The 136,100-nt window shown below is 59.8% G+C and overlaps 9 protein-coding genes across 9 annotated transcripts in view; 5 read left to right on the top strand and 4 right to left on the bottom strand.

The window, feature by feature from the left end:
- Positions 1-4,911: 4,911 nt before the first annotated feature.
- On the bottom strand, positions 4,912-8,914 carry TMEM222 (transmembrane protein 222; the record flags this gene model as incomplete). Its single annotated transcript, XM_084274219.1, has 6 exons — positions 4,912-5,075; positions 5,939-6,069; positions 6,154-6,250; positions 6,881-6,912; positions 7,520-7,604; positions 8,802-8,914. 6 exons carry the CDS (start codon positions 8,912-8,914, stop codon positions 4,988-4,990), a joined length of 546 nt encoding a protein of 181 aa, XP_084130345.1. The 3' UTR covers positions 4,912-4,987.
- A 4,753-nt stretch (positions 8,915-13,667) lies between these two features.
- Positions 13,668-32,524, bottom strand: WDTC1 (WD and tetratricopeptide repeats 1). Its single transcript, XM_084274207.1, has 15 exons — positions 32,381-32,524; positions 30,239-30,322; positions 29,314-29,360; positions 28,083-28,194; positions 27,497-27,684; positions 26,687-26,869; positions 26,283-26,377; positions 25,137-25,252; positions 24,103-24,178; positions 22,410-22,506; positions 21,075-21,248; positions 18,004-18,239; positions 17,458-17,626; positions 16,861-17,053; positions 13,668-16,723 (listed from the first exon to the last, which is right to left on the bottom strand). Exons 1-15 carry the CDS (start codon positions 32,486-32,488, stop codon positions 16,526-16,528), a joined length of 2,076 nt encoding a protein of 691 aa, XP_084130333.1. The 5' UTR covers positions 32,489-32,524; the 3' UTR covers positions 13,668-16,525.
- Positions 32,525-43,519: 10,995 nt separating this feature from the next.
- Positions 43,520-73,251, top strand: SLC9A1 (solute carrier family 9 member A1; the record flags this gene model as incomplete). The annotated part of the gene is made up of 12 exons (XM_084274206.1): positions 43,520-43,856; positions 63,830-64,290; positions 65,805-66,055; positions 66,486-66,703; positions 67,487-67,689; positions 68,474-68,563; positions 68,961-69,031; positions 69,483-69,656; positions 69,784-69,898; positions 70,306-70,407; positions 70,728-70,800; positions 71,551-73,251. 12 exons carry the CDS (start codon positions 43,520-43,522, stop codon positions 71,871-71,873), a joined length of 2,418 nt encoding a protein of 805 aa, XP_084130332.1. The 3' UTR covers positions 71,874-73,251.
- Positions 73,252-79,258: 6,007 nt separating this feature from the next.
- On the top strand, positions 79,259-84,028 carry TENT5B (terminal nucleotidyltransferase 5B; the record flags this gene model as incomplete). Its single annotated transcript, XM_084274211.1, has 2 exons — positions 79,259-79,580; positions 83,009-84,028. Exons 1-2 carry the CDS (start codon positions 79,395-79,397, stop codon positions 84,026-84,028), a joined length of 1,206 nt encoding a protein of 401 aa, XP_084130337.1. The 5' UTR covers positions 79,259-79,394.
- A 20,648-nt stretch (positions 84,029-104,676) lies between these two features.
- TRNP1 (TMF1 regulated nuclear protein 1) lies at positions 104,677-105,183 on the bottom strand (the record flags this gene model as incomplete). Its single annotated transcript, XM_084274145.1, has 1 exon — positions 104,677-105,183. One exon carries the CDS (start codon positions 105,181-105,183, stop codon positions 104,677-104,679), a length of 507 nt encoding a protein of 168 aa, XP_084130271.1.
- An 8,508-nt stretch (positions 105,184-113,691) lies between these two features.
- On the top strand, positions 113,692-116,603 carry KDF1 (keratinocyte differentiation factor 1; the record flags this gene model as incomplete). Its single annotated transcript, XM_084274210.1, has 3 exons — positions 113,692-114,787; positions 115,682-115,756; positions 116,391-116,603. 3 exons carry the CDS (start codon positions 113,692-113,694, stop codon positions 116,471-116,473), a joined length of 1,254 nt encoding a protein of 417 aa, XP_084130336.1. The 3' UTR covers positions 116,474-116,603.
- Positions 116,604-122,202: 5,599 nt separating this feature from the next.
- NUDC (nuclear distribution C, dynein complex regulator) lies at positions 122,203-131,439 on the bottom strand. The gene is made up of 9 exons (XM_084274212.1): positions 131,298-131,439; positions 130,205-130,282; positions 127,763-127,963; positions 126,762-126,845; positions 125,920-126,033; positions 125,323-125,517; positions 124,909-124,992; positions 124,630-124,748; positions 122,203-123,060 (listed from the first exon to the last, which is right to left on the bottom strand). Exons 1-9 carry the CDS (start codon positions 131,391-131,393, stop codon positions 123,009-123,011), a joined length of 1,023 nt encoding a protein of 340 aa, XP_084130338.1. The 5' UTR covers positions 131,394-131,439; the 3' UTR covers positions 122,203-123,008.
- A 1,063-nt stretch (positions 131,440-132,502) lies between these two features.
- Positions 132,503-134,393, top strand: NR0B2 (nuclear receptor subfamily 0 group B member 2). Its single transcript, XM_084274221.1, has 2 exons — positions 132,503-133,206; positions 133,332-134,393. The coding sequence occupies exons 1-2, from the start codon at positions 132,639-132,641 to the stop codon at positions 133,610-133,612; spliced, it is 849 nt and encodes a 282-aa protein (XP_084130347.1). The 5' UTR covers positions 132,503-132,638; the 3' UTR covers positions 133,613-134,393.
- A 1,157-nt stretch (positions 134,394-135,550) lies between these two features.
- Positions 135,551-136,100, top strand: part of GPATCH3 (G-patch domain containing 3) — a gene marked incomplete at its 5' end in the record, with an annotated part of 5,675 nt that continues 5,125 nt past the window's right edge. The window contains one exon of the mRNA XM_084274146.1: positions 135,551-135,899. Within this exon, the coding sequence (XP_084130272.1) occupies positions 135,551-135,899 (349 nt within the window). The remainder of the gene's footprint in view (positions 135,900-136,100) is intronic.

Here is a 136,100-nt window from a genome sequence, read left to right on the forward strand (position 1 = left end):
GAAGCCGAGGGCGCGGGTGTGGGGATGGGACCCCCCCCCCGCCCCTTGCCCCCCCCCGCCACCTCACCCAGGGGTTCTGGGGAGCACGCGGGGCAGGATGTGGCCTCGGGGTGCTTTATCCGGAGCAGTCTGGGAGAGCTCCTGGGCTGAACTGGGCCGACTGGTCTCCACTGGGTGGGGTGTGGGGGGAGCAGAAAGTCTGCACTCCCTGCTCCCCTCCCCAAACCACCCAAGTGTGGGCCAGCCTGGGCTGCCCCACAGCTCCCATCCCACTCCCAGCACAAAGCCGGGTGCTCAGCCCCACGCAGGATGAGCCCAGCAGTGCCGGGCAGGGGTAACCCCAGCACCCAAGGCAGCAGCATCCCTCCCCGGCACAGCGGGGGTTCGTGCCTCAGTTTCCCTTGATCTCAGGCTCCTGTCACCCAGCAGCAGCCACCTGGCAGCAGCGCTGCTCACGGGACCGCAAGAAAAGGGGATTATTTTTAGCGTAGTTTCTAAGGAAATGAGACTTCAGCAACAGCACTTGTCTGTCTGTCTGTCAGCCACCCTCTCCTTCCTCCCCTCGCTGGGAGGAGAGCCTGAGCCACTGGAAATGCAGTCGGGGGGTCAGGTCTCTGCTGGGGGGTGATGGTTTGGGGGCTGTCGTGGTGCTGGGACAGCCGGGGTGGGCACCAAGCCCCTGCAGTGCATCCCGGACCCCTCGAACCAGCAACATCCAGAGAGAGAAACGTTTGTCACCTGCGGCTGGGACAGGAAAGGATGTGGCAGGATCTGTCCCCCGCTCCTGGATCTCCGGGGACAGACGGATTGATGGACGGATGGTACCTGACACCCGGGTGATGGGCTGGCTCGATGGGGCCAGCCCTGAGCACAGCACAGCACAGCCAGAGCTGCAGCCTGTGGCCGGAGGTGTGGGGAGCGGTGGGTGACATCCTGCGGTATGTGGCCCCGCCCCTGGGGACTCAGAGGTGTGGTGAGTTTCCTGGGTCTCAGCTGCAGCCGCTGCAGTGCCTGTGGGGCAGAGCTCCCCTCAGCGCTGTGGGGGGGGCCGGGCCCGAGGCTGTGTCAGGCGGGTGACACCCAGGAACACCCTGGCCAGGGGCACAAGGTGCTGGCTCAGCCCCTGGGGACCAGTTTCCTTGCAGACACCCCAGAGGAAACCAGGCAGCTGTGACGGCCCCGCCAAGCCCAGCTCCGGCCACATCCCAAACCAGCATCCCAGGGAGCATCCCCCCCTTCATCCTCTGGGTGCTGGGTGCCCCGTGCTGGGTGCTGGCAGCATCCCCAGGGGTGTGCAGAACAGGTTCTGCCTCATTTCTGCGCTGGGTGTTTGGAGGGAGCGGGGGTGAGCAGCAAGTCCTGTCCCGCTCCCCAGCCCTGCTCCCCCCGGGACTCGTTCTGCGGGTCCACCTGGATCTCCCGGGCAGGGAGCACGTGCAGGAGCATCCCAGCATCTCACCCTCGTGGGGGTTTGAGGGGGGGGAGCGGGGCAGCAGCTGCAGCACCGGTGTCTGAGGGCACCCAGGGTGGGCTGCAGGGCTGGGGGCAGTGAGGGAAACAGGCTTAAGGCTCCACAGCCACCGGTTGCCAAGAGCGAGAGTCCCCCAGGACCCAGCTCTGGCCTCTGGATCCTGGTGTGACTGAAAATCAGCTGCTGCATTAGCAATCACTGTGGCATGTGGAGGCACAGGGTCCCCAGCTCCCAGTTCAGGCAGCGGGGTCCTGCTGGGACAGGGGAAGAACAAGGCTGGTGCTTCACATCCCACCCTGCACCCCGCATCCTGCCCTGCATCCCTCATCCCACTCTGCGCCCCGTTCCTTCCCTGCTCCCAGCTGGCAGCCAGGCCCCAGCTCCTGCTTGCAGGGAAAGGGAAGATGGGGACTCAGCCCTGACAGGGGCAAAGAGTCCAGAGGCCCCACGGAAAGAGAGGTGGGAGGTTCAGTGGAAGGTTCGGTTCTCCAGCAGCCTGCTAGAGGGGGCTCAGCTGCCCCAGCCAGGCCACACTCTGGCATCAGCAGAGGAGGTGGGGGCAGGGCCCCAGCTTCCAGCCCCACATTACAGCCTGCATGTTTCCTGCTGCAGCAGTTGGGTCCCCCCAGGCCCCAAACCCCCCTTTCCAGCAGAGCACAGCGAGGGGCCAGCTCGTAAAATCAAAGAAGGGGGAGGTTAGGGGGGGGATACAGGAGGTCTGGCTCCAGCCACGCTGCCTTGGGGCAGGGGAACCAACCCAGCTGATGGCCAGGAGGAGGAGGAGGAGAAGAGACATTTCACTTGGAGACATCCACAGAAATAAGTTTATTTCCCCTACCGTCAGGATTATGAAACCACAGAAGCAGTTTAAATATTTACAAAGTAATCCAGCGCCCCACAGAGATCAAGAGAACAAAGGATGAGGGTACGGAGGGCTCGGCCCTCGCCGGAGAGCAACAGCAACGCCACGGGGCTCTGCAGGGCAAGCGCGTGCGGAGGGAGCGGAGGGGACGCAGAGCTGGGGCCTGGGAGGTGAAGGACGGGGTGAACCTTGAGCGTGGCTACTCGAGGGGGCACTGGGAGATGCTGGGTGGGAGATGGAGGAAGCTGTGAGGAGAGGCAATTCCCTGCACAGCTCCCAGGCCAAGGCAGCAGCCGGCTCCTTGCGCAGCCGCACCGAGCGCCGCCGGGGTCTCTCCGCAGCCCCTGACGCTGCTGCAGGGCAGGGAGACCATAAAGCCCACCAGCTCACGCCCAGCCCACCCGCCTGGCCCAGCACCCAGCTCTGCAGCACCACCGTTCACTGGGCACCCAGCTGGGGTGTGCAGGCCAGGCCTGTCCCTCCCCCTGCCCGTGTCCCCTCCCAGAGCCCCCTTGTGCTCTGGCCCCTCGAGCAGCTGGTGCTCCCAGCGGGGCCGATGCCCAGGAGCCGCCTCCATGTGACACCTGGATCGGGCAGAACAGCGTTAGGAGCAAAGGAGGAGCCCCCAGGGACGGGGGGGAATGGCACTCCAGTGTTTGCAGAAGTCCTGGGAGCTGGGGGCTGTGCCCAGCAGCCCCACACCCAGCCTCCCCTGACAGCTCCAGCCTCCCCCAACAGCTCCCAGCCTCAGCTTTGGCAACGTGTGAACAGCTTATCCACAGAACACTGAGTCAAGGTGAGAGACAGCCCCAAGAGTCTCTAGTTATTGCTACTGGGTAAGAGGGGCTGGCTTCAGCCCGGGACCAGGGACTCTGAGAACTCCTGCTGCAACGGGGACCAGGCAGAGGAGGAATCCCTCCCGTGGGGCTGGCTTGTCCAGGGACACGCTGGCCAGTGGCTCACGGAGCAGAGACCTCAGCAACACAGGGCAGCTGGGTGAGACACTGTCCTTCCATCCTAAGGTTCTCTCTGATCACAACCTCAGCTTCCCCACCAGCCCCAGCACCCTCCCGCCCACTCCCAGCACAGGAAGGGCTGTATGGTGCAGCACCCATGGGTGTTTGGGTCTGGGGGAGCTGGGGAGAGCTCCCCCACCCGCCCCCCAGGGCGGCACCAGCTGGAGCACAACTGGGCACTGAGGAAGAGGGGGAGGTTTGTGGGGCTGTTTGAGAGCAACTGAGGAAACGTGAAAGAGGCAGGAGGAGCTGGAGAGGCACCTGGGGACAGGTCTGTGCCGGCGGGGTGACGGTGAATGAGCTGCCTGGTCAGAGCTGGGGGAGGGTGGGAGGTGGAGAGGAATGTTCCTGCCAGCCCTGAGCAGCCCAGAAGGTGGAAACCCCTCAGGTGGGGGAGCAAAGAGCTGCCCTTCCAAGGCAGGAGTGGAAAGTTCTCTCCTTCCCCAGCAGAAGAGGGAACCTGCCCAGCCTTCAGCAGCACGTTAAGCAGTGTCTGCAGGCCAGGGCCAGAGCACCACCCCTCACCCCAGCAGGGGCTCTGGGTCACATCCAAACTACCTCCTGCCTAGCACCCAGGAACATCCCACCCCCTGGAGCCCATCCTGCCCGGCCCTGGGCTCTACAGCCCCCCAGCCAGAGCAGCACTCCTCACATCCAAGCCAGCCCTGCAAAGCACTTTTGCACCCCAGGAAGGAGAGAGACTTTCTAATTCCCCCATCCTGGAACCAGTCACCAGAACATGGGGATCTCCCAGTCCCTCCACCTTAATCTCAGACAGCCCCACAAAGGGGGTCACAGGTTCTGCTCCCACACTCTCCCCCTTCACTGTGCCCCAGGAACAGCCCTGCTGCTGCCACCACCACCACCTCCGCGGGCTCAGGGACGCTGCCCCACGCCGAGTCCCAGGGATCAAAGGAAAGCAAACAGCTCGTGAGAAGCCAGGAGGGGCAGGGAAGCTGCATGTTCTCTGGCACCAGCTACAAGGGACTGAGCAGCAGACTCCTGGCCCTGCAGCAGGCCCAAGCCAGTCCCTCAGCTTTCCTGCTGCTCCGGGCTCTCCGGCTGGACCGGCTGGGTTTGCCCTGCCAGGAGCATCCCATGACCAGCCCCTTTCTGGCACAACTGGGGAGACTCTGCACCCCCAGGAGGAACCCCAGAACCTCCCCTTTGGAGTGTGTGCTACCAGAGAGCCGTGTGAAAGGGAAAGAACAACTTCTTGGAGACTGGGAAATCCGAGGAAGAGTCTGGCAGAGTCTGGCAGGGGAGAAACCTGGTGATCAGAGAGAACCTCATCAGCTGGTGCTCTGAGCCAGGAGGCAGCGTGTGCCTGTGGCTTCCCTCCATGCTGGAAGCAAAGGTGCCCCCGTTTCCTTCCCCAAACCAGCCTCTACCCACCCAACTGCAAAGGGAACGTATTCAGGGAGAGCAGGAGGCTCCAGGAGCCCTGACACCGGGAGACACCGTCCACAGAAATAAACAGAAGGGGAAGAAGCCAGTCCCAGGAAACAAAGATGAGCTGTAACAATGGAGAGGAGTCACCACCTTTCCTGGAAAACGCCTCCCAGAGTCCTGTGCTCCATCCTGCTGGATCCCAGGCTCCTGCTGTGTGCCCAGGGAACGGGGTGTTCGCAGCGGCCATCACCGCAGGTGCAGCGTCAGCACAACGGTCACAATCACCCCCAAGAAGAGGACAAAGGGCAGCCAGGTCTTCACAAATCCCCCTACGCTGCAAGGGGAGGGGAAAGGGGGGATTAAACCCTTTAAACATGGGAAAAAAGGAGAGAAAGACAAAGGGGAGAGAAGGGTCTGAGAGTAACTGGAGAAACCAGAGGGCAGGAGATGCCCCTCTGACTTTGCACTGCTGGCCCTGCCACACAGCACACCCTGCACATTCACTCAGCAGCAGAAGTCAGACTAAACCAGGCCCACAAATAGCTACAGCATGAACAATGGGGCTGGACTCTCCTTCCAGTTTAAATTCAGGTTGAAGACCAGCACAATTCTTACCTGCACCAACGGGAGACCACAAACACCGAACTTCCATTGCCCCAGGACTCGTTACTGGTGTATTTAACCAAGACAGCTGGGACTACACTTGCCTAAAACCCACAGAGAAGCTCCTCCAGACCTGGGAAGACCCAGAAGCAACCTGAAAGTTTCCCAGAGGGCAGCCCTGCCTGAAGAGGAGGCTCTGTGAGCAGCTGAAATGGCAATGCTGTGCCTGTTGCAGCCTGGGAAGCTCGGGGTTTCCCTCTCCACTCAAGCTGGAATCTCCCTGCCTGTTGGAAATCTGACTGGATTTTATGTAAACAGGAGTCAAGAGAAGGAAGAGAAACCAGTAACCCTTGGAGAGGAGCCACCCTGTGACGTTATGCTCTGACCTAACCCAAACACAGCCCAGAGCCAGGTTTGCTGCAGCCAGGCACTGGAATTAGCTGCCATAATCAAGTACTTTGGGAGCAGCATCCAGTCCAGTCCAGCCCAGTGAGCACCCCTGAATCTTCCCCTAAGCAGAGGCAGCAAGGGGGGCTGGGGATAACACCACAGAGAGCCCCTCTGCCTGCCCAATCCAGCCAGCTCCTTGCTCACCTTACATACTTCCCGTAGAGCAGCGAGCAGAAGCAGAGCTTCACCATGTTCCAGGAGGTGCTGTTGTCATACCTCATCAAGTTTAAGGCCAGAGCCACGTGGGAGTGGCAGTTATCACAGCAAAGGTTGTGCTGCAACAGAGAGAGGGGCAGGGGGTTAGGTATCCTGTCCCTGAGCTGGAGCAGTGTCCCCATGCTGGCAAGCAGCCCCCCTACCATTCGGTGCTTGTACTCCTCCGAGGCGTCGTGCACGGCCGTGTCCCAGGCGTTGGGACCAGTGGAGTAAACTTTGCTGGGATCCAGTTTCCAGTACCTGCCAGGGTGAGAACAGACCCCTTGGTGCTTCTGCTCAACCTTTACAACTTGTTGCTCTCCTCAGCTGGAAGCTGCTTAAAGGAAACCCACTGACCCCAGAGCCCACAGAGCTGAGCCCTGTGAGACAGCCACGTGCTGCAGAGCGCAGGAGTGAGTGCTCAGCACCCTCAGCACCCCCCAGAGAGGGACCCCAGAGCTCAGGGGTGCAGGCAAAGCTCCAAACTGCCTTCATGTCCCACGACATGAAACCTTCCAGCCACCCAGAACATAAACCTGCCACACAAAACCCAGGCACCTCTCCTCCTCCCCCAGAAAGCCATTAACAGGCTGTGAGTGATGTTCCTTAGCACGGGTGGTATTTCCTTAGAGGGCTTGTTGTTAACATTCTCTGAGGTTTTTGGGGGGGTTCTGACTAAAGGCCCTGCCTGGCTCTTGCTGTTAAAGCCATCCCACTGCTGCCACACTCAGAGAGAGACTGAGTTTAACGTGGTTCCTGGAAGAGCAGAGACACAGCAGCCACCCCCTGGAGTCAGGGCACGTGAGCAGCAGCCTCACACGTGTGTCTCCAGGAACTGAAGCACATCCACAGGTCAGCTGGTGACTTGAATGAACACTAAGGAGCACTTACTTCACTGGCTTCCCAAAGGCCATGTTGTCTTCCTGCAAGAGAGGAAAGTGGCTCAGGGGAGAACCTGGCAGGACGTTCAGGCTGGACACAGCCTGTCCCCCTGCAGCCATCACCCCGCAGCCCCAGGGCACCCACACTGCCTGTGCCTCCTGCTGCAGCACCAGGAGGTTCACGCTCCGTGCAGGGTGGTGCAGCTACACGGTATTGTAACTGTTAACACCTCGTTGTAAACATACCAATCTACTAAGAGAACTGAACATCTCACCCTTAAACTCCCCTACTGCCCAAGCAGACTGCAGAGCAGTGTAAGCCTGGCACACACCTGGTGCTGCAGAGTTGGGAGGCAGCTTCTGCCCCTCAGAATTAAAAGAACTGGGGGCCAGAAGTCCCAGTTGAACACAAACTACAAGACTTTCCCCCCCCTTTCTGCTCACCATGTGAGAACACTACCTATGGCACCCCCCAAACCACCCCCACAGCAGCCCCCAGGGCAAGAGGAAGATCCCTTCAGAAGCACCCAAGCCTGGTGTGTTGCAGACCCTGGAGCTGCAGAAGTTGGGGGCTGGCTCAGAGGTCCCCAGGCAGGAGGCAGACCAAGCCCAGGCTCTGCTCAAGCACCCAGAGCCCTCAGCTACTCACCGACACGAAGTACGGCCCCGCGAAGTCCCGGATGACTCCGGTGGACGTGCAGATGCCCATGTGCCCAATGATGGGGAACAGCCACCTGAGGAGCCAACAAGGGAACTGTCAAGCTGAAATATCTGCCCCCAAGCCCCAGCCCCCATCACACCGAGCGCCACGTGTGCCAGGAGAGTGCTGGAGCCCAGCACGGGGGGCACAGGCCCAGAGGTGAGGGCAGGAGGGGCACAGCCCGGCAGCGACCGGGAAAGACGCAGGAGAACAGGCAGGGAGAACCCAAAGCTCCGCCGAGGGGCGGGGCCGGAGGCAGCTCCTGTGTGGGGCAGGCGGGCTCAGGGACTGTCCCGCGAGGCACGGCGGTCGGGGAGGGGGGGAGGCGGCTCCAAAGGGGCCCTGGTCTCCCAGCACAAACCCATTTGCACACCCCAGTCAAAGGTCAGATCCAGGAGGAGCTGCCTCGACAGCAGCCCACCAGCCAGAGCTAAAGTCACCCTGTCTGTCTGCCCATCCACACTGCAGCTTTTCAGGGCAAACTCAGATTTAAAGGCCCCAGAGAAAAAACAGGGTTCCTGTCCCCAGGAAAAACGCTCCCTCCTCTAAACCATCCCACCCTCCCAAAGACCTTCTCCTCCCACTGGGTATCTTTAGCACCGGGGAGCTGCAGACCCTTACCCCAAGCCCCTTCCCTTTGTCACTCCCAAGTAAACACTTGAGGCCAAGTTACAGCAGCTCCTGCCCAGCCCCGGGCAGCTCACCCTCTCACCCCTCTGGGCCGGTGGGAAGGTGTCAACAGACCCCCCGCGCTCCGGGCTGCCCCTGCAGCCGCGTTCTGTAGCTTCGTGTTTACCCACGAGCAGGGAAAAGCCCCGGAGCTCCCCTGGAGCACCCCCCAAGAGCCCACCCCGGCCGGAGCACCCCCCTGGAGCTCTCCCCAGCCCTTCGCCTAACAGCCCCAGCCAGGCAAACTGCGGGGCCCTCCGGACACCGTGCGCCGGTCCCTGAGGCCCAACCCCGGCTCCGACCCCGCGGCAGCCTTCCTACGCCTCCCCAGCCGCCCCCGTAGGGACGAACACGGGGGAGAAGGTCCCAGACGGGCCGCGGAGCGGGCGGGGACCCGCTAAGCCCCGGGCTGCCCGCCCCAAGCAGACCCGCACCCGGGCTCCGGGCACGCAACGGGCGGGGAGGTGCCGGGAGAGGCCGCGGGGGTGAAGCGGGGAGGCCGCGGGGAGGCCTCAGGAGAGGCCCCGGGGAGAGGCGCGGGCCGTGCCGGTCCCGCACTCACGTCAGGACGGGGATAGGTGTCCACACCACGCAGTGCGGGAAGCGGCCGCGCTCGGCATCCAGCCCGGAGCCGCCGCCATTGAACTGCTTCATCTTGGCCTCCGCTTCCGCCATCGCCGGGGGCACGGCAGGCGCCGTGGCGTCACTTCCTGGAGACGGCGGCAGCTTCCGGGTACGGCTGGTAACCAGGAAGTCGGAGCTCAGCCGGCCCAGGCGCGGATGCCCTGGGCGGGAGAACGGGGGGGTCACCCCCCCGTTCTCCCGCCCAGGGCATCCGCGCCTGGGCTGCCGCGGCTGGTCCACCCCCCCCACACACTCCCCCCCAACCGTGCGCGGCCCCGCAGCCCCTCGGGGGAAGGCGAGAAGCAGAAGCGCTGCTTCTGGGGGGCGGGGTGGGGGGGGTGGCCAAGGGGCTGCGGCCGCACTCAGGGATGGGGAGCAGGGCTGGGAAAGCACCGGCTGCTTCATTGGGAGGTGCAGTGCGAATTGCACGAGGAAAAATGTGGGAGGAATGACGTTTATCCCAGGTTTCTGCCCGCCACAACATGCCTGGAAAGATAACGGAGTGTAGAAGAACATAGGGGGGATGCACAGGGCTTGTCCTGGTGTCCTGGTCTGGGAGGTTCTGTGTAGGGGGAGCAGGAAAGCTGCTGAGTGTCCAGCACCCACTCACCTCAGCACATCCTTCCCCGCTGGCCTTGGGAGCTGCTCATTACATCCTCACGCCGAGCCCCAGAGCTGCTCTTCCCTCCACAGCTGCTGGAGGTGTGCAGTGTCACACAGCACGATGCCAAAGGGGGTTTTTTTTGGCTAATAAAACAGGCTTAAGATGCTTTGTGTGCCTGGTTGGGATCCTCCTGCTGCATCGCTCCAGCACGCTGAGCAGAGGTTGTTATTAGCAAACCCTGGTAATTGCCAGGGCCACATTCCCAACAGCCACGGCCAACTTAAAGCTTCCACATCGTGGCCCCACTTCTTCCTGAAACCTGTCTCCCCCACTGAACACTTCTCTCTACTTCATGTGTTCTGCTTTCCGTTACTGGAGCCCACTTAGTAATTAAGCCGAGTTCAGCCTTCCACACTGATCAACGTACTCTCAGTGCTGGGGACTGAACAGCACTCACGCTCACTGGATTTTAGGGAAGCTCCCAGCTTGGAAAAGCCCAGGAGATGAGTAACCTCAGCCCTGAGGCACATCAGTGTCAATGGGAACAGCAATCTGGAGCTGCCCTACAGCAGCAGAAAGTGTCTAGCACAGAGGTGGCCCACCCGCCCTCCATACAGGTCCCTCACAGTACCCACTCAACTGGTTCTGGAACACGCTGCAGACTACATTCCCTCGCCTCTGCCGAGGTGTCAAGAAGGCGTCTGACATCCCACCTCATTTCCTAGTCTGGACTGTGTTTTAGGCCAGCCCGAGAGCGAGGGGTGTGGATGGAAGCAGAGCCTCCATGGAGACATCTCAGCGTGACCTGTCACTGTCAGAGCTGCTCAGAGCCTGGGACTGTGCCCCTCGGACTCTGATGGTGAGGGACTTCACAAAACAACCCACTTCCAAGAGACAAAGGTGAGGAGGAGGTGGGGACACCCTGGAGGGCAAAGCTGTGCCTGGCGCTTGGCTTCCCAACTGAGGCGTCCGCCGTCGGCCCCGCGGCTGGACACACAGAGGCTGGACGTGTCTGAGGAAGAGAAACCCTCGCCTTGATTCGCTCCAGGCCAACAGGAATATCAGAGATTGTGAAAATCCATGAACAGGGGCCAATGTTCACACCAGCTAACGCAGCCCCGGCGCGTTTCTTGGATTAGGCAATGGATTTGCTTTCCCTGCCTGTGGCTGGGAGGCTGCTGAGCAGCGTCTCACCAGGGACCAGCTCCCTTGGCAGAGCACAGACGCTGCCGCCAGCCTCGGCAGCTCCCCGCAGTGCTGCTTATGCCCTCCCCTCCTGCATGGGCAGGGGGCATTTCAGACAGCCCAGGTTTTATCCCCTCTTAAACCAAGTGTGGGAAGGCACAGCCAGCTGCTGGAGCACCGTTTTCCCCAGGCTGGATTTAAAAAAAAACTTAAAGAAGGGGGGGAGAAATTAGAAAAGAACCTAATCAATGCAGCAGTGGTGTAGTGCAGAGCTTCCTTTGTGTCTGTCAGGCAAGCAGAAGGGCTCTCCAGCCCCAGCACCGCACTGGCAGAGAACGGGTGAGCTGTAGCTGACAGCAGGGTCTTCCTAGTGACAACTGGAAAGCTGCTGCTGTTCTCCTGCTATTGATCTAAGCAGAATACAAAACACCTGAAGTCAGCAGGGAAAAATAGCTGCAGTTGGAAAAGAAACTGCGGGGGGGGGAGAGGAACTGAGAGGGGGGAGAGGGAGCAGGTAAGAAGTTCTCCATGCATAAAATTAAAGGCCGGGCTTTTTATTGCAGCTCTCTCTCCTGGCTACAGCCCTGGATCGATGTGCAGAGCAGGAACACTGCCATGGCTGTTCCTGCAACCTCTCATTTGACGAGAAACAAAAGGTTCCACTCCCGCTTCTGCCAGCGACGTGTCACTGGCAGCCCCTCTCCCCCAGTGTCAGCGAGGAAGCTGCTGCTCTACCTCCCGTCGGCCCAAAAAGCCTCCTCAGGACACCGATGGCTGCTGCTCACCACAGGTGCCAACACAGCACCTGCACCCCAGCGACACACAGCTCCTTCCATGAGCCCATCCCTGGCTGCTCCGGGCAGGAGCGGCCCAGACCATGCCCCAAGCTCGCAGCGCCATGGCTGTGGCTGGAGCTCAGCCGGGAAGGGATTCGGTTACCTCCCCTTTCTACCCCGGCTCATCTCTGAGCCTGAGAGAAGCAGGCACCCAGCCAGCTCCTGTTCGGTAAGCGGCTTCCTTGGGAACCTTCCCTGTTGTGACAGCTCAAACATTACAGGGACTGCCAGAACCAAACCACTCAAGGAAGAGATCCCCTCCCCCTTCTGACATTGACAACCGAGGCAGCAGCAGGCAACACCGCGTGCGGGAGCCTGCTGGAAATGTCACCGAGGCAGAGGCTGATGGAGGACACCAAAGCGTCCTTCCCCCCCGCCCTGGAGGTGACGCCGGGGTGGGTTGTTTGTGGTGCTGTTGTTCCTCTCCTCCGGTCTCTGCCTGCTGCAACCTGACAGTCTCTAATCGCTCAGCGTGAACCAGAAACGTCATTCTCCTCTGTATTGATGGTGGGGCTACTCACAGCGCCAGAACCTACGCAAGGCTCGGCCACCCGCCCCGAGAGCGGTGCCCCTGAGCCACCTCGCCCCTCAGCTGTAACCTTCAGGTCTCTTCTGCCTCCCTGTCACTCCCAAGTCGCTTTCCCTTCTCTCTCCCTCTCTCTGACACAGCTGATCCACAGGGCACCTCGTGTGCTTGAGGAGAAAGCTGCTGGTGTCTCGGGGACAAAGGACAGGAGGTGGAGGAAGCTCCAAGAGCAGGTCAGGATGGTTCCCCCAGCTATGAAATCCAACTCCTCTCCGGAGGGAGCCAGGCCAGTCTCACCTCCTGCAGCAGCAAGGCCTGAGCAAGACACAGGACCCCAGCAGGCAGAGGGCTGCGTTCCTCGCTGCGGCTGCCGGCAGTTTCCTGGCATCCTGCTCCCATTCTGCTCAGGGACTGGAGCCATCTCCAGCCCTTTGCAGACTCGTTCCTGGCAGCATCAACAGTTACATCAGGGAAAAGCAAACTCAGCCATAGGGCTGCCACTGTCCCTCTCCCCACATCCCACAGCACCTCACTCCTTCCCCAGCCCCATTCCCTCACCCAAATTACAAATCGAACTCAGTTTCTGGGTCCTTCTAGCCATTTCCACCCACGATTCAACCAGTCAGCTTCCCCTTCGTCCAACCATTCAGTCCAAGATCTGACCTAATTAGTTGATTGCCAATTCCAGCTGCCGATGTGCGTGGCTTTGTTAGAGCAGAGCTGTCTTAAAGCCCTAATGTCTATCAGGCAGGACTTGGAATTGAGAGGCCTGAGAAGACCTTCAGCTGAACGTGTCCAGGGGGAGTTTTGTAAGAGTCCAAATGGTTCCTGACACTGGCAGACTGGTTTTGTAATGCTGACTTCAGGCTTGGAAGGCAGGATAGTGCTGGGGAGGTTTCACAGCAGGAACCCAGAGGAGAAAGCGGGTTTGTGATATCCTTTAGCAGGGGATCATCTCTGGGGCCGAGTGCCGCCGTCCTACGCACCACACCGAGTGTGAGACACTTCAAGGCAACACATGAGCTGTTTGTGACAGTGGAAACACCTCGGATCAGTCAGTAACATGGCAACTCGGGGTCTGCCCCACAGCCTGAGCCGCCCGGCTCTGCTTCCTGGGGGCTGGCTGGGTTCCCTACCCCCCTTTTGCCCCCCCTCACCTTTAACTCCTGGAGTCAGCAGGGACTCAAAGTGGGTGTCACCAGTTTTACCCCATCCCCAGAACACATGATTCAGATGTGCTGACTCTGTCACAGCAGCAGCAGCAACGTTGCTGTAAGATGCCTGCATCAGGTCTGTCCTTCCCAGGAGCCCCAGGCAGCCACTCACATCCTCATCCCAGCTGGAGCAGGGCTCTGCTGCCAGACACAGCCCCGGCCCCACTCACCCACAGCTCTGGGCTCCCACACCCTTTAACTAACATCAGGCTAAGCCCAGCTTACAGACCACGTTTCAGGCTCCTCAGCCCCCTTCCCACCCAAACTGATTGGGGCCACTCTTCTCTGTGAAGCAGGGGTGTCACCCAGACAACAGCCCGCCCGGCCAGACCACCCTCCACCCACCTCCAGGGAGGAGAGAGGTAGAACAAAGCCACAACAATCCCCCCCCCTCCAACAAAACCACACCAAGAAAGAACTAGAACAAAGAATTGTTTAATTGCTTAACCCTTTCTCTTCCAGGGATCAGAGAAACAAGTTTTCTGCTCCTTCCAGGGAGGGCAGTAAGGCTCGTGTGTCACCTCTACAACCGCAGGGGCAAAGTTAACGAGATGATCATCTTTAGTACTCGAGAAGCGCCGGTCACCGCAACACCAAGAGAGTCCTGGAGTCTCCTAACAGAGAGCCCATGGCTAGAATACAAAAATAAAGGAGGCATCTCTGCGTGTCCCAGGCTAGAAAGAGTTAACCAGAAAGAGCAGGAAGAAGCTTTCCCAAAGAGGGGGTTGAAGTAAACAGCAGAGGTCAATAAAGCAACATCTTCTCCCTACTTCCCCAGTATGTTTTTCCTTCACCAATAAATACAAATTCCTCATTAACAAGCGACAAAGCAGGTAATCTGCCTGTGACAAGGGGAAAAGAGGCCAGAGGCGGAAAGATTTTTCTCTCCCCTTCTCTCCCATTATTATTTATCCTTTCCCCCTCCCCAGAGCGGCCATTAGGAAGCAGCAATCCACTGCAGAGCCAGGGAGTCTTGGAGCTTCACCACAACCGCAGGTAAGAGCTGTCTCACCAGGGTAAAAAACAACAAAAAATAGCTGCCACAGCAAAAGGTGAATGGGGAGGGAGAGGTCTGTTCTCCTCAGAGCTTTCCAGCCCAGTCTCTGGGTTTGAAAAAATAATCAAATCAAAGTCTGCCGACATTGTCTGCTGAAAGCTGGGGAAAAGTTTGAGTGGGAGGAGACGGGCGGGAGGAAGAAAGGATGTGTCTAGGAGGAAAGCCTGAAGCAAAGAGAAAAGAAAAGGCCAGACCGTGTCAAAGCCACCCAAGTGAGGAGAATTTCCTGTGGCCTCTGGCTTTTGAAGAGCGCTGAGTGCCAGGGTACACCCGGGGCGGGGAGCCTGTCCCCAGCCAAACAGGTAAACGGAGCCAGCAGCCCCAGCTCCTGCATGGTACAGCGTGAGGACAGGCACACAGCCGGGCCTGGGGCAGCTCTGCTTCAGCACAAGGCAGGGGAGGGGCTGCCATCCCAGCATGGGGGCAGCCGGTCGGGTCTGGGTGGGGGGCACAGTCCCACACAAGCGGTTCCACCCCCCTGTGAAAGGACAGACGGACATCGCTGTCCATGGGCAGAGACCGGTCCCAGTCAGCTCCCCTGTGACTGCGAGGGATCTGAGCAGGGAACAGTGTCCTTGGAGAGACGCTGCCAGCTACCAGCCTCTGTGACCTCTCTCCCTCCTGCACAAGGCTCGCTCATCTCACACAGACTGTTCTGGAAGGCAGAGGAAGCCAGTTACCTTGATCAGCCAGCACTGCGCAGTCTCTCATCAACGCCTGGCAGCCAGAAGCTGCCAGAGGAGGAAAGGGAGGCCTCTCATCTTCCCACAGCAGGAACAGGAAGACCAGGGATTGCACCACATGGAAGAACAGCCCTAATGCAGCACACACACATGCGCACACGCTCCCAGACACACATCTCACACCCCTGGGACCAAGGCTAGCATGTTCAGACCTTCAGCAGGAAGAGATACGAGGCAGCGCAGAGCAGTTAAGATCTCCAGGGGCTCTTTGGTCTTAGTTGATAGTCCTAGAAAAAACAACCTCTTCAGGTTCGGTTGTAGCACAGCTGCGTAGGAACTGGTGGGTATTTAGTGTTTGGCAACTACAAGAAGGGAAACCAGGGCAGCATGTGAGGTGAGATGGGGAGGAATGGAGTCCAGTGCTGCCTTCCTGGGTGTACTCCTGCCTGTGCAGCCGGGGCAGCGTGCGGAGAGCGGGAGGAGGAAGGAGGGTTCCTGAGAGGACCACTGATCCATCAGAGCTTACACTGATGGTGAGGTGGAGAAGGGCCACCTTGGCCAAGACACAGCAGCTGACTGCAAAAAGCTGCTGCTGTCTAGAAGATCCAAACATTAGTTGCAACATAAAACAAGGTGGCCACATTCTCAGCTCCAGCACAGGTTACATGGAGAGGAGGAGGAGAAAACAGCTACAGACATTTTGGGCAACGGAGAGAGGAGCTCCCAAGAGTGCTGTTACAAGCCCCTTTCCTTGGCAGCTTCAGCTACACGAGTCCTACAGCCTCCAATCAAACCCACTCTCACTGCTGTCTCCTTTCTCCATGAGCTCCCAGACCACAGGAGAAGGTATGGGAGCCAGGCAAGCCCATCCCACCTTCCTGAGCTGCACACACTCAGTGCCTCGATTCATCAACTAAGACAGATGCCCAGGGACAAGACAGGCAACACCCAGCCCGTAACACAACACAGCTACACCTGGTGACGACGTGTTAGAGACGGAAGCCAGAAGAAAGATGTTATGGGACAAAACAGGCGTTTCATGGCCAACAACCCTAAACCAGGGGCCCCCAGGCAGGCTGGTAGCACAAAAGCAGAGTCAAGCTTTCAAGACCAAGATCACTGCAGTAAGTTCATTCTGTAAGCCCTGCCCTAGGTTTGTGTTTTATTCAGGAATTTAACAAGCCCTCTGCAAACGTGTGAATGCAGGCCACATCCCCCTGTACCAGATCAGACAGCAGCTCTGGGAAACAACACCCCAAAACAACCACCCCACCCCCCCCAACTGCCAGCTTACACTGCTTACAGACAACTCAAAGACCCCTGTTGGGACTAAATTCCACTAAAGGCAAACCCCAGACTGCACTGCCATGCTGCTCAGTAGCGTGACGGGAGGAGGAGGAGGTGATGGTTTAGAGATGGCCACTCCTGCCCCTGCCAGCTTGTCCCACTCTGTGCATAGTGCGAAACAGTGCAGTCATTCGTCAGAGAGAGTTCAGGACCAAGGAAACTAGGTTCCCTTTCAGCCAAACAATTAGAGGAAGGAGAGGCAGTTCTGTTTTAGCTGGGCCGGCACTGGACTTGCCCCTCTGAGCTGTCTTCATCATCTGAGCCTCCTGCCCCGCCACTGGTCAGTCCTGTGATCCGGTACCCCATGTTCAGCAACATCACCTCCAGCGGGTCCGCGTTCATCCGCCTCTGGTTCGCTTGGGAAGCGCCTTCCATGTCTACGACCACGCGGCCATTAAGGGTCTCACTCTGCAAGACAGGAAGAGAGAGGGCTCAGCAAGGCAGCACGGGGACCAGAGAGGGGCTGTTCTGGCTGCTGCCGCTCTCAGGGGCTCCCCATAGGGAAGACAGGTAGGTGGTACCCCTCCTGACATCATGGCTCTTACCTCTGGCCGGGGGTTCCACAGTCGTACAACGGGGTCAATGCCGCTGGTGGCCAGGAAGCAGTAACTGGGATGAGGCTGGAGACAATTCACAATCGACTCGTCTCCCTGCAGCACTCTAACGAGGTTGGTGGTTTCTTTCTCCCAGATGAAGAAGGAGCCGTCGTCTGACCCACTGACTATGTACTGTGCATTGCTAGGGTGAGAGGAGCAGAGGCTGGAGATCACAGCTCAGAGCCAAAGCCAGTCTCTAGCAGACAGGGAATCTCAGCTGGCTTCTACAACGAGCAGGCTGCCCCCCCTCACGCTCATGGATCCAGACAAAGCGTTGAGTGCCGATTCCCTCCCTCCCCAGGATTCACATTTTCAATCCCAAAGGGCTTTTCTGCAACACGAGCCCAACCAGGCACTCTGGACCTGCTACTGAACCAGCTATGAAGGCAGCCACACAAGGAGGAGGGCTGCTGTCATCCTTCTCAACCCTGCAAACCGGTGTCAGCATCACACGGGGCTACGTGTGAGGCTTTATCCGATGGAAGAGAAGGTTTTGCTGCTGCTCATGCTCCTGTCCTGCACCCCTATTACACTCTGCCAACGTACCTGCCAAAGAAATTGGCCTCTTTGATGTCTGTGGTAGTGTTACAGTGGCCACAGTATCGGAATTTGTAGTCGTAGCTGCGCTCCCTCAGCACCATCTCATCCTCTGAGATGGAATCCTTGCGGCCTGTGGCTCGCAGTCGGATGGGGCCACCCCCTTTCTTGTCTTCAGCTGGAAGGACAACAGATTTCCCTCATCACAATTTGGGGAGGAACATATTCTAAGCAAACAACACTGCAGGAGACCCCAACAGCTTTAGAGTTAAGGACAATTCCAGCAGGGAGCAGGGCTTAGAGCACAAGCTTCCTTCCAGATTATCTCCTGGGTATATCAGGCTCCTTTTATCACACTCCCACTCTAGAGCGAGCCAGGACCAGGCGCAAGGCAAGAACAGGCTCAGGCCAGTTTTTTGTGCTCAGTAACCATCAATCTCCCTCAGGAGTTGCAGCTTTACTTCAGAGGGGCAGTTTAAGGAGAAAAAAACCCCATGTGCAATCATTAGAATTTAGTCTAAGCTGGGAAGAGCCACACTGGCCACCGGCACTCACCGTTGTCACTCTTGGAGAAGAGGGCTGCGTTGATGTCCCTGTCGAGCGCGTCGCAGGCGCTGCTGTGTGCTTGTTCTGGGAACTTCCCTTTAAAGTCATCCAGACACTCCAGCGCTTCTGCCACGTACTTGAGTTCAAAGAGGCAACGGGCGAGACGAAAATGGGCCTTCAGGTGGCATGGATTCAAGGATATGGCCTTCAAGCAGTCTCTTAAAGCATCGTAATGGTCCCCATCCCTGAAGGAAAGGGAAGGGTGGATTAGATAGCCCAAGCAGACACAGCATGCATTTTCCACTGCTGTTTCCCAGCCCTCGTCTCGCTCCAGAGCTGGCTGCTTCCAGCTCTCCAGGCAGGCAGACACCCCAGGAGCTCACGTACTAACCACATTTGGCGTTTCCCAGGGGCACCATCTGAGCCAGCCCCGCTCCCCGAGTGCCCCTCCACAGGCAGGCAGGCAGCGCCGTGCCGTGCCGGCGCCGGGGAGCCCGGCAAGCCCTGACCTGCCATTTTAAATCCGGCAGAGCAGAGCTCACTGATACAACACATTTAGGGAAGTCCTTTGAAGATGGAGGATGCACAAGCCCTCTGGCCAAGCAGACACACGGTCTCTCCTGCAAGGCGAGCGGGCCTCCTCGGAGCACGGCGGCTCACGCGTGCCCCTTTGTGGAGGCACACAGCGTGGCAGCAAGTTTCCCTGCCCACAGCCACTTGTAGCCCTGGAGAAGGAGCTGCAGAACCTCCCTGCTCTGTAGCCCCAGCAGCACAGGTCTGCAGCAGGCTCTTCGCTCACTTTTATAGCCAAACCCTTTAAGTTGTAGGAGTAAGACTTACAGCAGGCTGGTACCATAACGGATATTTATATCCTATTTACAGTTACTGGGGACTGAGCTTGATTTCCCTAAGCTCCATGGCTGTGGAAATGAGAGTGCCTCTGCCTGTGCTCTGCAAGCAGGAGAGGCTCAGTGAGCCCTGCATGCTCGGGGGGTGTACCAGCACCGAGCCTCAACTGCTCAGAGACCACACTCAGAGTGCTAAGTCTCCACAGGATGGAAATAACACCACCAACGATGTCTCACACCTCTGACCTATGTGTGCTGCACCTTCTGAGGTCAGAAACAGTCCCAAGGGGAAGTGGGGGGAATATTCTGGCTGTGTTACAGCTTGCTTACAGGAGGTGGAGGGGCTTGTCCATGAGATCTACAGCAGAGCAGGAGAAACACAGCTCTGGGGGCTCTCTTTGCAGCCCCATGCCTGGGTTACTCTGGGAGGCCAAGCTGCACAGCACCAGCCCACTTGTGTTCAAAGAAAGAGGGACTGCAGGTCACCTGTTACGATGACAGACGGGGGTGTCTTGTGTTCTAAGACCTGACTGAGCTATTAGCTGCTTTGTCACCCTGGAAGATCCTTCAGCCTCACCTTCCCGTGTCAGACAGCCCCACAGAGGGTTTGAAAAGGAACACCTCGAGATGCAGAGCAGGATCCAACCTCTCCCACTGACAGGGGATTGACTCAGCTCGAGCTAGAAACCAGCAAAGCTCTGTCAGCACCGACTGCTCCCCAGGCTGAGAGCCATCCTGCTGGCTTTATGAGCACGGTTTAGGACAGCCTTCTAGATGCTGCAGAGTGTGAGCGGCGTGGGAGGGGGTGAGCAAGGGGAGGTCAGGAAGTTACAGACCTTCCTTCTTTCCCAGATCTCTCTGTTACTCAGAGGCTGAGGCCGAAGCAAGACCTGCAGCTCTCTGCAGGGTGACCTATAGTGCTTCCTGCTCTGAGGGTGAAGGATGACACATGGTGGGTCAGCGTGGGTCTCCGTCCACCTGATTCACCCTCCTCCTCAGTGCCTGTTCCCAGCAGAAGCACACCTCATCTTTTCTGCACCTGAGAAGGTATCAGCTCAGGACTATTTATATTCTGGTCACTGGTTGTCACAAAAACCCCTTGTGCACATATTTTTGCATCTTCCTGCTCCCCAAAACTGTAGCAAAGCACCAGCTGACACACAGAGGGGTTCAGAAGTGCCAACATCCTTCGGGGAAAATGGATTCCTATAGGAAAAATGTCATTCACGAGATCAGCACTCAGCTTCTGTCTTCCATCCCTTAATCCCAACCTATTGTTCTCCTCCCTCTGAACGCCGAGGTCTTTTTGAGGCAGCTCCCAAATCTCTGCTATTGCAAAACAGCCAGTAGGCCAGTTACCAACAGTCACAACAACTGCTGGCTGCTCTTTATCTTGGCAAGAAGATGGGAGAATTCAAACTGGGGATTTCAGCAGGGAGAGGAGGATATCCTCACAAAGCCAATGTAGATGAAGGACCACAGCTATTTTAAATATGTTAACGGCAAGTCATGCTCCTCAGTCTTACTCTGCTCAAGGGGACAGACACTGAAATAACTCGGCTGTATCCTCCAGATGCAGCTCTGGCTATTGGTCAGAGCAGACATTACCTACTGCAGAGGCGAGCAGCGGATTTTGCAACCATCAAGGCAGAACCTCTCCCAGACTCTGAGGCACCAGCTGCCACCTCCCCAGATCCCTCAGAGAGTGAGCTGGGGTAGCACGGGAGCCACCAGGTCACGCCTGGCGATCTGCAGTGCTAGATACTGGGGGGGAAAGCAGCAGCCACACCAACCACAGGCAGTCCCTACAGCAACATGGGGTTGTAAAGCATAGGAACCATTACCTCATCTGTTGACAGCAGATTTAGAGCCACAGCCTAATGCAGATCTACCCAAAGCAACACAAACACCCTTGGAGACACTCATAACGCTGTTACTCAGGAGTGGATTTTGAGTTTCTTTTTAAGCAGGAACAGAACGTTACTCAGCCTGTCAGGGAGACCACAAGCTGCCACCAGCAGCACCTGCCTGTGCAGTACCTGTGGCTGCAGCTTCTCCCACACAGGCTGCCGTGCAACCCCCTTGTTCTGTACCACAAGTGACCCACTTAGGGCTCGATGCAGTCACCCCACCCTGCTCCCCACACGGGGAAGCCGGGTGCTCCGCAGCACATCAGGTGCCTGTGGTACCCACAGGTCAGGCACCAGCAGCACCAGAGCCTGGCAGCCTTACCACTTGCGCTTCATGTAGGCAGCAGCTCTGTTCCCGTACAGCATGGCGTTGTTGGGGGCCTTCTGCACTGCTTTGCTGTACAGCTGGATGGCCTGAGTCCACAGCTGGCAGGCAAAGGCCTCGTTGGCTTGCTGCTTGATTCTCTCCAGGTACGGAGGCAGCTCCACTTGGGGACTGGAGGGAAGGAAGGAGCACAGGTAAGTCTCAGGTGCTCACACTGTAGCTCCAGTTAAACCCTGCGGTGTTTTGTTGTAGCTGAGTGAGTCCCAGTGAGCCTTAGCTAATACCAAACCTTTCAGGGAAAGGCAGAAGGGATCATGCCCCTGCCCAGCCTGAACTTGGGAGGAAGGTTTCTTTCTGACCATCATTTGACCATCTTTCCTCTCTACACAGACACACACTGGAGATTGAACAGTGGGCACTTTAAACATCTAATCCCTCAGGCTTCACGGGTGCATCTTCGCTTTGACTGCAGAAACATTCCCAACCCTCTTTTAGCAACGTCTAAGAGAACACAAATCCAGAAGGAAGCCAAGCGTCTGGGTTCACAGGGCTGCAGGGGGCCCAAGCTCAGCAGCCCAAAAATTCCAGCCACATCTCTGCGGCCGTGCTGGAGGGGCCATCTAGAGGAAACAAGCTGAAATCACTCAACAAAGTGACTTTAGAAACCAAGACTACCCATATATGGTATTAAGCAACTGTGCCTTGACTTTTAACCACCTCTCATCAGCTGGAGGAAAACCAGTCAGCACGATGTGCTTCAAGCCTGCTTGTGCTTTGCCCCAGCTGCGTTCTGCTCTGGAAGAAAGCAAGCAGCAGCAAGGATGGAGAGGTCTCCCCAGCCACCCCTAGCTCATGTGCAGGCTGCAGGAGCCACGTCACTGCTGTAAAGCCATTTTGGTGGCTTCAGTTCTGTTTGCAGCAGGCAGTGCCCAAGGAACTGGCAAAGGGAAGCAAAGCTCTTCCCACCTCACAGCCTCACCTATTCACCAAGACACAGTTCCTGCAGGTCAGGAAGTAATGACCACTCGGGACAACTGAGAACACCTTGCTACCAGGCCTGAAAAGTCATTTCATAGTTTTGTCTGCAGTAATTCATCATGAGAAGGGGAACATCCTCATGGACAACATACTTCTCAGGACCTTCTTGCCTGACCTGATTCTCATTCACAGCCCAGAAGCAAACACAGCTCCTAGGACAGGGTGAACTTGACAATCAAGTCAACATACCAGGAGGATTTGTGCTTCACACCTTGTTTACAAGCACACAACCCTGGCAGGAGGAGGAGAACAAAGGCAAAGGGCTCTCACAGGGGTCGGTCTGTGCCCCCTTACCTCCCGTGCGCTCTGCCCTCGGCCAGGCGGAACCCGTTGCTGTGGAGGTGGATGCCATTCGACACGCCGTTCGTAGATGTTTTGCCATTCTGCACTTCTGAAGGGTGGAAGGAACAGAGCACAGACCATGCTGAGCACCCTGGGATCACACACACCAGTGTCTGAAGCTTGGGGGGTTACTGTACAGCAGAGCTGAGCCAGCACCACAGCCCCAGCCAGAGCAGAAACAAACCTTCCATGAGGCCACACACACACCACCCCCATTCCTCCCACCACCTGGATTTGCCTTCCCACACCCCCCACATAATCTCTGCAGGATCTTCCCCAATGCTCTAGGACAGAAAAGGACAGACACACAGGCCTGAGGACAGACACACAGGAAGGGAGGGCAGCATGGGCTGAACTGCCTTCAGAGCGGGTCCAGGCCACAGCCAGAGGACCAGACTGACCCCCAGCAGCCTGACATTAAATACTGCAGAAGCATTTAGTAACACTAGAAACTCTGCATTTTACATTCACCCAGGTAAGGAACTCTAGAGCTAGCTGTTGAGTATTTAACAGAACAAGGAGGATGAGCAGAACCACTGGAGGGATCCAGGAAAGGAATTCCAGAGGCTTTTTTCCTTTCTTTCCTTAGTCTCAAGGAGCAGCCCAAGCTGAAGTAATCCTCTGAAGGTCACACAGCCACACTGCCTGCCATTTCTACTGAGAACACTCAGCTTCAGGTCTTACAGACTGCATCTACATCCCAGCTGGGAGCGCTCCTGCAGCCATTTCACAGGCTGGGAAACAGGACACTGCCCAAGCAGCCTACTGCTCTGCTGGGGATCTCAGTGTGCAGAGACAGGCGTGCACAGCACGTTCAGCCCTTGTGCCACATTCTCCCCCCTTCTCCTGAGCTCCCTGTGCCCATCAGGGTGGAGTGGGGCCTGTTCAGACGCTGTGACCTCAGCAGGCACCGCAGCTTGGAGCACCCACAGGCACTCAGCACAGGAGAGAAAGGCAGGCAGGGCTTGTGTTTGCTACCAGGATGTGAGTGTTAGATTAAGGCCTGAGGGGAGCTGAGTACACAGATCAAACCCTGCCCCAGCGCTCCGAGCACCAGGAAGGGGCTGAGCAGGGAACACTCCCTGATAAGAGTCAGTCTCTGCCTGGGGAGCAACTTCAGTGCAGGAACAGGCCCTGCAGGGAACAGGCCAGGAATAAGGAGCCATTTGGATATGTTCACTTGTCAAATAAATGACGTTTTGATTCAACTGTCTCACCATCAGGAGGGATATTAGTGCCAGGCCAGATTCTTAGACTAGGGAGAGATTGTTCTGTCTCCTTCCTAATGGGTGTATAAGGGGATAACAAATGTCTCCTACATTTTATTAATAACTTTAAAAAAATAAAACCAATCTCCTGTTTCCATGCCTGCCCACAAAGCTCTGCCCCTTTGCTGGGGGCAGGACACCAAGACCTCAACCACGCTACAAAATCTACTCTCTACAACTCACTCTTCCTTCAGACACCTTTTCTCACTCTGTGGAAGGGTTTTAGAGCTCAGGGTATGAACTGCACTGCAGAAAGAGCCCAGCAACAGCCATACCCTGCCTGATTTTCCTGCCCAGATCGGGCTGCACCCTGAGAGTTGTGTAGTACATGATTTCACTCTGCCTTCTGCTCACTTTCATGACAGGATCACACTTACCCCCTGAAGTATGGCACTTCTTCGGGAGGAGAAAAGTGTACGGTCGCTGTTTGTATGTCAGATCAAACAAATAGACCTGAGGAATGAAGAAAGAGACCAAGAAACAAGTCAGTGAGACATGGATGCTGAAATCAGAGACATAAACCAGGACTGGATGGGGACGTGGTTCCACGTTGGTGCTTGCTGCTTCCAACCTAAAAGATGGCCTGACCACAAACCAAGCTGCTCAAAAAGCTTCAACTCCAACTGAAGGTATTTTAGCTACTTAACACATTTTTAATGTGTTTAATCAAAAATTTATTGACAGAAAAGAGGCAGCATGCTAAACCAAGGCAAAAGTCTCTGTAACATGAAACCAGGACTTCCTGAGCAGCTTTGAAAGCAGCCCTGTGAAGCCCTGGCTTAAAACTGTACTGCTAGAGGAACTGCCAGCCCAGCCCAGCCCTGCAATTCGCCCAACTCAGCACCTGCTCTTAAGGTGTGAGGGCAATCTGTAGAGGACACCCAGCGAGTAACCTGCCCACAAGCAAAGGTCCTGCCTGATCCATGCTGATTAATGCTGCTGGGAGGATTTTCTCATTTCACTGATAGGCTTTACAAAAGATCCACGAATATCACCCAGTGCTTAATATTAAAGCAATCAATATTCCAGGTGAAGGCCTTCACTTCTCTGAGTTCCTCATTCACTGGATTCTACTACAGAAGCAGTTGGATGTTTCAGGAATGAGTTATGAAATCTTTTTGAAGTCAGCAAAGGTCAGTTCCAGAACTTGGGGTTTGGTTTCCTCTTCCAGTGAGCAAACTGTGACTTGGAAAACCAGAAGAGAAGGTGGTTCAAGTCTGATCAGTGGCAGCATAACAAATAAACCCCTAATACCAAGGATTTAGCCTGAATGAATCAGAAAGCAGTTTAACATCAAGCGTGTTACCCACAGAGAAGCTGCTGTACCCGTTCTGAAGCACACCCCAATACAGTGGTCCAACACACACCACCCAACACGAAGCTTTCTGCCAAACCTCAGCTGTCCTCTTACCTGCTCCCCTCCCATGTTGACTAAGAGCTCGGTGCCATCAGGACTGAAGGTGACATACGTGGCCACCAAGACTCTCAGCCGGTTGTTGTAGTCCGGAAGCTTCACTGGAAGGTGCCCTGTGGAGAGGAGAGGTCCACACGTATCAGCACACACAGCAATCAGGGTCTTTGTCCCAGCCCAGCTGGTCCCTTTCACAGGAGGCTGTTGGGAAGGCGATGCCATGAAGCGCTGCAGCTAAGCTGTTTTCATTCTCTATTGCTGCCATTGAATCCCTCTGGCAGCGCAGATGTGCGGCGCCGCCTTCCCACCCGCTCGAGGTACCAATTCTGCAGGGGCACTTCCGCACGAGGAGGAGACAGCCTTACAGCCAGCTCCTGACAACAGAGCCTGCAGAACACAGCACATCACTGCTTCACTACAGATTCAGCTACTGTGATTTGTGGCCACCTGCAACCCAATACCTCCATCTCCACCCTTCTCATCAGGTTTCCTTAACAAAGCCCTTAGCACAACCGAACCAACGCTCCTAAATATTCAGCTCACGCAGCAGTTCTGCTTCAGACAGCAGATGTGTTGCATGACCAATTCAGGGGACCTAAGAAAGCCTCTAACGGGGCTCATCAGAGCCCACACCATCAAAACCAGTGTGCTGAATGGGCCAAGGCACTTTTAAGAAACCCAAATATTTTTTGGGGGGGGAAAAACAAACAGTAAAGAAGGAGCACTGGAGAAAAACGTCATCTCGAGTGCCCAGCACTGCATCGCTGATTCTTCCATCTGCAGGATGGAGACAAGCTGCTTCTGTGCCAAAACGACTTTGAACAGCAGCCTTGCTGGGACCAGTTCCAGGAGAAAGCCTACAGCGCCCAGGTTATCCAGCCCCTGACTTCCCACAAATAGTGGCAAAAAGACCTTTACACCAGACAAGAAGACAGGCCAGCTCACCACCACACAGCACAGCCAGATCAGGGCAACACAAGCAGGAATTCACAGCACAGAAGGGAAATAAACTGCAATTCCATGGAACATTCTCGTATCAGAGAAGAGCTCTTCCAAGCAGCGGTTTCTTGCGTGAGGGGTAGAACTCTGCTTCCTCAGGCATTAACTTAAAGTCCCATCAGCCACCCCCAGCACAGGCCCCGATACCTGCCACGTAGTACTGCGCCGCACCGTCTGGGAGGGGTTTCTGTCGGTCGCAGAACGTGTGTACCCCAGCTGAAGGGCTCTGCTTCATGCTTTTCCTAGCCAGAGAGAAGAACAGTCTTATAATCACAGCATTCAGCTGTTGGAAGCCTGATCTACGCTGACACTTCTTGTCCGCACGCACAAGGGCAAGGCCTCATGACTGCGCAGCTGCGCGGTCACGAGCCTGCCTCACACCACCCCAGTGTGCTCACACAGACGGAAAAGCCTCTGTGGGTGATAGAAAAGACTGGATAAAAGCACACGGGTGAAGGCAGTGCCAGATCACTGCAACTCCCCTTCCCACCAGAGCCTGCAGCGGATTTCGGAGCCGCTCACACCTGCCCAGCAAAGCCAGTTGCTGTCACCTGTGGTTGTGGATCATGCGGATGTCGTAGAGCCGCACAAAGGGCCCGCTGGCTCCTACTGCCAAGTAGTTGTTGTCCTGGGGGTTGACTGTCAGGCACTTGGCCTCCACCAGCTGCCCGCAGTACTCTGTCAGGTCTATCAGGACTTCGGATCGCTTGCTGTTCTCTCGCAGGTCGTACTGCCTGAAAGGGGAAGAGTCGGGCAATGCACGGTGCCAGGCAGCCAAAGCAGCAGCAAGAGAGGGGTGACTGAACTCAAGACCCCTCAAAGCAGCAGATTTGTGCTCCCCAGTGTCCTACACCCTAATTACCTGGGGCTCGTGCATGAGGCAATGACACTAATGACATATGCAGTCCCATGTGCCACAGGTTACCCAGCAGCACCTCTGTTCAGTGTACACTAGGCCTCAGCATCAGTATAATAATCATTGCACCACATCCAGAATTATTCAGGTTCCAAACTAAATGCAGAGTTGTGACCTCACAAACTGATATGAAAAGTGGAACAGACTCCAGGAGTCACACTGCTCATTCCAGAGTCCCCGTGGCTCTGCAGGGAGACATGGCTTGGTGTCTGTCTCCCTGCCATCTGACAGGGCTGCTCCCTTCTTGGCCTCTCTTTGCAGGGGAGCTGGGGACAGTATTTATCAGAGGAGGCTCCTTTTCAACAGGAATCCTTCCAGTTTCAAGAAAGGGAGAAATCAGCTTAAGCTCTTCAGTACAGAGCCTCTCTTCACATCCACGCATAGTACGTACCGCAGTGGATCCTAATCTAATTAATTCTGGGGCAGAATGATTAGAGTTCTGTACCTGATTAGCCCGTCTTCTGCTGCACTCCAGAAGGTGTTAGGCCACATGGGAGCCGTGGCAATCCTCTTCACTCTGTTGGTATGATCTCCAAACATGTGGATGGTCTCCTTGACAGTCAAGTCATGGACGTGCACCTTGGAGTCCGCAGCTCCCGTGATGAGGATCCGATCCCCTGAGTGCGGCAGGAACTGTGGGAGACAGATCTGACTTCAGACTGGAGGAGCACTCAGGCTGTTCACACAGACATCACTGAGCTGTGCTGGCAGGTCACAGACACAGCAGCTGGCTTCAGGAACATGGGATGACCCATGTGGTGCCAGATGTTACACACGTGCTGGTGTGCACACTCGAGTCACACACAACACGGTCTCTCCATCAGCCGTCCCAATTTGCTACAACCACTTCCTCTGACTTCACAGAGACAAGCCTCAGAGAGCAGATTTGATACCATTCTTTTTCCCTCCATATTGGAAATATTATTTGGGGAGGGAAATTGCTTGTAGGGAAACGTTTCCCAGCAGGGATCTATGCTCTTGCTGCTCAGGCTGCTGACTTTATCAGCCGTTTGCTCCTTCCAAATACATACCTTGACAGAGAAGATGTTTGCAGTATGTCCTGTGTGCATAGAGAGGAGTTTCTTGTGGTGCAGAGGATCCCAGACAATGGTATGCTGGTCATCAGAGCCAGAGGCCAACAAGCTAAAAGAAAAAGAAAGAAGAATGTGTTGTGTATTCTTCAGTTCTAAGCTGTGACTGACTTCTTAGAGCTGTTTGATCACAGGCAGCCATTAAGTTAATTCAGCCCTGAGAAGCCCACTTCCTCTCTCCTCTCAGCTCTGTGTTCTCGCTGCTCCCCATGCACCAATCCATTCCAGTTCAGGATGCTAAACCAGCCAGGCATCAGCTCCACAGAAAAAAACAGAACAAAACCCAAACCATGAATGTTTTTCCTTGGTTGAGCTCACTGAACCAGCTCACCACGGGTTCAGATGGCACAGGGAAGAACAATAGGAGCATGTGGTCACCAACTAAACGCAGGGCCTTCGTTTTCTGTGCTGGCCTGGCTGCATGAAGTGCTCCCCACCAGCCCCAAACCCCAGCCAAGGTGTTTGGGCTGTGCCCCAGCAGTGCCAGGGCTCGTTCAGTGATTCACAGGGTGTGGCAGTGGCGCTGCCCGGTGCTGTTTGCCTTCTGCATCTACCTCCACATGAAGCAAAAGGATTTGCTATTTGCAACCCTCAGCTGTTTTACACTGATTTCCTTACAGTCAGATCTCTCTCAGTTCTGACGAGTATCAGACAGCAGATGTCAGATCTTCTAAGAGAAGAAAGAGACATTCTTCCTTCCATCCAGCTCTCATGCAGATACTCTTTATTCCACTGGGTTAAGGAAACGCTTCGATGATTAGTTCCCCCCTCTAAAACTTCAGAGAGGGGTAAACACTCTGTCCCCCCTCCTGTAAATATTCGTCCCCCAGCAGAAGCTTTTAAGAGTATGGTGAAGGGGGTGGGGAAATGTCACTACCAGCTGGGCAAATCCTAAAGATCCATTATAATCCATAATACCACTTAAGAGAAGCGAAGCAGCCTTCAATCTCCACTTCTTAGTCTGACCATTTCCCTTCTGAACTCACTGAAGGGGCAACTTCTAATAATATCCAGATATATTTAAAAAAATAAAGCTTCCTTGGAAGGGTGAGTCCTACTACAGTTCCAAACTTTGAGCTTGAGCAGCTGCTTGTGAAAGGACCTACATTCTCCTCTTGGGAGAACCTGGGTTATGGGTTTGTTGATCCCCTGAACCAAGTGACATACTCACTCTCCTTTTTCGTTCCATTCCAGACAGTTTACACACCCGGAGTGACCCTGAGCAAAAGAGAAGAGAAAAAAAAGGAAGACAGGATTACACAAACTTGGGACTTATCAGAGCTGTTCTAAGACAAGGACACAGTGAGCTCCCCACACATAACAACTTGTTCCAATACAAGCAGGGGGGGGTTTGGGTGGGTTTTTTTTTAGGTCCAACCCTGCAGAAAAATAAACCACCCACACAGCAGATCAGCACCTCCAGAAAGACAGACACATGGGAGAGGAATTGGGGTAGAAAAGGGAAAAGGAAACAAATGAAAAAATAAAGAAGTGGTGTTGAATAAATGGGCGGTTTAGTCTGAGGCTGCGACGAAATCCTGCTCTACAGATGGAAAGGTGACTTTGCTTCAAAAGCCCTTGGCTAGGCTGACAAATTACATGTGCAGGTTCTCTGGGAATGCAGGGAAAGTGCACTTTAGATAGCTCTTTCAGAAGCACCTTGCTGCTGGGTGACTGTATCATACATCTTCATCCAAATTAACTAATAATGGTACCAGGACAGACGAGGAGAGCACTGAGGAGTGTGTGATACAGGAGACACAATTGAAAAAGGGGGACTAAAGAATTCTTTCCTCCCCCAAAACCAAAACAAGCTGAAGATCTTTTTAAGCAATACAACCAGCTATTCCTTAGGCAGCACGTTACACTGCACAGCAGCAGAGCTGAGCATCTCTGCAGTGACAGCTGCCTCCTCCATCACCACTGCTGGGATTAGCCGACACACCCGCTAAAGGCTCTCTCCTAGGTGTGTTAGGTAACTCAGCTCCCACAAGACCTCACCGAGCTATTCCTGGCTCTAATGCAGTTCAGGGGCCTAAGTAACCAGCAGCTATGCCACCCAGACAGTTCCTGCTCATTAAAGGCTGCCTGCTTACCTGCAATTCTGCCTCCAGGCCCAGGCGCCGGATGAAGGGATCCGTGACGTGGTAGTGCCGCTCGAAGCCCAGCGCACCCCTCTCCTGCATGAGGGAAACAAGCACCAGGTTTGCCACAGCCAACACCACACTCCTTTTTCCCCCATTAAGAGAAGATTCAAGAACTGCAAAGATCAAGCAGGGACCTTGGGGTGTCCACAGCATCAGGTACCTATTCTGGAGCAGGGTTAGGGTTTGGGTTCACATCACCTCCAGGTGGGCAGTTGGCAATTCTTGCCATGGAACTGGTTTTTAATTACATTTATCTAATTGCCAGGCTCCAGCTGAGCGGCCAAGACATGGTCTGTGGGCCCACACTAAGACAGAACACGTTGCCTCAGAAGGAACTCACTCCTGAGGACTGCTGTAGCAGAGCACAGTTGCTCAGGAGAAGCCTGCCCTTACACAGAACCTGTCCTGAAACCCCAAGGAGTACTTTGAAACCAGAGTCAAACATTTGCCATCTCACCAGCACCAAGGGGAGAAGTACTGGGGAACCAGACTGGACAGCATCCTTTAGAGCTGGTTTATCTGGTCAGAACCAGAGCAGGAGCACGTAGCTGCAGTGCCACAGCGCAGCAGCTCTACAGGGAGGAGAGCAGCTGCCACAGAACTGCGTCAGTACAAATGAAGGTGAAGAGAAGCAGGACAGTTGTTTCCCCTGTGATCTCACGGGGTTCACAGATGCATTAGCAGATGGCTTCGATGAAAGAAGGCCAACTGCAGAGGCAGGCCTGAAGAAAGGGGAACACAAAGCCTATTGGGATGGAATATCTGATGTCCGAGGAGATTCCGTCCTAGGGCCTGATCCAGCCTCGGTCCTGGCCCACATCATGCTACAGGCAGGTGGAGACAGCTTCAGTTTTCATCATCTCCATTTATAGAGGAGAAACTGATGCACAATTTACCCCTGTGGTACCAGGATGGTGTCAGTGGCTGTGGAGCAGACACAAAGAACCAACCCTGCAGCCCAGCTCCACGCAGCCAGAGCTGCTTCAAAACACAACAGAGACAGATACAGGGGACTGGAGAAACCCAGGCAGGCTTTTTGTACCAACCTGCCTTACAAACTTCAACCCCCTGGGCATATTTTCACAGACAGGGTTCCCAGAGCACTGTGGGCCCCTGCACAAGGTGCTGCAGCTGTAATTGCCTCGCTGCTGCGAGCTCAGGGGCTCTGAGAGGGCTGTGCAGTAGGACTCCTCCCTGCGAGGAGCTGTCAGACACAGCAGCCTTCCCAAGGTCACACATGAAAGCCTAACAGAGCAGGCAGTGTGAAGAAGTCCCAGGCTGGCTCTCTAACCACAGAGCCATCCCTTCCTCGTTAGGGCAGCAAAATAAATCTCTGCACATGGATTCAATTACCAGCTCGTAGCACAAAGTTTGGTACCAAACTGGGAAGGGAAACGGGGCACTGGAGCTCCTGGTTCCCTGTTCTGGCCACTCAGAGACCACTTTGGGGAATGCTGATTACCAGCAAAGCTGCAAATGATTCCAGGCCTCTGAGCCCAAGTGATAATTGCCCATTGTGTCTGCTGCAGCCAGACCTTTCAGGGTAAGGAATACTGCACAAACGCAGCCCTCAGATGACTGATCTGACCACCGTGGAAGTTCTTCCCTACACAAAGGGAGCAACACACGACTCTTTAAAAGAAAAGGAGACAGAAAGAGCCTGAGACAGAGATCATTAGCTTTACTACAGACAGAAAATACCTTTGATGGCAAGATCACAGGAAGGGAACACATAACGAAGGCGACAGGAACCTCGGGAGGGAAGCGAGCGAAGGGCTCTCTATGGGGCCCAAACACAAGCAGCCAGATTTCCCTCTTCAGCTCTCCTCAGAAAGGAAGGACCTGCTGATGTCACACTAGCACAGTGTGCCCTGCCAGGGAGAGCAGCTGTGGTCCTGTTGTGCCACTCTCCACCCCAGCTCTTCATTAAGGACAGCAATAGGTCCTACAGGTTTGATCTCTTAAGCTTCTTAGGCAGCTTATCAATACATAAGTAGCAGAGATCTTTTCAGAAGACAACAACAAGAGCATTTCCCCACCCAGCCTGAGCACCCACTCCTTATCTCCACCCAACACAGGGCTAAGACCTACCTTGATCTGTCTGTGGATGATGTCTCTGGTAATGTTTGCTTTTGCCATCTTCTTGCGATGGGGCAGATGAGAAGAAGCTATGGGAAGAGCCGCTGTGCATCCAAGCATGCCAACAGAGCAAAGATCCACACTGAGGGCATTTAATTACCTGCAGGACAGGGCAGGGAGGGAACAAAAGCAGGCAGACAAACATGTTAGGCAATTCAAAAATCAAATAGTTTCAGAAATCAGAGCCTGCAAGCCCAGGGCTGCATACCCTCTCACAGCTTCCTTCCCACCATTTCATGCCCACTCACATCCAGACTCTCATAGAATCATAGAATCATAGATTGGTCTGGGTTGGAAGGGACCCCAGGGGTCACAGAGCTCCAAACCCCTGCCACAGGCAGGGACACCAACTTCCAGCCTGGATCTACACAAGGCTGCCCAGGGCCCCATCCAACCTGGCCTTGAACACCTTCAGGGACGGGGAGGTGTTCATTTCCCAAGCTCTACAACAAGTCATATCATATTGTGAATAAAAAAAGGTATCAATATTGTTGGCTATCTCCTCTCTCCTATTTACTACATGTGATTACAGACAGAGTGGTGAGGGGCTGGAACAGGCTGCCCAGAGAGGGGGTGGGTGCCCCATCCCTGGGGGTGTTCAAGGCCAGGTTGGATGGGGCCCTGGGCAACCTTGTGTAGCTCCAGGCATGGAGACTGGTGTCCCTGCCTGTGGCAGGGGGTTGGAGCTCTGTGATCCTTGGGGTCCCTTCTAACCCAGACCAGTCTATGATGATTCTATGATTATCAGCCAAAACAATAAATGTAACCAAAGCAGCATTAAGTGTTCCCTAGAAATCACCACAGCCAACCATCAGGTGCCACCCAAACACCCACTTACACCAGCAACAGGCAAGGGGTGGTCATTTAAAGTTGTATTTCCAGAGGAAATTAAGAGTTTTCCACACTCTTAACGGACTTCCATATTTAATGCATTAATCTGAACGATTTCAACCCCACACAACTAGCTACAGCCACCAGGAAAAAGAAATTCAAAGGGCAGCGATTGGCACAGCCCAGCCCCAGACAGGCTGCCAGGGCCTCTGAGAACCCATGCTACCCACCTCCTTCCCATCCCACCGGCCCTGGGCTGTCCCACCTTGGGATTTCTACTGCTCTCTTAAAATATAAATTAAACCCAATGTTAAACACCCTTTTTGGCCTGTGTAACCCGATGGTTTCACATTCTCTGCAGGACAAGGCAGAGCTTTGGGACGGCTCCTGTGCTGGGTGAGGAAACGCTGATTCACTGGAACAAGAACATTTCCCAGCAGCAAACTGCTCGCTGAGCTCAGGCAGGAGGTGGACAAACCCTGCCCTGTTCTCTACTGAGACACCCATGGGGTCACTGCCAGGCTTTAGGAGCTCCAGGGTCATGCAGGGACACCACACAGTAAAGCCACGAGGCTCCTGCACCCCGCGATCCCCAAATCCTGGGGCTTCAGCTTCAATTTGCCTTCAAAAGCCTGTCAGGGACCGTACACAGGCAGCTCCCCTGGGTAGGAAGTACCAAGAACTGGTGTTTCCTCACAGAAAGCAGAGTCTGTCCCAAGGGGCAGCTGGGGTCATGGCCCCTCCATGCGGCTCCGTGGTGAACACGGGAGCATCGTCAGACCTGCAGATCACAAGAACTGCCAGGGATCCCACTGAAAATGGGGGTTTCTTGCAGGAGGCTCCTAAGCAGGATCTGCCCAGCAGCCATGGGATCCGTCCAACACAAGCGAGACACCTCTCCTCTGGCTTCTCCAGACGCCCCTTTCCACCCACCCTTCTCCTAGGCTGGATCCCCACGGACCAGCCTCCTTAACCAAACCCTTTGGGATACACACACCTTTCTGCACCAGGGCAGAGACACCTTCCAGGGCTCTGCAGCACCTCAGCAGCCTCAGGCCAGGGGGTCAGGCACTCACGGTACAAAACCCAGGATCTTCTCACCTCCAAGACCATACCCTGGGTTCTCCTGCCCTCCTCCTCCTCCACAAAGCCCTATAAAACACTCTGGCCACCCCACCTCGCACCAGCTCTCTGCAGGAACCTGTGACCACTGCCTGGTGACACTTAAACAGTTCTTTCCATTAACCCAAAGTACATCGTAAGGGGACATGAGGGACACTGTTCCAGCAGATCTCGGTGCCTCAGTCCCCTCTGCAGCTTCCCACTCCTCTCAGAGCTTCCCTACAGCATTCCCAGACTCCACCAGCAGCTCCCCCTCCCCAAGCAGCATCCAGTTAATCCTTCTTCTTCCCTGCCAAGCAGGGACTGCTCCTCTTCCTCCTGGAGAGCAGGTTAGATTTCTTTGGATCTTAGGACCCCAGAGAGCCCTAACACCACGCCAGAGCCAGGCAGGCAGTTACCTCCCGACCCAAAAATGCATCTCTCCTCTTTCAAGACCCCTGGAAGTATTTCTGCCACATTTCCTCCCTCTACTCATGGCTCGTTTCTAAACAGCTCCTTTTGATTCAACCCCTCTCTAAGCAAGAGATGGCACCAAGAGAGAGACCTGGCGGACACACGTGTGGAAATACATGTTCATGGAAAAACAGGGAGCTCCCAGACTCTACAGAGGGAAACAGCCCCGACCCAGAAGCCAGTTACCACTGAACAAGACAGTGCAAAACCACTAATACACCCTGAATCTGCTCTTCGACTGAATGGGCTCCAAGGGAATGAAGATCCAACCCCCCTGGAACCTACCACTCCTCAAGAGAGACTCAAATTCCCTTGCTCTCCAACAAAGACTCCTCCTGCCATGGGATTCTACACCCTCTGGATCTCTGAAACACGCACTGGTCAGGGCAGCACAGCACTTCACAGGAGTCTGCTATTTCTGGGAGTGTTTTGGGGGTTACAGGTGTGGTGTGGAGCTTCCCAGCTCTCTGGACAGGTTGCTGCAGCAACTCTGGGGTGTTCTCAAGAGATCATCGTTCAGCAGGTCTCAACAGAAGATCAACACAGCTTAGCTTCATTTATTAAAAGATACAGGTCGAGAGAGTCAGCCGTGAAATCAGCATCTGGTTGACAAAGAGGAATAAGCCAGAGCTTAAAACAAAATACCTGATGCAAAACTGACTTTAAACAAGCTAATCCCAGCATCCAAGGCTGGGCTAGGAAACTGGTCAGTGGCTGGTACAGCTGAGATGCTGACACGTGCTGCTCAGCAACTGAGCATTAAAGAAAAGGAAAGACTTGGGGGAAAATCAACTAGTCAAATGGGGATGCAGGAGCCCAAGGTCTCTCTCTCTTGCCTAGCCAGGGCTTGGTTTGGCAACTGAACCCTGTAAAATGCTTATAGGGCTCCCAGAACACAAGTACACACTTGGCCAAGGAGACCCCAAGAGCCTTCTTATCACGATGCTGCATTTGTGGTTCTCAACAGGCACCCCACAGCCACAGAGGCTCTGGTGAGCTGAAGTTATCCTGGAACCACAGAACTGAGAAGTCCCAAAGTCTCACCCCAGGCCAGACTCTGTCCCTCAGCCACAACTGGTGACCATCCCAGGCTCACAGTCCCCACGAGCACGATGGTTACCTGGTTCTCCAGCTAATATGAGCAAAGCTGCTATGATGACAGCAGCAGTGAGTGCTCTTAACACTAAAGACTACACTGACCACACCGTGGCAGATTAACAGTTTCCAATGACATTAAAAACTGCTGCTGGCATAACACACAAAATCCCCCTGGATCTGGAGCTCTCCTGGAACCTTTCAGCCAAACCACAGTCCCAGTTCTCTCCCTGTTTAGATACATCATCTCCTAAACCATTTGAGCAGTTCCCTGGTTGAACTAACCCTGCCCAACCAACCCACGCTGCATCCAGAGGGTTCAGTGCCAGGGACAAGGAACGACAAGGTAAATCTGCTGTGTTAGGACCAGTGATGACCCCAGGAGCAGCTTCACTTTGGCTACACACAGAGATCATTGTGACCTTCTCTGCTCAGGTGACACCAGAGCACGTTTCTCCATCAACCTCCAAGAGCATCTCTCTGCGCTCACTTCCCAGCAAGGACAACTTTCCCTCACCCCTCACAGCTCCAAACCTTCCTGAAAACACCCCAGACAGGACTAAAAACCTGGGGTGCAGTTAAAGCTGTCACTGCACCCACAGCCTCTTCTCAAGCTGCCTCCTGAAGTGCAGAGAGGACCCCCACACACACACCTGCAGTTACCCAGAGGCCGCTGATGGGGCTCTTCTGCTCCAGCACCACAAAGCTCCAGGGGCAGCAGAACTTTCGCAACACTTGGCCTCTCAATCTGCAGTCAAAAATTAACAAGCCACAGGTTTCTGCAGGCTGTGGGCTCAGAATCCCTGTTTACACTGACAGGCACTTCAGAGCCGCTTCAGCTCCCAGGAAAGTGTGCTTGGGGAGGGTGTTTTGGGGTACAGGGAGGAAGGGGGGTCACAAACTTCTCTGGCTCTCCTGAGCTGGCTGCTCTGATTTTTCCTGAAACGAAGCCTTGACATGGATAACAACAGCTCTCTTGCTTTAATACTGAACAGTTGCAATACAGCTGGGTTTGGGGGGTGCTCCTCTGACTGAGCCTATCTTCCCCTCACAAAGCCACTCCCACACAGCCCCTGCCTCACCCAGGGCCACACACTGACAGGGACATGCCCTGCAGACGGGGGCTTCACACTTCCAGCCTGGGGACTGCTGCCCTGGGGAAAAATCCCACCAACACTACGAGCCTCCAGAGCTCAGCAGCACTCGTTCTTAAACAAGCAATCCAGCCCCTAACTGTCTGGATGTGCCCAAGTTCCTCAGGCTCCAAGCTCAAGGTCACTGAGGAAAGCATCACTCTGACACCGCGAGCCTCGCGGGCACGCGACTCATCCCAAAGGAAGATCCCAATCACCCTTCCCTTGAGCATCTCCAAATGGCTTCACCCACCCAAATACCACCTGGGACCCAATTCAGCAGCCTGCCTTGGCCTCACAACTTTGTTTTCCACACCCTCTTTACCTTGCCTTTCTGAGAGGTCACAGATCAGATAACATAGGTACATACAGGTAGTTTCTTTGGGGCTTTTTTTAACAAACTTAGAGAAACCAGAGGAAATGACCTGGTTAGCAGCAGCCACCTCGTGTAAAGGAGGTTTTGCTCCAGATGAAGGAGCTGCCAGGAGCAGCAGTCGCTCCCCAGGACAGATGGCTCAGAACACAGAGCCAGCCAACAGCAGAGGAAGAAGTTGCTTACACAGAGGTGGAGAGGAGCAGAGGTGGGATCTGAGACCCGACAGACCCAGCGCAAGAGGACGGCAGTGCCAGGGAAACTCTGATATGCCCAGAGACGTTGGCCCACGCAGCTCAGGCTGTAGCCCTCTAACCTGGCATCCTACCTCTACCCTTCATCCTCCAGCTTCATCCTCCAGCTGACACAGCCATCCACAGGTAGACAGGGAAGATGCAAGACAACACCTGAGCCCAGCACAAGGAACAGCCCGATGTCGAACCCCACACAGCCCAATAGCTCCAGGAAGGAGTTTAGCCACCAGATGCTGGCAGAGGAGGAAAGACTCTTCTCCTCTCCAAGGAGAGGGGCTGCAGGACACCCAGCCGGGCAGGGAAAAGTTTCACAGGAGGGCTTTAGCGAGGGAAAGGTGAGCGGGGCAGAGCCAGCCCTTAGGAAAGGGGAGAAGGCGGCGAGGACCGGGCAGTGCCAGAGGTGGGAGGGAGGGGAGATGTCAAAGGGTGAGAGCTGAACCTGGCCGGGGGAGGGGGAAGCACCAACCAAGAGGCGCAAGGGGGGGGGCAGAGCTGGGGGGAAAGAGGTGCCCGGGTACAGGAAGGGGGCAGGCAGAAGGGCTGGGGGAAAGCCACGCACCAGGGGCTGGGGAAAGGAGCGCTCCAGGGCGGCGGGGGTCAGGCCCCGGCGGGGGGGCAAAGGGGAGGCGGCACCAGCAGGAAAGGGGCACAGCGGGAGGCGGCAGGGAGGGAGGCAAGGGGCGGGGGCCGGCTGCGGGGAGGAGGGGCTGCGGGGGCGGGCTGGGCCCGGCCGGCCCGAGGGACCGTTACCTGTCAGGCCTCCCGGGCGCGGCGGGCACTGGAAGTTGCGAGGCTCCATCCATGCGGGGGGTGTGTGTGTGTGTGTGTGTGGGGAGAGCGGGACCAAGCTGAGGGGGGAAGCCAGAGAGACCCCGCAGGCACCGGCCGCCGCCCCCGGGGCGCGGGGAGGGCCCTCAGGCGCGGCCCGGCCTAGGCCCCGGCCGTGCCCCCCCACCCCCTCCCCTGTTTACCCCCTCCAGCTGTCCGGGGCTCAGCAGCACCCCCCCCCCCGCCGCCGCTCTCCCCGCACAGCTCTGCGCATGCGCCACGCCAACTGCGCCACTACCCCCCTCGCACTCGCTACAACCCCGACCCCGCGCAAACGGCGTAAATCGCTTTCGAGAATACTTCCCCGTCCTGCCCTCCCGGCAGCCGCCTCCTCGTGATTGGCAACCCCTCCAACCAACGGGGAGCGCCGAGAGCTTCCTGCGGGCTCGACCAATCGGCGCGGGGGAGGGGGGCGGGAACGCGCCGGCAACGCCGCCGCGAAGGGGCTGCTGGGAGTTGTAGGCGGTGGCGGAGGGGTGGTCTTCCGCCCACCCGGGGCCTCCGCCCGCCCGGTGCCGGCCGCGTCCCTCAGCCCCTCCCACCCTCCCGCAGATCCCCTTCACCGAGCCCTGACGGCCGGTACGGGCATCCCTCTCTGGGCTCGGGACCCCCTGAGCCGGTAGGCCGCAGTGGGGCCTGGGCCGCCGCTGCCTCACACGCTCGGCCCCGAGGGTGCCCGGGCTTCGCGCCTCCCGCGCAGGGCCCCGCTGCGGCCCGGAGCCGCCCCGCAGGGATCGCTCTGACGCGGGGGAAGCCGCGGGGCTCGGCCGGGCTGCGCCAAGCTGCGTTTCCCGGGGGGTGCCGCGTTGCGGGAGCCGCCCCGCGCCGGCCGGCCCTGCCCCGGGCCTTGGGGCGAGGCGGGACGGGGCTGGGCCGGGCCCCGACGTGGCGAGGGCAGAGTAAAGAGTGAGGGATCCATCCCTGTAATGGGCCGCCACAAATAAGCATCTTAAGGCCCGTTAATAAAGGGTAACGAGTTGTTTACGTTTCCATTTAGAACCTAATTGCACGGCACCTGGATAAACCCAGCTGCAGAGACCTGCTACTGGCCTACCCTCTGCTACCAGGCAGAGCAAAAAGCCCCTTAAATCAGACATCACATGGCAGCACGAGGACTCCCCCATACACCTTCAGACTCATCAACAACCCACCGACCATTACCTGCAACGTTCGTCTTCATCTCATAACCCATTAACTTATCCAGCCCTTGCCAAAGTTCTTTAGGGAAGATAATTGTTAATTGTTGACTCTGCATCTGCCCAGACTCTTTTAATTAAACAAATAATACTTGGGATCCATTGCTATCATCCTCACAACAGGGCTTTATCTTCCTTTCTCACGTGCTGTCCTCCTGGGGATGTAAAGCTCTCTGCAGAAAGGCAGGCAGGCTTCAGGTGCCCTTGACACGTAAGTTTTACTCGCTGAAGCAGCTGAAATTGGGGCACAGGAGCTTGATTTATTTTTTTTCTGAGCTGGTGACAGGCGTGACAGTAGCTGAAGCCACAGAGGACCAAGGGAACTTGCTGGTTCTGACTGTCAGAGCTGAAGTTCCTGCTGGAGTCTCAAAGGGAACCCAGGGGCACGTTGGGGAATGTAAACAAGGTGTTCTTCTCCCAGCGCCCAACCTCACAGTATAAACACCACCTCAGAGAGGATCCTCCTGAAACAGCACTGTGGGGTTTCAGTCAGAGAGAGGTCCAGGGAGCAAGGAATAAAACTGCCTGAGAGTTGGACTTGCCCTTTTTACAGTGTTGGAGGGAAAGCGATTTGGGTCATGCAAAAGGCATTTTCTCCTGCTTTCAGTACAGCCTCAATCCGTGCTGCACACACAGAAGAGAACCCAGGGTAAAAAAGCTGCAAGAGGCACATGAAAGAGAAGTTTGACACCCTGTGTCACAGTCAGACATCACAGCACACACATGCCCAGGCTCAGAGGCACACAGCTCTTCCTCTGGGAGAGAGCAGCAGCACAGTTTGTCCTGCTGACACCCAGCGAGTGCTGGAGCTGGACTAGGGCTGCAATGGTTGGGCTAAAGTTACAGTAAAGTAACGTGTGGGCTCCTTTGTCCTTTCCCTGCCACTTTGCTGGGCTGTTTCCTGGGACAGACAAGAGGGAAAATCATTTGGAAGTCTGAGCTGCACCCTCCTTGCTCAGGCAGGTGTGGGGAGGGGGGAACAGGTCAAAGTCTAATGGAGAGGGAGGTGGTGGTGCCGAGTTCCCCTCTTCAGACTGATGCAGATGTGAAGCACTTCCAGAGGCCAAGGACAGCTATGAGCTCAGGTACATACAGTGTCTGATTTTGCTCCCCAAGACACAAAGGGACAAGCTCTGGTCTATCAGAACTTACGCAATGTGCTTGATGGGACATATTTTAAAGGTCCCCACCCTGTCTGTGCAGTTTTCCTGCTCTCCCTTGGCAGGCTCAGGAGTTTAATCCTAATCACACTCCCTCCCACTGCGAAGGTGATGCAAGTTCCAAGAATCCCAGAGAGCATCTCAGCTGGTCCAGGAAAAGATGGGGGTGAGCAGACAGCTCTCCTACCACAGGAGACAAGGGTAACTCAAAAAAGCCCCAAGGCAGCTCAAGCCCCAAGGCTGGGGTGGGGATATTTACCACTGTGAGAGCACAGGGAACAGGGACCTAACTGGGTGTCTCCAGACCTGCACCTCCCGGCCTGGAGGGAGCACAAACATCTCTCCACTTTGTCAGGAACTTGCACGAAGTCCTTTGCAGAGTTCAGCAGGCTGAATCCTTTGCCTGGCCAGCATCATTCAGCCAAGCAGGTTGGGAATGTTTATGTGATGCTGCATCTCCCACGGGCAGAGGTTCCAAGCCAGGTGCTGGGCAGTCCAGGTCTACACACCACAGATAACGAGGCACAAGGAAGTGGAAGAACCTGACCTGGTTATTTCCCAGGAACACTGAACCAGTTTTAGCTTCCAGGAACTGTTTCTGCAAGAGAACCAGCGCCTGTTCCCTCCTGAACAAGTCTCTAGTTGTCTGTGCAGCTCCAACCAGAACCGGTACCAACGGCTGCTGCCCAGGGTCGGGCTGCTCCCCTGCTGTGACTCAGCCCTTCCAGGACAAGCAGCGCTCTGGATCCCTCCTTTAATCGCTCAAACAGATTCACTGGCCCCTGCAGAACATCACCAGGCAGCAGAGAGGAATCGACACACCTAGCTGGCTCCTGCTCGGGCTCATGATTCACCACACTTGATGGGTCACGTTTGTTTCTGATGATGATTTCCACCCAGTAGCTGCAGCGATGCTGCTGTGCTCCCCTCCTGCCTGCAGCCTCCCCCCAGCCTTCCCCCAGTGCATCCAACTCAAGATGATCCCATCTTAAAACAAGACCATAACCCACGCAGAGCAGTGAGCATGACCTCCAAAGCTCGAGCTCTGGCTGCCACGTGTCACATGAAGGACCCATGGCTTCCCCACACCCCGTGCCCCCAGGGATTAGGGGCTGTGTCTTTGCCAAAGGCTCATTTGCCCCCCCAGGCTTACATCCCCTCCAACATCCCTTCCAAACTCCCGGAAGCTCCAGTGACACAGGCGTGACACTGGGGAAGTCGGTAGCCGCCAAGAAATCCGGGTGGCCGAGCCCAGTTGCACGGTGCCACTGGTTTTATTGGCGCCTTATCAGATTTCCTGGTGACTCAGGCTGGGCTGCTCACCAGAGCAAAGGGAACGGTGGTACCAGCGAGCAGGGGTGGGTTTACAGCAGCACCTCCTTGGTCCAGCACAGCACCAGTGCCCACCAGCCCTGACCCCAGCCCCCTGGAAGTCATCGCTCTGCAAATCCTACCCCCCAGAGCAGTGGTGCCCCCATGCTGAGACCAAACAGGCACAGAGGGGGCAGGTGGCTGCTCCCCGAGCCCCAACAGTTGTTCTGCTGGACCCCCGAGCCCCAGCTGCCTCCTTGCTGGGTGCCTGAGCTGTGCACCCACAGCCCCTCCACCAACCCCATGCTACGGGGCACAGAGTGATGCTGGGACACCCCACTGCAACCCCCAGCAGCGGGCACCCGCCAGGCCTGTCTGCAGAACCCATTTCCCTCCTTTCCTTCACATTTGGGCCCCTGTGACTCCTTGCACCCCGTTCATCTCCGTGCACCTCCTCGTGTCCCCCCCGTGCCTCTTTGTGCCAGCCGGGCAGTAGCCCCCTCTACCTCCAGGCACCTCCTCTTTGCACCGCAACCCCTCATCCCCTTGCACTGAACCCCCCGAGCCTTGCACCCTCCTTGTCTCTCCTCGGCACCCCCTTCTCAGGTGGGTCCCGGTTGGCCTTAACAGCCCCTGCTTCCCTGCTCCCCATCTGTGCCGCATCCCCGCACCCCCTGTGCCCCACACCCCTCACCCAGCATCCCCCGCACCTCCCGTGCCCCGCACCCCGTGCCCCACCACCCCCCGCACCCCCCACGCCCCGCACTCGCCCTGTGCCCCGCACCCCCTTCCCTCCACACCGCGTGCCCCGCACCCCCCTTCCCCACCACCCCCCGCACTCCCCCTGTGCCCCGCACCCCCTTCCCTCCACACCCCCTGTGCCCCGCACCCCCCTTCCCCACCACCCCCCGCACTCCCCACGCTCCCCCTGTGCCCCACACCCCTCGCCCAGCATCCCCCGCACCTCCCATGCCCCGCACTCCCCCCGCACCCCGCACCCGCCTTCCCCACCACCCCCTGTGCCCCGCACTCCCCCCGTGCCCCGCACCCCTCGCCCAGCACCCCCTGCGCCCCGCACTCCCCCCGCGCCCCGCAGCAGCGCCCGGCCCCGCAGCGCGCCCCGCCCCGCCCCGCTCTCCCACCCGCCTCCCGCCGCCGCAGGCGCTGCCCCCGCCCCTGCCTCCTCCCCGCGGCCGCTCGGTGGGATGTTCCCCGGCTCCGCGGCCGCCCCAGCTGCGCTCCGGCTGTCGGCGGGGCGGCTCCTGCCCCACGCCGCCGGCGGGCCCCGCCGCCCGCCCGCACCCCCCTCCTGCCGCCGCCGCCGCCGCCACCACCATGGGCGCCGCGGCCCTGCGCGCCCTGCCCTGGGCCCTGCTGCTCCTGGGGCCGCTGCTGCCCGGGCAGGGCTTGCAGGCCAACCCCATGCTGACCTCGGAACCCCTGCGCAGCCAGCCGGCCCAGCCGCCGGGGGTAGAGATGGGGGGCTTCACCCCCGCGCCCCCCGCCTCCGCCCAGGAGATCCACCCGCTCAACAAGCAGCCGGCTAACGGCTCGGGTGAGGGGCACAGCAAGCCCCGCAAAGCCTTCCCCGTCCTGGGCATCGACTACACCCACGTCCGCATCCCCTTCGAGATCTCCCTCTGGATCCTGCTGGCCTGCCTCATGAAGCTGGGTAGGTCGGGGGCAGCGTCGCGGCGGGGTCCCGGGGAAAGGGCACCGGGGAGGGACCCTCCGGCAGCCCTGAGCATCCCTCCCGAGGAGAGACATCCCCCCCCCCCCCGACCCAGGGGCACCCCGGGGTGGGCCCCCCCGCAGGGAAACCAGGGCTAATTCGGCTGTGCATCCTGTGCAAACTCCCTGGGCAGCCCGGGGCAGGCGTGGGCATTGCTCTCCCTGCGACCTTGGGTCTCTGCCGAAGGGCTGGCGGGCAGGGCAGCGGCACCCCAGCCCAGCCGGCTCGCCTCAGCGCCCGGGAGCGGGGCTGGAGATGCTCCCTGGCCCTGACCGACCCCTGTTCGGAGCAGGTTTGCTTTTCTTCAGCTCTCAGGCAGCAGCAGGGAGGAAGCGCCTGGTTTTATCGCTTCCATTCTCAGCCACAGACGCCTTTTGTAACCTTGGAGAAGTCACTTAAAAATCTCTCGAGTGCTTCAGCCTCCTCTTCCTCCTCCTCCTCCTCCTCCAACCCGGGTGGGCCGCTGCCTCTTCCGCAGAGCGTCCGGAGGGTTCCTGCAGTGAAGCTAACGAGCATCAGGGATGCAGGGCTGGCAAAAGTCACCTGCTACGATGACCGGCTCTGGGAGAGCATCATCTGCCAGGGTTGGGGGGGGGGGGGGTTGACAAAGTGTTTTCCAAACTTCTGCAGCTGGATCAATACCAACCCAATCACCCCAAAGCTGGTGCTGGGATGTCACCGCTCCATGCCTGCTGGTACCGGCATCCCAGACCCGGCTCTGGCAGTGCAGAGGTCACGCTGGCCCCGGTCCTGTCGGGAGGGATGGAGGCAAGAGGGCAGGTGAAATGCTCCCCTGCCGCTGCCTTCAAGCGGGTGGCGGGAGAGGAGGGAGCTCAGCCTCTCCTCAGGTTGGTCCTCAGTTACCAGCAGTGATTTAGTAACACAAACAGCAGCGCTCAGTGTGGGGTGCCCCAGTTTGCTGAAGGAAATCTCGGGGATGAAATCTTTTTTGAGCTGGTTCCTGCTGGGAACCGTCCCTTGTCCTGGTCTGGAGGGGTCCCAGAGACCCCCCCCCCCAGTGCTCACATACACCCTCCTGGCTTTCCCTAAAAGCACCTCATCCCCTTCCCAGCCTGCTGTGAGCGTGGGCAGGGAGAGCCCCATTTCCACAACCTCTCCCGGGTGTTTTATTTACACACAGGTGCAGGAGCGCAAACACTCCAGACCTGGAGCCTGCTGGGCTGGCTGGGAGCCGGGCAGCCGGGGCAGAGTAGAACCAGGGAGGACCCTTGGGTTCCATCCCTTCCTGCCTTGGCCCAGGATGGTTTAAGAGGCGTTTTTGCTGGAAGGTGCCTGGCCGGAGCCAGCGCAGCCACCAAATCTCCCTTCCCAGGGCTCTCCCAGCGCATGTTAAGCGACCTCTGGTAGCTGCTGGGGGCTATTGCACTGCGCGCTCGGTCCCGCCTCGGCGAGCAGAGTGATGAAATCAGAAGTATCTGCGCGGAAGCTGGTGGAGAAAGGAGGGGCCAGCAGCGCCGGCTGCGCCCCTGCTCCGGCTCTGCTTGGAAAGCACCAGAACGGGCAGCGGAGCGCAGCTCCCCCGGGGCCCCTGGGTGGTGGGGGACGTGGGGGGGATGGGGTCTCCCCTCCCATGGGCAGCCCCTGCCCGGCTTGCTGTGTGGAGCTGGTCCTGCCGCCGGTGCCTGGAGTTTGGGCTGGTTTGTGCTGCAGGAAAAGTTATTTCTGGTGTGAGCCGAGCGCTGCCGGTGCTTACGTGGTGCAGGCATTATGCAAGGCTGCGTGCTCCAGGGGTGTATTTTAGGACGAGCTGCCTTGCAAGTTTGGCAAAGGGTCCTTTGGGGATGGCAGGTGCTCTGCAGAGCTCTGGGGATGCTGGTTATGCTACAGTCTATATACCCTGTGTATCCTGCCCCTGTAATGGGGGCTTCCACAGCACAGTGGTCCTGGGGCATCCTCTTCCTCGGCCTCCTCCCTGCGATGCTGAAGGTGACTGTGTTGCTTGTTCATGCTCTTGTCCTGATACATCAGTTCCCAAGTTGCTGTTGCAGCTGAATATTGGGGTGCCCCTCGCGCTCCACCTGCAGCAGCATCTCGCTGCGTCTCAACACCAGCCCTCTCACCCCCTCCCTGGCTCACAGGAGGTTGTGCAGGACCAGTGAGACACCATTTTTCACCCTCCCAAGGATGGTTCTTACACAACCGGGCGCTGCTGCAGCACGGTGTGATGGCTGGATGAGGCACACACATCCCCAGCTCCCTGCACTGGACGGGGTCTGGAGCATTGGGAAAGGGGATGATGTACAGAGCAGGAATCTGCAGTGCTTCCCCCTCTCCCTGTCCTGTTAGTGGGCACTTGGTGGTGCCTCGGGGTGACCCTGCGAATCCCAGAGGTGCAGGGGACAGGCATCTTCCCTCTAAGGGGGATGGGTGCAGTGTGGGCAGCGAGCAGCAGCCAGACACCTCCTGACTTCCCTTTCCCAGCTTCTCCTCCAGCTCAGGATGCCCGTCTGCTGGGTTGGGGCTGGGGGTTGAGCCACATGTTGCTGCAGAACTGGGAGTCTTGAGCCCTGGGAATGGTTTCTGGGTGCAGCTGCTGGCGTGGTGCAGGGTGCCTGTACCGAGGAGCGTGGCAGTGCTGGCAGGGCTCTGCTCCGGGCCTGGAGATGCAGCTTCAGCCTTGTCCTGTTGCTGGGTCATCCCTCTCTGCTCTTGATGCTTCAGCCAGCTGCTCAGCCTTAAATACATCCCAAGATTGTCCCTTCCAGGTGATTCACCTTCCCTCCAGCAGCCCTGCTGCTGAGTTTGTTGGGGGTGGAAGGTGTGAGCTGAGCCCTTCCCCTCGGTGTGGTGTTTGTGAAGGACTCCGAGGAGGCCGGTTCCTGGAGGATTCACCCCTGTCAGGGGTGGCTTCTGGGCTGGAGGGACCTGTCACCCCAGCGTGTCCTGCGGCGTGGGCTGTGTCTGCTTTGCTAACCCCAGTAGAGAAGGGGAGGGCCAGCTGCTTCATTTAACAGTCACACGATATTTTAAGGCTCTGTAGGAGAAGCGGGGGTGAGGGGCAGCTACAGCTACAGCCAGGCCTTGCCAGAGCCCCACCGTGCAGACCACATCTGGCGATGGCTTGGCTGTGCCAGTGACGGTGGGGAAGCCTTGGCTGCTGAGGGTTGCAGCCAGACTTTGCCTCGAGCTGTTGCGTTGCTGTGGGAGCTCAGAGCTTCCTGAGACACCCCCATCCTGAGCCCCCCATGCCCAGCCCCGGGGTTCTGTGGGGGTATTGTGGGGGTTGCCTTCGTGCCGGGCCCTGGCACTGGTAGAGAGGGGCTGGGGGGTTTCTTGACTTCGAGGATTGACCTTTAGGCTCACGTGGCTCCAGGAGACGTTCAGGGCAATTCAGGTTCAACTGTAAATATTTTTCTGTTCCCGGGGAAGGGAAGGGGTGAGTCAGGGATGGGATGTTGGCAGGATGTGGTTAGCAGTCCCTCTGCCGTGCAGACGCACGCTGGGGCCCGAGGCTCAGAGCTTTATTTGAAGCCACCAGCTTCTCTGCCCACCTTGGAGAAGAGTTGGGGTCACCTGTGTCTCCGAGGTGTGCTGCCTTGCAAAGCAGAAGAGCACAGCAGTGACGTTCCCATCCTGCCACCTTTGACAGAGCCGTGCCCTGGTGTCTGTCTGTGGGGCTGGCTGTCTGCACCAAAGGGCTTTTCAGCATCTGAGAGCATCCTGCCCGCTCTGCCTGGCAGCTCAAGTGCATGGTGGGTACTTGATGTCCTGCGTGGCCTGCCAGAGGCTGCTGCAGAGGGTCCCTGCGAGGCCCCGCTCCACAGCTGAGCTCTCTGACCCTGGTTGTGGCTGATGCACGCTCGGCACCAGCTCGCTGCCGGCAGACCCGGTGCTGGGGTTGGGGTTGGAGCCTGTAGCAATCACTGAGTCATCCCCTGTCTCTTCTTCCTCCTTCACAGCACTCAGGTTCTTCATGCCTCTGAGTCGGGGCTGCTGCCTGGGGTGTTCCCCTCGCTCCAGCCCTGTGCTGGGAGCAGAATCACCCCCTGTCATTGTCAGGCTGGTGTAAAGCAAGGCAGGGAGGGAGTCAGTGCCAAGTAGACTGAGAAGGAGCCTGGAGCTGTGTGCTGCTGTGGGGACAGGCTGCTGCTTTTGGGGTTGTTTGGGTGACACAGCTCAGCCCTGTTTACCGGGCACGGGGCATCCCAGCATCAGGGTTCCAGTGCCACTCCTGTGGCAGTGCCAGCCATCCCCATCGCTGCTGTATCTTGGAAGGAACGAGGTTAAGGAAGTTCCCAGTGCCTGTGGGCTGGTGATAGGAGCTGGGAGAAGAGCAAAACATGACGGGTGGGAGTGGGGTTGTGGAGCCTGAGGAGGCTCTGGGCACAGCAGGGTGGCTCCGGCACGAGGAGCAGGGACCCTCTCAGAGCTGCCAGAGCAACGTTTGGAGAGGCTGGCGCTGCAGGCTGGCAGCGAGGAGTGGGTGCTGAAACACTTGGGTGCTTTTCAAACGCTTTTAGCAGCCCACATCCCTCCTGGGAAGCCGAGGCTTTTCGGAGGGGCTGCCCCAGAGGGCTTGGAGAGCCCTGTGAGTCAGGGACGGAACCTGTTGCGGTGGTGGCACAGGATGCAGGAACTGGAGACCAGACGTGGCAGGAACCCCGTAGCAAAGTCACCGTCACGGGGACACCGGTGCCGCCTGCGAGGCCGGGCAGGGGGACAGCGGAGCAGCGCTGGGAGCCGTGCGTCACCGTGGGGGTGACACGTGTGTGTGTGACGTGCGGGCTGAGGGTGCCGGGGGTTATCTCTGTTCCCCTTCTGCTGCTCCAGGGCTGGCTTCCCTCGGGTGCCAGGCAGGGCTGGGACAGCCAGGCGTCACTGGGGACAGCCCTGGGCAGAGTGTGGCTGCTGGGAAAGGCTCCCACAGGCTTCACAGGCTGTTTCCTCCAGGTCTATGGGGCTGGTTGATGCCGATTCCCTCACTGGGCCAGAGGGAGATGTTTGTCTTCAAACCTGCCCGCTCACAAGCTGCAGCCCTGGCTTGTTTCCCATGTGGGCTGCAGGTCCCAAGGTGATGTGTGGGCTGAGATCCCCCCTGGATGTTTCCCCTGTTACGTGGCTGGAATGGTGGGTGTTCTGTGGGGAAACTGAGGCTGGAAGAACAACCATCAGGAAAGGGTTTGGAAATGGGGATGATGCAGCTGGTGCCACAGAAGTGTAAATTGTCGTGCTAACGAATTTCAACAGCCTCTTCTAACGCAGGCTCGTCATGTTCCTGCTGCCTTATTGGGGAATGATCCAAACACATGCTGTGGTTTCCCTTTCCCTTGGCTTTGCCATCTCAGGAAGAACAGCCATGGTATTTTTTCCACCACGATCTGCCTGTTACTTGTGTCTGAGCAAAAAAAAAAAACCAAAACCCCAACCCATCCAAACTGTTCTCTCCACAGACCTGAGAAAACCATTAGATTAATTAGGGCTGGAAGAGTGAAAGGTTCCTGCTGTGAAATAGGGGATGGAGATGGAGTGGGAAAAGCAGAACCTGGCTGTAATCACAGCCCGTGCCCCCCCCTGGGGAGCCCCCATGGCCATTAAAGCTGAATTAGGCTGGTTTGCAGCCCTGGCTCTGCCCCCCACAGTGACCCTCTTGTCCGCAGAGGTGCCTGGTGCTGCCTTCTGCACCTTGGGGCCACTCAGACACTGGAGATGCTGGTTCACCCCCTTTCCTTTCCTACACCCCCCGCTGCGTGTTGGGGCCAGGGTGGCTTCCGCACAGTCTGCGGGTGGGATTTGGGACGTGGGTGCTGACTTGCAGGGTCCTGCAGTGGCTGCAGGCTGGGTGGGTGCTGGCCCCACTTTTGGGGGTGATGCTGTGACATCATCCCTCCCCTGAGACCTCCAGCAGAGCCAGGGTGGGAGCAGGATGTGCTGATGGTCGTCCTGCTTGGTTCCTGTGCTCCATCCCACGTTGCCCAGGCACCCAACCACGGTGTATCCACCATACCCTGAGGTGCTGGGCTTCCCTTGGGAGCGTGTGGGCTGGAGCCCGTGTCTTTGCTCTGCAGTCAGAGGCTGAATAGAGCCTGGTCGGGGTTCAAGAGTCACGTGTGTGGAAGGGGAAACTGGAGAGTGGAGAAGGGGAGAGGGGTGTTCTCTGGGGTGGGAGCGTGTAAACCTGGGGCACAGGGGCAGGAGCCCCGCTTCTGCAGGAGAGGGACAGGCAGCTCAGTGGCACTTCCATACACTAGAAGCTCATTAGGCTTGCAACAGAGCATTTCATTAACGTCATCCTTTCCCTTTCCCCTCCTGGGCTTTGGCTGGAGCCTGGTGGGGGCTGTGGAGACAGTTCCAGGGCGTGCAGGAGTTGGTCCTTACTAGAGCATCGTTGGAGCTGTGGGTACTCTGAGGGGAAGCTTTCAAAGTAGCAGTAACGAGGATGAATTACTGCAGCTGCCTCATAAACATTTGTTTTCTTTCTTTTCTTCTCTCTTTTGGGTCCCTAAGGCTTAATTTGTTCAAATAAAACCGGAATTCCACCCGGAATACTCAGAGCAGAGACGGAGCTGGGTCAGGGCTGGGAGCTGCTGCTCAGGGCTTGGTAGGAGCCTCAGTGTTTGGAAGCCTGGGCTGGCTGCCTTCAGCAGGAGCAGCAGAGGGGCAGGGAAGGTGTGATGATGATGATGTTTTGACTTGGACCAATGCTTTTTCCTCTGGCTTCGCAGCACCAGCCGATACACCACCCTGGGTGAGCTGTGTGATCACCATCGGCTCCACGTGGCTTTTGAGGTCTCCCTCATCGCTCTCATTTCCTAGCGTCTTCCAGTTGTGTCTCAACTGATGGTTGGCTGCTTTATCAGCCTTTGTTCTTCTCCCTTTTCCCAGGCAGGAGAATGGCTGTGTGCTCCTGCTTGGGAGGGAAGAGGTGAAGTGGGAAGCTCTGCAGACGGGCACACGTTGCTGCTTGTTTGCCACAAAGGGTGAGACCAAAGCGTGAGCACTGGAGCAGGGTCAGCAGATTCTGTGGGATGTCACCTGTGGTGGTGGGTCACCCCATGGCTCAGGGGTCCTTCCCAAGAGAGTTTGATGGGTGGATGGCAGCAGGAGTGGCCACAGGCTCCTTTGGAGCTGGAGGGGTGTTTCGGGAAGCTGGAGGATGCAGAGCGGCACTTTCTGTGATGGGAAGAGAACAAAGGTGTTTCCTCATTAGCTCAGCAGTGACTCATTAGCACCAGTGGTCTGTGTCTCCAGACAGTCACAATACAATCGACCTGGAGGGACGGATCCTCAGTTCCTCCTGACAGAAGGTGCTGGTAGAGGAATAGTTCCCTCTCTGTCTCCAGCCTGGGGACACACGGTTGCAGCAGCAGAGCCCCTTTCCCAGATCTGCACTGGGGACTGTCCAGCGCCTGGATTATTCTGTGTTTTGGAGTTATGGCATGGTAAATCCTAATGGTGGAGAGGAGGCACCTTCCCTCCCAGTGCTGGAGACTTGAACAGCACGAGTGCCACAGGCACAGACTTAAACACACACAGGCTGCTGAGGAGAAGAGCTGGTGTATCCAGCCCTGCTAGTGCCTCAGTTTCCCTTGGGAGGGCTTTTCCCACGGCAGTCTCAGTCCCTGGGGGGGGGGTGTTTTGCAATGGACAGGCTCCTCTTGTGTAGAGGAGGGAGCATCTGCTCCCAGGAGCGCTTCTCAGCTTGGCTGGGGGTGGAACAGCATCGCCTGCTTCCCGGCTGGGGCGGGAGGATGTGGGAAGGCATGTGATGGGGACGGCTCTCCAGCCCCAGGTCTCACCAGCCTGGGCTCTGCTGGTGAGGGTCTCAGTGTCCCAGTAGCTCTCCTGGAGAAGAGATAAAGGTGAATGAAGGTGACCTGGTGCTCAGGCTGGCTCCGGAGGCGCCGCTGGCGTGTGCCTCAGTGGTGTTGCTTTGTCTGGGTGCGCAAAGCCCGGCAGTAATCAGTGATAATTGCAATTACCTCCTCCCTCCTGATCCCAGACCAACAGGTTATTTCCTGAAAAGCTTTTGTTTGTCTTTCCTGCCCGTGTTCCTGGGAGGAAACCTGCCCTTCCTGGGAAGGGCACTTGGCATGGCTCTGCTTGGGGGGTTTGTCCCTGGTCACCCTGGCTCCGCTTTAACCCTTCCCGAGGCTCAGCAGGAACCTCACTGCGCCTTGTGGAACAGGGCAAAGAGCTGGGAGAGCGACTGGAGCCTTATTTTGGTTCCCCAGGTGCTGCCTCTTCACACCTTCTGCTCCGGAGCAGTTCAGTAACCACACTGAACAGTGAGGCTCAGCTCTGCACCACGCAGGGATTGATTCCAGTGGGTTTACTGGGGAGATCCCCAGTCTGAGGCAGACGTGCTGTGCTGACCGCTCCTAGCCCAGCTATTTGTGGTATCCAGTTTGCCTCGCAGCTGGGAAGAGCGGGGCTGGTGTTATGTTTAGCTCCTGGCCCCTTTCCCTGGAGCATACATGGTTTTTTCTAGACCTTCTTTTCTTAGACCTCCTCAAGATGCTCAAGGCCAGATGCTGCTGCTGGTTGGATGCTTTTGAGGGACAGAAACCCAGATGAGGATGCTGTTGCCCTAAGGAAAACTCGGTTTTCTGGGATCACTGAGTTTCTGGGATCTGGGAAGATCCCAGCCTTGCAGGCTTGGCTGTGCGATGAGCCCATTGGGAGGTGGTGGAGAAGAGTCCAAAGGAGCCTTGGGACAGCCACAGCAGAGGTTTGCTGGGCTGTTTGTCCCCATGTGCCCCTGTATCTGCCCAGCTCTGGGTAGTGAGGATTCATGCACATGGAGCACGCCCCAAGGCTCCAAACAGGTTTGTTAATCTCAGCCTGTGGTTTGGGAGCGGCTCAGAACTGTGCCCGTTAGAGGAATGCAGGCAGCAGCCAGCAGGGCTGGAGGTTACTGGAGAACCTGCTGGTCTCTGGGATCTTTACCAGTCGCCCTGGAACCGAGCATCAAACCCCAACTGGTTTCTCAGGGCTGCTCTGGAGGAGAAGGTTGAGTTTGGCAGCACCTCATCATGGGGCAGCTCCAGAGCAGGGGAGAGGTGGGGGAGAGCCTTCTGCTCCCTGCTGTGCACAGCTGCCTCTGAGAGAGGTTTCCCCAGGAGGGATGGGACCGAGCCTTGAAGCCCCCCCAAGCCCCTGCCACTTGCTTCAGAAGCATCTCCACTGGGCTCTGTGTTTCCCTGTAGCTGTTGGGTGACAGCCCAAGGTGCTGGGGGGTTGTCAGTCTTTAACAGCAATTAGGCCTTTCTCAATACCTGCTTTTCTTGCAGAGTGTCCTTCGGTTTGAAGGAGAAGCATTGTCTAAACATAGGCCTGGGAGCTGCTGGGCTCTGGTGCCAGCTCTTAGGCTGTTCACTGGGGGACGTGGGCAGGGCCATTTAACATCTTCTGTCTTTCATTTCCTCTTTACAGCCGGGAGCAAATTAATACCAGCTCTGTGAAGGGCTCCCAATCGATCTGTTAATTCCTTGTGAGTGCTGCGGGGATGAAGTGAGGGAATGTGCTCTTGGAAACACCACCCAAGTGTTTCTCTCCAGCCCTTCTGCCCAGGGATCCCCATCACGGCGCTGCCGGCCCTGTACTGGCACCATCCCCTCCCGGGAGGCTGGTGCTGCCCTCCCACCCTGCCCAGTGTGTTCACCAATGGTCCAGGAGCCACTGGGCAAGCAGCAGGCTGCGGGCTGTCCCAGCTGGCTCAGAGGGTCCCAAGAGGCTGCTGCTGTGACAGTCGCCTCTCCCAGCGTGAGCTCTCTGGGTCACCTGCCTGTGGATGCTCCCTGGGAGCTGCGCTTGGGCTGCTGTGCTGCTGCTTTCCATTGCATGTGGGGCCCTGCAGTGTCCTGGTGTGAGGTACTGGGGGGGTATAATGGTCTTTCTGGGGCTTGCTGGTGGGTTGCCAGCTGAACCGGGGGCAGGGATGGCTCTATCCTGCCCCTCCTTGCGAGGGCAGCTACAGCCTGGAGTGTCTCTGCCTGGTTTTGGGAAGTTTCCCTGGACACAGGTCTCCCCTGGACGTGGCTCTTGCCGTGGGTGCCCCAGGTCAGGGAGGTGCTGGCTGGGCTGGAACCCCAGGCAGGCTGGCTCCCAAACCTAAGCCTAACCTAAACCCAAGCCTGAGGCAGGTGAAAGCAGGAGCTGGAGCGGTGCAGGTGGGGAGCAGGATGAGTTCCCCTCCCACTGATGGATGCCAGCGCCGCAATTAGAGTTTGCTGGAAGCGACTCCACGCAGTGCAGCAGAGCCAACTGCTTCGTTTGGGTTGATCTTTTAATTAATTAGTGTATCTTCTAGAGCTGGAGGGGGGAAGATTTGGGCTGTCACTGGCAAGGTTTAACTGGGAGGAGTTGGTGCTTGTCCTGAGGTTGTGGACTCAGCAGCTCAGCCGTGGAGCTGCAGGGAACGGTGTGTGTTGGTCCATGCAGAGGTCTCAGCAGGTTCCCCTGAGGTGGTTGGGAAGAGAGAGGGACACAGCCCCTTAGGGTGGGGGACTGCAGTCAAGGAGCCTTGTGCTGGAGAGGCAAGGTGGTGCTGAGCCCCAAGGAAGAGATCTCTTCTTGTTAGCGTTGATGTTCTCCTCTTGGTCTGCATGAACAGCTTGCTTGGAAGTGTAAACAGCAGCTTTCTGCAATGGGGGGGGTTCTGCCCATCCTGGCAGGCTGGTGTCCAGGGTGGATGCTGCAGGGCTCCTGGCATGGCGCATCCTGCAGCACTGCAGCGCTGCCGCCGAGGTGCCGCCACGGCCGCACTTCACGCGGCTGCAGCGCAGCAGCACCCGTCTCCCTGCCACCTTCCAGCAGGGCTCTGGGCAGAGGAGAGGAGATTCCCCTGCCAAGAGGAACTCTGCTTCTGGAGGGGTGGTCAGGCCCGATGGGGGTCTGGGCTTGCTGCGTGTGCCTCATGACTCCAGCTGCTGCAGGATGCAGCGATGCCTTCGGTCCTGTTCCCTGGGCTGCTTATCTTCTGGGGACCTTTTCCATCTCCAGACCCATCCCTACGCTGCAGGAACAACCCCCTGGTTGCTTGGTAGTGCTGTCATGGTCCATGGGTATTTCTCCAGGATGTTGCCCATGGCTGGGAGGGGGCTGCACTGCAGAGTGTGAAGCTTGGCACCCCTGCCTCCCCTGGGCACCAGGCGATGTATGGCCCTGGGGGCTGAGCAGGTGCTCCCAGGGGAAGGCAGGGCCCTGCACGACCCAGGATTAGGGTCACATTCCCACATGAGGTGGCTGCAGGTGGCGAGTTACCCGGAGAGGCTTTGCCCCTGCCCTGCCCTGGCTCCATGGCTGTTCTGCCTGCCTGAGCAGCACTCCCAGACGTGCAGTGCCAGCAGCCAGCACAGGGTGGGCAGGACTGGTACCCTCCTGCACACAGGATCACAGATGATCGGGCTTGGATGGGACCTTGAATGATCATCGAGTCCAACCCCCTGCCTGAGCAGGATCCCCTAGGTTTGGTCATGGATTAGTGTGCTGAACCCATTCCTGATTCCCACTGTCACCAGCCCCCAGGGCTGCTGCCCAGCTCAGCAGCTGAAATGGAGGAGTTGGGGCTCTAAATAACTGTGCTCTGCAGGGCCCCAGGCAGCTCTGAGCCCCCTCAGCTTGACTTTGTGGGGGGACAGACAGACATTCCTCCCGTTGATGCCCTGGCATCCATCCCCCATGTGTGTGGGGCGTGGGGAGGAAGGCTCTGCCTCCAGCTTAGTCCCTGTTTATCCTGTTCTGGGGCGTGAGCTTTGCTCCCCAGTGATCCCCAGGGGACAGGGAGATGTGGGAAAGGCAAGTGCGTGGCTGCTCTCCCCAGCTGCCTCAGGGGTGTGGGGTGTCTAGACTCGCCTCCCCTCTCATCGAAGGATTTATTCAGGGCCTGCCAGTGGGAACTGGCTGCAAACTGCTGCTGTGGGAGGATGGTGCAACTGGGAAGCTGTCAGACATCACAGCTCTGCTGCAAACCCCCCGCCAGCCCTTCCTGCCAGTGGAGATGGGGAGAAGCTGCCTGCCCTTTGCCTGGGCTGAAGGGCTCTCTCCTGGTGCTGGGGTGCTGTGCTAGTGGCATCTCTTGCTAAGGAGGCTGTACTTCAAAGGTTTATCAGGCCAGTTTGCACAAGTGCTCACGAGGGCTGGGCCAGCACCAGTTACTGGTCCCTGTGCTGCAGCGGGGCTGTCACACGCTGGTACCTGGCGATACCTGCTTTTTGTTCTGGACCTCCCAGGTTTTGACTCACTGTGGGCTGGCTGGATGCTGTCAGTGCTGCTCTTATCTCCTGAGAAGGGGGCAGGGTGTGGGCAGGTTACCTTTGTATACAGGCCTGCCTTGCTGCAGGCGCTGGGGCTGGGCACCATGGTGCTGAGCACAGGGCTGGGGCTGAGCACGGCACTGGGCACCACAGTGCTGGGGCTGGGCACAGTGTTGGGGCTGGGGGGCACAGTGCTGGGTCTGAGCATCATGGGGCTGGGGCTGGGGGGCACAGTGCTGGGGCTGGGCACCATGGTGCTGGGTCTGAGCATCATGGTGCTGGAGCTGGGCACCACGGTGCTGGGGCTGGGGGTCACGATGCTGGGGCTGGGCATGGGGCTGGGGGGCACAGTGCTGGAGCTGGGCACCATGGGGCTGGGTCTGAGCATCATGGGGCTGGAGCTGGGCACCATGGTGCTGGGGCTGGGCACGTTGCTGGGGGTTGAGCATGGTGCTGGAGCTGGGCACCACGGTGCTGGGGCTGGGGGGCACAGTGCTGAGGCTGGGCACAGAGTTGGGGCTGGGGGGCATCACGCTGGGGTTGGGCACATTGCTGGGGGTTGAGCATGGTGCTGGGGCTGAGTACAGTGCTGGGGCTGGGCACCATGGTGCTGGGGGCTGGGCAGGGCTGTGCCAGGTGCCTCTTGAGCTCCTATCACCCGAACGTGCCCATTTGCCCCCGGTTTGTTTGCAGTATTGGGGGTGGGAAAGAGGGAAAACAAGGGGCAATGTGATGGCTGTGAGGTGGGGCCTGGCTGTTTGAGCAAGGTCTGTAGGCAGAGGGGATGGAAACGTCCCACACAGAAAATAAACCTGGACTTGAGCATCTGGAAATGGGGTTTGATGGCTCCTGGCTGCGGCCATGCAGCTTGTAGGGACATTGTGTGTGATCCAGCTCTGAATGGAGCTCTGGGAGCTGGTCAGGAGCTCAGCCAGGCTTTGCTGAGCACAAGCACCTTGTGTCGGGGTGAACAGACCCCGCAGGGACCCAGCAGCACTGGCTGGGTGGCCCTGAGCAGCTGGACACTTGTGGGGTTTAACCCAAGTCCTGAGCATCCCACTGCTCACAGCCCCCTGTCCTTGGGGTGCACGAGGGGTGATCCCCGAAATGAGGGCTGGATGCTTTGCTTTCCCCTCCTCTCCCTGCACACCGAGCCTGTGGCAGCTCTGGGTGGTGGCTGCGTTAACTGAGTCACAGAAGCAGGAGGAATTAATTGCCTCCCTGATTCTTGGCTTTGCTGTGTAATTAGCAACAAGAAAATAATGAGGTTTGAATGAAACATTTGGGTTGATCTGGAGGAAATCAGGAGCTCTCTGTACCTGGATCACTTTTTAGAAAGCTTACAAAATGCCATTTTTGGGTAGAAAACCCAAGCTTTTCCCTTCCAGATGCTGAAGTTTCCCTTACAGCTCACCCCATGCACCCCAAATGGCTTAAACCCACCCAGAGGGAGCTGCAAGGGTGCCCTTGGGAGCCCTGGACCTACCTTAAAACCTGCCCCATGCTGAAGCAGGCTGGGGTTTGGCACAGCCCAGGGGCTCCCTGTTCCCCACTGCTCTGTGGGTGCTTGGGGTGGGGGGTGCTGAAGGTTGGGGGCAGGTGGTGATGCTGGAGAGGGCAGTGGGTGTAATTCAAGTACTGTGGGTTTACCCCCTCCTCTGGCAGGGTGACACAGGGCCCTGGCTCCGCTCTATTTTTAGGTGTAAATCACCAGCTCTTTAATTCCTTTCTAGCACGTTCAATCTTCACCCTCTTCCCTGGAGACTCCCCGTTAGGTTTGGCAGCCAGTGCCAGGCGCATGCGGCTCGCTCTCCCTGCCCTCCCCTGGCTCCTGCTCCCTGTCTCTGCAGCAGGTCACTGGATCTGGCTCCTTTTTACAGGGGAAAGGTGCAGAACAGGGCAGGGACATGCTCCCTGCACCATCCCAAGGGGCTTGTGCTGGAAACCACCAGCAACCAGCAAGGCCTGGCTCATCCTTGGGACTGGCAGTGATGGTCTGAGGAGGAAGAGAGGAATCCAGTGCCTTTTTTGGAGGGAGGAAAGGGGGATAAATGGAAAGATGCTGCAGCTAAAACCTGGGAGCCTGAGCTGGGGTTTCCCTGGGGAGCTGGTTGCACAATGTTTTGTTCCTGAGTGGTGTCCTCCTGGTGCTTTAACCCTGCCTGGGCTTCCCCAAAGTGGGAAGGGCAGGTCAGGGTGCTCTGGGTGCTTCGCAGACCCTGGAGCCCAGCGCTCCTCCCTGCCCTGGTGCTTCCCCCAGCAGAGAGGAGAGGATGGGGCTGGGTGATGGCTCTGCCGATCGCTGCTCCCCGGCTGGTGACACCTTGGGGACTTTGTGGCTCAGCCAGCAGTTCATCTCCATGGTCCCCATGTCCCACAGAGGCGTGGGAAGGTGTCCACACCTTCCTGCACCCTTTGCCACCACGTCACTGTGTCACTGATGACGCAGGGCTGCCGTTCTCTGTGCAGCCCACGCAGACCCTGCCAGCCCGCTGCCCCAAAGGGTTAAAGTGGCCTTTGGAGGGGCCCTGGTGCTGCTGAGCCACGTGTGCCCCCCCCACTCCAGCCCGGCTCTGCAGTGTCCTTCAGAAGGGCAGCCTGTCTGAGCATGCCTGCTCCCCCTCGCCGCCTCCTTCCCAGCCCCGTGTCTTCTCCTGGGGCTCTTCCAGCGCCGCAGCACGCTCTGCACCAGAGCCACACACCCACCCTGCAGCCCAGGCCAGCACCCCTGGGTCCCTGGGGCTGCAGCGAGCATCACCCAGGGGGGCTCCACACTCCCCCCACCATCTCCCAGCCTAACCCCTCATCTCCCTCCTGTCAGGAGAAGCTCCCACAGAGCGTGGCAGAGCTGCCTCATCCCTGGGGACTGGGCGTGTGGTTTCTCTCTGGGGCTGCTGCCTGCCTGCTGCAGCCTGTCGCTGCGCTGAGAACCTCCTGGAGCCTGGGAGGACGGGGTGTTTGTGTAACCACTCTCGTTTCGGGTGCCTCCTCTCAGCTAACAGGCATCTTCCTGGAAGCAGCCTGTTCCCGCAGCTGCGTGGGCGCTTGGGAAGCCGGGGTGAAGCATCCTGCTTAACCCTGAGCGTGCCAAGCCCTGCCTGTGCCGAGTCACGTTCTCCCTTCCCTCCTCCCGGCGTTCCCAGGGTTTTTTCTTCTTCCCTCCTCCCTCCTTCCCTCCCTCCTGGGTTTTTTTTCCCTCCTGTGACATGAATCCCAGCCAGACTCAGCCTGTGGCTCTGGGAGGATGCTGTGGCTGGCGGCACTCCCAGCCGTGGGGACAAGTGGCTCTGGGGACCTGGGGGGGACACCCTGTAGTGCTGGTCCCCAGGGCTGGCATGCTGTCCCGTGGTGCAGGCTGCCTCTAGCGTCAGCATTACCTGTCTATATAAGATCTGTGTACATTTTGAAAGGTTTAGATTTGATTTATCCCCTCTGTGCAGCCTGGGAGCTCCAACTCCAGTGATATATCCCTGTGCTGGGAGCTGAGGTGGGAGATGGAGGCATCTCCCAGACCTGGCCTGGGGCAGGAGGTGTGGGGAGGCTTTGCCTCATTTCATTCATTGTAAGTGTTCTTTTGAAGTGTTTAAAACGTTATTAGAATGTTCCTTCCTGCACAGAGAGGCCTTGGAAACGAGGGGAGAGGTGCCAGAGCTCTGACTAACCCTGACCTCGGCGCCCCGGCCGTGTGGAGCTGCACTGCAGCACCCCAGGTGATGGGAAGGGAGAGAGGTGGTGTGCAGGTGGGATGGGGGATGCTGTCGGCAGGGGGACGACCTTGTGGCTGCTGTAGGACATGGTGTCCCTGGTCCTCGGGGCTCTCTGCTGTGGGATGAGGCTGCACTGAGCCAAGGGGGCTGCTCCCAGCTCCCTTGGGCAGTAGGTTCCCAGCCCCGGCCACACCTTGAGAGCAGCCTGTGGCTTGAGAGCTGCAAATCAGCCCCTCTGGCCTTGAAAAAGGGTTTCCCAATTGCTGTGAGTGGCTTGGGGCAGGGCCATGGCCTCTGTTCTACCCACAGTGTGGGAAGCGTGGCCTCGGGCAAAGGCTCACTGGGACCCGGCTGGGTTTGGCAGCAGCGCTCCCCTGGGGCAGGGGTGCTGGGTCTGGGTTGGGCACCCAGCACCCTTCCCTCTGCATCCCTTCCCCTGTATCCCTTCAGGCTCTTCCTGAGGAGGCTGAGGATGGCTGCAGATCAGATATGGTGGGGTTTGAGTCATTAGGCAGTGAAGGAGCAGATGATGGAGCTTATATAACGAGCCACACACAGCACCCAGCCCAGCACCATAACCCAGTTGCAGCCCAGGAAGGAAAAACCTACACACAGGTCAGAGGCTCCCCCAGGCTGCTTGGTCAGGAGTAAACCTTTGCATGGCACTGCATCTGCCAGCAGCCAGGGCCTTGGGAGGAGCAGCCTGGGTCCCCTTTGGGAGGATGGGGATGAACCTTTAGCAGCTGAGATGGGTGCTCCCAGGGCACGGGCTGGCTCTGTGCATCAGGGGGAACAGCAACCAGCCTCTCTGCAAAGCCCACGGGACACAGGTGGGTTCTTGCTGCTGCTGGGGTCCATGGGGGACAGTTCCTGGTGTCTCCTAGGATTGCCTGTGCTTGGGCAGGGGTGCAGATCTGCTGACACTGAGATGAGGACAGCGGGTGTTTGGAAGCTGCCAACCTCTACAGCGCTGGCATCGCCTTGTGACAGCTTTCCTCACCCCAAATCCCTTTCATCTGAAGGACAGCAATTTGCTAATGTCCTTCACATGCTTAGACTGGGCTTAGCTGGGCTGGAACACCAGTTCCCAGCTCCTTTCTGCCCCAACCTGAGCACAGAATCACAGCCCGCGGGGTCCCTGCGTGCGCTGCAGGGTGTGTGATGTGGCCAAGAACCTGTTCTAACAGGAACTCTTGACTCTGGGTTTCCTTTCCCTGGTTGCTCCTCTCAGGGTTGGTGTTTACTCAACTGCTCTGGCTTTTCATAGATCTGCCTGTGTTTGGTGCCTCGATGGGGAGCTGCTCCCACAGAGTCTGTTTCCCAAAGGAGGAGCCTTGGGTGACTCTGGGTGCCCCGTGCCGGTGATTTGGGGACCGTGGGTGGCTCTCAGGGGGCTTCCCTCTTGGTGGGCTTCAGGACAGGCAGGCAAAACCCAGCGGGTGCTTCCCTGTGGGAAGAGCTGCTCCGTGTGCTCGCCTGCCCTGCATCCCTGCTCCTCCCCAGGATGCAGATGTGCTGGAGACTGGGCTGCCTCACCCCCTCCCTGCATCACTTGTCTATTCAGGGTGTGCAGGCAGCGATGTGCCGGGAGCCTCGTACGCCCGGTGCCGGCACTGCCTCCCCGGTGCCTCTCCAGTGCCTCTCCACATCCCGTGGGGCTGGGGGAGCCAGGCAGAGCCCTCCCAGCCCCCAGGGCCCCTCGGGTGCAGCTCCTGCAGCTCCTCCTCCCCTGACATCCTCACTCCCCAGCATCCTGCTGCAGCCTCCCCGCTTCCTCCAGGAGGGAAACTGAGGCGCAGAGCTGGGATCAGGCCAGTTCACCTCTGCTCAGCATCACCCCTAAGAGCCAGGATGCCAGCCCAGCACTTGGAGCAGGATCCCAGCAGGATCCCAGCAGGAGACTGGTACCGATGAGCTTCCCTGTGCTCTAAAAATACCCTGTGGGGCAAGCGGGGAGCAACGAATGGCTGCGGCTCAGCGGGACCAAGGGTGGAACGAGCACCCAGCCCGTGTGAGGGTATTTTTAGGGCCCTAAAACACAGAATTCACATCAGCACGGGAATGTTCCAGTTTAATGGGATCCTGGGGCCTGTGGGGAAGAAGGGAGAGATGTTTAATTGTCGGTGTTGGTGTTTTATTCATGGCTGAAGGTACTTAGTGTGATTTGCTGCGGGCTCCTCGCTGCTTGGGTGGTGTTAAACCTGGTTCCAGGCTGGGCTGGGTGTGCTGAGATGGGGAATTGCCCTGTGTGCTGGAGGGGCTGGTTGTTCCCGGTGTTGCCAGGAGCTGTGGTAGGAAAAGGGATTATCCCCCTCCTCCCCGCCTGCCAGCGCTGCCTTGGGGTGCTCAGCGCCTGTGTGGGCTCTGGGGGGGATCTGAGACAGAGGAAAAACCCCGTGGGGGTAAATCAGGAGCTGCATCCAGCTCAGGAGGACCCTGAGTGGAGGTGGGTGAACATTGGGAGAGCCCTGGGAGAAAGCTGGGATGCTTCCCACCTCCTCCCACCTCCCTCCTGCCCAAACCCGAAGGATGCTCAGGGGTGGGTGCTGCTGCACTACACCCAAGGTGGAGTCCAGGCTCCTTCCCACGTCGCTCTAGTGCCCCAGACACACCGGTGCCACCCAGGATCTGCCAAAATGGCCCCAAGTGGGACCTGCGCGGAGCCTTGGGTGTGATGAATCCTCCGTCCTCTGCAGCGCTGGGCTCACCCACAGCAGCGCCGGCAGCTCAGGCAGCAATTTGAGGTCTGATCCTGCCCTCAGCGTCCTGCACGTGGCTGTGGCCGATAGCTGACTCACTGCCTGTCCTCAGGGAGCGATTGGGGAAGCGGCTGCTTTTCCCAGCAGAGCCAGAGCTGTGCAGCACCTTCCCCGCTCAGCTGCGCAGGTGGAGGGGGATGAGCTGGCACCGCAGCGCAGATGTGGTCCCTGCAGGCTTGGGGTGGGGGGCTACAGGAGCTGGGGGGTGGGCTCACCACAGCACAGAGCAGCTCTGGATCGTCAGCAGGATGGTGGCTCGTTAGGGAGGAGGGTTTCTAGTCTGTTGTGAAGGGATGCGCAGATGGCACCGTCGCCGGGCCAGAAGGAGCTGAGGAAAACGGGATGCCAAGGCAGGGCTCCTCATTTTAAACCACTTCCCCTGCCAGGGAACAAGTGTGCCTCGCTGCCAAATTATCCTGACAAAGCCTGGGAGAGGATCCAGGGAACCCGAATCCTTCTGTGGGTACCGGTGCGTTGGCACAAGTGCCGCTTTGGTTGGCGTGGTGCTGCTGGCCCGGTGGGCAGGTCCCTGTGGTGCCCAGGCTCTGGGGTGTTTTGGGGGGTGGATGGCATCCCAGCGGGCTGGGAGACCCGTGTTAGGGGTGTGCTGTGCTTCAACAAGGGGAGAACAAGATCCCCCCTGTGCAGCACCCCAAGGAACAGCCCTGCAGCATGAGGGTACATCCTGTCCCTGCTCCCAGCTCCCAGCTTGGTCCTGGGGCTGCAGGAGGGGGGATCAGGAGCTGCTCCAAGTGCATCCTCACACCCACTGAGTCCCTGTCCCCAGTGCCAGGGATGGGCACGCTGGGTGTGACGGCTCGTGGGCAGCTGCTGTCTGACAGGGGGTACGTGCCAGTGCCCACGTGTGCTGGGATCAGCTGTGCTGGGAAGAGCTGGAGCCAGCGACAGCTTGTGTTGTGAGAGCTGCCTGTGCTGCGGGGGCCTGGGGGTCCCCTCAGGGACCCCGGGGTTCTCAGAGTCCCTCTGGAGCTGGGACTCACTGTTAACTTGATCAAGCAGTGCCAGGGTACGGGGGGCCTGGTGATGCTGCACTTCCCACTTTCCAGCTTGGGAGCGGGGAGAAGAAGGAAGTTAGAAGGGGAACTGAGGCACACAAAGGGTAAAGGGTCCTGGGGAGGGAACCAGTCCCCAACTCCCCAGGTGTGTCCTGCAGAGAACATCCTCCAGTCATATAGCCAATATGTCTCCTGCTCTCTCCTCCCCCTCTCCAGGATTCCACGTGATCCCCTCGGTGTCCAACATCGTCCCCGAGAGCTGCCTGCTCATCGTGGTGGGCCTGTTGGTTGGGGGGCTGATCAAAGGTGTGGGTGAAAAGCCCCCCATCCTCAAGTCGGACATCTTCTTCCTCTTCCTCCTCCCACCCATCATCTTGGATGCCGGCTACTTCCTCCCTCTGCGCCAGTTCACCGAGAACCTGGGCACCATCCTCATCTTCGCCGTGGTGGGGACGCTCTGGAACGCCTTCTTCTTGGGCGGCCTCATGTACGCCGTGTGCCAGCTGGGGGGCCCCGGCCTCAACCACATCGGCCTCCTGGCCAACCTGCTCTTCGGCAGCATCATCTCGGCCGTGGACCCGGTGGCCGTGCTGGCCGTCTTCGAGGAGATCCACATCAACGAGCTGCTCCACATCCTGGTCTTCGGAGAGTCCCTCCTGAACGACGCCGTCACCGTCGTGAGTGGACCAGGGGTGCTGTGGTGGAGCATCTCTGGGTGGTGGCACAGGCCGGGCAGCTCTTATCCAAGGGGGTTGCTGTGGTGGAGTGTCTCTGGGTGGTGGCACAGGCTGGGCAGCTCTCAGCCATGGGGTTTGGTGTGGTGGAGCGTCCCTGGGTGGTGGCACAGGCTGGGCAGCTCTCAGCCAAAGGGGTTTGCTATGGTGGAGCATCTCTGGGTGGTGGCACAGGCTGGGCAGCTCTTATCCAAGGGGGTTGCTGTGGTGGAGCATCTCTGGGTGGTGGCACAGGCTGGGCAGCTCTCAGCCAAGGGATTGCTGTGGTGGAGCATCTCTGGGTGGTGGCACAGGCTGGGCAGCTCTCAGCCAAGGGGTTTCGTGTGGTGGAGCATCTCTGGGTGGTGGCACAGGCTGGGCAGCTCTTAGCCAAAGGGGTTTGCTGTGGTGGAGCATCTCTGGGTGGTGGCACAGGCTGGGTAGCTCTTAGCCAAAGGGGTTTGGTGTGGTGGAGCATCTCTGGGTGGTGGCACAGGCTGGGCAGCTCTCAGCCATGGGGTTTGCTGTGGTGGAGCATCTCTGGGTGGTGGCACAGGCTGGGCAGCTCTCAGCCAAGGGATTGCTGTGGTGAGCAGCAGCTTTGCAGGCACCTTTGGGAGGTTCAGGGACCTTCAGGAGGTTCAAGGATCTTTGGGAGGTTCAGGGGCTGGGCTGTTTCCAAAGGATGCCTGTGTCAGGGTGGGTGCTGGTATGGCTCTCAGCTCACTGGCATCCACTGCAGAGCTGCCCTCTAAATTTACTTCCAGCCCACTGCTTTTTCCTGGCTCTTCTCCCACATCCCAGCTGTCCTCTCCGGAGCCGGCAGCTCCGTGCGCGGCTGACGAGGTTCCTGGTGACGAGGAACATGCTGTCCCACCGCAGGGCTTTTCCCTCTCCCCCTTTTTGACCAGAGGGGCTGCCTGTGGGGGCTGCAGCCCCACTCCCATCCCAGGGGATGCCTTTGCCTTCTGCTGCCACCTCTGTCCCTGCCCATGTCCCAGGGCCTGGCGGGCAGGAGCTGGCACCTCTCTCACTCTCTGCTTGCAAATGCTGCCATCCCCACAGGGTGCCCAGTGCCCATCCTGGCACCAGCTTTGGCTTTCAGACCCCTCCAGTGAGCCTGTCTGGGGGTGGGAGAGGGGATGGAACTGGGGTGGGAGAGGGGATGGAGCTGGGGTAGGAGAGGGGATGGAGCTGGAGTGGGAGAGGGGATGGAGCTGGAGTGGGAGAGGGGACACAGCCGGGGTGGGAGAGGGGATGGAGCTGGGGTGGGAGAGGCAATGCTGCCCCTCCTGTGAGGCTGCCTTGAGGGTTTGGGCCATTTCCCAGGCTGGGCAGGGCTGAGGCCGGCTGCTCTCCCTGCAGCCACTCTCTGAGGAGGGTCCCCATGCAGGTCCCCCCCGAGGTGAGGAGGTGAGCCTGTCCCCTGCCCGATGGGCAGTTTGACCCCCCCATCTCCCTTCTCCCTCCCCCCCCAGGTCCTCTACCACCTCTTTGAGGAGTTTGCCAACTTCGAGCAGGTGACCATTATCGACATCATCCTGGGCTTCCTCAGCTTCTTCGTGGTGTCCCTGGGCGGTGTCTTTGTGGGTGTCATCTACGGGCTGATCGCCGCCTTCACGTCCCGCTTCACCTCCCACATCCGCGTCATCGAGCCGCTCTTCGTCTTCGTCTACAGCTACATGGCCTACCTCTCCGCAGAGCTCTTCCACCTCTCCGGCATCATGGCGTGAGTGCTGGGCAGGGCTGGCGTGAGGTGCCCTCCTGTCCCCAGGGCAGGTCACCAACCACGTCTCTCTGGCTGGCCCAGTATGGCCCAGTGTGGGCCAGAGGGGTGTTTGGGCTGGGGTAGGTGAGAAGGCAGAGGAGGGAAGCGACTCTCTCGAGCTGTCCCAGAGCTTCTGGGGTGCTGGCAGCCTGTTGCCCATTCTCCTGGGATGTGGTTTGTGCTGCTGGGCTTCGATGCCCACTCCTGCCCTGCCAGGGGGATGGAGACACCTCTTCGCCTTCTCTGGAGGCCTCCAGTAACTGCTGGTGTCTCACAAGCCCTGTCCTGCTCTGGGCTCTGGCCTAAGAGCCACCAAACGCTGCAGCAGGGCCAGGGGGTGGGGCTGTCCCCGTGTCCCCATGGCTGCTGAGTGCCCCAACCTTGTCCCCAGGCTCATTGCCTCTGGCGTGGTGATGCGGCCCTACGTGGAAGCCAACATCTCCCACAAGTCCCACACCACCATCAAGTACTTCCTGAAGATGTGGAGCAGCGTGAGCGAGACCCTCATCTTCATCTTCCTCGGCGTCTCCACCGTGGCTGGACACCACTACTGGAACTGGACCTTCGTCATCAGCACGCTCCTCTTCTGCCTCATCGCCAGGGTTTTGGGTGAGGTGTCAGTGGGGGGGGGGACACACTCCTTGGGGACAGTCCTAAGTGAGGGGCAACTCTTGAGGCCTTGAGGCCCCAGTTTGCCTTGGTGGGGAGACTGGAGCTGACTGGGTGGCACTGCTTAGCCACAAGCTGGGGTTGGTTAGATGGGGTTAGATGGGGTTAGATGGGGTTAGAGGGTTAGATGGGGTTAGAGGGTTAGATGGGGTTAGAGGGTTAGATGGGGTTAGATGGGGTTAGAGGGTTAGATGGGGTTAAATGGGGTTAGAAGGGGTTAGATGGGGTTAGATGAGGTTAGATGGGGTTAGATGAGGTTAGATGGGGTTAGATGGTTAGATGGGGTTAGATGAGGTTAGATGGGGTTAGATGAGGTTAGATGGGGTTAGATGGTTAGATGGGGTTAGATGGTTAGATGGGGTTAGATGGGGTTAGATGGTTAGATGGGGTTAGATGGGGTTAGAGGGTTAGATGGGGTTAGATGGTTAGATGGGGTTAGATGGTTAGGTGGTTAGTTGGGGTTAGATGGTTAGATGGGGTTAGATGGGGTTAGATGTTTAGATGGAGTTAGATGGGGTTGGATGGTTAGATGGGGTCAAAGTTTGGGCAAGAAGCTGCTGGGGGGTGTTGGGATGAGCGAGCAGGACAGCACCCACCTGCACCCACGGCCCCGGGGGTGACCCTGCCGGGCTGTGAGCTGGGCTGCCGGGGGAGGGGGGTCTCTCAGGTCTGGGAAGGGGTCCTTCCCTGTGTGCTCACCCAAGGCCCTGCCCCCTCCCCCAGGTGTCCTGGTCCTCACCTGGTTCATCAACAAGTTCCGCATTGTGAAGCTGACGCCCAAGGACCAGTTCATCATCGCCTACGGGGGCCTGCGCGGAGCCATCGCCTTCTCCCTGGGCTACCTGCTGGACTACAAGCATTTCAGCATGAGGGACATGTTCCTCACAGCCATCATCACCGTCATCTTCTTCACCGTGTTTGTGCAGGTGGGTGGCACGGGGGGATCATAGAATCCCAGCCTGGTCTGGGGTTGGAAGGGACACCAAGGGTCACAGAGCTCCAACCCCCTGCCACAGGCAGGGACACCAACCTTCAGGCCTGGAGCTACACAAGGTTGCCCAGGGCCATCCAACCTGGCCTTGAACACCCCCAGGGATGGGATCACAGTGTGAGGAAGGGGTTTGGGGATCATGGTTTGGGGAATGGGGAGTGCAGGGATCACGGTGTGGGGAAGGGGGTTTGGGTATCACAGTGTGGGGAAAAGATGTTCAGAGATCAGTGTGGGGAAGGGAGGTGCAGGGATCACAGTGTGGAGTAGGGGGGGTCAGGGATCATGGTGTGGGGAAGGGGGGGGTGCAGGGATCACAGTGTGGGGAAGGGAGGTGCAGGGATTACAGTGTTGAGAAGGGGGGGTCAGGGATCACAGTGTGGAGAAGGGGGGGTCAGGGATCATGGTGTGGGGAAGGGTGGTCGGGGATCACAGTGTGGAGAAGGTGGGTTCAGGAATCACAGCGTGGGGAAGGTGGGTTCAGGGATCACGGTGTGGTTTCAGAGGGAAGGGGGGTTATTTGCTGAGCCACTGGTGTGTGTGGGAAGCTGAGGAGCCTGTGCCCAGCCTCCATCCCTGCCCCCATCACCACCCCCCTTCTCCAAACGCTTCGGATCTGCCGGGTGCCACCGGCAGCGCGGAGCCCCACAGCGCAGGGCACATCCCGCTCCCATGGGTGCCCCCATTGGGGAGCGCTCAGACCCACCCTCCCCATTCCCTAGGGCATGACCATCCGGCCCTTGGTGGACCTGCTGGCCGTGAAGAAGAAGCAGGAGACGAAACGCTCCATCAACGAGGAGATCCACACGCAGGTAACGCGCTGCGCCCGGCCCGCCCCGCGCTGCTCTTCACCGCCTTAGCCCTCTTCTCTCTCTGCTTCTGCCACCTGCACCGCTGTACCCAAGGCGGGGTCACAGAGCGGGAGCCGCCCCTAAATCGGTGCCCAAGGTAAGGGGGGGACGGAGCGAGGGCTCCCCCCTGTCTGTGTCGTCCAGTGCCCGCTCCGACCCAGACCTCCCCTGTTCCTGCTAGAGCCGCAGCCCGCTTGTGTAGGAGGGAGCTGCCCTCCCGAGGCCCATCCCGGACCTCCAGCCCTGATGTTGCACCCCCTGAGTGCCCTCACCCCTGTGTCAGCGTGGGTGTCCGGGTGGGGAGAGGGTGGGGAGCAGCCCTGCCACCTGCCCACGCCTTCTGGACCTTCTCTTCCAGTTCTTGGATCACCTTCTGACGGGGATCGAGGACATCTGCGGTCACTACGGGCATCACCACTGGAAGGACAAGTGAGTTGGGGGGGCTTTGGGGGCTCCCACACCCATTGGGGGGGATGTGGAAGGTTTTAAGTCCCCACCTCCCAGGTCTCCCAGCCCCGTGCTGGGGTTTTTCTCAGTGCTCTTCCAGCTACATGCATGTTCCCCTCAGTGAATCACAGCCCCACAGTGGGGGTGCAGCGCTGCACCCCTTTGCCACACCACCTGCACCCTGCCCACAGCAGTGTGGGAGCAGCCGGTCCCTGTGGGAGCTCAGGACCATCCAGTGTGGGTCTGAGCAGCTGCTGGGTGCTTTGGAGGCTGCCTGGGGTGGGAGGGGGTCAGGGGAGCCTGGCCCAACCTTCGCTGGTGGGAATGAACCGTCTTCTGCTGGCGTGAGGCAGCGCTGGGGAGCAGGGAGGGGGAGTGGGACAGGGGGGTCTGACATGTCGCTGCCCCCCCTTTTCCTCCTGCTCTTGGGAAGGCTGAATCGCTTCAACAAGAAGTACGTGAAGAAGTGCCTGATTGCAGGGGAGCGCTCCAAGGAGCCCCAGCTCATCGCTTTCTATCACAAGATGGAGATGAAGCAGGCGATCGAGCTGGTGGAGAGCGGGGGCATAGGCAAGATCCCCTCCGCTGTCTCCACCGTCTCTATCCAGTGAGTTCCTGGCCACCCTGTGCTTGCTGGGCCCTGGCATGGGTGCAGCACCCCCCCCTTGTGCCCACAGGGCATTAGCCCTTTGGTCCTGCCACAGCACCACGCCGAATTCTGTCTGTCCACGCAGGAACATCAACCCCAAGACTCTCCCTGTGGAGCGCATCCTCCCGGCCCTGTCCAAGGACAAGGAGGAGGAGATCCGCAAAATCCTTCGCAACAACCTGCAGAAAACCAGGCAGAGGGTAAGGTGTCCCCTGGCACCCCACATCCCCCCACTTTGCTTCAGAGGGGGTGGCCAGGGCCACCTCCAACCAGAAGCCTTGGGTCCTTCACTGCTGGCATCCCTGCCCTGCTGCTCCTTGTGTTTTCCTTGGTTTTCCCCCTGGGAATGGTGCTGGGAGGGGTGCTGAGGGGGAGGCTGGCTTGGCCTGTGGCTGAGCTCAGCATTGAAACCCTCACTGGGTGAAGGTGGGTGCAGGTCAGACACCCCAAGTTCCACACAAGGACCGAGCCCCGGCTTCCCCGGACACACTCTGCCCACTGGTGGCTGTTCCCCATCCCCAAGGGAGCCGGTGCTGTGACCTCCCTTTGCTTCTTCACCCTTCTGTGGGGTTTTTAACCCGTCTCCTTCTCTTGGGGCTCTTCCCAGTTGCGATCCTACAACCGGCACACGCTGGTGGCCGACCCCTACGAGGAAGCCTGGAACCAGATGCTCCTGCGGAGGCAGAAGGCTCGGCAGCTGGAACAGAAGGTGTCAAGGGGACACTGGAACAGGCTGGGGAGGATTGGGAGGGGTGGGGGGGCTCCAGGGAGGCTTCCCAGCCTGGGAAGGACATTGGGGTCCTGCATGGGGAGGGGGCTGAGGTTCAGATGACCTCGGGGGTCCTATGGTCACCCCAGGGTGTGAGCAGATCCCTGCAGCACAGCTGGGGAGACAGTGTGTGTGTGTGTCCTCTGCATCCCGCTGCTGCTGCCTCTTGCTCATCCCTGAGGCTGGGGTCAGTTCCCTGCCTCCCCTTCCCCTTTATCCTGGCCAGTCCGATGGAGACGGTCCCTGTGCTCTGCTTCCAGATGAACAACTACCTGACGGTGCCGGCGCACAAGCTGGACTCTCCCACCATGTCCCGGGCTCGCATAGGCTCAGGTGAGTGGGGACGGGGGGCACTGCCAGCACCGGGGTGCTGAGGCATGTGGGGGGTGCCTTGTCCTGCACCCCTCAGCTCCTCTGTGTTCTGCCACCCTGACCTTCCCCATCCCACTCCCACACAGCCACCCCGGGGGTCTGCAGCTCTCCGGCTCTGCTCTTGGGTGGGCTCTGCCTGAGCAGGAGCACCCAGCTCAGCTCCCAGGAAATCAGCCTTGGCCGGTCGGGAGATGGGTGCAGAGCTCAGCTCCATCCCTGGCTCTGGCTGTGCCTGTCCCTGCCCTCAGCTGCAGAGCGCACCAGGAGTGCCCAGCCCAGAGACCTGTCCCTGGGCTCCCGTTTACACGGCTGTCGGGTTCCCCCCGCCCTGTGCGTCCTCTGCAGCTTTGGGGACGGTGTGATGGGGTGTGATAGGGGTGCAGTGGGTGCAATGGGTGCAGTTGGGGTGCCATGGGCTGTGACAGGGCGCGATGCCGCTGCCGGGCTGCGGAGCCGGCGGTTAATCGGCAGAGGGCAGCTTCTCCCTGTCTGCTGCTGCGCTGGCTGGAGCGGATCCAGACAGGGAAACAGGGAACGAACCAGCAGCCTCGGGAATGAGAGCGAGCCAGCCCAGGCAGCCCAGCCCCAGAGGTCTGGGATGTGTTAGCTGGGGGTCCCTGAGCCCCCCCTGCCCTTCCCCAGCTTATCCCCACCCGGTTTGTTCACGATGCCGTGTGACGGGCCCTGCCTGACCCCTCTCTGTCCCCCCAGACCCGCTGGCCTACGAACCCAAGGCAGACTCAGAGAACCTGCCCATCATCACCATCGACCCGGCCTCCCCGCAGTCCCCGGAGTCCGTGGACCTGATGAACGAGGAGCCCAAGGGCTGCGGGGGGCTCCCGCCCTCGCCCGAGGAGGATGAGGAGGGGCTGGTGATGCGGGTGAAGGAGCCTTCCTCCCCGGGGACTGACGATGTCTTCACCCCGGGGACTGGCGACAGCCCCAGCAACCAGCGGATGCTGCGGTGCCTGAGCGACCCGGGGCCGCGGCCGGAGCCGGAGGAGGGGGAACCCTTCATCCCCAAGGGGCAGTAGCAGCCGGCGGGCGAAGCCTCACGCGCCTCTGTCCGGTTTCTGTCTCTCTCTTCATTTGTTCTTCTTTCTTTGCTCTCCTCTTTGGTTCCCTCTGTCACTACACTCCGGGCTGGGGAAGGGGAGAGACCATCCTGGATGGACTGGGATGGCCAGGACCCCTCTGCCCAGCCGGCCCCGAGATGCGGGGCAGGGACCCCTGGGATGCTCCGGGCTCCTCAGCCCCACAGCCCAGGCGTGATGGACGATTGGGTGCCCAGCGCTGGGGTTTGTGGGTGCCTCACCGCCCTAGACGGGCTCTCCCAGCCCCACAACCAGCTCCTCGGGGCAGCTGTGGCTGTCAGGGGGCTGCTCTGCCGGGGGGTCGCCTGGGGGGCTGCCCCACACAAAGCTTCGCCTCTCCCCAGCTCCTGGATTACCTGCCCCTCGCCTTGCTTCGGAGCGGGGAGACGGGAGGACGGGAGCCAGGCTCCGTGCCCCACCGCCTCACCCCACCCCCTCCCAGGGACCTGGGGCTTGTGCTGCTGCCCCCCACCCTCGGTCGCTTCCCCCGCGGGGCCGGTGGCTGCCCGGGAACCTCTTCTCTGGCCCCGCTTTTCACTCCAGGTCTTGTTAAATCGACACCGGGTGGCTGGGTTCCCCCTCGCTTGGAGCGGCCCCGCGAGCCTGGGCCTCTCCATCCCTCCTGGAACCAGCCCCCCACTCTGTGGGGGGACCCTCAGCATCCCCGGCCCCTCGCCCTGCGCCTGCCCGGCAGCGCGGCCGCAGCTCCGGCTGCTCCTTAACCAAAGACAGTGTCGGGGTGCTGGGCAGGGGACGGGGTGTGTGGGGGTGCTCACCCAGCACTTGGGGCTGGGAGGTTGGCAGGGGGGAACTGATGGCCCCCGATGGGGACAGCTGGGGATGCTGGGGGTCCTGAGCTGGGCAGGAACTGTCTTTCCCCAGGGCTTGGCTGGGAGGGAGCACTGGGTGTTTGGCTCGGGGCGTCCTGCGTCACTTCATCCCCCATGTGCCAGCCAGCACCCACCACATGCCACCCTTTGCCATGGGGGCTGCCTCTCCCGTGCCACAGGGGGCTCCTCGCCCCCCTCCCCAGGGAGCCTGGGCTGCTCCCCCCTCCCCACGCCGTGCCTTGCCACGCGTCGTCTCTGCCCGGCGGGCACCCGTCCTGCACGCCCACCCGCTCCGCAGCCCCACCGGGACCCCGGGGTCCGGCACCCAGGGCCAGAGCCCACGTCGCTGCCTGCGCCTGCCTGCCTGCCCCGCGCTGCCTCGGGGGGAGAAAAGCAACGGAATTCTCTTGTATAAAAGGAGGAAAACTCATGTAAAGAGAATCTTGGTTTTTATCATGAATATTCTAATAAATTAATGTTAATTTTTAGTGGGGTTTCTCCAGCTGTTCGGGCTCCGACCCCTGGCACAGGGTCCCGGCTGTCCCAGGGGAACGCGGTGGCTGTGAGACCCCATCCCTGTGGCTGTGGGAGGGAGGTTTTGTCCCCCACCTTCCCCCCATGGCTGGGAGATGGGGAGCCCCGGCTTGGCAATGCTTTTTAAGCCATTCCCAACTTCAATGAAGACTTGGCATCTGCAGAGCCAGAGCCCCCATGTCCACCCCCTGGGGCTGCGCTGGCACAAAGGGGTTGGGAGTGGAAGGGCAGGTCCTTTGCCTGGCACATGGAGCCCCCACCGTGGCCCTGAGGTGCCAGCCGGGCATCCCAGGCAGCTCTGCCGGCCCCGAGGCCGCTGTTTGTCCTGGGGAGGAAGGGGAAGGTGTCCCACTGCTGGCAGCTCCCTCCTGTCCCACAGCTCTGCTCCACTGTGGGGTTTGGGGGTGTAATTGCTGCATCCCCAGGGGAGGGGGCTTGGGGAAGTCGAAGCCCTGTGAGGTTTTTTTCCCAGCTCTACCGAAGAGCCAGGGCTGAACCCTGAGCCCTCAGAGGGGACCCAGTTCCCACCAGCAGAGAGGGAAAAGGCTGCACCCCGACCCAGCCAACCCCTCCCCAGGCCTGGGGGTGCCCCAGGTCAACCAGGGCTCCTCACTTTGGGGCAATCGCAATGGGAACGTGTTTCATTGCTGCAAATTAAAGCCCTGATGCAGCGAGGCCGTGACTCACCCCCTCGCCATCCGCCCAGCGCATAATCGCTGGCGTGGCTCATGTGCCCAAAATACCTGAAGCCCAGGGTCCCCCCCGGGCTCCCCTCCGGGCCTTGGCCCAGCTACTGCACCCCCAGGGTTCCCCCCTCACCAAGGGGGTCCCTGGGCAGGACGATGCAATGGGGATGTGGGGCAGGCGGCGCCGTGGGGCCCGTGGCGGTGCCAGGCTGGTGGGTGCCATCCTCACCCCACGCAGGGCTCAGGGTGCCTTGTCCCTGGGGCAGCGGTGCTGAGGGGAGGACCCCAACGGAGGAGGGTTTGGCAGGAGAGGTCAGAGCTGGGTCTGGGAGGAGAGCAGCAGTTTTACTGCCCAGTCCCAAAGGGAGGGTGGGGGCACCGGGGGGTGCTGCCCGCAGCCCAGAAGCCGGGTGATGGCCGCACGTCCCGGGTGTGGAGGAGGCAGCAGAAGAGTCCAGCAGCCCCGGGCAGCCCGAGCGCCTCATCCCATCCGCCCCACGTGCCGGGGAGCATCACGTGCAGCCCCCCCCCCCTTGGATCCAGTCATACCTTTAACACCAGGGCTCCCCAAACCCAGGCATTTCCAGGATATTCTCGTTTCTGTCTCAAAGGGTGAGTAACTTCTTAATGAGGAAAGGCTAATGATCCCCCCGGGGATGGGCTGTCACCGCTGAGCCACTGCCAAAGCACACGCAGGGCCGGGGCTGGGAGGGTGGCTGGACCTCGGCACGTGCCCACGGCCCCACGGTCCTGCTGGCAGTGACTTTTCCCTGTGCCCTGTGCCCCCCTCTCTCCCCTCCCAAAGCACGTGGGGGCTGAGGTGATGGCACCAAGGGCAGAGAGAACAGAGGGGCCCTGAGCAGGGTGACCTTTCTCCTGCACGCGCGTGTGCCAAGGCGTTGGTGGCCCTTTCTGTACCACCTGTCCGGGGGGATCAAAGAGCTGCTGCCTCTGCAGCTGCTGGAGCCTGGCCTGCCCAGGATGGCTGGGCTCCCTCATGCCTCAGTTTCCCTCTGAGTGGTCCAGCACGAAGCCCAGGCAGGGGAGAGCGAACGGCCCCACAGCCCCACTGCTCCAGCAGCGAGGACTGGGAGCCCTCGGGAAGGGCCACGAAGTCACCCCAGTGTCACCTTGTCCAGGCTCAGCAGCCACCCAAAGGAGTTCCCAGCTGACTCCCTGGCTTTGCCAAGGGGTGGCCAGCGGGGCGATGGGATGGGAGGCACCGGAGCTGCCACCACCCGTAGCCCAGCCATCACCTGGGGCCCTGAAAACCAGAGAGAAGCGTCCGGCCCTGTGCTGTGCCAGGCCCAAATTAGTGGCATTAATGCGGCTCGTCCCTTCCAGAGCCTCAACACACACATCGGGCCAAGCAAAACAAGAGGTGGCACCGGGACAGCACCAGGCTGGGACACGCTGCTCGTGCCACAGGGACACTGTGGGATGGGGACCTCCCTGGCCAGTGACACCCAGAGTGGCTCTGAAGGGGGCAGCTCAGTCCCTGCTCCGGGGGCAGGCCGGTGCCGTGTCCCCCTCGACGTGCCGCGGTGGTGCCGTGTCCCCCCTCGCGCTCCCCAGGCAGCATTTTGCAGCAGCCGGGCGAGGTGACAGGTGCCATTCCCCAGCTCTGTGTCACCTGAGTAATAACACCCTGCGCTCCCTTTCATCTCAGGGCCGCCGAGCTGTCCCTCTCCGGGGTGAGGGCATCCCCACAGCACCACTTGTCATTAATTCCAAAAGGCAGCCAGGAATGTGGGGGGGTCTTGGGGTCCCGGATGGTGACACAGGGACCCTGAGCTGACAGCAGAGCTGTGACACCCCTTGTGCCAGGCAGTGACCGTGGCTGCTGTCTGCAGTGCTGGGCTTGGCCTTGCCCTGGCCCCTCTGAGCCGTGGAGGCAGCTGGTGGCACAGCCCCAGGGACACAGATGTCCCAGTGGTGAGGGTGGGCTGGGGGACAGCCAGGAGCACGGTGACACCTCGGGGACAGGCTGAGCGGGGCTGGATGGGGGATACGAGTGACTGGGAGGCATCCAGGAGCCGTGTTTGCTGAGGGAGGTTTTTGGATATGGCTGAGGAGAAGGGCTCCACCTCCTAAACCCACACTGGGCACAGGGCTGTGGGCATGTGTGTGGGGATGGCGGGGGGTGCGTGGACGGTGAGCGTGGGGACGGCCAGAGTGTGAGCACAGGGCACGCACGGAGATGGCAGCACGGGACAGCGGGTGGGTGCACAGGGACAGCTGCCATGGGCACAAGGACAGCTGCCATGGGCACAGGGACAGCCAGGGACACAGCTGGTGTGTGCAGGGTGGCGATGCCGTGGGCGGCTGCTGTGGGAGCGGGGTGAGAGGAATGCCCCCGCCCCCGAGATGGGGAGCGTTGCTGCTCCCCTGGGGCGACGCTGGGTGACGTTGGTGGCTCCAGGAGAAGGGCTTGGTCCCTCCTGCTTGCTCAGGGAGTTGGCACACACCCTGCTTAATGGCGGGTGGGTCGGAGCCAGGCCCACGCGGGTCAGGGAGTCCCCGAGGTTTCTCTTCACCTCCAAGTTGGGCTTTCACCCCACACACGCTCCCCCAGCCCCTCCAGCCCTTTCCTCCCTACTCTCCCACTGACAAGACGGATGCTCAGGGCTGGAAAAGGTCTCCAGTGACCTGCAAGGCTCTGCTCAGATGAAGGGGCTCCACTGGGATGAAGGGGCTCTGCTTCCACCCCCACAGCTGCTCTCCTGGCAGCCCCTGCCCCTCTCCACACAGCCTGGCAGTGGGGTGCCCTGTTCCTCCCTACACACACGTCTGGGCACATCCCAGCTCCTCCCTGGGTGATTTCCCGGCAGAGCAAAGCCGGTGTCCCAGGGCAGAACCAGGATGCTGCCAACCCCGGATCCATGAGGCAAGTGGGGTCACGGTGTCCCTGAGCCCCTGTCCCCCTGTCCAGCCCCTGCCCCACTCTAACACCTCAAAAGGGGCTCTGCAGTCCTTGTGTCACCCCCCTTGGGGCAGAATCTGTTCGCGTTTCACCCCAGGACAGTGATTATTCTTTAATTGCCAGCAAAACAGAGGGATAAAGCCCAGTGCTGGGCCTGGCTGAGCTGGGAGGAAACAGCCCTGGTGCCATTCCGGGTGCCGGGTTCGCTGCCAGTGGCTCTTTGGGATAATCGTTTGGTGATGGATGTTAACGAGCGGCTCAGCGAGTCCAGCCGGAGCACGTCAGCTCTTTTTAATGAGCTGATGTTTTCTCCAGAGCCACCAGCGTGCTTGTCACTCTCGGCCTGGCAACCGGCGCACTGTGCCTCCCAGCTCATCACCAGGCCACCAGCTCGTCCCCGAGGGGCTGCAGCACCTTGTTCATCCCATCGGCTCCATGGCCACATCCTGCCCATCACCCAGGGGTGTAGCGGCTGGCAAGGGTCCCCCACACTGTGGGGTGCTCAGTACCCAGCCAGCCCTTCCTCCTGCACCCAGATCCCTCCAGCCAGACCCCTGGAACAGGCTCTCTGGATGGATCCTGATCCCTAAAGTCACTTGGCCCCTCTCAGCCTCCCAGGAAACATTCCCTGACCCAGCTCTTTGGCTGCCAGGACCGAGGGGCTTTGCAGTGGGAGGGGACTGGTGGATGGTTTTATGGAGGCCTTTGGAAAACCACTTTCTGGCAGGGCTCCCCTCCCCCACGCCCCCATGCAGAACCTCCTGGGCATGACCAGGAACAGGGTCTGATCCCAGCGAAGGTGCCTGATGGAGCCACCCAACGACACTGGCAGAAGCCAGGGAATGAGGCATCGTGGCACAAGGAGCATCCCCACATGGGGACAACAGCAGAGGGGACTCCAGACCCCTGGGAGGATTCCTTGGGCTGTCGGAGCATTACGGGGTGGAGAAGACTTCAAAGGGAACCAAGGCTTGGGGACACCCTGTTACCTTCTGTCCCTTCCAACCCCAGCTGTGGGTGCTCCTAAACGCCCCACTTCCCTCAAAACCCCGATCCCCCCATCGCTCAGTTACACACAGCCAGCTCCAGCTTGCAGCAGCAGAGCCCTGGGACAGGGGATGTCACCATCCAGCCTTGGCCTCGCAGGTGGACTTTGCAGCTTGGAAGAGCTCTGCCACAGCCTCCCCGAGGGGAAGTGCCCCAGGTTGGGGGTTTGGGGGTTTTCAGGGGTGTTTGTGCAATAAACCCCCTGTGAGGGTATGAAAATCAATCAGCTCTGGCTCATTCCCCAACAGAGTGCTCTCCAACAGGTCCCAGCTCCCAGTGGGAGCAGGGAGGTGGGAGCAGCAGCTGCAGGTGCAGAGCCTGGAGTTGTGCCCATCCATCCGTGGGGCTGTGGGGCATCGGGCACCGGCTGGGCAGGGAGGTGCCTCCTGGAGATGTCTGCAGGGTTAGAAGCTGTGGAGAAATGAGCTCTTTAAAGTGAGGGGAATTGTTGGGATGAAAGGAAATGGGCAGCCAGAGGCCAAGGACACGGCTGGCCTGGGGAGGAGGCGGTGGCTGGGCCGGAAGTGGAGCTGTGCTGTGAGTTTTGGGTGCTGGGGTGGATGCTGGGGCTGGGGATGCCCAATCCTGAGCCAGCCGGGCTCCATCACCCTGCAGTGTCACCCCCGTGTCTCCTGGGTGCCCACAGTCCCTGCAGCCAGTGGGTGCAGTGGGTGCCTGGGAACCCTGCTGCCCACAGGGAGAGGGCCCTGGGGTTGGGGGGCACAGGCTGGGGGACACTGCACTGGGGGGAGCCAGGCCCTGGGGTACCAGCGGGGTAACAGGCCGTGGGGTGTCAGCCGGGTGTGAGACTGGGGAGTATTGATAGGGCATCAATGGGGCATCGATAGAGCATCAATGGGGCATTGATAGAGCATCAATGGGGCATCAATGGGGCATCAATGGGGCATCGATAGAGCATCAATGGGGCATCAACGGGGCCTCAGCGGGCGCCCCTTTAACCCACGGCCCGTCCCGACCAATCACCGCCGGGATTCCCGCACGCAGCGGCACGCCGAAGGGCGGGGCTAGGCAGGCCCATCCCCTTCACCCCGCCTCTTTCCCCGCTCGCTCCTCTGATTGGCTCCCGGCCCAGCCCCAGCCTTCCTCCCAAGCCTATGAGAGCGCCGAACGGGCGGCGAGGCCGATCCGGGATTGGCGGAGGGGCCGGGCCAATGGGGGCGCGGCCGGGGCTATATAAGGAGCCGAGGCGCGGGGCAGCGCAGCGCTCGGCGGAGCCGGTGGCGGGCGGGAGCGGCGCGGGCAGGAGCGGGCACGGCCGGGCCGGTTCGTCGCAGCGTCCCCTCGGGCACCGACCGCGCCTCCCGCCGCCCTCCCCCCACCGCAGCAGCCTTCCCCTTCCCCTCCCTCTTCCTCTCTCTCTCCGGCCGGCCCGGCGCTCCCGGCCGGCTGCGGGTGACTCGGGCTCTCGTTCCCGAGCGCGATGCTGGCGGCGGCGGCGGCGGGGCCCGCACCGGGCGCCTCGGAGCAGCGCGGCGATGGCGACCGCTTCAGCGTCTTGACGTGGGAGCAGGTGCAGCGGCTGGACCAGATCCTGGGCGAGGCCGTGCCCATCCACGGCCGCGGGAACTTCCCCACGCTCTCGGTGCGGCCGCGAACCATCGTCCAGGTGAGGCCGGGGGGCACCGGGTGGGGTGGGGGGGACACACACACGGGGGGTGCGGGCCGCGCTCTGCTGCCTCGTTGGACTCTGCCCCGTTCCCGCGGGGGTCAGGGAGAAAATAAAACTGCTGAGGCGGCGGTAACCGGCGCGCCGGGCCCCGAGCCAGCCCGGCCGGGCGCCCTCCGCCTCCCCCCGCGCCGGGCTCCGGGCAGAATCGCCGGGGAGGAGGAGGGGGGGATGCTGCGGGGAGGGGGTTGCGGCTGAGGGAAGCGCTGGGCTGGTCCCCGGGGGTCTCCGCGGGGCCGGTGCCCGGTATCCGCCCGCATCGGGAACGGGAAGGTCGGTCCCGGGGGCGGCCCCTCCGGTGGGGTGTCCGGAAGGCCCGGGGCTGGCCGGGCCGCCCTCCCCGCCCGGAGCTGCGCGGTGCGGCCGCGGCACAGCCGCTCCCCGGGGCTGCGGGCGGAGCGTGGTGCGGGGGGGAGCGCGGGGCTCCGGCGGCGGCGGCTCCGGCTCCCCCAGCGCATCCCCGCAGCCGGCCCGAGGCTCCGGCGCCTTCAAGGGCTCCTGTTAGTTGAGCCATAAAGTCATAACCGCGTTTAATATTCAACTAACGACGCGGCCCGAGCGAGCCGATGCATATTCATGTTTGGGAGGCAGCTCGTTCCTCGGTAATGACTCATCAAATGTAACATCGGGCACGTTGGCTTCTAATTAAGAAGGGCTGCTCACAAAGCTCGAACCCACCCGCGTTCCGCAGCGAGCATCGCCGGGACCTCCGAGCCGCGGCTGCTCGGGAAGGGCTCCGGCTTCAGCTGGGGAGAGGGAAGGTGACATTTGAAAGACGCCGGGCTGCAGGGGAGCCTCGGCCGGCTTCGCATTCCTCGAGTTCCTGCCGCATCTGCCGGGGGCAGGAGCCTTGGCTGCTGGAGCCTTAAACCCCGCGACAGCTGAGAGCCGCTATCAGGACGCTGCCGCTGCCCTTGGCTGGTGCGAGGCTGATGGAGCATCAGATGTTCCACTGGTTCTTGCTGTTTGGCTCTGCAGAACCCGGGCTGCTCCGTGTCCGGGCGGCTGGAAGAGAAGGATGTTGCCAGTAGCAACTTCAAACACCAAATAACCAAGGGCTGTAATTCCCACTGACCATGCTGGCCGACCCTGTGTTTAGGGGCTGAGTAATGTGAAGCGAGTAACCCAAAAGGCAGCTGTTTACTGCAGGCTGCTGCTGCTGGGGGAGGTGGGAAGCGGCAGGTCGGGGCGCGGGCTGGGTTCCCTCCTGCCTGGCTGTCAGAGTCAATTACCTGAACCGCAGGTAATGCGAGGTGCTGTTTGGGGAAGCAGGTCAGCAGCTGCCTAACCCTCCGAATATCCAGCCCTCTGGGGAAGAGGCATACCTGACCCCACTGGCAGGGGAGGCAGGCTTCAGGTTCAGGCTGGTAGGGCTGAAGCTTGCTGGCCTTGGGGAGGCAGCCAGGCTTTCTGGAGGGTTTTGGGGTGATTTGGGGCAAGGCTGGCTTGAGCATTGGATTCTTTCCCCCCCCTTTCTGAACACATCTAGCACAGGCAGAGCTGGAAGCACAAAGCTCAGGTCTGGGATGCTGCAGGTCCAGAGCCATGCCCAGAAAGGGGCTAAGCAGATGTTCTTTGGGGTTAGGGGGCTAATCTGGAGTGAGATCTGGGCCTAGCTCTGGATCTAACACTTTTGTGACCTATATCTTGTCTTGCCCTAAGCCTAATAGCCCAAAACTCTTAACTCCAAGTAGTGCTGGAGCTGTGCCGTGGGCGAGTGACTCCAGTGGCTGCTGGGTTGGCAGCAGCTGCACCCCAGGAGCTCCCTGGATCCACTGCCCAGCATTTGCTCTGCACAGGGCAACAACCCAGCACCTCTTTTTAGGGAGTTAATCCAATTTTCAGATTGTTTCCCTTTGAACACAACTGTGTCTATGGCTGGGTGGGATCTGCTGCTGGGGATGAGGGGCTTCTGATGGGGAGTAGCTCCCTGGTTTAGCTGCTGCCTGATGTGTGGCTGTCACCACTGGGCTGGCGAGGAGCCTGGGCACGTTTCTAGCCTGAGCAGTGGGGGCTTGTGTTGGGGAGTGACAGGGGAAACACCAGCAGGGAAGCTGTGTGATGAGATTTAACAGCCTCTGAGTCTTAAAGCACTCATCAGCTTGTACTGAGGCATCTTGCAAGGGCACCTTGGAGTGGCAGGAGCTCGCTGGCCTGGTGTCTTGGCTTGGTCACCATGTGGTCTGTGACGTACTGTGGCTCTCTTGGTGCTGGCCTTCACATTTGGGGATTGTTCCTCCTAAACCAAACCCATTTGGGGGCAGTTTAGCAGCTGTTTGGCAGTTCCAGTGAGTCTTGGATCCAGTGTCCCCAGCACTGCCTGCTCAGCCCTGTGTCAGTGGCACAAAGCCTTGACTTGGGACAGCCTCTCAGGGCGAATGGTCCAGTCAGACCAGCTTCTAGGGACACAACTTGTGCTTTCCTCTCCCAAGCTTTGGCTCTTTCAAGCTCTAGCCTTGCTCCAAGCCCTGAGTGAGCAGACTGGCTAGCTGGGGCTCCTGGGACAGTGGTAATTGCTAGAGAAACATGAAAGCAGGATGAGATGGGAAGAGCTTCTGGTGGAAGGCATGAGCTTAATCTTCCTGGGATCTCTCAGCTCAGTTAAACTCAAATTACAAGCTGGTGTCCAGATAGTTTATTTTATGGTCTTGGGGTTATTTCAGCCTCCTGCATGTTAAGTAATCAGGCAAGTGATTCAGCTTGGCTCTAAATGAACAAAGCTTTGGAGGGACCAGTGGGTGTGCCAGGCCTGAGCAGGCAGCATTAAAATCACTGGAGTAACACCCGGGAGATGAAAGCTGCCTCTCGCGCTTGATAGCGTGCCAAGCTCAGCACCAAGCTCTGACACACTGGAAATTGTTAGGATACACTTACTAGTTAGGACATGAACTTGCATACGCCTGGCTGGGGCTTTTGAGCGGCTCTGGCATCTTGATTCGCCCTTAATGAAGCTTGACAGGCAGAGGGGATGGCGGAAAGGAGCGAGCTGCCCTGATGAGATCAGCAGGGACGGCTGCAGACTGCGCTGCCGCCACGGATTTCAGGCTGCTCCGGGCAGGCTGGCTGTGGGGAGGGGAAGGGGGAAGGAGGGGAAGGGGCAGACAGCTGAACTGGGAGCAGAAGCTGCTGTCTGAGTGCAGTACGAGTCCTCTAATGCCACGGAATAAGTAAAGGAGCGTCCCGTGCCCCCAGCTGCTGGCGAGGCTCTGGCTGCCTCCCAAAGTGACCTATTTCTAATGGATTAGCTTTTTATTTCGCCGCCGTGCACTGGAGTGACCCACATAAGCACAGGGAGGGAGTCCTGCTGCCGGAGCCAGGCTGCTCTGAGGATGCTGTCTCGCTTCTCACCGACTCTCTTTGTGTCTCAGGTGGTCCGTAGTCGCCTGGAGAAGAAAGGGATCGCAGTTCATAACGTGAGGCTGAACGGCTCAGCAGCTAGTCATGTTCTGCACCAAGACAGCGGCTTGGGCTACAAGGACCTGGATCTCATCTTTGGGGTAGATCTGAAGACCGAAGACGTCTTCCAGCTTGTCAAAGATGTGGTGATGGACTGCCTCCTCGACTTCCTCCCAGAAGGGGTCAACAAAGACAAGATCACCCCCATGACTCTGAAGGAGGCGTACGTGCAGAAGCTGGTGAAGGTGTGCAACGACACCGATCGCTGGAGCCTCATCTCGCTCTCCAACAACAGCGGGAAGAACGTGGAGCTCAAGTTCGTGGACTCTCTCAGGCGGCAGTTCGAGTTCAGCGTGGATTCCTTCCAGATCATCCTGGATTCGCTTCTGCTGTTTGGGGAGTGTTCAGAGAACCCCATGGCTGAGAACTTCCACCCCACGGTCACCGGGGAGAGCATGTACGGGGACTTCGAGGAGGCGATGGACCACCTGCGGAACAGGGTCATCGCCACGAGGAACCCGGAGGAGATCAGAGGTGGGGGGCTGCTGAAGTACTGCAACCTCTTGGTGAGGGGGTTTACACCCAAATCGGAAGTGGATATGAAGGCGCTCCAGCGATACATGTGCTCCAGGTTCTTCATAGACTTCCCCGACATCGGGGAGCAGCAGAGGAAGCTGGAGTGCTACCTTCAGAGCCACTTTGTTGGGATGGAGAGCAAAAGATATGACTATTTGATGACCCTCCACAGGGTGGTCAATGAGAGCACCGTCTGCCTCATGGGACACGAGAGGCGGCAGACCCTGAACCTCATTGCCATGCTGGCTGTGCGAGTCCTGACTGAGCAGAACATCATCCCCACGGTCACAAACGTTACCTGCTTCTACCAGCCAGCTCCTTACGTCAGCGAAATAAACTTCAACTACTACGTCACGCACGTGCAGCCCTTCCTGCCTTGCAACCAGCCCTACCCCACGTGGCTGCCCTGTAACTGAGCCGGGACAGGCTGCAGGGCCTGTGCTCCGAGGTATTTCGGTGCCTTGGGGAGTGGGGAGGGTGGGTGGGGGGGTGGGGGGGGGGAAAAACCTGACAAAAACCTTTCTAGAACTGCGACAAAAGGAACCTTCCTGGACTCTGGCTGAGCGTCTCGTTCCTGGGGTGGCTGGAGCGAGGCCTTTCCGCTGCCGTGGGCCGCGCGGCGTGACGGGAACTCGGGGTCTGGGTGTTTTGGGGGGAGATCCCATCCCTTTCTGACTCCTGGGGGGGGCTGTGTGAGGGGAGACTGTAGAGTTACGCCGAGGTAGAGCTGCACTGCCCTGCATGGGGTCTGGGGGGGGTGGTTAGTGTGGGAGGTGCTCTCTTGGGGGGGGTGCAGACTTGTGGTTTCTGATGGCAGAAGCCAGAGTGGCGAATTCCTTTGAAGGACCAAAGAATCCTGTTTAAGTGCCTGTAACAATACAAACACAACTGTACTGTAACCTCATTTCTTCGCAGGGGCTGACACCCCGAGAGCTTGAGCAGGGGTGTCCGCAGAGGAGAGTTCTTTTGGTTTCTTTTTAGGGGGGGGGAAGGGGGTCATAAGATCATTTCTAGTAACCTCTCTGGAGCAGGGATGGGATCGCAGGTTACCTGTGGCCGAGGGGTTTGGCTGCCTCAGCAGGATGAGCTGTAGCAAACAGCTCTTGAAGTTGAGTTGTGTAAACTGGGGTGGGCTTTGAATGACCCTGTGTAAATGCCTGACTCCCCCCTGAAGCTGGGGGGCACTGGGGTGGGGGGTGGAGCGCGTGGTGGGAAGTGCTGGGCAGAGCTTTAGGGAGGGAAGGCAGAAGGGACCTGTGTATGGATTGTTTCCCCCTCCTGAGTCTGCAGTGCCAAAGTGTCATCCTGTCCAGAGGCCAGAGCCGTGTCCCTGCCCCAGGCGGCCGTGCCCATCCCTGTATCTCCTAGGGGGGTTTGAAATGCTGCTCTTTCCTTGGCATGCAGTGTGGTTTCATGCTCAGAGCCAGAGCCTGGCTGGGTTGTCTGGGAAGATGAGGCTTGTCCTTCGAAGCACAAACCAACAGGCTCATAGTCAGCTATCTCCTGCTATTGCTGTGATGGGGGCTGGAGCCTGAGTCCTTCTAGGTGATAGGTAGACCTTGTCCAGCCTCCTCCAGCTGGAGAACTTCCCTCTGCCCTGGGGCAGGTCCTGTCTTCATCAGCTGCCTGTTTCCAGCTTTGTGATTCCACATGTGAGCCACTGATAGCATTTGAAATCCATTCCCTAGCTAGAAACGGAGCTTGGGGGAGGTTTGGGGGGGGTGTGGTTGTGTGAAAGTCAGTTGGCCTTAGGAAAAAGTATGTCTTCTCTAAACAAACCCTCTTGTGTCTGGAGGGGTTTGGCTCCTGGTCAAAACGTGGCTTTGAAGTCGTTGGGTGTCGAGAGCACAAAAAGTCTTTCACTGAGGTGCCTGGGTTGCTGCGCCCGCTTCTCCTGAGACATCATCTCAGATGTAACTATGCACCCATGGAGAGGGGGGTGAGCAAGCAGGTGCCCCTAGAGATGCTGCTCGGGACACCGTGCCTTCATGGTGCTCCCTCTGGGGCTGATGTACTTGAGGAGCTTTAAACTTGGGGGGGTGTTTTTGGGTTGTTTGGGGGTGTTTTTTTTTTTGTGATGAAACTGTACTAGCTGGGCAGACCGAATGCTGAATAAAGACTAGATCCTTGGAATGTGCATAGCCAGATTGCTCCCTTCTTTGGGGTAGGGGCGCTGGGGAGGGAGCGATCTTGGGGGCTCCTGCACTTAACATGGACTAACCGATTGGAAACTGGTCCAGCTTCGCTTCCTACCCCAGTCAGAGCTGGAGGAGTGTCCCTAACGATGCAGCTATTACAGGTCTAACTGCCTTCCCCTAGAACAGCTTTTGCCTTCAGACAAGGCTGGAGACTCTGCCACAGCCCAGCTACTCCCCAGTGCCCGGAGCTGGGGGGAGCTTGAGATTTCCCAGTGCAAGGTCAAGCTGGGTGAGGGGCTGCTTTGGGGTCTGAAGCACGCTGCCTTCACGCCTTCCAGGGGAGACTCTTCCTGTTCCTTGCATTTTAACCTTCCCATGACCGTAGGTGACGCGCAGCTGCTCGCTCACAGGCTGCCTGCCCCTGCCCACACCCAGCAGATCCCTCCCTTCCCCTTGGATTCCCCACAGCTGACAGGGCGGCTTGTGCTGAGATTGCACTTTGGAGTGACAGAGTGTGTGTGTGGTGGGACTCTTGTGAATGGGTTGAATCCCAGTTTTTCTAGACCTTGCAGTGATACTGTGCTGCCTCCCCTGAGGGGGCTTTGGAAGATTCCAGTAGCTTGAATGGCACTTGATTTTGTTTAAATGTTGTTTTTTCCTACACCTGTATCACTTGTCATGCGATGGGCCTGACATAGACTCACTAGATTCTTTAGAATCTGTTAAAAATAAATACAGTGTATTCAGATCTCTTGGGTCTCTTATTTGCTTCTCCATCCATCCCGGTGACTGACCCTAATCCCACTGGGAACCAGGCTCGGAACCCACTCCCTTGCTGGGAGCTGGGCCCCTGGGTCTGGCCCTGGTGCTCCAGGCTGGTGCTGAGCCCTGCAGTGTGTACGGAGCCTGGGAAGCACGGAGCTGCTGGCAGGTCACTCAGCCACCGAGGGAGGCTTCTATTTATAGCCTGGTTCTTCAGTGTTGTGCATCTTCCTTTTTCCTGGTGGCTCCTCCAGTCGCTGGTGGGGGAGGGTGGCCGATGCTGCAGCCTGTTTGGGTGGTGATGGGCTGGGGGGGACAGTACCTGGAGACTCCCAGTGTTGTCACTGGCTTTCCAGGGCTTTATCCCCATCCACTGATGGTTGTGATCAGTGAGAGGTTGCCAGAGTAATCAATGCTTGCTTATTCTGTGGAGCTGACCCTGTGGCTGAGCAGCTCCCCTCGGGAAGGGGAGGGTGAGAGGCTCCAGGACACGTTATCTCCCGGGAAGGCTGGGACCTGCTGGTGTTGGGGCTGGATTCCTGTGCGGTGGCTGGGAACTGGCTGCCTGGAGCTGGGCACAGCTCCTCCAGCCCTGGCTGCCCTCCAGCCCAGGATGAAGTTTCGCTTCCCCCTGTCAGGCTACAGGCAGTTCTGGTTCCACTGTCGAGCTGATGACGTGCTGGTCCTTCTCTGGGACAAACTTGCTGGCTCTGCAGCTCTGGATTTTTACAGGCTGGGGCCAGGCTTCCCTCTGACGACAGGTCGGGGTGGTTCTGGCTGGGCTGGCACCGTGTCCCTGTCCCCTGCTAGAGCAGGGCCCTGCTTTGCACGGGGCTGATTTCTCCTGGAACCTCCTGGCAGCGGGATGGGACGCTCTCCTCCTGCTGGCACCGAGCTCCAGCCTTCCCCCAGTGCCTTGCCCATGGGAGTGGCTCGGAAAGGTCTTGCTTGGCTCATCAGCCATTGTCTCAGAGCCAGGCTGGGTCCTGCTGTGGCTGCTGATGCTCTGGTGACTGAGCTGCCTCTGGATTTGTGACCGGGAGCGAAGCAGCAAAAGCCCTGACAGCGCCGGCTCCTCATTGTATGGTTTGATCCACTCCAACAAAGGGATGTGTGTGGAAAGTACTGGTGCTGATCAGAAAGGAGCCATCGATGTTTACAGCTGGGGTCTGGAGCCTCTTTTGTTAATTGTCAAATAAATAAAAAACCCCATATATTTTCTCCCAGGCTGTAGCCTGTCATTATTCCTCCCTCTGAACAGAGGGTGATGGACAAGTCAGGATGTGCCTGAGTATCTGTTGGATGTGATTTAGACTCCAGTGATGGGTGTGTTGGTGTGTGCTGGGTGTTTCTTGGCCTCGGCTCTAGATCTTGATCCAAGGGAAGACTGGGGGGGGGCTGTGGTTCTGCCCCCCTGATTCCCTATTCACAGACCACTGGTGCTATGCTGATGGGTGCTGGGTTGTGCTGGCACTGCCTGGGGCAAATGACTTGAAGGTGGGAGTGAAGAAGCCCCCGGGTGCCCCATGCCACCTCTGCAGAGGGCTGGGGGCTGACTGATGCTTTGAGGTGAGGCCAAAAATATGTGGCTGGCTCATTTCCAGGGCTCGTGATGTGGACTCTGCATCTGCAGACCTGCCCACGGCAGCTTTTCTCCTGGGAGGATGTCTGGCTAAGCCCCAAAAATCACTGAAACGGGAGGAATCTGCCTTGAATCCCCACCAGCAGCATCTCGCTGCAGCTCCAGGCTTCCACCCTCCCCAGCGTGCCGGGGGCGGCAGCATCCCTGTGCAGGCGCCTCGCTAGACCCAGCACAGCCTCCCAGTTGTATTTCTGTCTCTCTAACTGGTCTCTCTCCTGTAGCACGCCGGCGGTTCTACCCACGTCCTCGGGAGCAGCGCGGGTGTGAACTCTGCTGGGTGAGATCCCGCAGGCTGAGGGAGCAGCCTGTCTGCACGGCTCCTCTTTCCATTTATAGCTGTGTGCTGCGATCCAGCACACCGACCCTGGTGCTCCGGCGCCCGGTGCCAAGCACGAGACAAATGCTTCATTGATGTGGGCATACTGGGAGAGCAGCTCCCGGCGGGGCCGTGGCAGCCGGGCTGGGACCGAGCTGTGCCGCCGGAGGATGGCACAGACCCTGCTGCCTTTGCCCTGGTGCTGAGGGCTGGGTGCAGCTGGGCTTTGGGGGGGGTGAAGCAGGATGTGCCACTGAACCCCCTGATCTTATCTCCTGTCCCTGGTTGCTGGAGGTTCTGGTTGCACCATTGGGATTTTGGCTTGAGGTGCAGGGGTGTTTAAAAGGGGGGTTTGGGGTGGTTTTTGCCCTGTGCATGGAATGTTTGCACCCTTCAGCTCCAGAGGCTGTTCAGTGTGGCCCTTTTGGCTGGTGGCAGGGAGCTGCAGCGGGAAGCTCTGTGAATCTGGTGGCAGCTGCCTCCCCGCACCTCTGACTTCTCACATCCAGCCACAGATCAGAAGCTCAGGCATCCCCTTCCCTTCCCTTCCCTTCCCTTCCCTTCCCTTCCCTTCCCTTCCCTTCCCTTCCCTTCCCTTCCCTTCCCTTCCCTTCCCTTCCCTTCCCTTCCCTTCCCTTCCCTTCCCTTCCCTTCCCTTCCCTTCCCTTCCCTTCCCTTCCCTTCCCTGGTGTCGGTGGAGCCGGTGAGAGCCGCACGTGTGCCGAACACACGAAGGGGTGGGAGCTGCGGCTGCTGCTCTGGGTGGATCCCGGCGCCCGGCCGCCCGTTTCAGCTTGTAGGAACTTGATGGTGCTGACAAATTGAAGTCACCCGCTGGCACCCTGAGTTATTGAGGGGGTTGATTGACAGCCCCAAAGCCATCTCCTCTGAGGAAAAGGGTAGGGAATAAAAGTCCATGTGCAGCCCGGGGCTGTTGCACAGCCCCAGCGAGCCAAAGGCAGGGTGGCCTTGTGCACCCCCTCCCCAAAGCACCGTGCATGCCCTCAGTGATGCCCAGGGGAGAGATGTCTGGGAGAGAGGAGGACTCAGAGGTGGGAGCGTGGGTCTGCAGATGGGGTTCGGCTGGTGCGGGGCCAGGGGAGACAGGGAGGCATCACCCCCTGTGTCCCCAGAATGCGCTTCCCTCTCCCTGGCTCTCCATCAGCTGATCCCCAGGGTGCCATAGCTGAGCCTGTTCCCACCTCCCCAGAGGTTCCTCTTGGGTGATGGGGACGTCCCCATCCCAGGTAGCTCTGCGTGGGGCCAGCTGTTTGGGGCTGATCCTTGCCCCCTCCTGCCACACAGCCTATTTACCCTGCTTATCTTGAGCTATCACAGCTGGGTCCCAGCAGGAGCAGTGTCACCCTGCCTTCAAAGGGAAAGCCACCCAGCAGCGCTTCCCCGGGGTGTTTGCGTGGCCTACATTCCCGCCTTGTAATCCAAGGAGGGGCTGGTTGCACGAGGCACCCCTCCAGCCCTCCTCCCTTCTCCCCAGTAGCCACTGGGCCGGCGGGGCTGGAACAGCTGATTACTTTAAGCATCCCTCTACTAATATGCAATTAAAGGTCGCTTGGGCTTGAAATCCCGGCTGAATCCGCGTGTCCGCAGCCTGACTCACCTAACTACAGCTCCCTGATGAGTCCTGGGTGCATTCCTTAGAGACTGGACATAATGTTAACATGCCACTCACTAACCACCCTTTTTCAAATACCTCCAGTGTAACCAGTTAAGCCAGTTTCTTCTCCTGCTCCTCCTCCCCTGCCGCCCTGGATGGTCCCTGCGTACATGGATAGTAAAGGCTGAGTATCCAAGGTGTAATCCCTCTTGCAGAAGGGTTTTCTCGCTGGCAGGGCTCAGGAGTCAGTCCCTGCAAGGACAAGGATGGATCATGTCCCTGGAGGTGTTTTAGCCAAGGTGAGGAGCAGTGCTGGGGTCCTGACTGGGGATGAGGGAGGCAGGAGGGTCACAGCCCTTCCCTGTGGTGACAGCCACTGGCAAAGGGACTGTGAGGCACACGTGTCCATCTCTGCAGCGTCAGGGCTGCTCCTACCACAGAGCTCACCCCATTTTAACGTGCCCTCCTGGAGAAGGCAGCCTTGGAGCCCAGCTGCTGAGCTGGGGCTGGCTGCTGCCACTCTGGCTCGTGCCCTGTGGGTGCTGCTGGGCTGCCCGTGAGTAAGAGCATCCTCACCATCACCCCACGTCATGGGTGACCTACCCCTGGGAGGGGCCGGGTGCCCTCCCCCTCCCATTAATGCCCGGGGAATTGGGGAGGGTTAATGGCCATAATTGCCCGGTAGTTATTTAGCTGATGGTTTGTTTTATCCAGGCAGCTGCCTTACGTCCAACCTCAGCCCGTCCACCCCGAGGCCATCCTGGGCTGTGCAGGTGACTGAGGGACCGCAGGGACAGGCTCTTTTCCAGCTGGATGAACGTGGTTTATCCCAGGTCCAGCCTCTGGCAGAGGCGATGGCAGACAGCGTGCCAGGAGCCACCACGATGGGTCCATCTCTGCAGGGGGCAGTTGGTGGATTTTAGGCGATGCCAAGACACCCTTTGGCAGGTGAGGGTGCTGCAGGGTGTTTGGGTGCAGGGGCTGGTGTTTGGAGGCAGGTAGGGAGCCTCTCCACTCCCCAGCCAAGGTGCTGGGTTCCTTGGCCACGGTGTGGGTGGGAGGAAGGTTCATCCCACAGCTCTTGTCGCTCACCTAAACCTTCGAAAGCTGGGATTACCGGCCTCATCCTCTCATTGAGGAAATCCACCCCCTCATTAGCCCCATCACTGGCTGCTGCCTCGCTCCCTTTCCTCCTTTCTTGGTGTATGGCAGAGCCAGAGCACCAGCACAATGTCTGGGGCATTGGGAAGGGACATGGAGCCTGGGCGAGCCTGACCAGCACCCACCAGCACCCCTGGCTCCATCCAGACAAAAGTGCTGCCCCCACCTCCTCCTCCCACACCCAGCGCTCCCATCATCCCGGTGGGAATTGCCTCTGCAGCCACACTGGCAGGGTTGGAAGGGCTGGGGGATGCAGCTGCCCCCCACCCACTGTGGGGCAGGACCAAGGCCACCCATGGGAGCAGGACAGCCTGGAGCAGGGTGCCTGCGGTGGGTGGGGGTGTCAGGGGAACATCGCCCTCCCAAACCGGACAGGGCAGCTCTGGGAGTCCCTACGCTGAGTGTTACACCCAGGGAGGACCTTTTAATTGTCCCCTGGTGGGACATGGGCTGGAGAAGGAAGATGATGAGGCGCTGGGTGCTTTGTGATACCCATCTGCAGGGCTCCTCCTCTCCCAGGGCTGGAGCTGTGCACGGTCAGCGTGTGCCGTCCCGGTGAGGTGCTTGGCACACGCACCCAGCTGTGATAAGGAGAGCTGAGATAAGGCTCCAGCTGTCCCTGTGCCACGCTCCAGCCCTTGGCCCGAGCTGGGGGGTGCCTAATCCTTTCACCTCACAGGAAATGAGGGGTGGGGGTTGATTTTTCCAGCTTCACCCAGCACCCCTGGGTGCACACGTGTGTGCTGGGATATGGCAGGACACGTGGGGGCTGTGTCCTGCACTGGGTGCTGGGGACAGGGAGATGTGGGTCCTCACTGTCCCCTCACCCCATGTGTCCATCACAGGATGGCATATTGGCACGGCCCAGTGCCAGGGCTGGCTCACGCAGAGCTCACACTGGGATATGGGTGACAGTGAGGTGGGATCCTGCATCGCATCACCAGCTGTGCGGGTCCCCATTGTGGGGACATCGTGGAGCCAGTGTCATGGAGCCAGTGTCATGGAGCCAGCATCAGCTCTGTCCCACGAACACCAGCGGGATGAGGTGAGCCCTGAGAAATCCATCTCCCTGAGCCCAAGCCCAGCGCTGCAGCATCATCTGCAGCACCAGCCCTGCACCCAAAGAGAACTGATCCCAAAGCCTGGAAAACCTCAGCAGGGACAGGCTCTTCGCTCTCAGTGGGACTATGGGAATATCCCCCAGTGACTCGGCGGCTGGGGTGGCGCTGGTTGGATCAGAACACAACAGCAGGTAATAAATTCCCCTGGCTGAGCCCCGTTCTGCAGGTATTTCAGGCTTAGGGCAACCTTTGTGTCCCGGCCGCTCTCCCGGCGCTGGCTCCGTGCGCAGTGAGGGAGATCCCAGCCCTTTGTGTACATAACTCGGGGTTATCAGAGCGCTGGGGAGAGGCAGATAGCACCATGAGAATGGCCTGTGGCTCAGAACACGATTACACAGCTGCAGCGATGGGTCCCTGCAGCGCAGCGAGGGAGGGCACTGCGCGCTCAGGCTGCACTCAGGAGGGGCCCACGGCTCCCTCTGCACTGTGTGAGCCTTCTTCACCTCCCCAGCTGACTCATTTGGGGCCTATTGTCCCAGCCCAGGATGACAGGAGGAAAATAAGGCGGCTGTTTCCTCCCTAGGTGGGTCCCCACACGTTCTGGACCTGGCCAGAGCCATGGGCACTGCAGGCTGGGTGCTGTACTGCTGGGATGCGGGGTTTTCTCCCCAAAACACCCAGTGGCTCTTCTCTGCTTCACCTTGGCTGAAGTTTTGGCAGCAAAGGGGGGGGGGGATTTGGGCTCAAATCCAGGGCTGAAATCGAAGTGGGTGGTGTGGGCTCAGGGGGTTGAGCCCACGGTGCAGCATGGGCCTCAATTTTGGGTGTTCCCAGATTTTGAGCCGGGGAACACACCTGTGGTGGGGCAGCCCTGCTTCAGATGTTTGTCCTCAGATGTGGGAAGGAATTCCAGGCTTTCAGAGAGGAGAGTGGGGAAAGCACAGCCCTGCCATGGGTCTCAGAGGGGCTTTGGGAGGATGGGCAGGGCCACACCGCAGCCAGCGCCGGCCCAGCCGCTTTGCCAGCAGCTCTCCGACCAGGAGAAGCCGTCAGGGATCCCATCCAAATCCCTCACTGGGAATTTTTCCACCTGCCCGTGCTGGGCTGCAGATCAAACCTGGGTGACCTGTGGGGCTGACAAAGGGAGAATGGTCCCTCGGGGTTTGTTTAATGTCCCCGGGGCTGGGAAGGGACGTTCCAGCCCTCCAACCTCTCTTTGTTCCCCCGGGGTTGGGCACTGTAGCGCGGAGCCCCAGCTCTGGGTGTGCTGCCCCGAGCGTCCTGCTGCTGCTCTGCTCGGTGGATGGAAGGTCCTGGTGCTCACAAGGGGGTTCTGTGGGGTTTAGGGCTGTGTGTGCAGTGGGGGGAGGTCTCACAGAGGAGGGGGTGAGGATGGGATGCCAGCATCTCCCCAGGGTCCAGGGGGAGTGGAGCAGAGAGGACCATCCCCAAGAAAGGATGGAGCAGGACCCGCTCTCAGCTCTCACACGGTGTCCTACAGCCCAAATCCAGCATGGGCAGGAGGTGCCAGCTGGGACAGGGGTCAGGAGCACCTAAATGCCCCCCATGCAAGGGAAGGGATGGGATGGGTGCAGGGGGAGGGATGGGTGCAGCAAGGGGGTGCTGGTGCAGCCCACCACTTGCACGTTTCACTTTCAGGTCTCCATCCACGTGTCCTCCCAGCAGCACCGGCAAGAACCGAAAGAGGAATCTCCACAGACAGGCTGGATGTGCTGTGGCTGAGCCCCCCCCAGCCTGGCAGACCGCAGCCTCCTGAACCTCCCACATCCCCTTTCCCAGCAAAGCCAGGTTACGGTTTCACTTGCACCCCCCATGGCTCACCCACCACGTCACCTCCAGCGTCACCCAGCCCCAGCCCCTGCTTGTTTCACCCTCAGGAAAGGTTTTTCCAGGCAGCCACCCTTCTCCCCTGCGGGTTCCTGGGGAGAGAGGGACCCTGGGGATGGGCTGTTGGCTTTGGCTGTCGCAGGGTAAAGCAGGGAGGGAACACCCCCCCCCCAGGCTCCAGGTGGCTGCAGCCGTGGGAGCCCCAGTGCCACCAGCAAAACTTCCCAGGGAAACTGCTGGCACTGGGAGATAAGCTTCACCTCTGGGAAACACCAGAGGTGACATGCCTGGTCCTTGTGTCCTCTGGTCACTGTTGGGACCACAACCCCCCTGTCACATAGATGGGATGAGCTACTGGTGTCCCATGCTGGGAATGGGCTCCTATGGGATGCAGAGAGGGCATCACCCTGCAGCTGGGATGTGATGCTTGTCCTGGGACAGCCATGGTCCCACAGCCATCCCTGCCACCCCAGCCATCCCTGCCACCCCTCAGGTGCCCCTGCCACCCCACAGCTATCCCTGCCGTCCCACAGCCATCCCTGCCACCCCAGCCATCCCTGCCACCCTACAGCCATCCCTGCCACCTCACAGCCATCCCTGCCACCCCTCAGCCATCCCTGCCACCCCACAGCCATCCCTGCCACCCCAGCCATCCCTGCCACCCCACAGCCATCCCTGCCACCCCAGCCATCCCTGCCACCCCTCAGCCATCCCTGCCACCCCACAGCCATCCCTGCCACCCCAGCCATCCCTGCCACCCCACAGCCATCCCTGCCACCCCTCAGCCATCCCTGCCACCCCAGCTCTGGCAGCTCGGTCCCTGCGTGTCCCTGTGGTGTGTATTTTCCTTGGCAGCCCCAGGCAGGAATGTTTCCCCGCTGCCGAGCGAAAGTGGAGGCAGGAATTGCTGGAATAGCGACAGGCTGAGTAACAGCACTAACTTTATTCTCCGAAACAAAGGCCAGTGTCCCAGACGCCGAGGGCTGGTCCGGCTCCCGGCAGCGTGGAGGCCAGGGCTGGGGAGCGCGGGCAGAGCCAGGAACAGGGCGGCCGTGGGGCCCCTGCCCCAAATTCCTGCCCTGAAGCCCCAGCTCCAACCACAAACGTGTCTCCTGCTGCCCAGCAGCCAAAGGCATGTTTCTGGGAGCAAAGAGGGGTTGGGAAACAGGGCTGGGATCTCCCTCGGAGACACTCAAGCAGCTTCCCAGCCCTTCCCGAGGCTCTTGGCTCTGCAGGGTATCCCCAGCCCACCTCCTAGGATCCCGGGGGGCTCCCAGCCTGGCATGGGCACACAATATCCCTTGGCACCCTGCATTGCCTCTCCTACACTCTCTGCACCCTGGGGTGCTGTGGGATGAGGTGCTGACCCCCTTCTACCCCTGCCACCCCCTCCCCTGGGGGATTTCCCAGCTGTGGAGGTGGCTGAGGAGGGGCTGGAGGAGGAGGATCCCCTCACCATCAGCACCATCAGCTGCAACAGCATCTCCCCACCCCACTCCAGGGAAGGTCCCAAGTCCCCACAGAGCATCCCCAGAGCACGAGGCCGGCTCCAGGCCGGTGGGTTCCCTGCCACAGGAGCAGGGATTTGCATCCAAGCAGGATGTGTCCTTGGTGCCTGGAGCAGCCATCCCACCACCCAGCAGGGCTGGGGCAAGGCACCGCTTCCCAAAGCAAATATTTGCCCAGTGAAGCAGCACGTGGGAAAGAGCAGAGGCAGAGCAGGGGCAGAGCAGAGGCAGAGCAGGGGCAGAGCAGGGGCTGAGCAGGGGCGTTTGCTTCCCCAGCTCCAGGAGAGGCTCCCAGGGAGCCGGACTCAGCTCGGGGCAGGGGAAAGTCAACCATGCCCTGACCTGTCCCCGTGCTGAGCTGCCCAGGTTTTGAACCTCTTTATGCTCTGTGGGTTTGCACAAAGGAGCTTTTGATTTGCACCCCAGCAAAGGGGCATCGCTCAGGGCTGGAAAACCCCACTGGGCACCAGGGGGTTCTGGGAGGATCCGGGTTGTCCTGGTGCCTGGCTCCCCCAGGGCTCTGCCCTGCTGCCCGTGCCAAAGGCACCCAAAGCTCCTGCGGTCTCCAGGGACCCCGAATTTCCCAGGAAACCCCATCTGTAGTTGAGGAGAGCTGGAGCAGGGGCAGCACCGAGCCGACACGGCGGTGATCGGTTGCCACCTGCCCTTCCTCGCCGATGTCATCGCTGTGATGTGGCTGTGCTTGTGGGGGTCCCCTCTTCTGTTTGGGTTTGGGGGGTCCCATCTGCCATTTCTTTCCCCCAGGATCCACACCTCAGGGCTTTTCCCTGTGGCTGCTGTACCTCACAGCACCGTTTGCCATCGCTCACACCGCGAGCCCAGCCAGTGGTCCCTTTGCAGCTGAGGGTGGAGAAACCTCTCCTGCCCTGATGCCACCGGGCAGCGACACCAGCCTGACACTGCTCCATCACCACAGCCATTCCCAGGCTGGGATGCTGGGAGCAGCACACTTCCCCATCCACCCAGTTTTTCCTGGAAATGTGGGATTTGGAGAAGGAGCCCACAGGAAGGATGAAGGCTGATGCCTCCAACAGCACCCGGCACCCTGTGACCATTGCAGACAGTTCCTCTGCCTGAGCCACTGACCCCTGGGTGATGAGGGTCAGCACTAATTGGATAAGAGGAGCACGGAAAGCCCCAGGGTGAGGCCAGGTTAATGACCAGGCTGCTCCCAGCCAAGTCACCAATGCCATGAGCTCTTCCTCCTCCTCCCTTCCCTCAGTGATGGAAAGGGGTCAGCGCTGCCCATGGTCCCACAGTTTTCAATCCCTCTGTGCTTTATTGCAAGGAGCCCCTTTGCCTGTGCACAGGGAGCTCCTGGCACGGCTGGCAGCTGCCTAAAACCCAGGGGGACGGGGGCAAAGCCCACCTCCCCTGACCCAGCGGGTCCCTGCCACCAGCCATACCCCCTGTCCCGCTGCAGCCAGGCAGCTTCAGCCACATCTTGGGACTGTCCCCATGGATTGTGAGCTGTCCCAAGCACGTTGTCGGGGCGGATGGAGGCGGCTGGGGCCCCACTGGGTGCCCGTGCGAGCCAGGGCTTCCCCAGGGTTTCTCCATAACGGGAGCTGCTCCCAGCCCCTCTTCCCTCCGGCTCCTCTCCATAAGAGGCGAGGCGGCGGGAGAGCCGAGAGGAGCCTGTGCTTGGCTCCCCTCCATGGATTCCTTTCCTGTCTGTCACCGACTGATATAGTCCCCGCGTCAGCGCGGCCGCGCGTCAGCAGTGCCGGGGCCAGCGGGCAGGAGCTGGGCTGATGCACCCTGGGGATGTCGCTGGGTCTCGATGCCCCGTGGTACCCGGGGGTCCCCGTGCTGGGACACATGCTCAGGGCCCTGGCCAGGGGGGATTCCCAGCTGAAGAAGCTCCGTCGCCCGGTGTCAGCCGTCCCAAGGCATGAGCATGAGCTCGCTGGTGCTGGGGGTCCAACACCAGCAGGCACGGGAGAGGGGAGAGAAAGAAGGGCTGTGGGTCTGTTCCTTCCCTTCCTCCCTTTCCTTCCTCCTGCCCTTCCTTCCCTTCCTTTCCTTCCTCCGTTCCCTGAGGAAGGCACTCAGCTCTGCCATACCACACTCCCAGGACTCTGGGGAGCTCAGTCCTTCCCTGGAGTCAGGCAGTGGGACCAGCACCATGTGCCACTGCGCTGGGGTCTCTCACACCCCCAAAGCCCACCCCATTTCTAGCTCTGCCACGGGAGTTTGGCTGATTGAGTGAATCTGCCCCCCAACACAGAGGGCTGGAAAGAATTCCGGGTTGTTTTTCCTGAAATCCCAATGTCCCCAAGGCTCAGCTGTGTGCAAGCCCCAGCCGGGCGATGCTGAGCCCAGGGCGCTTCGCAGTCACAGAGCAGCTCAGGGGCAGGAGCCATGTGTGGGGACCGGGATGCACAACCAGCTTCCAGGTGGAATTCCAGAGCTGCCTCTGCTCCCCCACCCCTGGAAAGGGAACTCCAAACCCTCACACTCATTACTTTTGAGGCTCAGGGGTCATGGCTCTGCAGTTTTAGGAGATCCTCATGGTGCGCTGAGCCCAGGGACCCCCGGGTGCTCCTGGGGGAAGCAGCAGTGAGGGAGGGGGGTAGCTGCCAGCAGTAACTAGTGCTTTTGGCAATTAATCCCTTTAAACCCCTTAATGAACCGGGATCAGGTTACAGGGCTCCCGTCACACCGGATTGCTGCGGATTAGCGGGGACAGCCCAAGAAAACACCCAGGGGAGGGGGGGGTCTCCCTTCCTGTGCGTCCCCACCACGGGCTGGGGTGTTGGTTTGTATAGATTGATATATATTTAGTTATGTTATATCTTTTTATATCTCTATATATCTCTGAGGGGCTGCAGGGGGATCTGTTTCCACCTCCCCAGCCCTGCCATGCAGGAGGTGGGAGCAAGGCAAAGCCACTCACATGCACCTTGCCCTTTGCCACACACGCCGGGTGCTATTTTGGGGTGCAGCCTCTCTCTCTCTCTCCGTCCCCCTTCCCAGGGTTTGCTGCGGCTGCTGTGGGCGTAGGGAAACCCCAGGGCTGTGGGGAAGGGGATTGTGCAGCTCCCGGGGCGCTGGGGACCAGCTCTGGGGAGGAGCAGGAGGAGAACTGCTCTCTGCTGCAGGCACAGCCTTGGGAGAAGATTCCGGATCCCTCCCGGGAGAGCCGGAGCCGGGAGCGTGAAGTACCTGTGGGCTCTGGGAAGGAGCCGTGTGATCGGATTAGCACAGCCGGGCTGAAAATAGAGATGCTGCTCCACGATGGGAGGCTGGCAGAGCACTGCAGGAGGAGGGGAGATGGGGAGATACTTGAACCCTGGAAAATCACAGCTTGGACAGCCCCCGGCTGTTGCCCAACAGCCTCCTCCAGCCCAGTGTTCCTGGAAGGAGGAGAGCCAGGAGGGACCACAGCCCCACGCTGGCACATGGCAGCGCTTACCCCATTTTCTTTGAATCATTCCCTTGAAAAAAGGGGCTCAAGTGCTGGGAGAACATCTTTCTCAGCACCAAACACCTGCAATTGTGGCTGAACGAGCCCCTTTGTGCTGTTCTCCTCCACCCAGGAGCACAAGGTCTGCGAAGGGGATGCCACAGGGCATCCACAGCTGAGCCTCACCCCAGCTCTGCCGGGAAGTGGAGTGTCTGGGATAGGACCCCAAAAGAAGGGGCATGTCAGCCACCTTCTGGGGGACCCACCAGATGTGGATGGACCCTATGGCACAGCTCTGCATCCTGGTCCAAAACTCTGCAGCATCCTTGACCCATCTCTGGCTGCATCTTGCTGCCCACGCTGAGTGGGGGGTGCTGGGCACTGCGCTGCCTGTACCCCACAATACACTGACCCCCTGGGGCTGGGTAAGGGTGCCCAGTACCCCACTCCATGTGGGGCTGCCATGGTCAGAATCCCCAGGGGACAAGAGCAGGGGGAGATGTGTGACGTGACCCTGGCTGTGCCCATTCTGGTGTGGGCACAGGGAGTCTGTGAGCTGGGATCAGGAGTGATGGGCACAGGGACTCTGTGAGCTGGGGTCAGGAGTGATGGGCACAGGGAGTCTGTGAGCTGGGATCAGGAGTGATGGGCACAGGGAGTCCGTGAGCTGGGATCAGGAGTGATGGGCACAGGGAGTCTGTGAGCTGGGATCAGGAGTGATGGGCACAGGGAGTCTGTGAGCTGGATCAGGAGTGATGGGCACAGGGACTCTGTGAGCTGGGATCAGGAGTGATGGGCACAGGGACTCTGTGAGCTGGGCACCAGGACTGAGCTGGGCAGGAATTAGGCACATTAACTCCGGGGCAAAACAAACCGATCGCGAGGGTTTAACCGGATCAGTGACTTAAGGAGCTTTCAGGAGAAGGGAGAATGGCCCCAGGCTTGTTTAGCGTGGTGAAGCCAGGGCAGGGCAGCGGGAACGGGCTCCTGAGACCTGGCAGCCCCCCGGAGCCAGGGCAAGACTCTGGAAGGGCACATGGGGTCAGGTGGCACCGGGCTGGGGGTGCTGGGGTGGAGGAGGACAAGGGTGCCCACCTTTGTCACCCAAATAGCCCCAGGCAGCATCCCTCACATCCCCCAGCCTTCACCCAGGGATGGGGGGGGCTGCACCCCCCCGAAAGCTCGGCGGGACCCCAGGTGGGGCTCAGCTGCTGCGGGGGCAAATCAGGGGCGGAGGGGGCAATTATCCCCCCGGTGAGGCTCGTTAGGGCTGTAACGGCCTCTGGAAGGAGTCAAGGCGGGAGGGGAGGGGACATGAGGTGGAGACTGGGGGTGGGCAGGAGGGAAGAGATAAGAGAGGGAGGGGCGATGGGCTCTAATGCAGAGTCCTGGGCGGGGGTCGCCGGGCTGGGTGGGGGGGAAAGATGCTGCGGGGGCCGGGCCCGGCACCCGGGCGTGGACACGCACATCCCGGGCTGGATTCCACCCCCCCGCAGGGCTCGGCGCTGGGCTGCGGCTCCTGCAGTGCCCTCTTGCGACGCTGTCCCGGAGATGCTCCGGGACCCGGCCGGGGAGCCTTCGGAGGCAGGTAGGGCTGTCTCCCCATCCCCAGCGCTCCCGCCCGGTCCTTTCCTGGCCCCCTCCAGCACCCATCCTTCCCCCATCCTTCCCCCATCGCTCTCTCCCCGGCCCCGTTTCTCCATCACTCCCCCGCCGTCCCCTTCCCGTCCCCCCCCGTCGCAGCTCTTCAGCTCTGGGGAGTTTTGGGTGCCTGTGCCCCTGTCCCCCTCCCCGGGGCTGTCCTCGTGCCAGGGCGCTCCTCTGGGGCCGGCCCCAGGGAATTAGCAGCCGAGGGGAGGGAGGCCGGGCTGGGGTATTAACCAGCCGCATTAATTTCACTTTTCCCAGAAAGTCTGTAACAAAATAATCCCATAAGCCCAGCAAGTGTCGGGGTGTTTATGTAACCCCACTGCTGGAGGGGGGGCAGGGAGGCCAGAGGGGTTATGCAAAGCTCCTGGGGCTGGGGATGCTCCCCGAGGCAGCAGAGGAGCAGCAGGCTTCTGCTGTGTTCTCCCTCTGACCTTGTGCTGGGGGTGCTGCTGGGGGGCTTCTCCCCTAAGAGATGCCCCAAACGGGCCTGGGACCCTCCAGTGGGACTTGGCTGCTGTCCCCATCGTGCTTGAGCAGCCCGGTGATGGTGTCAACTGGAGCTTTCTAGAGGTGGCACAGGGCTCCAGGGGGGTCATGGGCCAGGACACCCACAAAGCAAAGTCAGGATGGTCCCTGGAAGGGGTTGTGGGGGCTCCTGGATGGTGGCTGGACCAGGGGGTGAACCTGGACACACGGGTGTCAGCACAGCCACACCTGTGGGGGGGGGATGGGGCTCACTGCCCCCCCAGCACAGCTTCAGGGGTCCCTGGGGGGCTGGGGACTGGTGATGTGCTGCTGGAGGCCCTGGGTGAGCATTTACCTGCCGATGTCACCAACCCACAGCCTGGGGACTCGTGGGGATGTGGGAGGTCAGGGTGGCTCCAGGCTGGAGCCTGCAGTGGGTGCAGCAGAGATGATCCCAGTGTGTGACACTGGGGGTAACGGGCAGCCCCTGGGGAGCAGCTTTTATTTTCATTCTTTTCCCCAGAAGGGGGATCACATCTCGATCCAGCATCAGCCTGGGGAGCGGCTGTTCCACTCCACACAGCTCTATTGCTCCCCCTGCCCAAGGAGGGGACATCTGTCCATCCCCCCAGCCCTGGAGATGAGGGGACCCCATCTTTTGGGTGTTCCCAGAGGGGCACCCAGAGCAGACAGGGTGGATTTGTGAGGACACCCAGGATCTCCTCCTTTGCCCTCCCACCAAACCTCCCGTCCTCACTCACTCCATCAGCCTCCAGACTGATGGGAACATGGGAACCAGCACCTGAGTTATGAGGGATGTCGTGTTCCAGCTCATGATGCTGCAGGGACACAGAGCGTGAGGAGCCTGTGACCGTACAGGGACCAAAGGGGGGTCGGGGGGGAACTGTTGCATCACAGGATTTGGAATTATTTCATCTTTCTGCTTTAATGGAGTTTTTTTTAATGGTCTTTCCCTGCGATTCCTTTAAGTAGGTTCTGCTCTAATCAGGTCAAAAGCTGATTTGCAAATAATCACCAGGGAAGGGGGGAAAAAAAAACCTGAGGGATTTAAGCCCAAGCTGTGCATTTCATACTATTAATTGAAAGCCGGGGAGAGATAATGTGTCCCTTCCCCTGGCTGAGACCTGTAAGCTGCTATTAGCAGCAGCCTCCCCGCCCGGCTCAGGGAATCACCCCCCGGCTGGGATTACAGCTCCAAAACCCTCCAGCAGCCGGGTGAAAGGGCGGAAATCCGGGAGCAGGGAGCAGGTAGGGGGTGTCGGAGCATCCTCGGGCTCTGCGCAGGGCAGCACGAACCCTGAATCATTGTCAGGGATTAATGGGAGCAAGACGCGTCCCTCCCCCGGCACATGACTGTGCTGGCGGCTCAGGTACTTCTCTGCCACCCCAATTTCTGCACCCCTGTCCCTTCTCTGTGACTTTCAGGACAGGCTCTGTCTGTCTGTGTACAGCTGAGGTGCCTGGCAGAGCCCCCAGCTGCCCACACTCCACAGGCAGCTCCTGACTGACACCTTTGCCACATCCCCACACACAGGGATGAGAGGATGCAGAGGTCAGTGATCAGAGAAACCCCCTCCCCAGCATTAATTACATGCCATTAACGGGGCTTATTTCCTAATCCCCATCCTCATCCCCCTCTGGGTTCTCTTCCAGCCCCACAGAAGGGCAGCACGTTGTCACGAACAGGATCTATCACAGTTCAGTTCTGACCGTGCTCCAGTGAGGAGGGGGGGGGGGGGTTACACACAGAGCCCCCCCCTGCCTCACACCAAGGTACTCGCGGCACATTCATGAGTCAGTGAAACCCACCCCACCCCCCACCCCCCCAGCCTGAATCAAGCGGATTTTTCTTAATTAAAAAGAAACTCAGGGGTGGGTTGTGGTTTTCCAGAGGGATGGGGGGTGAGGGAAGTGGGGGGGTCATGCAGCCCCTGGGCAAAGCCAGTGCAGAAGCTGGGTGCAGCAAAGCGAGCCCCGGGTCGGGTACGGTTCACCCGGGGATGCGGCGGCTGCGTGCGGTGAAGGGCCGGGCTCCACAAGGGCTTCGCTGGCTGAACAGTCCCCGGCGGGGAAGGGATGATGCTGCCAGTCCCAGCCCCCCAGCCTGAGGCCGGCTCAGGGCTGGTGGGGCAGAGATGGGGACAGCGGGTCCCACACGAGCCTGTCCGGAGAAGGATGTTTGTCCCAAGGCCACGTGCGCCTCCATGTGCCTTCTCGCCCCTCCGGAGCCCGCGGTGACAGGTCCTGCTGCAGGGTGACATTGAGGATGCCCAAGGACTCTCGCTGGAAGCACGGGGAGGCTCCGAGTGTCACCTGCCTGACGGGCATCACAGCAGTCCCAAAATCCGGCTGCGTGGGAGTTGAAGGGCGCCGGTGCCATCGCAGGGCCAGTCCTCTTCTGCACCCACAGGGGTGCCCAGTCCAGACCCAAAATCCCTGTCCGGGGATGGGGGAAGTGGGGGGGACCCTGAGCCTTCTTGATCCCCCACTGAGGCTTGTGGGGGGCATGTGGAGGCTGCGTCCAAGCCCCAGCGTGAGGCACATTCCCACCAGTATCCTGCTGGGCCAGAGCATCGGGGACCCCTCCGGGGGGTAGTGGGGCTTGGACAGGGAAGGGGTGATGCCCCATAGCACCTGCCCTGAACCTGCTGCCTTGTGGGGGAGGTGGCCCCAGCCTGGGCTGGGGGTGCTCGCAGCACAGCCCCTTGTAAACACCCCAGACCCTGCAGGGTCTCCCAACCCCATGGGGGTTCTCAGACCCTGCTGGGTGCCCCAACCTCCCAGCCATCATTGTCATTGTCCCCCCTCCCCAGTCTGCCAGCTCGCTGCACGCCCCTGGAGCCCTGACCCTGCAGGGTCCCTCAGGCACCCCAAACCCCCAGTGTCCCCCACAGACATCCCCACCCAGATTCCTCTGGGTACCCCAAGGTTCCCAGACCCTGCTGGGTCCCCTGGAGTACCCCAATCCCACAGGTCCCCTAGGGAACCCCAAGCAGCTCATACACCACCCCCCCATCAGGCCCTCAAGGCCATCACTGAGGTCCCCAGACCCTGCTGGGATCCCCAGACCCGCCCACCCCCTGTCCTAGGATCCCCCTGGGACCCCAAACCCAACTGACCCACTGGACTCCCCAGGACTTCCTCAAGGTCCCCAGACCCTGCTGGGTCCCCCCACATCACGTGGTCCCCGAGAACCCCCCACACACACACCCACCAACACCCCTCTACAACTCCCAAACCCACAGGGTCCCCCAGGGACCCCCAAGCCTTCCTTACCCACCGGGTCCCTGCCCGTCGAGCTCCCCAGGCCCCCCTCAGCGACCCCACGCCCCGCTGGGTCCCTTCCACCCCATGGGGTCCCATCCCATCCCCCAAACCCTGCCGGGTCCCAGCCCACCAGACTCCCAGGACCCCCTCCAGACCCCCCCACCTCCCACCCCGAGCTCCTCAGGCGGAGCTGCGGGGCGCGACGGGCAAGCGACGGGCAGCGGCGGCCGGTGATGCGGCGCCGCGGGGGCGTGCGGGGCCCCAGGGGACGCAGCTGCGGAGGGCGCGGGCGGCGGCCAGGAGCGCGGCGGGCCGGGGCCGGGGCCGGCGCCGCAGCCCCTTCTGCAGCCGCTGGCTCTGCGCCGCCAGCGCCAGCTGCGCCTGGGCCACGCCGGCTCCCAGGCGGCCCAGGGCCTCGGCGCGGGCGGCCAGGCGCAGCTCGGCGTGCCGCAGGGCGCAGTGCACCTGCCAGACGCGGCCCTCCAGCTCCGCCGCCGCCCGACGGCGACCCTCGGCCGCCACCAGCCGCCGCCTCGCCGCCGCCAGCTCCACCGGTCCGGGGCTGCCGCTGCTGCCGGTGCCGCTGCTGGTCCCGGTGCCGGTGCCGCCGCCGCTGCCGCCGCCGCCGCGCTCGGGGCGCTGCTCGCCGAGCTCCGTCGGACCCGGATCCGCTGCCGCCGCCGCCATGGGAACGGGAACGGGGAGCGGGGCAGGGACGCGCCGAGGATATATAGAGCCCGGGGGCGGCGCCGGCTCCGTGCGGCTCGGCCCCGCCGGGGGCGGCTCCGGCACCGGCTCCGCACCGGCACGGGGCGGGGGGGGGAAGGAAGGACGCGACCCCGGCCCGGTAACGGTACGGCCTTGGCGGGGGATGCTCGGTAGGGCAGTGGGAGCGGGCTCGCTGCGGCTCGGTACCGGTACCGGCACGGCCCCGGGCTCGCTGCGGCTCGGCACCGGCACCGGCACAGCCCCGGGCTCGCTGCGGCTCGGTACCGGCACGGCTCCGGACTCGGTGCAGCGTCGGGCTCGGTATAGCCCAGCACGGCCCCCGCCCTGGTACGGCACGGTAACGGCACCGGTCCGGTGGCGTTAGTGATGCCGGAAAGCTGCCCTCCCTTTGGGGGGGGGGTGTGTCACTGGGAAAGGCTGGACTGGGAGGGGGCTACTGGGAGGGGTTACCGGAGGTGTCACTGCGACAGGATTAGGCTGGGGAGGGATGCTGGGGAGGGATGCTGGGAACGGCCGGGCTGGGGAGGGATGCTGGGGAGGGATACTGGGAACGGCCGGGCTGGGGAGGGATGCTGGGGAGGGATACTGGGAGTGGCCGGGCTGGGGAGGGATACTGGGGAGGGATACTGGGGCGATTTACTGGGAAGGGCTGGTAGGAAAGGCTGCACTGGGAAGGGTTACTGGAGCGGCTGGTTTCGTGCCTGCAGCCCCTGGGAGAAGCAGCTCGAGAAGCTCCTTGTGCTGTTTGGGGGATGCTGGTGCCCCGACCGGCAGCCTGGGGCAGGGAAAGGGCAGCGGCAGCCCCCATCCTCCCCTCCCATCCCCTGGGTGTCCCAGCCTTGGGGTGCTGGTACCAGGACAGCGTGTCCTTGGGTGCAGGACTGGCACGGTGACATCGCTGCCAATGTAATGATCATTTAAGGGGGCGATAACAGAGCTGAGAGGGGGCTGGGATGGTGTGGGGAGGGGGCTGGAGTAGGAGGGTGCTAGTGCCACCTTGCTCCCCCCAGGGAGCTGCATCTTCTTGTAGGTGTGTGGGGTAAAGGCACCTCATGTTGCACGGCTGAGAGGATAGAAGGGTCCATGGAACGAGGGAGCTGGGGTCTCATCCCATCCCCAGACAGGAGCAAAAGCCTAAACCAACCCCCCCACCCCCAGCCTAAACGTGTTCCAGGCAGAGCCCCGTCCAGGCCTGCAGCGAGTGTCACCCTGCACACACGAGCTGCTGGCAGCTTTGCTTTACCTTAGAGGGAAGAAATAACCCCCCATCCCTTGTGCTTTGCGTGGATGCTTGTTCCTGCCAGCGCTGCCAGACACCGGCGCAGCGTCAGAGGCTGCGGCTGCGTCAGCGCTGCCGGCCCCCGCTGCCTGCGCAGCCCCCACGGCATCTCCTCTGCCTGGGGTCACACACACAGCCTGGGGTCACACACACACAGCCTGGGGTCACACACACACACACACAGCCTGGGGTCACACACACACACACACAGCCTGGGGTCACACACACAGCCTGGGGTCACACACACACAGCCTGGGGTCACACACACAGCCTGGGGTCACACACACACACAGCCTGGGGTCACACACACAGCCTGGGGTCACACACACAGCCTGGGGTCACACACACACACAGCCTGGGGTCACACACACAGCCTGGGGTCACACACACAGCCTGGGGTCACACACACACACAGCCTGGGGTCTCACACACACACAGGGGGTCACACACGCACAGCCTGGGGTCACACACACAGCCTGGGGTCACACACGCACAGCCTGGGGTCACACACACACAGGGAGTCACACACACACAGCCTGGGGTCACACACACAGAGCCTGGGGTCACACACACACAGGGGGTCACACACACACAGCCTGGGGTCACACACACAGCCTGGGGTCACACACACAGCCTGGGGTCACACACACACAGCCTGGGGTCACACACACACAGCCTGGGGTCACACACAGAGCCTGGGGTCACACACACAGCCTGGGGTCACACACACAGAGCCTGGGGTCACACACACACAGGGGGTCACACACACACAGCCTGGGGTCACACACACAGCCTGGGGTCACACACAGAGCCTGGGGTCACACACACACAGCCTGGGGTCACACACGCACAGCCTGGGGTCACACACACAGCCTGGGGTCACACACACAGCCTGGGGTCACACACACACAGGGGGTCACACACACAGCCTGGGGTCACACACACACAGCCTGGGGTCACACACAGAGCCTGGGGTCACACACACAGCCCCAACATCCCCTCAAGCTCTGCGGGCTGCGTGTCAGGCTGTAGGAAAGCTGATGCCCAGGCTGAGCCACCCTCATGTACCCAATCTGAGGGGTGCTGCCCTGGGGTAGGCTCAGGATCAAAGCTCCTCTCTGGCTCCCTGTGCTCCCAAAGCAACCCTGGGGTCAGGCAGGTGTTAAACAGAACATCCTCCTCTCTGGTTTATTTTTTGACCTGCTCTGGTGCAACCTGGACCCCCAAGGGTACCCCCAAAGGGGGGAAGGTCCAGGGTCTGTCTTGCAGTGAGCTTCCCCCAGTCCCCCAAGGGGAAACCTCAGAACTGCTGAGGTTGGAGGAACCTCTGGAGGTGCCTCCTCTGTCTGCCACCTGCTCAGCAGTTAATTGCTCTGTTGGGTCACTCTGCAGGTCTGTGCTGCTCGTCCCCTTCCCAGCTCCAGCCCTGGGGTGAGAAAAGGAAGAGGAAACCAGGAGCTGGTGAGCCTGGGTGAGAAATATGAAGAGGCCAGATGTGCAGAGGACATTGGCTGCTGAGGCTGAGGGTGCCAGCGTGTCCCCAGACTGTCCCAACCGGCCACAGTACATCCCAGTAGAGGAGAAGACTGGTAAAGGCAAATACAACACAAGAACCCCCAGCTCCCAGGGTAAGTCACTGCCTGAGCCCCAGAAACACCCCCCCCCCACCCCCACCCCCTGTGCTGCTGTGGGACTCTGCCTGGGCTGACAAGCTATTAATGATTTAGCAGAGGAGTCTGAAATTAGCAGCACTCAGAATAAACCTCTCTGATGCACAAGCCCTGTTGAGAGTGTTGTTCTCCCTTCCCTGGCAGTGACCCTCTGCACCCCACAGCCACAGATGGGATGGGGCACCGGGCTGCATCCTCTGTGCTCTGCCCCAGGGTAGGGCAGCTCTGCTGAGGGCTGGGTGCTGGCCTCTTATCTCCAGGGTCTTTAAAGCCCCGTGCTGGGGTGTCCTCCAGACAACTGAAGCCTTATTACAGCCAGTGAATGATTAACATCAGTGCCATCTCTCCCAGGCTCTCTGCAGGTTTCTTCCCCAAGTGTCACAGTTACCAGGGCGGGGGGGGGACCAGGCGCTGCTCTCTTATCCTGGCCCAGTTGGAGGGAAGGAATCCTGCAGCAGGATCTCAGGATTAAGCCCCAGCACTCCTGGGCTGACCCAGGAGCCCTGGCACCTGGGTGGCAGCTGGGCTGGGAGGTGATGGGGTGTGGGGCACATGTGGGATCCATGGGGCATTAAGCAGTGGGGTGCTGGGCTTGGGGGAGGGCACATGGTGCTGCTCATCCTGGCAGTGCCAGGCTCGACGGGGCAGCGCTGGGAGAGGGTTGGTGGTCAGGATCCCTGCCCAAGGCACCTGGCAGCACAGGAGATGCTGCTGCTCCAAGCAGCACTTGGAGTCACACACCAACCAAAGCTGGGCCAGGGAAATGACACCGCTGGAATTAAGCACAGGGTGCCTGTGCCAGAGGCTTAAACAAACACACACGGTCTTTGTGCCCTTTAGAGAAGGAATGAGCTCCTTGGCACCAGCACCATCCTTTGAATCGATTTCTCTCTCTCCCTTTTCCTCTTGGAAACCGGCTGGAGCATCCGAGCCGAGCGGCTGCCACTCCAGCTGCACCCTCAGAGCACAGCTGACATCCTGCTGGACCTCCTCCCTGCCTCCTGCTTGCCCCCTTCCCCTCCTTTCCTCCAGACCTTCAGAAAAGGATCCAAACGCCCCCCCTCCCCCCCCAAAGTGGGACCTGGGCCCCCGGGAGTGCTGGGTATCCCTGCAGCAGGTGTTTCCCCCAGTGCCACCACTGCCCCAAGGGAAACTGGGCAGAAACGACCACTCCCAGTAGGAGAAGGGGTGGACAATGGTGCTGCTTTGCAGGGTGCCAAGCTGAGAGGGTGTAACCGCCCCCCACCAAAGGGTGGGAGCCAGGCAGGACAGGGCAGCAGGAGGGGCAGCCGAAGGCTTTGCGGGTGTTGAAGTGCTTGGGCCAGGTGTGGCCCGGGTGGAGGGTCATCCAGGGGCGGATGGGCTCCTGACTCACGTGAGAGGCACCCAAAACCACAGGCAGCACCCAGGGGGACGAGCACCCAGCGCCGGTGAGGCTCAGCGACCGGAACCCGTGGGGATGGGGATCCCCGGGGACGGGCATCCTTAGGGGCAGGACCCTCAGGGACGGGGGGCTCTGCGGGGCGGGACCCTCGGGGACAGGATGCTTCGGGACAGGGATCCCGGGGAACCAGCCCCTTGGGGATGGTGGGGACCTCGGGGACGGGGAAGGAGCCGAGGAGGGGCGAGGAGCCCTGGAGACGGGGTAGTCGGGGGTCACAGAGCCCCGGGGACGAGGATCCTCGGGCCGGGGCTGGGGGGGGGTGCCCCAAAGCGCAGCCCTCGGGGCCGGGGCTCTGCGCGGCCCGGCGCAGCTTCGCCCCGCGCTCTGCTGTCCCTCGCGGCGGCCCGTCGGGCCGGGTCACGTGGCTCACCTGGCCCAGGTGAGGCGGGGCCGGCGCCGCTCCCGGCTCGCAGGTAACGTCGGGCCGGGGGCGCCGCGGGGGGACGGGGCGGGACGGGGGGTCCGGGACGCGGGGCTCGGCCCACCGGGCCCGGCCCACCGGCAGCACCCGCCGCCGCTCGGCGCTTCGCCTGGCGGGGCCGCCCGGCCCGGGCCCGGGGGCGGCAACAGGCCGCGACCGGCGGGGAGGGGACGGGACGGGAGGGGAGGGGCGGGCGCTGCCCCCTGCGCCGGGATCGCCGCGGCTTCCCCGGGCCCCGACCCGCCGCCGGCACCGGCTCCGTGCGCCCCGGGCCGGCCCCGAGACGGGCGTCCCCCGGCAGGGCTGGGGGCCCGGCTCCGGCCCACCCCCGCCGCCAGCTGCCCCCTCCCGCCGCGCCGGGCCCTGCCCTGCGCCCGCCCCGGGGGCCGGTGTCGGTAGGAGCCCTGCGGGGTGGGGAGAGGAGAGGCCGGGTCTCCCTGGCCCCCGCTGGGCTGGGCTGGGCCGGGCCGGGCCGGGCTGGCAGGCGGGGGGTAGTGGGGAGAGGCCAGGCCCTGCCCGGCCGGGCCCGCGGCTCAGCAGCTCTCGGCCGCCGGCTTGTGTCTCCGGAGAACTCCCCGCCTCAAGGACGGCCGGGGGTCCTGGGCGGGCACAGGGGCCTCTGCGTGGTGCCCGGGCAGGGGGCTCCCCTCATACAGCACTTGATTTTGGGGGGAGGAAGGGGGAGCTTTTGTTTCCCTGCACCACGGGGCAGCCTGGGTCAGCAGCTGGGACCAGGGAGGTTTGGGCCAGGGGTAGGAGAGGCCTCTCAGCCCGGCTGGTTGTGTCCTGAGGGGGTGAGGGGGAGGATGCAGGAGCACAGGGGGGAGGCTGGACCCCTGTTACTCAGGGTCAGGGTCTCTATTGCTGCCCGGTGCTGGCAGAACAGATGGGAGTCCAGGAGCTTTATGAGGCAGCTTTTGGCTCCTGGCTGGGCTGATTAGGAAACTTTAAAGCTTTAAGAAGTATCTGTGTGTCAGTCCATCCTGAGTTTAGGTCCTCTGGCCCCTGTTTAAGTGAATGCTTTGGCCTCCCTGGCTTTTAGCTGCAGGGGTGATACAGTTGTTGGCAAACTGATGTGAGCTCATCAGGCAGATTCCCAGTGTAACCCAGCTCTTCTCCAAACTTCTCAAGGAATCCTGTCCCCTGAACAATGAAGATCTTAGACCCTGGGTAACTCTCAGAGGCACGAACTCTGCCTCCCTCCCTGCTCTCCTGAAGCAGATGCTGAAGCCCTTCAGAAGGATCAACTCTGCTCGCCTGCGGCGTCTGCGTGAGGACAGACAGACCCCCCAGAGATCCTGTGAGTACCAGCCCAGCTGGGGAGCTCAGCCTGAGCTTTTCTTTGGGGCTGCAGGTTTAGGTTCAGTCAGAGAAGCTGTGGGATGGAGGAGCTGTGCTCTGTATGTGTTCCCAGGGAATGAACCCTTTGGGGGTGTGATGCTGTGGGCACAGGAACACGAGCTGTGGTGGGAAGGGGACGAGCTGGGTGTTTGGGGCTGGAGGGGTCAGGGGGTGTGTTACAATGTCAGGCAACCTCTGTGCCTGTGAGTCTCTTTCTGTAGAGCTGAGATCATCATAGAATCACAGAATCCCAGACTGGTCTGGGTTGGAAGGCACCCCAAGGGTCACAGAGCTCCAACCCCCTGCCACAGGCAGGGACACCAACCTCCAGGCCTGGAGCTACACAAGGCTGCCCAGGGCCCCAGCCAACCTGGCCTTGAACACCCCCAGGGATGGGGCACCCACCCCCCCCTGGGCAGCCTGTTCCAGCCCCTCACCACTCTGTTTGTAAAGAACTTCCCCCTAATATCTCTTCTCCCCCTTCCCTCCTCCAGCTTCACTCCATCCCCTTGTCCTGCCAGTCTCTGCCCTTTACAAGCTGATTCCCCTCCTGTTTCTCTGCTCCCTTCAGGGACTGGAAGGTGCAATGAGGTCCCCCCACAGCCTTCTCTTCTCCAGGCTTCTCCCTATGTCAAAGATGCTCTGAAACTTCAGAATATTATATATTACTGTATCAATTATTCTTGCTGTGTGTAGTCCAGATCCTCTCAGTGAGCTCTCAGTGTGGAGGGAAGCTTCCCAGTGAGCAGTGCTGTGCTTAGACCAGCTCAACTCTTCTGGGCTGGGGTTTTGATTTTGAACTGTGTTACAGAACTGCCAGAGCTGAGTTAAAAAACCCCACCCAGTTCTGACCCCAGACTTTCCCCTGGTGCCCAGCCTGGGGAGCTCTGCCCTGCTCAGTGCTGGAATTGGAGCACCAGGGGCTTCTGTACTGAACCTGCTGCCCAGGAGCACGGGAAGGGAGCCCCTGGGACATGCCCTGCTTGGGAAGTGTTGTAAGCTCATGGGCCCAAGGTATTCCTGGAAAGCTGTGATGTGCTGGAGCTGCCTGGGGAGGGATTCCCAGCCTGTGCCCATTTCTCTGTGGGGACAACACTGCTGTTTGTTTTTAAAGAAGGGGAAAAGAGGCTCAGACAAGGCAGGACAGATGTGTTTATTCATGCTTGAGGTGCCCTATAGAAAGGGGACAGTCTGAAACCACTTAAGCTATGGCTGGGCTTTCACTGCCTATTAATTAGCCTAATTAGTATTTAAAAGGATCTCTTGGGGGTGAAAGCAGTGTTAGCCAAGAAGAGCTTAGAGACCGTGGATGATTTAGGGGCCCACTGTAGTCTGGGATCAGAGCAGCAGCAGGGGAAGTGGGGAGGGACAGCCCTGAGCTGACATCCCTCACCCATAACAGGGAGGTTCCCTGTGCCAGACTCAGGGTCTGTGGAGCTAAATGGTACCAGAGGACTGAGTACAACCAGTTTACTCCTGTGTGCAGACCTGGGGCAGCCGTGTTAGTACCGTGGCAAGGAGACAAACAGTCGAGGAGTCAGTCTGCTGTAGGATTTCTGTGGTGGGGCTTCCTGAGGGTCTTGTGAAGGTGCTGTGAGACCCATTTACTGGTGAGATCCTCTCTCTAGTCCAGGTGAAGGGATCTGTTCCCCAGCACAGTGCTGGGGGCCTTGGCATGACAGGCAGAAATCATCAGTGTGGGTGAGGCCACGTTGCTAAACCCCCCTGGTGGGGATCTCAGCAGATATCCCCAGCCTGGGCTGGCAGTTTGCATGGTGATTGACTGCTCCTCATCTTGGCCTGGGTGTTTTGGGGTGTTTTGAAATGGATCAGTGCTGTCAGGGCCGGCCTAATCCCCAGGAATGCAAGACAAAGGGGAAGTTGTTTCAAAGAAGCTACTTTCCCTTTGGAGCCTGTGAGCTGGCTCCACCTACGCTGCTGCATGGCTCATTTATTGCTCTGCAGCCTGACTCCTCTTTCCAGCTGCGCTGAGGGGACCTGTTCTGAAGGTTACAGGGATTTTGATGTCAAAACCCAGTCCTTTTAGATCCTCTCCCTTCTGACTGAGCATCTGCCAAAGGAAGAGGCAGAGTAGCCAGAGCGCCCTGGAGCGCAGCGGGGTCCCTGCTCTGTGCTGAGCACCAGTCCCAGCACAAAAACACAGCCCTAAAGAGCTGAGATGTTGCCTTTGAGCTCAGGAAGGGCTGAATGTGGGTGTCAGGTCCTTCTCTGCCCCTCAGCAGCTCTGGTGGCGAATGCTGTGTGTGACGTGATTCCTCCTTGCCATGTGCAGGTGCCTGAGCGCTCAGCCATGCTGGGCCAGAGAACAGGACTCCCCCACGACCTCAACAGCCACCGCCAGCAGAACCAGTCCCACCAGGAGGCCGTGCCCCTGCGGACCAGGGCGTCCAAGGAGAGCGATGTCAGCTTGGAGGTGTTCAGTGGCTCCACACCCGACATCAAGCAGAGCCGCTCCAGGGCCCAGCAGATGCGGGACCGGAGAGGTCGCAAGGCTGACCTCAAGGACTGCAGCAGGAGAGAGGCAGAAACCATCACCTTCATTTCTGGGACAGCAGAGGCTCCCCCAAACCAGAGCTTCTGCTGTTCCTCTCTGTCCCGGGCCTGGAACACGTACAAGGCTGTTTTCTGTTGTATAGTGACCTGTGGGGGCTGCTTTCAGGACTGCAGTGTCTGTATCTCCTACCCGGGGCCCCCCGAGACCTCCACCGACGAGGGGAAGAACGGAGATTACAACGGGCGGCTGCCAAACAGCCCCACCAACTCCTCCCCCACTGAGAAGAACGGGAACCAGATCAAAAAATCCAGCATGGGCAGCAGCTTCAGCTACCCAGACGTGAAACTGAAGGGCATTCCTGTCTACCAGAACAGGAGCACCAGCCACCACCTGGAAGCGGATTCGTGCTGCAAAGAGCTGCTGTCAGAGAAGCCCTTCAGGAACAGCATAGAGAAGCCACCGCTGCCCAGCAGCCACCGGAGCTCAGAGGAGTATTACTCCTTCCATGAATCCGACCTGGACATCAGCGAGCTGAACGGCTCCATGTCCAGCAGGGAGATCGACGTCCTGATCTTCAAGAAGCTGACGGAGCTCTTCAGCGTCCACCAGATCGACGAGCTGGCCAAGTGCACCTCAGACACTGTCTTCCTGGAGAAGACCAACAAGATCTCGGACCTTATCAATAGCATAACTCAGGACTACAACCTGGACGAGCAGGATGCTGAGTGCAGGCTGGTCCGGGGCATCATCCGCATCAGCACCCGGAAGAGCAGGGTCCGGCCCCACATCTCGGTCCCAGCCAGCCAGAGCCAGGAGGAGAAGTCCAGCAGGGGCAACGCGCCCGACAGCGGCAACGAGACCATGCTGGAGTCCATGGTCATCAGCCAGGACGGTAGGTGGGGGCTCCTGGCTTTGAGAAGGGAGGGTTGTTTTATCAGAGCTGCAGGGATGTGCCCGTGGAGCGGGGCTGGAGGTTGCTGCCTGTCTTCAGGGTGGGCTGCGACGTGTGAGTGGAGGTCCTCAGGTGTTACCAGAGACCTCTGCTGCTGTGCCTTTCCTCACAGTATCTTCTGCCACTGAAGTTTGTGCTGAGTAATGGAAGGGCTTATTCTGCTGCTGCTGCTGCAAGGGTTCTGCCTTTCCTCCTCACCTCTGAGCTGGGCAGAAAAAGCATGAGTCAAACCTAACTGGTATGACCAGACGAGCTGGCTCGTGCCAGAGGATGTCCAGTTACTGAGCTGGCTCTCCTGCACGCTCTGCTCTCTGCAAAGGTCACCCTGAAACAGCCCTGGCAGAGCTGAGATCTCCTGTGTGCCACGGGGTGAGGAGCAGGTGGGAAGTACCCCAGCCAAGGGGAGGGAAAGGCCTTGGCCACAGTGCAAGTGCCTGGTGGGTGCCTTTGATTGTGTGATTCCTCCTCACCCGAGCAGCCTGAAGCACCCGACCTCCAGAACAGGTTCTCAGAGAGCTGCTTGTGGAAAGACCCTGGAGAGCTGAGTTGGGGGAGGAGGGGAAGGAAACACTTAGAAGTAACGGGGGAACTGGGAGGGAACTGGGTGGCTGCTGCATTTCCCAGCTTAGCAGAAAGGCTGCTCCTGCTTCCTGGTGCTTAAGGACCACGAAGCTGAGATTAGGGAGACAAAGGTGGGAGCAACCCAGGAGAGTCAGACTGATCCTTCCCTGTTAGGGAGGGTGGTGCCGACCCAAGGAGAGCCCTGGGATCTCCTCTCCTGAGTCACAGCTGCCTGTCCTTCCCCTGTCCCAGGCTCTTTTGGTTTCATTCCAGATCTGGCTGTGCAGATATCAGAAGAAACACCAGCAGATGTGATGGCCAGGAACATGCGGCGACACAGCAGCGCAGGTACCGCGCCCACCAGGGCATCCTGGGAGCAAGGGGAGCACCCTGAACTGCCCAAATTATCTGTCCCCTCAGGTCTCACCACCTGCAGAGGCCGAGCTGACACCAGCCCCTTAGGTTACCCTAAGGGTAGAGTTCTCTGGAAGCTTGGGGAGCAAAGGAGGCTCAGACAGCTGGGGAAGGGGAATGGCACCCAAATTTGGAGTGTTCTCAGTGCACAGTCTTTAGCCCCAGAGCTTCAGTCTCCTGGTATCCTGACCAAGTTTGGGGCTGTGTTTGGGGTGTGACCAGCTGAGGTCACAGCTGGGTTATACTGGGAACAAAAGGAACTGTGCAAAAGGGAAGCAGAGGCGGGTGATGGGCTGTCCCCTGAGCCTGTGTCCTCGCAGCTTGTGTGCTCCTCTCCAAAGAGCAGCCCAGGGTTGAAAGACAAGCTTCCCCTGGGTAATAACAGCTCCCTCCTCAAAGATGGCTGCAGTCTGGGCAGGGCTCTTCCCAGCCTGTGGGGTTTCTGTGGCTTCCTCCTCCCTCCTGATCCGCAGCCCCTTTTGTGGCAGGTGCGTGTCTAACTGCCAGGCACTGGGCTGTTGGAGTTCAGCCTGTCTAATGTCACCATCTCTTCTCTTTCCTCCCCAAGGCTCTCCAACGAGCAGAGATTCTTCTTTCCAAGACACAGAGACTGACTCATCTGGGGCACCTCTGCTCCAGGTGTACTGCTGAGGAAATGGACCTGCAGCAGGCAGCTCCTCGAGGCTTCGCTGCGCTCAGACTGCTCCTCCTGCAGCACAGAGAGTGCCCTGTGCCACCTTCTTTTCCCCCCCCAGTCTACCCCAATCCTTTGTTGAAGCCAAACTCCTCCTCCTGCCTGAATTTCACTGGATTATTATTTTCTTTTTGGACAATATAGAGCATCAAGGAAGTGAACTGTGGAGCTGGTGAGCTTGGGAGGTGGAGTGTGTGCCCAGGGAGGAGAAGATGGACAAGGAAGTATCAGATAACCTGTGCTGCTGTGTTTTCCATGTTTAGCCTCAGTGGCCCAGCCCTTCCCTGCTTTGAGGATCTGTTGACCAGTTCTTGCTTTCTGGCTTTGCATAGGGAGTGACAGGAAGGTGTCCCCTGTGTGTGCTGATACTTGAGGTGCCTGGGGACCCAGATCTCTTGTTCAGTGGCAGGTTTGGCCCCAGCAGCCTGTGGTGTTTGCAGTCTCCAGATCTGCTTCTTCCTGCTGCCCCTGAGCGGTGCCATCTCCTGCTGCCTTGGTGAGAAGGTTCTGGTAATGAGGCTCCTTCCCTCTTTGGGCTCTTGGCCAGCTGGGGGGTGGGATGCTGGGGCAGCTGCCCCCTCCCACAGACCATGGGGATCAGCTCTGTGTGGCTGCCTGTCTGCGGGCCTGAGGCTGAGCTGTGCGCCAGTCGGCTCCTCCTCGCTTCTCTGCTGAGCCCCCCGTGTCTCCCCATCCTGCTGGGTGAGCCCTGGGCTGGGGCTGTGGCAGGGGAGGGAAAGACTCTGGTTGTTTTTAGGCTTTTGCAATTCAGACTCAGGCTGTTTGCTGCTGGGAAGTGGTTTAATTGGAAAGGGAAACGTGAGGAGCTCAGGGCTCAGTCCTGCCTTTTCCCCCACGCTGCCTTCTCCTTCCCTTTGCTCCTCTCCAACAGCAGTGGGAAGCAGGAGTGGAGCTGTTACCCTGAGGGCACGGTGCCAGCTGTCCTTGAGGGTTGCAGCAGGAGGAAGCTGTATCTCAGTGGTGCTGCTGCTGGGTGTTTATCAGAGAGCAAACACCTGGAGCCCTGGGACTCCTGTGTACACTCGGGCGCCCTTGGACAGGAATAGAAAAGGCTCAGTTGGGTTTTACCAGCCCTGGAGTAAACACACCCACTGGGTCTGGGGAGAGGGAAACCAAAGCAGGCCCTGTGCTGTGCTGTGGGCCATCTTTCTGTGCCTTAATTGAACTGAAATGTGCCTTTTCCTCATAGCCTGAGATTGCTCTTCAGAAGTGGGGTAGAGAGGGGAAGGGGTTCAGTTCCTCACAGGAGCAGTCGGGCTCATTTCACTGGCCAAAGCCCTTCGCAGGGTCCCTGGCAGAGCCCGGGTTTGTGGAGCGCTGGCGGGTCAGGGGCTGCTTTATAACCCAGACCACAGCTTGAGACACTGACAGAGGGAGATTCTGAGAATAAAGGGGAGAGACTGAGGCTGGGGGTTGGCTTCCCCACCCTGCTTTGTGTTTTAAAACTGTGGGTTTGTGAAAAAAACCCCGTTCCTGCAAGGAAGAGACTTGAAGCTGGGCCGGGCCTCCCAGGGGAGCTGCCTCTGGTCACGTCCTTTGAGCTCCCCACACCCCGACGGACCCGTTGGGCTTCCTGCTCCTAAAGGGGTTTGTAGGTACCTACTGGGACAAGTTTACTTCACCCTGTGCCCTGCCTGGGTCACACTGACACGTAGCTCTGTGCTCTGTGTGCTGGAGCCTTGGAGAGGGGTGAGAAAGGGCCTGTGAAGAGCCACTGGTGGCTTTTACAGGGGCACTGGCACATTTGTCGTGCTCAGGTTGTGTGTGAAGAGCTGAATGTCTGTGGATTAAGCTTGAAAAGAAAAAACACCCCAACAAACCCCAAACCCCAAAGAAAACTCCCAAAAACTCACTAAGAGGAAGACTGTCACCGTGACGGTCCCCGGAGCCGCTGCACCTGGGGTGTCTTAGGGGATCCTTTTGCACTCCTTGGCCTTAAATGTCTAATTTGGTCTTTTTTTATAAAGCTCAAGATGTGCTCTTTACCTCTGCTGTGTCTCTGACGTTCCTGCTTGATCCATTTGGGGACAGCATCCCTCAGCGGAGGGGGCCCAGCCCGGGGAGGGGGGTTGCTGGTCCCTGCTCTCCCAGCAGCACATGGACAGAGAGATTCCTGTCCCTCTGGCAGCGTTTGTCTGTGTCTGGGGGGGTGCACAGGACACTGGGAGGCTGGATGCAAATAAAGGAGCCTCTGGAGACTGTTTGTGTGCAGGGAAAGCTGGACCTTCCCCAAGCAGCACTGCTGGAACTGAGCTCTGGAAAGGCTGATGCTGGGGTGAGGGGGGTGGGAATCACCACCAGCACGTTCCCTGGGGAGCAGAGGGTTACACGAGTCTCTGTGGAGCAGCTGCTGTCCCCAAGGGGCAGGATCAGCTGGGGAGTGATGCTGGCACCATCTCTGGCCCTGAGACCCGAAGGAGCAGAGCTGCACTTTGCAGTTTCACTAAGGGAGCTGCACAGGTCACCCCGGAGCTCCCATCCCGCTGCTGCCCTTCCCTTGCCCTCCCTGGGCAGGACGTGGCTGCAGGTGGTGCCCCTGGGAGGTGAGGGGTGGGGGGTGGAAGCACTGGCACCATCCCCTCTGGGGTTCTGGTTTGGTGGGGTTTCTCCCCTTCAGTTTGGTCTCTCAGGGACCTGTGGTTGTTGTCTGGTCCCTGGGGTCTGGCAGAGCCCAGACTGGAGCCGCCCCGTGCAGGGTCCCTGCCTGTTCACCGCAGCGGCAGGACCCGGCTGTCACCCCAGAAGTGTCCCTCAGCAGGATTTCAAAGCCACAAACGGGTAAGTGCTGCCTCATCTCAGCCAGGCTGGGGCTCCAGGGACCACTCTGTGTCTGAGCCCTCGAACCTGCCCGTTGGGGCCCAGGGAACGGAGCAAAAGCCTTTTGCTGCCCAGCCTGGGCACCCTGTGCAGGGCTGCAGCTGGGGACAGTGGAGACAAGAGGGCTGCTGAGCACAGCCCTGCAAGTCTGGGCTGTGCTCAGCAGCCCTCTGCCTACCCAGCCGCTCCACGGCTCCTCCTGGAAGAGGCTCCCTCAGGCACCTGGGGTAACACACAGAACTGCCTCTGCTTCTCTTTGGGAAAGACTTTCTCAAGGTGTCCGGTCTGGGCACAGGTTCCTGAGCACCCAACTGCTGCACAAACTGCTGCTGCACCATCACTGCTGCTTCTGGGGAGATTTTAAACCCTTCTCTTTAAAATGATGATGCTGCAGTTGCATCTCTGCTGCCAGTCCCATGTCCAGCCACTCAGCTTTCCAGCTCACTGCTCAGATTGGGGTTTCCTTGCTCTCAGCCCCGTGTGGAAGGAACCCACAAGGGGTTTGTGTGCTGAAGGCCACTGTTGTTGTCCCTGGGCTGTCCAGGCTGATGCTGGAGTGGTTTTTTGCTCTGTTGAGTGATCTGGCAGGAGGATGTGGTTGCCCACATCGTGATCTTCCCACCACGAGAGCCCTTTACCTGCTGCCTGTGTGTGAACAGGCTCTTCTCACACAGGAACGTCCTTCTGGGAGCCTGACTCAGCACATCTCCTGGAGACACAGGTTGGATTTCATTTGCCAGGAGATGCTCTGGAGCCTCATGTGGCCCCTCAGCACACTGAGGCAGTGCTGCTCCTCAGCCCAGCCACTTCCCTGGGGCCTGACATGCAGCATGGCCAGGCCACCCCTGCCAGCGCTTCCTCAGGAGTGGGTGGGTAAGGCCTTAAATTCACCTTCCCCATCTGCTCCCTGAATCAATCTGATTTCAGAGCAGATTGACCCTCATTCTTTGCAGGCTGGGTCTTGGAGCTGCAGCTTCTCCTCCAGGCAGGCAGTGATGGAAACTACCTCGTGCCTCAGTTTCCCTCCCTGAGGTTTTGCTCTTCCCACAGCCGCTCTGTGCCGCACTGGTCATCAATGACAGCACAGCCAGGAAGAAGGGGATGAGAAGGGAGGTGTTACTGGCCGAGGAGCCCCTCTGCAGAGCCTGGGTGGCCTCACAGCTTCGCTTTTAAAGGCCTCAAGAAGCAGCGAGGGAGCCGCGGGCAGGTGGGTGGAGGAGCCCTGGGCTGTGCCGCAGCCGCGGCTCCGGCGGGTGGCAGCACCGAGGCGGCTTCTGGGCTGGTTCGACACGGGCGTGGGAAGGCAAAGGGCCCTTCGGCATCAGCATCACGCGCGGCCCTGCCCGGCTGCTGCGAGGCGTGGATGGGCTGCGGGGTTGGGTTCCCCCGGGGCTCGGTGGTGCCCTGACACGGGGCCCTGGCTGCTCAGAACTCGGGTGGAGCTCTGTGGTCTTCAAACCCCTCCTGCAGCTGGTGGGAGCTGCCCAGCCCGGGCACAGATTGTTCCAGGGGGAACTGGGATCGAAAGGGTGCCTGTGGAGTCTCCTTGGCCCAGGGGAAGTCGGGGCAGCGGGGTGTTTGCAGAGCACAAGGCCGGCAGGAGAAACACCTTCTGTTCCGCTGGCCGGGAGGGTTGAAGTCCAGGGGTAGTTCACAAACACGGCCCCGGGCGTTCACCTCCCGCTGGTGAATGAACAGCCCCTTCTCCCAGGCCTGTTTGCCTTCCCCTTCACCTGCCTGAAAGGCAAAGTGACACCCCTTTATCCCCCTTTACACCCCCCCCAGAATCTCACCCAGCTCCTCTGGGGCTCCCAACACTGTCTCTGCTCCGTCTCCTCTCAGCCTCCTGCGTGTCACCGACCCCAGACCAGCATCAGCTGGAAAATTCAGGAGCTGCAGAGTCACAACTGCTGCAACAGCAGCTCCAGGTGATGGGATCCAGAGCCCAGCGGGTCCTGGGTGCTGCCTGTGCCCACCCATGCCGGCTCCTTCTGCGGGGCTGGTGTCTGGCTGGGGGTGCTGAGCCCGGCCGACTGCCCCAGCACTGGCAGCTCTGGGCAGCAGCAGCAGCACCGACCCTCAGCTGAGAACAGGGTGAAACTTGTCACACCCCAGAGCAGCAGCTCAGCTCTCCCAGCTCCCCTGCCCCCCGCTGACAGGGACGGTCACTGCGGGGCTGAGCACGGCTGCAGCCAGCACTGCCCGGCTTCTGCAGCAGGGGAGCTGCTGCCGTGTGTGGGGGGAGCTCTAAGACAGGTCCAGAGTCACCGCCCCAACCTGGGTCCTGCTCACCCCCAGGGTCAGTGCTCAGCTGGGTGGGTGCTGGGGTCTGAGCCCACGAACCTGCCCCTCTGGGAGCCCCAAGACAAACGCTGTCCCACTCCCACGGGGCAGGTGTGATGCCACCCAGACTTGGCCCAAGCAGGTTTGTCAGCCCTTGGTGCCCCCTCCCTTGGGTCGTGGTTTTGGGGAGGCACAGGCAGGACCCACAGGGGCAGGATCAGGGCAGCCTGAGGAAGCCAGGAGACACTGTCCTCACTGGCCTGTCCTAAAGCCAGCCTGGGGCACGGGTGGGTCCTGGGGCTGCTATGGGGAGAGCAGAGCCTGGAGCAGGGAGCTCTGGGCATCCCCCAGTATTTCAGCTGGGCACGGAGCTTGTCAGCCCCAACTGCCTCTCCTAAGTGGGGAAACCAAGGCTGCACCAGCCCAGGGAGCTCAAGAACTATTTCTGGGAGGCTGCAGAGATCAGGACCCCCCAGCACCCTCATTCAGAGGTGCTACCCCCCTCCCAGCCCCCATCACCCCTCAGAGCCCTTCCCCAGGACACAGCAGACCCGGAGCCGCCCCGCTTTCCTTTCGCCTTTATGGTGACCGGTTTCCAGAGACACAAACATGCAGAGGAACAGCAGCAGCCTGGACAGAACGCAGCGATGCCAGGCAGCAGGGACACAAGAGACACCCTCCCAGCAAGAACAGCACCCCAAAGACACCCCCCTGCTCCCCTGAGCCAGGCTCTCCCTCGCAGGGGCAGCGGGACACCCTCTGCGCAGGGATGCAGCCTCCCTCCAGCCCAGCCAGGCTCAGGCTGCTCCACTGACAAGAACAGAGGCAGCAGCAGGAGCAGAGGGTTTTACACTGGTGCTTCCCCTTCCCAAGGAGGCAGGAGAATTATTTTACAGAATTAACCTGCTGTTGTTTTCACAGGAGAGCTGAGGGGGACGGAGCAACACTGAGGAGTGCCTGGTGCTGAGCTGCAATGGGTCAGTGGCTGTGAGGAGCCAGGAGGGGAAGCTAAGTGCTCATTACAGCTGTGTCTGAACCCCCTGGAGCCTGCCTCCTTCAGCCCTGACCCTGGCTGCTCTCCCTCCTCTCCAACAGCCGGTGGGGAAGTTGGTGGCTCTGGCTGCAGGTCGCTGCTGTGGCCCTGAGTTCTGCTCAACACGGGACAACTGAGGATGACCTGATGAAGCTGCCTCCACAGCAAGCTCAGGGGGGGAAGCTGGAGAGTTACTTGCCCAAGGTAGGAGACAGGAACCGGATGATCTCTGAGGTCCCTTCCAACCCAAAGCCTTTTATGATTCTATGATACCTGGCAACACATATCCTGCCCCATCCCATGGGTTAACTGGGGCAGGGCAGGGAGGAAGGGAGGGCTCAGTTGAATTTAGCCTTTGAAAAGTCCATTTCTGGATGCTGTTCCATGAACCTGCAAGGAAAACAAAGGTGAGAGCTCAGGTATGAGTCAGCAGGAGCCTCGGGACAGCTGTGTGGGGGGGTGAGGCATCCCTGCTCCCTCCCCAGCAGGGCCGTTTCACTGAGCTCCTCAGGCCACGCTTCTTCCTCGGGTCGTGGTACCAGGGATCCTGCCAGCCAGCAGGGTCATTAATTATCAGGCACACAGGGGTCATTAATTATCAGACACACTGGAGTTATTAATTATCAGACACACCCCCTTTAACTGCTACCCCTGGGCCAGACACGTAGCAGCAGGGACAGCCTGTGGGGCAGAGGGGAGATCACGAGGGCAGATTGAGATTTATGCTCCAACTTGTGATCTGAGGACTCCTGAGGTCACAGGGAGGATCCCCAGTGTGGTGACAGCTCAGGCAGGATGTGAGCAGAGAGCTCTGGTTTCAGACCAGGTGGACCCTGGTGTCTGAGGTGCTGCAGTCCCAGCAGGCAGGACCTGGACTCAGAACCTCCTGAGAAGGATGCGCAGCGCTCGGAGCGATCAGCACACAGGAGCTCCTGGGGTTCCCCCTCTGCCCTGCTGCTCACCCAGGGTGCAGCTCAGAGCCATAGGGAGGGATCCACACAAAGGGAGGTCTCTCCCTTCCTCTGTGCTCTGGTCTCTCCATTCCCCCTACAATTCCCACAACGTTTCCACTTCCCATTCCCATGGAAACACGGTGCTGCGGGAAGTGTCCTTGCCTGGCAGCTGAAGGGCTGTGCTGGCAGGATCAGGTGTCACCTGGGTGTCACTCAGTCTACTTTACCCTGAGCAAAGTCTAAGCTTCTGCTCCATTCTCTACCAGCCAGACTCCCAGATCATCGAACGAGCGTCCCTGCCACCGAGGCACCCAGCCTGCCAACCTCCCAGGAGGTGAGGGCTACCTCCTGCCCCTCTGGCTCAGCAGACTGGCACTGAAGAAGCCCAGTCCCTGCTCTAAACCAGCTCTGCCCTTTGCTGTACCCAGCCCCTGGATCAGAGCAGAGCTGCTGCCACAGATAAGCTGAGGAAGGGAAGGAGTCATCCCTGCCACCCCATTCCTGACATGAGATGTGGCTGTGCGCTTGGCTGAAGAAGCTGCTTGACCCAGAATTGCCTCCACACCTTCCCCAACGGCCTTGGGAGCTCCAGGAGCAATTTCCCTGCCAAACAAGGCAATAAAGACATAAAAGCCCCATTGCCTGGAGAGGGCTGGCTGGGGGCCGGTGCGCAGGGAGGGGCGACTATCTGCGCTACCGAGCGCAGGCAGATTAGCCAACAATCAAAACCATGTTAAAGTTCAGCAGCCACGGTACCTCCAGCCACAAACACGTTTTCTGGACTTGGAATCAGCAGATTTAACACCATTCCAGAGCCAGGCTATTGCCAGAGTTTCCTCTTGTGCTTTCTAACCCCCTACACTCTGTAGTGGTTGGCCATTCGATGACCGCGGGTCCGTAGGGGTGAACACAGCCAGGATCCTGCTCTCTGCTCAGGTATTTGGGTGAGAGGATGAGGAGAGGAGTTTGGGAAAAGCAACACCACAAGTTAAAGGGGTCTACTCACTTTTTCAGGATGTCTTGCTTCTTCTGCTCATCAGATGTGGGGAGGCCCATGGATTTCTGCCGCTGATCGTACATCATCTTCTCCACCATGCTGCGAGTTTCACTGTCCAGGTCTGACAGCTGAAAGCAAGGATTCCCATCAAAACTGGAGTACCTCACCCCAGCCCAAACATTCCACCCTGCTCTGAGAGCAGGAACACATCAAGGTTACACCATGCCACTCAGGCAGAGCCTGCAGAAACACTTGTGCAGACACTGATCTATGACAGGGAGTTCTCACCTTGGAGTTCTCTGGATTGATCTTCTTGGTGTTGATTTCGGGGTCTGTGGAGACCAGCTTGTTCCACCATTCCATCTTGTTGATCTGCAGGATGAAGCAGCAAAAGCAGTGTTTTTATTCCTCCTGGGTTTGCTCTAGGGATTTCATGTCTCAGCCACAGGAAAAAGCTGCTGGAACCAAATTTTATTTGACAGTCACTAAAATCCAAAGGTGGAAAAAGAGGGGGTCACTTCCACACCTCAACCTTCAGGGAGCCCCAATTCCTGCAGCTGGGAAATCAGAGCACGTTTCAGATGTCACATCTGGTTCTTTCTTCAGCTGACAAAGCCCAAAGCTTTCCAAGGGGTTGTCAGACTTATTTCACCAGGGAAGAGGCAGAGAAGCCTCAATCCTCCCCCACTCCCTCTGCTTTACCTTCTCCAGGTGCACAGTGACTGTTTTGCCATCTTCAATCAGCCAGGAGCTCTCCTCCACCTTCACCTCATTGAAGAGCTCTCCATCGATGACGGGCGCCTGGCCCTTCAGCCCGATCCTGAGGCGCCGTCTCTGGATATCCACCACCACGTCCTTCCCCTTCAGCCTGAAGTTCACCTTGAAGGGGATGGCCAGCTGGACCAGACAAAGATCAGACCTGAGGAGCTGAGCAGTGGGATGTCCCCTACCCCCCTGTGCTGCTGTGGTAAGCCTTTCTGCCTGGGTTAAGGGAGTGGAAGAGCACACGGTGTTTCCCTTGGGGTACCGAGCGAGTGGGAGGTGAAAGGACAGGAGTAAACCTCCCAACAGGGACCATGGAGAGTGAATCAGCTTTTAATATCTTGTTAAAACAAGGCCAACGTTTGGCAAAGCTCTTGAGAGCTGCTGGGAATCCTACTCAGGTCCCAAGCTCCCCCCTGCTACTGAAATGCCACCACCCAGTCCAACCCCAACCTTCTGTGGCAGCGCAGACACAGAGCCCCAGCTCCAGCACTGCCACCTGCACCCCCCAGACCCTGCTCCCCAGGCAGTACTCACATCCAGCTCCGACAGGGTCTGTGTCCATCTGTAATTTGGAAGGTCAGCTCCATTGCCAGAGTTGGGTTTAAGTTTTCCTTTATCCTTCTCATCTTCCTCTTCATCATCTGTTTCCTGAGGAACCAACACAAAGCGTAAAGGAGCTCGTCACGTTCCCTGTCACGACAGCTCTGGCTTTGCAAGGGTCTCAGGTCAGCTGCAGCCTTTGACATCATGTAAATTTAGCCCCAAATTAATAGTTGTTTCTGTTAAAACACAATTGCAAAACACAGGGGACAAACCACACCAAAAATCATAGAATCCTAGAATCCCAGACTGGGCTGGGTTGGGAGGGACCCCAAGGGTCCCAGAGCTCCAACCCCCTGCCACAGGCAGGGACACCAACCTCCAGGCCTGGAGCTACACAAGGTTGCCCAGGGCCCCATCCAACCTGGCCTTGAACAGCCCCAGGGATGGGGCACCCACCCCCTCTCTGGGCAGCCTGTTCCAGCCCCTCACCACTCTCTGTCAAGAACTTCCCCCTAATATCTCATCTCCCCCTTCCCTCCATCCCCCTTGTCCTGCCAGTCTCTGCCCTGTAACAAGCCCATTCCCCTCCTGTTCCTCTGCTCCCTTCAGGGACTGGGAGGCTGCAATGAGGTCCCCCCACAGCCTTCTCTTCTCCAGGCTGACCCAGCCCAGCTCCCTCAGCCTCTCTCCATAGGAGAGCTGCTCCAGCCCTCTGATCATCTTTGTGGCTCCTCTGACCCCTCTCCTATGGAAACCTTTGGACTCCAGTGCCCATTCCCCCCCAGTCACAGCTCTCCTGGCTCCCTGGGAATCAAACCCCGAGGTGGCTTTACCTGCTTGTTGGAATCTGAAGATTCCCCTTCATCCTCTGAGGGCTTCAGGGGGACGCTGCTGATCTGCCCTTGTGCCTCTTTCTTCTGTGTAAAGAGAGAAGGACCCTGCTCAGTGCCTGTGCTGTGTCACCCGTGGCTCTGACAGCAGGTGGCCTCAGCCTCTGCACCTCAGGACTGGGAGCTGCACCCAAGACCCAGGTTAGGGAGAGTGATGCTGCCAAGGGGAGAATCCCTCAGCCTCACAGCTTGAGGAGTGTAGCAGAGGGGTTTGCTGCCAGAAGAAGGGCTGAGCCTGGGGAGGATGCACAGGGAAACGCTGTGGTTTGGGCTGGGCTCATTTAACATTGAAGCCCAGCAGTCTGGTGGTCCAGCCACCCCAAAGGAACAAACCCTGAGCCATCTCACCTGCTCCCTCCTACTGGAGGTCTGTGACCCAGGTGGTACCTGCAGCCCCAGGCATCCTTCTCACCTGGTGGTACCTGCAGCCCCAGGCATCACTCTCACCTGGTGGTACCTGCAACCCCAGGCATCCTTCTCACCTGGTGGTACCTGCAGCCCCAGGCATCCTTCTCACCTGGTGGTACCTGCAGCCCCAGGCATCACTCTCACCTGGTGGTACCTGCAACCCCCAGGCATCCTTCTCACCTGGTGGTACCTGCAGCCCCAGGCATCACTCTCACCTGGTGGTACCTGCAGACCCCAGGCATCACTCTCACCTGGTGGTACCTGCAGCCCCCAGGCATCCTTCTCACCTGGTGGTACCTGCAGCCCCAGGCATCCTTCTCACCTGGTGGTACCTGCAGCCCCCAGGCATCCTTCTCACCTGGTGGTACCTGCAGCCCCCAGGCATCCTTCTCACCTGGTGGTACCTGCAGCCCCCAGGCATCCTTCTCACCTGGTGGATCCTGCAGCCCCCAAGCATCCTTCTCACCTGGTGGTACCTGCAGCCCCAGACATGGCTCTCACCTGGTGGTACCTGCAGCCCCAGGCATGGCTCTCACCTGGCTGATCTCCAGCTGCAGCCTCTCTGCTTCCTCATCTGTCAGCTCCCTGATCCTGGGCTCCTTTCCCTCCTGCTTCTCCCTGGCCAGCTGTGCTGCCCGCTCGGCCTTCTCGCGCCGCTCGGCCTCCTGACGAGCCTTCTTCTCCCTGCGCTCCTTCTGAGCCAGCTTGTTGTGGTGGTTGAAGGTGTCTGTGATCAGCTGCAGGACAGGGACGTGGCTCAGAGGGGTTTTTAAACAAATCACCTTGTTTTCCAGCCCAAACAAAGCCTGCTCTCCATCTGCTGATGAGCTGCTGGAGAGGAGCTCTGTGGAGAAGGACCTGGGGGTGCTGGTGGGTGACAGGGTGGCCATGAGCCAGCAGTGTGCCCTGGGGCTGAGAGAGACAAGGGGATCCTGGGGGCATCAGGAGGAGTGTGGCCAGCAGGTCACAGGAGGGGATCCTCCCCCTCTGCTCTGCCCTGCTCAGGCCCCACCTGGAGTGTTGTGTCCAGTTCTGGGCTCCCTGGGATCAAACAGCCAGGGATCTCCTGGAGAGAGTCCAGAGGAGGGACAGAGATGCTGAAGGGCCTGGAGCATCTCCCCTGGGAGGAAAGGCTGAGGGAGCTGGGGCTGTTCAGCCTGCAGAGGAGAAGACTAAGGGGGGACCTGATTAATGTTTATCAATATCTGAAGGATGGGATGCAGGGGGAATGGGCAGCCCCTTTCCAGTGTCTGTGGGGACAGGACAAGGGGCAATGGCTGCAAGTTGGAGCACAGGGAGTTCCACACCAACATGGGGAAGAACTTTTCCCCAGTGAGGGTGAGGGAGCCCTGGGACAGGCTGCCCAGGGGGTGTGGAGTCTCCTTCTCCGGAGAGATTCCAGCCCCATCTGGACACCGACCTGTGTGCCCTGTCCCAGGGACCCTGCTTGGGCAGGGGGTTGGACTCAATGAGCTCTGGAGGTCCCTTCCCACCCCTGTGATCTGTTAGTCAAACAAAGGCAACGTTTCATTTCCACTCCAGTTCTGACTGAGGAGAAGGAAACTCCAGCTGTTCAATCACAGCCCCTCCTGGTTCTTCCTGAACAGGGAATGAATTTCCCTGCAGACAGCAGAGGAACAGAGATCCCCCAGTCTCCTCTGTGCTCCTCTCCAGCAGGGTGAGGAGATGCCTAACCCAGCCCTCTGACAGCCACTCAGTAACTCAGCAGCAGCTGGAGGAACAGACACCCCAGGCTGAAGTTTTGGGACCCTTTCCCACGCCTGGGGCTCTTCCCTGGCACAGGCTGCAGGTTCAGCATCAGGATTTAGAGGGGAAACATTTGAAGATCTCAGTGTTTTCCACTCAGGGGCAGGTTCCTACCTAAAATCTTTGCTTCAGACCTCAGTCAGAGCCCTGCAGTTGTTGTGACTGGGAGCAGCACCTCAAGGTCTCTGATGCAAAGGGTAAACAAACAGGCAGCCAGAGCAGCTGCTGCCAGCCAGCAGGGCTGAGAACTGGGGTCTGCTCCAGGGAACAACAGCCTGAACCTGGGAAAAGGCACCAGAGCAAGAGGGGCTTCTCAGGGGGGGTCAGGTACTGGATTATGTGTGTTCCAGAAGCTTCTGGGGGATTCTGCACCCTCCCAGAGTGACTCAAAGCACCCAGGCCTTGTAGTTTTGACACCAAGTGTTTGGTTTTGTCTTAAAGGGGAGAGCAGGGGGTGTGGGGGAGGTTTGTCCTCTAGCCTAAGAGGAACAGCAGTGGGGTTCATCTTTCTTACTCTGAATCCCCCTCCCTCCTATCCCTCACTACCTGCCTTAGGTTTGCTGCTTTAGGGCCTACACAGTGCATGTCACACACAGCATCAGCCATTCTCTCCCCCCAGCACGTTCCACACAGCAGCAGCTCCTGCTTTCCTGCTGGAATTCCAGTAATCCAGGAAGGGGAAGAAGCTGCTGTACTGGTAAGCAGGAACAAGGAACCTCCAGTTCATGACTGAACACCCTGGTTCTTATTTCCCTGCAGGGAAGTGATGGAGCTTTGCAGCTCTGGGTGAGGAATCCCTGCTGGGTAGGAGATGCTCAGGCTGCCAGTGAGGCCCCAGTCCTGCTCCCCATGGGCAGTGCAGCCCCTGGTGCCCCAGGTGTGGACTTTGTGCCTGTTGCTGAGATGAACAAACAAGGTAACCTGGGGTTATCAGCACCACGGTGTCTGTCACCGCTCAGTCAGTGTGTCTGGCAGCTCTGCTTTCCAAACAAGCCTTTGGCCAGAGCCTGGCAAAAAAGATCCCAGCCCACAGTCAGCACCCTTCCAATGGGAGACTCTGTGTGTGGCCTGTGTGCTGGGGGCAGCTCCTTAGTGCCTTGTTTCAGGGGTGAATCTCATCCCCAGGGGCATCTTGGGGGCAGGGAGCTCTTAGCATGGCACAGGCAGAGGTGGGATGTGAGTCAGGGGCCAGAAAGGCTTTGGGGTTTTACCTTCTCTGCCACTCCATCTTCTCCACCAGTGAAGAAGTCTGTTTTACGCCTCAGGAAACTGAAGAAGGTGTTCACGAGCTGCCAGGGGAAGGGGCAGGGAGAAGGGAGGGAAAAAAGAGAGATCAGTGAGACCAGGTCACTCCAAACCCCCTCCTGTCTCCAAACAGCCTTTGCTCTCCAGTCCCCACCTGTGTCTGTGCTGGGGTCCCACTGAAACCAGCCCCCCAGAGAAGCATCAGGTGGGTGTGGGGAGATCCCACCCCTGGAGCCCCAGCTGTGACACAGGCACCTGTCTGCTCTGGGTGAGGGAGGCCAAGCAGCCAGTGCTCAGGTGTCCTGGGGGAGGGGGGGGGAAGACCTGGCTGCCAGCCCACCCGAGGCAGGAATGTGGGTCCATAGGTGCACACACAGGCTGCTCAGCACACCTGAGCCCTCACCGGGAAACCCACACCCGGGGACCGGGCTTATCGCCACCTCCCGGGGTCATTCCGGTGCTTCCCCAGCGCAGGATCCGCTGCAGCACGAGGGGCGGGACCTTCCCACCCCCTCAACCCCTCCCCGGCCCCTCTGAGCCCCCAGCGAGAGGCAGCAGAGCCCCGACCACGAGGAGGGGGCCCACGGCCGCATCGCCACTCATCGGGCAGCCGCTACCGGGGGGGCTGTACGGGGGCAGCGGGGCTCCATCTACCCCCGGGCCGTGCTCGGCTTGAGCCGCCACCGGGCACGGGCGCTGCTTGGGGACACCGAAAACCCCAGCGGGACCGAGCCCGCACGTGGGGAGCCCGGAGGCGGCCGGAGCCGGGGTTCAAGGCCACAGCCCGGAGCTCCGGAGCCGCTAATTAATTAATTACCGCGTCCCGCGGGCGGGCTGGGCCCGTTATCGCCGCGCTCGGGGTGTGTGTGTGTGGGGGGGGAGACACACACGGACACACGTGCCTGCCGCACTCCACGTGCGGGGCCGGGGCCGGGGCCGGGGCCGGGGCCGGGGCCTCCTCACGGCCCCGCCTCCCCCCCCCACCCCCCCACCGGGGGTACGGAAACGCTTCCGCCGCCCCCCCCGCCCCGCCCCGCCCCCAGGGCCCGGCGGCGCTACCTCGCGCACGCCGCCCTGCTGCTGCTGGGCCATGGCGAGGAGCATCCCGTCGAAGCGATCCTCCTGCTCCGCCGCCTCCTCCGCGCTCAGCCCCATCCTGCTGCCGCCGCCGCACCGCCCGCCTCACGCCGCTGCCCGGAACCGGAGGCGACGCCGCCGGAAGCGCTCCCGCCTCTTCCCAACCCGCCAATCCCAGCGCCGCCCCGCGCCGTTCGCTTTGCGGATTGGGTGAGGGTGCGGCCAATCACGCAGTGGGGGAGGCGGGATGTGAGGCGCGCGGCGCGGTTGCTATAGCGACGGCCCGGCCGGGGCCTTCCAGAAAGCTCGGCGGGGGCCCAGCCCGGGGGGCAGCCGGGGGCAGCCCCGTGTCCCGGACCGGCCTCGCTCAGCCCCTCACCGGCGGCCGCGGCTATGGGGAGCAGCTCTGCGCCTACCCCGGGGCCTCCCCACAGGCCACGGCCCGGTCCGGCCTCTCCCCCGCCGCGGTGCCGCCGTGGCCGGGCCGGGGGGCTCGGCCTGTGTGCCGCGGGGCCCCGCTGCGGTGCCGCTGAGCCCCGGGGAGCAGCTACCCCAGGGGACACGGGCCTGCTGCCCTTCCCCCCGGAGAGGAGCGGCCGCTGCCGCCGCGGGGTCACCGGGTTTCTCCTCCTCCACCGCACCCCCCCCCCCCCCGGCTCCCGTCAGCAAGGTCAGGCAAACAGCCGCTGATAAACCCACTTCCAGGTTCCTCTTCCCAAGGCCGTGGAGCGCAGACGGCCGCCCCGTGTGCTTCTGTGTGTGTGTGTGTGTGTGTGAACCTCCTGGCAGCGGCACCTGCTGCTCAGCGCTGCCCCATGAGGGCCGGGGCCTTGGTGCCAGGGTACGGGCTGGGTTAATGACTTTGTTTATATTCTTTGGGTAATCGCGATAAAGCCGCCCAACCCCCTGGAGTGTTGTGTGTGGCTGTCCCATCCCCGTGTCCCCGCCCCCCCTTCCCTCCTTTCCCCACTGGCCATTCATTGAGAAAAACGGCCGTTGGCGCCGTGTGAACTCGTCTGCCCCAACCGATCAGCCGGGGTTGGTCGGGTTGGTCGGCTGGTTTGCTTTTTTATTGAGGATCGCTTAATCACAGAGCGGTCAAGGCTGCTGAGGGGTGTTTCACTGGTGACCCAGCTTTATAAGAGCCGGTTTGAGCAGCTGTGGGCTGGCAGGGCTGAGAGGAACAGGACTGGGGGGAGGTGTGGAATCCAGCCTGCGACAGAGGGGCTGGGAGGGATTTTACAGCTCTCTCCTGTCTGCTGTAGCACCAGGGGAGTTTTGAGGAGGATCCAACCACCCGGCTCAGCTGTGACCAGCAGCAGCATGGATATGGAGTGTGAACGGTGCCAGTGCCACGGGCAGGACAAACGCACAGCCATCCTCTACAGCCTCCTCAGCCAGAACCTCAGCCACAGCCAGAACCTCAGCCACAGCCAGAACCTCAGCCACAGCCAGAACCTCAACCACAGCCCGACCCACCCACGCTGCCTCTGCCAGCAGCACCGCACCGTCTGCCTCCGCACACCCCACATCACCTGCCAGGCGGCCTCCAACGTGCTGGTGAAAACCCTCAGCTTCATGAAAAACCTCCCGTCCTTCCACCTGCTGCCACGAGAGGATCAGCTCCTGCTGCTGGATCGCTGCTGGGTCCCCCTCTTCCTCCTGGGGCTGGTCCAGGAGATGGTCACCTTCGAGGTGATGGAGACCCCGGCCCCCAGCATGCTCAAAAAGATCCTCCTGGATGGGCAGAGCAGAGGAGAGGAGCCTGAGCGCGCGCAGCCCACTCTGGCTGCCGTGCAGCAGCTGCAGCGCTGCCTCAACACCTTCTGGGCCCTGGATCTGAGCCCCAAGGAATACGCCTACCTGAAGGGAGCCATTCTCTTCGATCCCGGTGAGTGGCCCCCACACATCCCTAACTGAGAAACGGGGGGAAGGGTGGGAATAGGCTGAGACCTGGGGCTGTTTCCCAACCTCCCTCACCACCAACCAACTCTTCCTCCTCTCCTTCCTCGGCAGACATCCCCGGGCTGAGAGCCACCCCGTACATCGAGAGCCTGCAGCTGGAAGCCCAGAGAGCTCTGCAGGAGGTGGTGCAGCCCCTACACCCCGAGGACCAGGGGCGATTTGGCCACCTTTTGCTGATCGCCTCCACCTTAAAATCCACCCCTCCCTCCCTGATCACGGATCTCTTCTTCCGGCCCGTCATCGGCGACGCGGACATGGGGGAGCTCCTGGGGGAGATGCTGTACGAGAGGCCGGGCAGGCAGCCGGGCCCCGCGGCGCGTGCGGCGTGCTGAGCGCCCACGCTGGGCTGCCGGCGGCCTTGGGCGCTCCCCCCACGCCAAGCGAAGCTCAGAGCTGGGCTGTGTAGCCAGGCAGGAGTGGCTGGAGGCTGCTGGGAGCCCTGTGTGGCCCTAGGGGTGAGGCTGGAAGGATTTGGCTGGGCTGGGCTGGAGCACATGGAGGAACAGCTCCAGCAGCTCCCACTGTGTCTGCGTTGCAGGGAGCATGTGGGTGGCAGGTTTCCTTCCCTGCTGGGTTCCCTCAGCTGCCCACAGGTCCCAGGGCAGGTCGGGTTAGAGCCCCGTTCCTGGTTTTCCCTCTCCCTGTCCCGCTGAAATCGGTGTGCGTTTCGCCGAGCTGCCTCTGAGAGCTGCTGTTGTCCTCAGGGAACAGCGGGGGGTGCTCGGTGGGACGGCTTACAGAGCGCTGGAACTGAGTCAGGGTGAAGCCCTGGTCTGTGTGTCACACTTGAAATGTTAGAAACACTGACGAATGATCTTCCTCAGGCACCACGGTGTCAGCTCTTGGCTCCCCTCCTGCTCTGCCTCGTGCTGTGGGCTGTGCTGAGTCCCCATCACAAGCTGGGGAGGCTGCAGGGATGAGAGGAGCTGGTTTAGCAGGGGAACCAAACGTCCCTCCCTGGGGTTCTGGCCGGGTGTAGTGTGCCTGCAGAGCTTGCTGCTCCGGTGTGCAGCCTGCCAAGGCTAGCCAGCAGGGTCTGTGAGCCAATATTCCTCTGGGTTGTATATAAGATGCAGTAAATTATTTTTTTTAATAAAGTGTTTTACGTTTTGGAACGTGGAGACTTTTCAAGTGGTGGGTTTGGAGGTGTGGGTCAGCAGCTGATGAACAGCCCACAGCACAGAGCCCCTCTGTGCCCCACAGACAGACAGACAGACAGTTCAGAGGGGTGGTGGAATCCCAGCCACATGTTGCACCTTTCTCTGGGTGCTCCAGCCTTGCCCTGAGAGCACCCAGCACAGCAGCGAGGTGACAGGGGGATGCTCTGCCTCCCCTGGGGGGGTTGTGTGGCTGCCAACAGGCACCAACACCGTCCTGTCTGCTGCAGGATGGGTAAACACCCCCCTGAGCCCCGTCACCCCCAGGAACACCTCGATGGGAGCAGGCAGCCCAGCAGAAGGAAGGACTGAACGGTGACAGGCGCCTTCCACGGTGATCTCAGCCCCTGACGTCCCTTTTCCAGGGGGAGGGTGCCCCTGAGTCACGGGATGATCCCCGCAGGGCCACGCCGGCCCCGTGACACACGCCTGAGTCACGGCCCACGGGATGCCAGGGTGAGCCCGGCCCCGCACGCAGCGGGAGAACCCCCCACCCCTCCCCCCCAGGACCATCCCGCCACCACCAGCCGCTGGGGAATCGCCGGGGGATCCCGTGTCCTGCGTGACCCCTGCCCCGGGCCTGTCACTCCACAGGGCCGGTCAACACACCCCCCAGCCCGGCCCGGGCACTCCCAGGCCGTGCGACCCTCGGAACCCAGCCCGGTCTCTCCCCGGGACCCCCAACCCCTGGTCACCCCCTGGTCCCGTCACCCCCTGGTCTGATCACCCCCCAGTCCCGGTCACCCCCCGGCCCCGGTCACCCCCCGCTCCGGTCACTCCCCGGCCCAGGTCACCCCAGGACCGGTCACTCCCCCGGTCCGGTCACCCCCCGGCCCCAGTCACCCCCCAGTCCCGGTCACCCCCGTCCCCGGTCACTCCCCGGCCCGAACACCCCCCGGTCCGGTCACTCCCAGGCCCCGGTCACCCCCGGTCACCCCCCGGTCCGGTCACCCCCTGGCCCCGGTCACCCCCCGCCCCGGTCACCCCCGGTCACCCCCCCGCCCTCCCGCCGCGCTCCTCTCCGCCACCAGGCGGCGCCCTACTCCGCTCTTCGTTTGCCAACGTCATCACCGCGCGCCCAGCCGCCGTGTCGCGCCGACCGGGACGGGCAAGATGGCGGCGCGCGGCCTTCGCGCCGGTAATGGCGGCGGCGGCCGGTACTGCCTGGTGAGCGGCATCCCGGCCGCGCTGCGCTCCGCCCAGCTCCGCGCCTACTTCAGCCAGTTCGTGGAGGCCGGCGGCTTCCTCTGCTTCCATTACCGGCACCGCCCCGAGCGCCGGCCGGCCGGGGGCCCCGGGGAACCGGCGGCCCCGCGCACTTGCTGCTGCCTGGTGGCCGTGAGGCCCGGCCGCGCCCGCCGCTTCGCCCGCATGTACTCGGGCAAGCGCTGGGTCGGGCCCGGCGGCGCCTCGTTGCCCGGCCGCTGCCTCGTCCGCAGGGTTCGACTCAGCCCCGGGACAGGTACGAGCGGGGACCGGGGGGTGGGGGGGAACCGGGCCTCGGCTGCCCCCGGGAGGCCCAAACCGGGGGGGGACCGGGCCCCGGGAGGCCCAAACCGGGGGGGGACCGGGCCCCGGGAGGCCCAACCCGGGGGCGAACCGGGCCTCGGCTGCCCCCGGGAGGCCCAGACCGGGGGGGGGCCGGGCCTCGGCTGCCCCCGGG

The sequence above is a fragment of the Gallinula chloropus genome (assembly GCF_964237585.1).
Source record: "Gallinula chloropus genome assembly, chromosome: 22".
Taxonomy (NCBI): domain Eukaryota; kingdom Metazoa; phylum Chordata; class Aves; order Gruiformes; family Rallidae; genus Gallinula; species Gallinula chloropus.

Bases quoted from the DNA above. Each gene is read 5' to 3' on its own strand.
- NR0B2 (XM_084274221.1), top strand. From the start codon at position 132,639: ATGGATATGGAGTGTGAACGGTGCCAGTGCCACGGGCAGGACAAACGC. The intron at 133,207-133,331 runs GTGAGTGGCCCC...CTTCCTCGGCAG, and splicing joins AGCCATTCTCTTCGATCCCG to ACATCCCCGGGCTGAGAGCC.
- NUDC (XM_084274212.1), bottom strand. From the start codon at position 131,393: ATGGGGCTGAGCGCGGAGGAGGCGGCGGAGCAGGAGGATCGCTTCGAC. The intron at 126,034-126,761 runs GTAAAGCCACCT...TTGGTTCCTCAG, and splicing joins CTTCAGATTCCAACAAGCAG to GAAACAGATGATGAAGAGGA. The intron at 123,061-124,629 runs GTGAGTAGACCC...TTTTCCTTGCAG, and splicing joins AAGCAAGACATCCTGAAAAA to GTTCATGGAACAGCATCCAG.
- WDTC1 (XM_084274207.1), bottom strand. From the start codon at position 32,488: ATGCTTGGATGCACAGCGGCTCTTCCCATAGCTTCTTCTCATCTGCCC. The intron at 26,378-26,686 runs GTGACAGCAACT...CTCTCTGGCTAG, and splicing joins CGCATGATCCACAACCACAG to GAAAAGCATGAAGCAGAGCC. The intron at 17,054-17,457 runs GTACGTTGGCAG...CTCTCACCCTAG, and splicing joins GAGGCCAATTTCTTTGGCAG to CAATGCACAGTACATAGTCA.